At 48.8% G+C, this 144,179-nt stretch overlaps 2 protein-coding genes across 3 annotated transcripts in view; one reads left to right on the top strand and one right to left on the bottom strand.

Annotated features, from left to right (window-relative positions):
* Positions 1 to 50,678: 50,678 nt before the first annotated feature.
* Positions 50,679 to 105,586, top strand: CD44 (CD44 molecule (IN blood group)). The gene is made up of 8 exons (XM_075567569.1): positions 50,679 to 50,972; positions 80,552 to 80,711; positions 82,094 to 82,230; positions 90,132 to 90,224; positions 90,864 to 91,415; positions 97,236 to 97,364; positions 99,276 to 99,354; positions 103,064 to 105,586. The coding sequence occupies exons 1-8, from the start codon at positions 50,900 to 50,902 to the stop codon at positions 103,263 to 103,265; spliced, it is 1,425 nt and encodes a 474-aa protein (XP_075423684.1). The 5' UTR covers positions 50,679 to 50,899; the 3' UTR covers positions 103,266 to 105,586.
* A 29,566-nt stretch (positions 105,587 to 135,152) lies between these two features.
* The window catches only part of SLC1A2 (solute carrier family 1 member 2), a 111,027-nt gene continuing 102,000 nt past the window's right edge, over positions 135,153 to 144,179 (bottom strand). The window contains exons 11-12 of one of the 2 annotated variants that reach the window (XM_075567567.1): positions 142,138 to 142,208; positions 135,153 to 139,891 (exon numbers count right to left, since the gene is read on the bottom strand). In XM_075567567.1, coding sequence (XP_075423682.1) covers positions 142,173 to 142,208 — 36 coding nt within the window. In that variant the 3' untranslated portion in view covers positions 135,153 to 139,891; positions 142,138 to 142,172. The remainder of the gene's footprint in view (positions 139,892 to 142,137; positions 142,209 to 144,179) is intronic. The other variant, XM_075567566.1, reaches the window with a different exon arrangement.

Below are 144,179 nucleotides of genomic sequence, written 5' to 3'. Positions count from 1 at the left end.
AATCGCACCCTTCCTAAGCGGCGAACCCCAGAAGGCTTACTTTGATCTAGAGCCAGCCGAAGCTAACGTCTATGCAAAATTGAAGTTTGAGATCCTCGCCCGCCTCGGCGTAACCACGGCTGTTCGCGCCCAAAGGTTTCACGCATGGTCCTTCACGATGGATAAAGCCACCCGAAGCCAGATGTATGACCTCATCCACCTCGCCCGGAAGTGGCTACAACCCGAGATCAACTCAGCAAGCCACATCGTGGAACGGTTGGTCATGGACCAGTTCTTGAGGAAACTTCCCTCTGCCTTACGCCATTGGGTCAGTCGGAGTGACCCCCACAATGCGGATGAGCTTGTGGCCCTCGTAGAAAGGTACAATGCAGCAGGAGAGCACCCGCAACCCACAGTCGTGGAGCAACCCCACTACCCGAGGTTCCAGGACTCTTCCAGAGACGGTAAAAGGGTACCGGGGTTAAGGGGAGCTGAAGAGCGGCGACCACCTTCACGCAGCACCAGCAACAGTGGTTCGCACACTAAGGGCAATAGCCAACATGGGGAGCCGGGAAAAGGCTCTAAGTGGGACACAGACTATGTACCTAAATGTGTAAATTGTCATGAGAGGGGCCACACAGCAAAAATCTGCCCACTAAATGATGAGCCCATGCAATGCAACAGCGTGGAACCTTATTCGCTGTTGTCCCAATGTATGGGCCCTAGCCCAGAGGACCCCTTGAATAACCATCTGTGGGCATTTGTAAAGGTTAATGGTAAGAGGGTTCGGGCACTTCTTGACTCTGGGAGTATGGTCACACTAGTGTCCGAATACCTATTGCCCATTAAGAAGAAACAGGTAAACAGTTCACAAAGAGTGGCAATTTGTTGTATACATGGGGATAATCATGAATATTCCACTGTTGATGGTTTTTTTGAAACAGAATTTGGTTCTTTAGATTTCAAGGTGGGTGTTGTACCCAAACTGGCACATGATGTGTTAATAGGGACCGACTTTCCCCATTTTCTAAAAATGTGGTCCCCAGCTCAGAATAGCGCCCAGAGTTCAATAGCAGACCATAACGAAGTGTTAGAAGAAACAAATCCTTTCCCTTTTTCAGAAATGGAGGTTGACGAGGGCCCAAATAAGAAAGGGGAAAAGGAGGAGTGCTGTGAAATTCCCTTCCCCATCACTACTTTGGTAGGGAATACCCCAAATCAAGATGTTGATCAGGCACTTACCACCCCAGTACAGGATAAGACCCTCGCTGACCTAGAGGTCAGTCCTGGGAGTTTTAAGAAGGCCCAGTGGGAGGACCCCACATTAGCGGTAGCAAGGGGAAATATACGGGACCAGAATAGTACTCATGGCCAACCAGATAGGTCACTTGCTTACCCCTACTTCGAGGTAGAGAACGACCTAGTATATCGGGTTGATAAAAGAAAATCAGTTACAACTAAACAATTGTTGGTACCACGGACATTCCGTAACGTAGTATTACACCTCGCACATAGTCATCCATTGGGGGGACACCTAGGGGTGGAAAAGACAAAAGAAAAGGTTCTCCGAAGCTTTTATTGGCCTGGGGTTCTGGCAGAAATTACAAACTATTGTTCCTCATGCCCAGAATGTCAGATCACCGCCCCGTTCAAAGCATACCGCAGCCCATTGGTACCCCTTCCCATAATAGAGGTACCATTTGACCGGATTGCTATGGATCTAGTAGGACCCCTAATAAAGTCTGCTAGGGGACATCAGCATATATTGGTAATATTAGATTATGCTACCCGATATCCGGAGGCAGTTCCCCTACGTAGCACCTCTGCTAAAAACATAGCAAAAGAGTTAGTACTTCTGTTTTCCCGGGTCGGAATTCCTAAAGAGATCTTATCTGACCAGGGAACACCATTTATGTCCCAAGTAACAAAAGAGCTATGTAAACTCCTAAAAATCAAGCATCTCAGAACCTCAGTCTATCATCCACAAACAGATGGTTTAGTGGAAAGGTTCAATAAAACCTTAAAGAGCATGTTACGCCGGGCGGTCGATAAGGATGGGAAAAACTGGCACTGTTTGTTACCATACCTGTTATTTGCCATTAGGGAAGTTCCCCAGTCATCCACAGGCTTCTCCCCGTTTGAACTATTGTATGGCCGACATCCAAGGGGCTTACTGGATATAGCCAAAGAAACTTGGGAACACGAGGTTACCCCTTACAGAAGTGTAATAGAGCATGTTGCCCAAATGCAGGACCGCATTGCTGCAGTCCTACCCATAGTGAGGGAACACATGGAGAAAGCTCAAGAAGCACAAAGGAATACGTATAATAAGGGTGCTAGGGTCAGAATTTTTTTTCCAGGTGATAGGGTACTAGTTCTGGTTCCCACCGTGGAGAGTAAATTCCTTGCTAAATGGCATGGGCCATATGAGGTCTTGGAAAGAGTGGGAGAAGTAAATTATAGGGTAAGGCAGCCAGGTAGGAGGAAACCTGAGCAAATTTACCATATAAACCTACTCAAGCCCTGGAAAGATAGAGAGGTCTTGTTAACCCTAGTACCCCCAGGTCCGTCAGAGAATCAAGAAACTGACCCAGAGGTTAGCATAGCTGAAACACTGTCCGTGCATCAGAAACGAGAGGTCCAGAGTTTAGTGAGAAGGAACAAAGAAATCTTCTCTACACAGCCAGGTAAAACTAACGTAATTAAACATGACATAGTCTCTGAACCGGGGGTCCGAGTTAACCTTAAACCGTACCGAATCCCAGAGGCCAAGAGAGAGGCTATAAGTTTAGAGGTTAAAAAAATGCTAAAACTAGGCGTAATTGAGGAATCCCAAAGTGGGTGGAACAGCCCTATAGTTTTAGTCCCAAAGCCAGACGGTACAACAAGGTTTTGTAATGACTACCGGAAACTAAACGCGGTGTCAAAATTTGATACTTATCCTATGCCCAGGGTGGATGAACTTGTAGAGAGACTGGGCAAAGCCCGATATCTCACAACCCTAGACCTAACAAAAGGGTACTGGCAGGTTCCCCTCACAGAAAGGGCAAAAGAAAAAACAGCCTTCTCAACCCCAGACGGCCTCTTTCAATATAAGGTGCTGCCTTTTGGCTTACATGGAGCTCCCGCCACATTCCAAAGAATGATGGATAAAATTTTAAAACCACATGTTCGGTACGCTGCCGCCTACCTGGATGATGTGGTAATCCATAGTGAAGATTGGCAGTCCCACCTTCCAAAGGTCCAAGCTGTGCTCGACGCAGTTCGGTCTGCTGGACTAACTGCTAACCCCGCTAAATGCACTATTGGTCTGGAGGAGGCCAAGTATCTGGGGTATTCTATTGGTAGAGGGTTACTCAAACCACAAACACTCAAAGTAGAGGCGATACAAAATTGGCCAAGGCCAGTCACAAAAAAACAAGTAAGGACCTTTTTGGGGTTAATTGGCTACTATAGGAGGTTTATTCCCAATTTTGCAACTAAGGCAACCCCACTAACCGACCTCACAAAAGCAAGAGGACCGCTAATGGTAAAGTGGTCCCCCGAAGCCGAACAGGCCTTTAGAAGCCTGAAAGAAGCTCTCTGTGCCCAACCAGTGTTGGTCACACCTGACTTCTCCAAAGAGTTCGTAGTCCAAACCGACGCATCTGAGGTAGGGCTGGGGGCGGTACTCTCCCAGGAGTCTCAAGGGGAGGAGCACCCCATCCTTTATTTAAGTAGGAAACTAAATCCCCAGGAGAAAAATTACTCCATAGTCGAGAAAGAGTGTCTCGCAATAAAGTGGGCTGTAGAGACACTCAAGTATTATCTGTTGGGGAGAAAGTTCCGATTGGTCACAGATCATGCACCCCTTACCTGGATGTGTCAAAATAGGGAGAAGAACGCTAGGGTGACCAGGTGGTTCCTAAGCTTACAGCCCTTTAAATTTTCTGTGGAACACAGGTCGGGGCACAAACATGGCAATGCCGACGGGTTGTCAAGGATGCACTCCCTAATATCCATGGTCGCTCACCCCTCGAGGTCTGAGCTGGGGGGGAGGATATGTGACAGAAACCAGGGGTTGGTAATAAACTCCATATACAGGGCTCCCAGGATACTGAACAGTTTCTGTCCTGTCTAAGCTGAACAGGGCAGCCTCGTGGAACAGGCACTCCATTCCACAGTTTGTCTGCTGCCTGTTTTCTGTCACCTGTCATGCTGATTAGAGTTCAGGTATATAAGACCTGTTTCCTGTTTCCTCTGGGCCCCGCCCAAGAGCCTGGAAGGCTGCTGAACTGCAGAGGGGTGAGAAAGCCTCTTTCCCAAATCGCTTCATTCATTCTGTTAGTTTGTCTAAAGACTGCAAAGGTACTTATTTTGTTGGTGGAAGTGGACAAGCCACTTCCAACTCTGAGTCAGGGACATCTAAGTTTAAGTTATCGCTCAGACGAGCAGCTTTTTGTTTGGCTTTGTTTTCTGTTTAAACTGTGGCAGTCTCAGTGCCTGGGACTGAATAAACCAGGCATAGCCTGTTTAAAGGAACAGTACGTGACGTCTCATCATTTAACCTACCCTAAAAGACCGTGTTCTAACAGTCCCGGACAGACGGCGGAGCCCCGGAGTAAGCCGTTTGTCACACTATGCAGCTGGGTACTACCGGACTGTCAGAACAGGAGAGAAGTAGGAGGCATACCTTGGGCTTGTGCCTGTATTGTGGGTCCCAGGACCACTGGATCCATGACTGCCCGATCATTGTGGGGCGGGAAAATACCTGTGTCCAGTGAAGTTGGAAGAGAATTTGCTTAACATCGCTACCATCACTCCTCCCTCAGTGCCTTCCTGGATTATTCTGACGGTTTCCATCTCACGAGGTTTGGCCTCAGTCTCTACTCAGGTCTTCGTGGATTCCAGAGCAGCGAGTAACTTCCTCGATCTTTCGTTCGCCAAACAGCATGCAATTCCCTTTTTATCTTTGGAGATTCCATTAGAGATTGCGGCGATCAACGGAAGACCCTTAGGAACCAGTACCATCGCCCAGGAGTCCTTTCCCCTGGTAGAGAACATCGGAGTTCTACATAAGGAGCTCATGGTAATCAACGCACCTTTAGCACCTATAGTGTTAGGTCTCCCTTGGTTGCGTGCCCACAACCCTACCGTTGACTGGTTAACGGGGCAAGTGACCATCTGGGGCTGGCGATGTTATGGGACTTGCTTGTCTACACCTCGCCCCTGCTCTGACTCACCGCTGGCATCTGTATCTCTCCCCGATGGTCTTCCCCTTGCATAATAGGATTTTGGGAATGTTTTCAACAAGATGCAAGCCGAGGGGTATTGGGAATTCAATGGTCCAATCAATGTTTCCAGGAGCCATTGCACCGTCTCAGACTATTTTGGCAGTTTCTTCTACTCTTCCATCGTCCGTCTCTCTATCTGGAGTTCCTGCGGCGGATGACAAGGTCCAGGAGCTACAGTCTCACTGGGGGAGGATTCATGCCAATGTAACTAATGCCTCCCTTCAGCTGAAGGACCACGCGGATAAGCGTCGGCGGCCAGCTCCGCAGATCCAGGTTGGAGATCACATGTGGCTATCTTCCAGGAACATCTGTCTGAAGATTCTTTCCCTGAAGCTCGGGCCCAGGTTTATAGGTTCCTACAAGATTGTGAAACAAGTAAATCCAGACGCGTTTAAATTGGAGCTACCAGATATCCTAAAGATTCCTCCGGTCTTCCATGTGTCTCTCCTAAAGGCTGTGGTCTTCAACAACTCCTCTTCTGCTCCCACCCTCCCAGGCCCAGTTCTGGTAGATGGCCAAGTGGAGTTTGTAACTCGTCGGATTCCCAGAGATCTCGAGGCAGTCTCCAGTACCTTGTATCTTGGAAGGGATACGGTCCAGAGGAGAATTCTTGGGTGAAGGCTAGTGATGTCCAGGAAGTTGCCGAGCAAAGTTCCAGTCTCTTGCTGTGTTCATGCAATGCGTATATGCTTTTTGTCTCTCACGTTACCAGACCCGACTCACGTACCTCGACTATCCTTGTCTTCAGCCCGACCATTGCAAGTACTTCGACTAACTTTTGATTTCAGCCTGCCTCCACCTCTGCATCCACACCGACTACGCAACTCTGCTGCCAACCCTGACCTTCAGCTTATGACTCACTACTCTATCAGGACTCTGTCCCTCGGCTCAGGTCGGTTCTTTCACCTTCCCACCTCAGCCCTGCGGGTCTGTTTCCTGCTTGAGACGAGCATCGTTACAAGAAGACATCCTTGAGCAGAATGCAAGTCAGGCAGGTGTACAGCGAGAAATTATGGCTGAGATGTAAGGAGGGGCAGAACGGTGTATAGCCTTAAAAGTGAGGAGGAGAATTGAGTGCGAGATGCGGGATTTGATCGGAAGCCAGGAGAGCGATTTCAGGAGGGGAGATGCTGAGACAGATTTAGGAAAGAGTAGAGTGATTCTGGCAGCAGCGTTTAGGATAGATTGTAGGGGAGACAGGTGGGAGGCAGGAAGACCGGACAGTAGAAGGTTATCCCTACTTCAGCACAGGTGGTGCAGTCTTCGCCTGAGCCACTGAGCCCCCTGTGCTGAAGCAGGGATATCCCTAATACCTGGCCCTTGAGGACTGGAGTTGGACACCCAGCTCTGGAGCTACGTTAACGGACAGTGATACTCTATTGTATTCACATATCTGATGGTGCTGAGGAATACAGAGTATCAGAAAACAACCTCCCTCCCCCCCTCCCTCCCTCCCCCTTTCCTGAGAGTAAATGCAGCAATCTTTCTTTAAATGAGATGACGAGCATAGTCCCAATGTTTAATAGGATAGCAATTTCTTGACATCAGGCACAGTACTCCTGCTATTGAGGCACACTGGTAGTTGGAGAGGAGGGGGTGTTCAGTCCCTCCCTACCACCTACGCTGGCGCTTTAATCCCCTCAGTGGGGAAAAACATTACATCCCCAGAATTATCCGGAAGGAACCGCGCATTCCTCACATCCAGCAGCTAACGGCATCGTTATGGAAAACCAGGGGAGAAACGGCATTAACCGCTTCATGGCAGGAACCATATTACATTAACCCCTTTAGTGCCCTATGGACGTACCCTGTACGTTCGCGAGGGCTGGTATGCCAGTGGGGTACCCTATATGTAGGGTTATGGTGGCTGTTGAGGTGGCAAGACACCCCGGCACTGAAGAGGTTAACCCCGCAGGAAAAGCCAGCCGTGCTTTGTATTGAATATGACACTCCCCTCGTTAGCACCGTGAGAAGTGCCGTGTTATGGGCAAATTGAGTAAATGAATCACGGATGCTTAATTTAATAGGCACATGGGAGCCTGGAATCTAGGATTCACAGAGTGTGCGCTAGAAGGGGAAGAAGTGCCTGGCGTACAGTCATTATCTGCCCTCTGCATCATTTCCAGAATGAGAGGGGGATGCCCTTGTGACCATGTATGTTTATTCCTATGACTTACGTTGCTACAGTAACCATAACGTTTATATCACACTGTTTAGATTGCAAGCTCTGTGGGTCAGGCTGCACCGTCCCAATGCATTTATGCCTATATATTGCCATTCTCGGTGTTTCCCATGAGCAAGGCATTGGTGCGTTGGTATTGCTTTTATAAGGATAACTTGTTAATCAGTTCCATTCCACGGGCAAATCTAACAGCATAATAAGTGAGAGCAGACTGAAGATAAGCAAGTTATAATCACCCATCAGATTAGTCCGTCCTGCGTCACTAGAGCGCTGTTTTATTTACACCGCGCGGGAGATGGAACCACGGAAAGAACGTGCAAATAGATCAAGAAATCTAATGTTAGGAAGCGTTTCCTACAAGTGACGCAAATTGTAAGTTAGAGACATTTACATTGCGGTAGTTTTAATGTTTTTTTTTATACCTAAATATAGTGCAATAAAAAGTGACGTGAGCCAGAACGTGATACTTCTCATATTCTGTGCGTCGTGTACCTGCGCACCCAAATCGCAAGCTAACACATGGGGACAAAGCGTGGTCCAATGACCTTGATACTTGAAAAGAAATGTAAGATATAAAAAAAGGAATGACGCAATTTGAATACATTTTGCTCTAAATGTTCCTTAATACATCTCTCCCTGTGTCTCCTGCATAATGCACTGCATCAATCATGGGATACACTGACAAGCGGCTCCTCCTGGGGATTAGCTTCTAACAAAGAGAAGACGCATGGAACTCCCCCTAGGAAATATTGGGACAGAGCCCGAGGGAGCCATTCGGGAGAGCGGACCCGAGATCCTCAGAACCAAACTGAAGCGGGCGAGCTGGCGACACCAGGGACCAATTAGGCTGCTCAAAAATGAGAGCTGAGGAGAAGCCTGGTGGAGAAGGCTCACTCTCCACATAAGGTGCCTCAGCTTCACATGAAGCTCTGTGTGCACAGACAGCACTTTTCTGCAGCTTTTAGAAAACTAGCAAAGTGAGCAGAAGGCCCACGGGTGGGTGACGTTTTTTGGGTATACAGAGAGGGCATCTTTTCAAGAAAGATATTTTCAACGTTGTTTTTTAGGATTAATATTCTTCTGTACACATGTCATTTTTCTACTATAGACTGCAGTGTATACAGTGCTGCGCATACAGTAGGACATGTAAGGGCCAGCGAGTACCTGTCCTTAAGACTCTCATTTTATGAATCTCACCTGCACAGATTCAGGAAGCCAAAGTGAGATTGAGAGATCCTGGACAAGAAAAACAAATCATTGTAATGAAGCAATTCAGAACTGAACAGGTGATGATCCTATGTAACCCTATTCTGCCGTTTATAGCGGGATTACGACCAGACTGTCCTGTAAACGAACGACAGAAAAATTCTCAGCAAACTGGGGGAATTCTACAAACACTCATTTGTTTGTCATCTAATTGCCCAATAAAGCCGTGGTTCCCTCACATGCCAGGAACTGGAGAGAGTTTAAGGACCTTTTGCACTTTTAGGTCTCGTCACAGAACACAGAAACGCTCTGTTTCAAAACCCCAGCACAATACCAGGAAATCTAAATGTAGAGAGGAAATTCCACTGCAGAAAAATTCATTTACATTACAGGGGTTTATCTGATGAAGGGGTCGTTACCCCAAAACATAACGCAAGGGGTAGGAGGACCACCCTGCCTCTGTTTCTTATATATTGTTTTTTGAGTTATGTATTTGTAAATGTATTTAACATCATTTGTTATTTTTCTGTTTTTTTTCCATATCATTTCTTTATTATCACCTGAGAGTGCTCTGCCTTCTTTTTGCTGTCATACATCCAGCAGCCAGGTAACCTGCCGCCACTTCTAAAGTCCTACGTCAATATGATGTAATCTCTCCTGCTCTTTACATAACCTATGTGTGTGGCTGCATTCCAACCCGACAGTATGGTTATTCTGGAACCAGGTCACGTTGTAGGATGTGAATGAGGCCAGATAGCTTAACTCATCCCTCTTTGAAAGCACAACAAGTCCTTATGTATTTTCTTAACTTTATTGGGAAAGTCACAGCAAATAAAGGGTACTTGTAGGTGTTGTGGAGTGGTAAGAGAGTGCTTCTCTATGTGGAATGCTTTGTATCAAGGGAAGGTAAAAACAGAATGGCCTTGCCAGGGGGTAGATAGCATGAGAGGTACTCGCTCAGCCTGCATAGGATGGAAAAGGAAGTGAGTAATCTTTGTCACACAGGAATAGTGACAGGACTATGCTACCTGTGAATACAGACAGGTGAGTATGGAAAAGTCCACTTAGCCATGGGGATTAAAGAGGTTGGCAAGGCAACTAGCTACTGCACTGCCTGCACTACTGCCAGCACTGAAGGACCAGCCAGCACTGAAGGCCCATCCTGCACTGAAGGACCATCCTGCACTGAAGGACCATCCTGCACTGAAGGACCATCCTGCACTGAAGGACCAGCCAGCACTGAAGGCCCATCCTGCACTGAAGGACCATCCTGCACTGAAGGACCAGCCAGCACTGAAGGCCCATCCTGCACTGAAGGACCATACTGCACTGAAGGACCATACTGCACTGAAGGCCCATCCTGCACTGAATGACCATACTGCACTGAAGGACCAGCCAGCACTGAAGGCCCATCCTGCACTGAAGGCCCATACTGCACTGAAAGACCATACTGCACTGAAGGACCAGCCAGCACTGAAGGCCCATCCTGCACCGAAGGCCCATACTGCACTAAAGGACCATACTGCACTGAAGGACCAGCCAGCACTGAAGGCCCATCCTGCACTGAAGGACCAGCCAGCACTGAAGGACCATCCTGCACTGAAGGACCAGCCAGCACTGAAGTCCCATCCTGCACTGAAGGCCCATCCTGCACTGAAGGACCAGCCAGCACTGAAGGTCCAGCCAGCACTGAAGATCCAGCCAGCACTGGAGGCCCATCCTGCACTGAAAGCCCATCCTGCACTGAAAGCCCATCCTGCACTGAAAGCCCATCCTGCACTGAAGTACCAGCCAGCACTGAAGGACCAGCCAGCAGTGAAGGACCAGCCAGCACTGAAGGGCCATCCAGCACTGAAGGGCCATCCAGCACTGAAGGGCCATCCAGCACTGAAGGCCCAGCCAGCACTGAAGACCCATCCTGCACTGAAGGCCCATCCTGCACTGAAGGACCAGCCAGCACTGAAGGACCAGCCAGCACTGAAGGTCCAGCCAACAGTGAAGGACCAGCCAGCACTGAAGGTCCATCCTGCACTGAAGGACCAGCCAGCACTGAAGACCCATCCTGCACTGAAGACCCATCCTGCACTGAAGACCCATCCTGCACTGAAGGACCAGCCAGCACTGAAGGGCCAGCCAGCACTGAAGGACCAGCCAGCACTGAAGGACCAGCCAGCACTGAAGGACCATCCTGCACTGAAGGCCCATCCTGCACTGAAGACCCATCCTGCACTGAAGGACCATCCTGCACTGAAGGACCAGCCAGCACTGAAGGACCAGCCAGCACTGAAGGACCAGCTATCACTGAAGGACCAGCCAGCACTGAAGGACCATCCTGCACTGAAGGACCAGCCAGCACTGAAGGACCATCCTGCACTGAAGGACCACCCTGCACTGAAGGACCAGCCAGCACTGAAGGACCATCCTGCACTGAAGGACCAGCCAGCACTGAAGTCCCATCCTGCACTGAAGGCCCATCCTGCACTGAAGGACCAGCCAGCACTGAAGGTCCAGCCAGCACTGAAGATCCAGCCAGCACTGAAGGCCCATCCTGCACTGAAAGCCCATCCTGCACTGAAGCCCATCCTGCACTGAAGGACCAGCCAGCACTGAAGGACCAGCCAGCAGTGAAGGACCAGCCAGCACTGAAGGGCCATCCAGCACTGAAGACCCATCCAGCACTGAATGCCCAGCCAGCACTGAAGGACCAGCCAGCACTGAAGGACCAGCCAGCACTGAAGGTCCAGCCAGCAGTGAAGGACCAGCCAGCACTGAAGGCCCATCCTGCACTGAAGACCCATCCTGCACTGAAGGACCAGCCAGCACTGAAGGGCCAGCCAGCACTGAAGGACCATCCTGCACTGAAGGACCAGCCAGCACTGAAGGACCAGCCAGCACTGAAGGACCAGCCAGCACTGAAGGACCAACTAGCACTGAAGGACCAGCCAGCACTTAAGGCCCATCCTGCACTGAAGGACCAGCCAGCACTGAAGGACCATCCTGCACTGAAGGACCACCCTGCACTGAAGGACCAGCCATGCACTGAAGGACCAGCTAGCACTGAAGGACCAGCCAGCACTGAAGGCCCATCCTGCACTGAAGGACCACCCAGCACTGAAGGACCATCCTGCACTGAAGGACTATCCTGCACTGAAGGACCATACTGCACTGAAGGCCCATCCTGCACTAAAGGACCAGCCAGCACTGAAGGCCCATCCTGCACTGAAGGACCATCCTGCACTGAAGGCCCATCCTGCACTGAAGGCCCACCCTGCACTGAAGGACCAGCCAGCACTGAAGGACCAGCCAGCACTGAAGTCCCATCCTGCACTGAAGGCCCATCCTGCACTGAAGGACCAGCCAGCACTGAAGGACCAGCCAGCAGTGAAGGACCAGCCAGCACTGAAGGGCCATCCAGCACTGAAGACCCATCCAGCACTGAAGGCCCAGCCAGCACTGAAGGACCAGCCAGCACTGAAGGACCAGCCAGCACTGAAGGTCCAGCCAGCAGTGAAGGACCAGCCAGCACTGAAGGCCCATCCTGCACTGAAGACCCATCCTGCACTGAAGGACCAGCCAGCACTGAAGGGCCAGCCAGCACTGAAGGACCATCCTGCACTGAAGGACCAGCCAGCACTGAAGGACCAGCCAGCACTGAAGGATCAGCCAGCACTGAAGGACCAGCTAGCACTGAAGGACCAGCCAGCACTTAAGGCCCATCCTGCACTGAAGGACCAGCCAGCACTGAAGGACCATCCTGCACTGAAGGACCACCCTGCACTGAAGGACCAGCCAGCACTGAAGGACCAGCTAGCACTGAAGGACCAGCCAGCACTGAAGGCCCATCCTGCACTGAAGGACCATCCTGCACTGAAGGACCATCCTGCACTGAAGGACTATCCTGCACTGAAGGACCATACTGCACTGAAGGACCATCCTGCACTGAAGGACCAGCCAGCACTGAAGGCCCATCCTGCACTGAAGGACCATCCTGCACTGAAGGCCCATCCTGCACTGAAGGCCCACCCTGCACTGAAGGACCAGCCAGCACTGAAGGACCAGCCAGCACTGAAGGTCCAGCCAGCACTGAAGGTCCAGCCAGCACTGAAGGCTCATCCTGCACTGAAAGCCCATTCTGCACTGAAGGACCAGCCAGCACTGAAGGACCAGCAAGCACTGGAGGACCAGCCAGCACTGAAGGACCAGCCAACACTGAAGGACCAGCCAGCACTGAAGGACCAGCCAGCACTGAAGGACCATCCTGCACTGAAGGCCCATCCTGCACTGAAGGCCCATTCTGCACTGAAGGACCATCCTGCACTGAAGGCCCATCCTGCACTGAAGGTCCAGCCAGCACTGAAGGACCAGCCAGCACTGAAGGACCAGCCAGCACTGAAGGACCAGCCAGCACTGAAGGACCAGCCAGCACTGAAGGTCCAGCCAGCACTGAAGGCCCATCCTGCACTGAAGGCACATCCTGCACTGAAGGACCAGCCAGCACTGAAGGACCAGCCAGCACTGAAGGACCAGCCAGCACTAAAGGACCAGCCAGCACTGAAGGATCAGCCAGCACTGAAGGTCCAGCCAGCACTGAAGGACCAGCCAGCACTGAAGGACCAGCCAGCACTGAAGGACCATCCAGCACTGAAGGTCCAGCCAGCAGTGAAGGACCAGCCAGCACTGAAGGCCCATCCTGCACTGAAGACCCATCCTGCACTGAAGGACCAGCCAGCACTGAAGGGCCAGCCAGCACTGAAGGACCATCCTGCACTGAAGGACCAGCCAGCACTGAAGGACCAGCCAGCACTGAAGGACCAGCCAGCACTGAAGGACCAACTAGCACTGAAGGACCAGCCAGCACTTAAGGCCCATCCTGCACTGAAGGACCAGCCAGCACTGAAGGACCATCCTGCACTGAAGGACCACCCTGCACTGAAGGACCAGCCATGCACTGAAGGACCAGCTAGCACTGAAGGACCAGCCAGCACTGAAGGCCCATCCTGCACTGAAGGACCACCCATCACTGAAGGACCATCCTGCACTGAAGGCCCATTCTGCACTGAAGGACCATCCTGCACTGAAGGCCCATCCTGCACTGAAGGTCCAGCCAGCACTGAAGGACCAGCCAGCACTGAAGGACCAGCCAGCACTGAAGGACCAGCCAGCATTGAAGGTCCAGCCAGCACTGAAGGCCCATCCTGCACTGAAGGCACATCCTGCACTGAAGGACCAGCCAGCACTGAAGGACCAGCCAGCACTGAAGGACCAGCCAGCACTGAAGGACCAGCCAGCACTAAAGGACCAGCCAGCACTGAAGGACCAGCCAGCACTGAAGGTCCAGCCAGCACTGAAGGACCAGCCAGCACTGAAGGACCAGCCAGCACTGAAGGACCATCCAGCGCTGAAGGACCAGCCAGCAATGAAGGACCAGCCAGCACTGAAGGTCCAGCCAGCACTGAAGGACCAGCCAGCACTGAAGGACCATCCAGGACTGAAGGACCAGCCAGCACTGAAGGACCATCCTGCACTGAAGGACCAGCCAGCGCTGAAGGACCATCCTGCACTGAAGGACCATCCTGCACTGAAGGACCAGCCAGCACTGGCTTGTTGTAGATTCACAAAAACACCAGTCATTACTGAGTTTATCAACATAGGGTTAACATTGCGTTATTGCTGTGTTAACGTGACATTAGGTTACTCCTATCCAGACCCTGAAATATATATTTATCTTCGGGTGAAATGGAGAGGAGAGGGATATAATGCCAGAATGTTAGTTAAATCCCATCCAGATCAAGTAAAAGTGCAGTTTCAGGGTTTGGATTTGAGTAACCACAAGTTTAGTGATAACCTAACTAACGTAATGTTGTCACCTCGTTAACCTTAACTGACTTTTTTCTGGAAAGGCAATGCAATGTTAATGCCTCATTTGCATATAATTTGCATCTTATCATCACTAACGTCCGTTATTTTCTTTGAATATACACCCTAAGGCTAAGGTCCCAGCGTGCGCAACGGGATGCCTGCGCTCGTTACCTGCATCAGCACGACCTGATGGACTCCAGGCAACTCGCGGAAGGAGAGTGTGGTGGGGGTGTGGCGGGGCATGGCCATGACATCACGCAGCTGGTTCGCCCTCATTGGCTGAACCGTGACGTTAACTAATAGGTTATGTTGTAACTTCATTTTTGTTCATTTTGGGACGATTGCTGCTTTAGCTGAGAGACGACCCCCCTCAGAATCCCTGCTGTAAGGGATAAAACAAAATAGCACATCGAATCAGGGGCAGTGTTAGTTCCTGTCTGATGGCGTCACTGCTCAGTACACCTCAATAAACGATGAGGACGAAACAAGCATGGGGATTCTGGGAGGCCCAAAGGCGCCATCTCCCTGACACAGCAGCAATGCTTGTCAAAATTCACCAGAATTCACCTATTTGCCAATATATTTGTCCAGCCGGCATTGGGAATAACCAGCGTGATAAAGAGCATGCAGCTTTCCAAGAACAGGTTGTAACCCTGTCACACTTGCCTCGGATCCGCGCGGAGACCGACTCAGGGAAGCACCACGGGGCAGAGTCATGCGCCCACGCACTGCCAGGGCAGTGCAGACGCAGCGGCGTGATGGCGGAGCTCTGCGAGACGCAGCGCGCACGCGCACGGGTTGCTCGGCAACCAGGAAGCAGGAGAACGTGAGGGAGCTGCTGGAACCTCCCACAGGCGGAGACTTGCTGAATGAAACGCATGACGTCATCACGTCGCGACGCGCATCGCGCACGCGCGCGGGTTGCCCGGCAACCAGAGCTAGCATCAGGAAAGCCTGATTGCAAGCTGTTTTTGATCAGTGTCTCTCTGACACCATTGGTGGACCAGTACACACCCCTGCAAGGTAATTGGACCCTTCCCTCTTATATACCTGCTTCTGCCTGTCCTTCTTTGCTGAGCATAAACTCCTGTTTATGCATTGTGCTCACCGCTGCTGTTTAGTCTTGTCTTGAACCTGTCTGTCCTGTTTGACCCTGCCTGTTCTTGGATTTCTACACTCTCCAGCGCTTTGACCCCGGCTTCGTTACTCGACTACTCTACCTTCTATTACCCAGGACCTTGGCTACGAAACTCTACCTACCCGGACTCTCCAACCCTGGAACACGGCAAGTACCCTGACGACCCTGACCTCTCCAACCCTACGACGCGGTACGACTAGGACTACGCACTCCGGACAGGACTGCGTGGTTGTGGGTCGGTGCCTATACATACCCCACCTCAGCCCCGCGGTCTTCCGTCCTGTTTGTGGTGAGCGCAGCGTGACAATATGCTCAGCCCAACAAACATGGACGCCGCTGAGGTGGCCCGACGCTTAGACACCCATGAGGAATGCTTCCGGCAACTTACCGGCTCATTTACACTAAAGGAACAACTAGTTTCCCAAATTAAACAAGACATGGATACCCTGACTGAACAAGTTAACCGTTTATCTGTATCTGCCAGCAACCCCGTTCCACTCGCAGCCACTCCTGCACTTATCACACCTACCTCCGAACCACGACTACCTGCGCCCAACCGTTATGCAGGGGATCCCAGCGGTTGTCGGGGGTTTCTGAACCAGTGTTTCATACAGTTTGAACTAATGCCCTCTCATTTTCCGGTTTCCCGTATTAAAGTCGCATGCATAATCTCCCTGCTGACGGACGCCGCCCTGGCATGGGCTTCTCCTATCTGGGAGCAACGCCCAGATTTGACCTCTGACCTTACTCTCTTCGTCACCGAATTTAGAAGGGTGTTTGACACTCCAGGACGTAAGGTTACGGCTGCATCCACTCTGCTTAATATTTCTCAGGGAGACCGTACTGTGGCACGTTATGCCCTGGACTTCCGGACGGTGGCGGCCGAGACCGGCTGGAACGATGTGGCTCTATCTGCAGTTTTCTGGCAGGGTCTGTCCGAACGGTTGAAGGATGAATTAGCAGCTCTGGATCGTCCCGCTGGACTTGAGGACCTGATAGACCTGTGCATTCGGATGGACCAGCGCCTTCAAGAAAGAAGGATGGAGAGAAACAAACACTCCCGAGGTATACAATCGTCTTCTCTGTCTACCATAGGGCCTCTACTCTCCACAACTCCTGTCCTAGATGAACCCATGCAGCTGGGAGGAACTAGCCTTTCGCCTATCGAGAGGCAACGAAGAAAACGAGCGGGACTATGCCTCTACTGTGGCAATAACGGCCATCTGGTATTCAACTGTCCACTGAAGCCGGGAAATGCCAAAGCCCAGTGAGTATAAGGAGGATCACGCTGGGTACTGCAACTTTTCCCCCTCCTCAACCCTCTACAAGGTTTTATCTACCTATCTCCATATCCGGTGAGACCTTCACAGTACAGACACAGGCCTTTCTGGATTCGGGGTCAGGAGGAAACTTCGTGGACCAAAGGTTCGCCTTCAAGAATAAAATACCGTTGGTACCCAAAGATCGACCGGTAGGTCTTGAAGCCATTGACGGACGACCATTGCAGCCCGCGATCATTTCCTTACAAACCATACCCCTTAACATCATGACTAGCGACTTTCACTCCGAGACTATAACCTTTGATGTCATTCACACCCCCTCCTCGAACATCATTCTGGGACTTCCGTGGCTCCGGATCCACAATCCTGTCATTGACTGGACAGAAGCCACGCCACTTCGTTGGAGTTCTTTTTGCTTGGAACATTGCATGTCTGCTCCTAAGGCAGTGGCAGGAATGGAGGTCACGGATCCTGACAGGGTACAGCTGCCGGGGATATACGAAGATTTCCGCGATGTCTTTGACAAACGTCAAGCAGAGGTACTTCCGCCACATCGGACGTACGACTGTCCCATCGATCTTCTACCCGGGGCCATACCTCCTAGAGGAGGGTCATACCCACTATCTGTTCCTGAGACCCAGGCCATGAGAACATATATTCAGGAGAATCTTCAGAGGGGGTTCATCAAGAAATCATCATCACCTGCGGGGGCAGGATTTTTTTTCGTCAAGAAAAAGGACGGAACCCTCAGACCCTGCATTGATTACCGGGGTCTCAACAAACTCACCATAAAAAACCGCTACCCCCTCCCATTGATAGCCGAATTGTTCGACAAACTCCAGGGAGCCAGGATCTTCACCAAACTGGACCTCAGAGGAGCCTATAATCTGGTTAGAATCAGAGAAGGAGACGAATGGAAGACAGCATTCAATACTCGCGACGGGCATTACGAGTACCTGGTCATGCCATTTGGATTGTGTAATGCTCCTGCAGTCTTCCAAGACTTTGTCAACGACATTTTCAGAGACCTTCTGGACCACCATGTTATTGTATACCTGGACGATATATTAATTTTTTCCAGATCCATGCCGGAACATATGATGCATGTCAAGCAAGTCCTGCAGCGTTTAAGAGAGAACCATTTGTATGCCAAGCTCGAGAAATGCCATTTCCATCAAACATCCACCTCTTTTCTTGGCTACATCATATCGGATACCGGTCTTGCTATGGATCCTCCCAAGGTCAAGGCGGTACTCGAATGGCCCTGTCCCCTCTCCCTCAAGGCCATCCAAAGGTTCCTCGGTTTCGCTAACTACTACCGGAGGTTCATTCAAGGATTCTCATCGGTAGTAGCACCCATCACGGCACTCACGCAGAAGGGAGCTGACCCTACAAGGTGGACTGAGAAGGCTCTCCAGGCTTTCGAGAGAATAAAGACGGCATTCACCTCAGCACCCATCTTAACCCATCCAGATCCTTCGTTACCGTTTTTTTTAGAGGTCGACGCCTCCGATGTAGGAGCAGGTGCTATACTTTCACAGAGAAAGAATCATCAAGCTCCACTTCATCCTTGTGCTTATTTTTCTAAAAAGTTTTCCTCCGCCCAAAGGAATTACGATGTGGGTAACCGGGAGCTCCTCGCTATCAAGCTGGCCTTGGAGGAGTGGAGGCACTTACTGGAAGGCACAGAGTCGCCGGTCACGATACTTACGGACCATAAGAATCTTCTGTACATTGAGGGAGCACGGCGACTAGGATCTCGCCAGGCAAGATGGTCCTTATTCTTTACTCGCTTTAACTTCCTCATTTCCTACATTCCTGGTTCTAAAAACATTAAAGCCGACGCCTTGTCACGACAGTTCCTGGTAGAGGATAACAAGGTGGATCAACAGGAGACCATTCTCCCTTCCACTTGTATTCTGGCTGCTAATACTTTTAGTGCCTTAACGGACATTACTAAAGCTCAGAACAACATCCCGGCAGGACTCAACGTTCCGGAGGACCGGTTGTTCACTCCCCGTAAATTCCAGAGGAAAGTCATGGAGTGGGGACATTCATCCAAGACTGCAGGCCATCCTGGCACCAAAAGAACTACTGAGTTCATCGAACGCACATTCTGGTGGCCCTACATGCGGAGAGACATACAAGCCTTCGTAGCTACGTGTGCTACTTGTGCTCGAAGCAAGACGCCACACAACAGACCAGCAGGTCTCCTTCAACCACTACCCATCCCAGTACGTCCATGGACACATATATCGATGGACTTCATCGTTGAGTTGCCCAAATCTAGAGGCATGGACACTATACTTGTGGTGGTGGACAGATTTTCCAAACAGGCACACTTCATCCCTATGAAGGGTTTACCCACTGCACCAATGTTATCCGAGGTTTTCATCAGGGAGATTTTCAGGTTACATGGGTCCCCGCAGGTCATAGTGTCCGATAGAGGATCCCAGTTCATCTCCCGGTTCTGGAGGGCGTTTTGTAAAAATCTGGATGTTACCCTACACTTTTCATCAGGATATCACCCCCAGACCAATGGACAGACGGAACGCACCAATCAGTCTCTGGAACAGTTCTTGAGGTGCTTTATCGCTGACACTCAGGACGACTGGGCGGAACTTCTCCCATGGGCAGAATTTTCCCACAATAATCTACAAAACGAATCATCCCAACAGTCACCATTTATGGTCAACTATGGTTTCCATCCGTCGGCACTTCCTTCCCTCATCTCCAAGTCTGGAGTCCCGGCCGCAGAGGACAGGATTCGCCACTTACAACACCTATGGCAGAAGATCCATCAGAATCTACAGCACGCTGGTATATTACACAAGAGACAAGCGGATCGTCACCGAAGAGAGGTCCCAGGGTACTCTGTAGGACAAAGGGTTTGGTTATCTACCAAAAACATTCGGCTAAAGGTAGCTTCACCCAAACTGGCACCACGTTTTATCGGTCCTTTCCGAATCACCAAAAAGATCAACCCAGTAGCCTATCGGCTTGAACTGCCAAAAAATATGAGGATTCCTTCTGTATTTCACTCATCCCTTCTCAAACCTTATCATCAAGACTCATCCCCCAAAGGACAATCTAAACCTCCGCAAACCATACTGGTAGAGGGCCAACAAGAATATGAGGTTCAGACCATTCTCAACTCCAGAATATCCAGAGGAGGATTACAATATCTTGTACTCTGGAGAGGCTATGGTCCAGAGGAGAGAGAGTGGATTCCTCATCATCAGGTACATGCCAACCGCCTCATCTCTGCCTTCCACCGTAGGCATCCTGAGAAACCATCTCTGGTTCGCCCGGAGGTCTCCCCTCAAGGGGGGGATACTGTCACACTTGCCTCGGATCCGCGCGGAGACCGACTCAGGGAAGCACCACGGGGCAGAGTCATGCGCCTACGCACTGCCAGGGCAGTGCAGACGCAGTGGCGTGATGGCGGAGCTCTGCGAGACGCAGCGCGCACGCGCACGGGTTGCTCGGCAACCAGGAAGCAGGAGAACGTGAGGGAGCTGCTGGAACCTCCCACAGGCGGAGACTTGCTGAATGAAACGCATGACGTCATCACGTCGCGACGCGCATCACGCACGCGCGCGGGTTGCCCGGCAACCAGAGCTAGCATCAGGAAAGCCTGATTGCAAGCTGTTTTTGATCAGTGTCTCTCTGACACCATTGGTGGACCAGTACACACCCCTGCAAGGTAATTGGACCCTTCCTTCTTATATACCTGCTTCTGCCTGTCCTTCTTTGCTGAGCATAAACTCCTGTTTATGCATTGTGCTCACCGCTGCTGTTTAGTCTTGTCTTGAACCTGTCTGTCCTGTTTGACCCTGCCTGTTCTTGGATTTCTACACTCTCCAGTGCTTTGACCCCGGCTTCGTTACTCGACTACTCTACCTTCTATTACCCAGGACCTTGGCTACGAAACTCTACCTACCCGGACTCTCCAACCCTGGAACACGGCAAGTACCCTGACGACCCTGACCTCTCCAACCCTACGACGCGGTACGACTAGGACTACGCACTCCGGACAGGACTGCGTGGTTGTGGGTCGGTGCCTATACATACCCCACCTCAGCCCCGCGGTCTTCCGTCCTGTTTGTGGTGAGCGCAGCGTGACAAACCCTCAGTTGGGAGCCATGAGCAGGAGAAGTGGTCTCAGGAGATGCTGAAACACCTGGACACCTCTCAACCATTTATCTGCATACAGGAGGTCTCGCTGACTAATAAATTACTTTGGATGGTATCACCTGTGCTCTCCTTTGGGAGACCTTTAACAATAGAGCTGAGATGAGCTGAGATGATGAAAGGTCCTTTGGTGAGATGTTGAACCACCATAAAGCCGTCTCCCTGTAGGATTGCTCTGAGAAAGTGCATTCTCCATGGTAGTGGTGTTTGAGGGGAAGGGGGTGGTTGGGATACATTAGGTGCACAGGTTATGTAACCATGATGATTTGGGGCCTGCTTTCTTAAGTATTCTTTATGTAGGGGTTTCATGGTCGTAATTGTGTGGAGTTACTCTGTATTGCTCTGTATTGCAGCATGTTCATTTTCAGGGGAGTAGCTTTGCACATGAAATGGTCTAACTTCACTGATGGAGGAAAACCAGAGCTGTATTAATATGGGATGACAATCTAATGATAATAATAGATAATAATCTAATGAGTTAATAGTAACCTGTGGATGATAGTTCCATGTGTTATCACAGGGTGGAGCCTATGTGATAGGGGTTATGAGTGAGAGGAAATGTTCTGGAAGTTTAGGTTCCAGAAGCAGAGGAGAGTAGGAGCCCCGGGAGTAGCGGCTGGGGGAAAGTTCCCAGTGTAAAGGAGAGATTAGGCCTCCCTGTTTATTGTGTTTTAGTTAGCCCCACAAGAGGATATCCATATACAGAGTTAATAGCCCCTGAGGAAGTGTCAGTTTCCTACAGGAGAAAGAAGAGGGTAATAATAACCTCCCCAGAGCAGGACAGGCTCAGAAGGGACCAGAAATAACAGGATCAGATGGATAGTACCAAGGAACAACCTCCCAGGAGTGTTAGCAGATGACTCCCAGGGAAGAACAGTGTATAGGCAGCAGCGGTGCGCAAATGGGGGGTGGCGGGTCCACCATGGGGGCACAGGATTTACTAGTGGGGGTGCGGGCAGTTAAAGAGTCCCCGCGCTCTTCCCCACCGCATTTAAATTAAATGCCGGGGGAGTCGTTATGCCTCTGTAGCTAACTTACCTGCTGCAAGCCGGGTCTTCGGCAAAGTGTTGCCATGGCAACGCGGCATCAAATCAAACCGCGGGGTCATGTGACGTCACCCGTCGCCATGACAACACACATCAAATGACGCGGCAGCATCACGTGACATCACGTGACCCGCGGCGTAATTTGATGCCAGGTACAAGCTGAGGGGGGGGGGCGCAAACGCTGGAGCTCAAAGGTAGGGGGCATGCGCGAAAAACTTTGCGCGCCCCTGGTATAGAGCAGTGTTTCCCAACTTCAGTCCTCAGGGAACCCCAACAGGTCAGGGCTTAAGGATATCCCCGCTCCAGCACAGGTGGGTCAGTCAGCAGCTCAGTCACTCTGACTGAGCCACCTGTGCTGGAGCGGGGATATCTTTTGTGCTGTCACTCGTACGGTAACTGTGGATACAGTTTTCCCAAGCCTGGGAACATGAATATAGATTGAAGTTGTGCTATAAAAATTATAAAAGCTCCTGGCGCCCATCTTTTCCACCGCCCGGCCAACCACATCCAGCTCCCTGAGACGGGGTAAATCTATGCTGCTTCTCAATACCCAACTGCACCGATGTTACCTCCCAGGGAGCTGGGTGGGGAGGGTGACACACAGTATCACACGGATACGTACACGGTGTACTGTACGTTACAATGCTGCAAAACTCACATAATAACACACCTCCTACCCAGAGAGATCCTGTCCCCAGTGTGCCCAGGTGTGCCCCAGTGTGCCCCAGTGTGCCCCAGTGTAATCCCACCTTCTCTCAGCGCGGTCCTGCTGCGCTTTCTCCATCCTCTTTTATTGTCACTTGTCAATGCGTTCTACGTCAGCCTCTGCTTGATTACACACACTCACACACTTACACACTACGCATGTACACACTTACACACTGCGCACGTACACACTTACACACTGCGCACGTACACACTTACACACTGCGCACGTACACACTTACACACTGCGCACGTACACACTTACACACTGCGCACGTACACACTTACACTGCGCACGTACACACTTACACACTGCGCACGTACACACTTACACACTGCGCACTCACACACTTACACACTGCGCACGTACACACTTACACACTGCGCACGTACACACTTACACACTGCGCACGTACACACTTACACACTGCGCACGTACACACTCACACACTTACACACTGCGCACATACACACTTACACACTGCGCACTCACACACTTACACACTGCGCACGTACACACTTACACACTGCGCACGTACACACACACTGCGCACTCACACACTTACACACTGCGCACTCACGCTTACACACTGCGCACTCACACACTTACACACTGCGCACGTACACACTTACACACTGCGCACTTACACACTTACACACTGCGCACGTACACACTTACACACTGCACACGTACACACTTACACACTGCGCACGTACACACTTACACACTGCGCACGTACACACTTACACACTGCACACGTACACACTTACACACTGCGCACGTACACACTTACACACTGCGCACTCACACACTTACACACTGCGCACGTACACACTTACACACTGCGCACGTACACACACACTGCGCACTCACACACTTACACACTGCGCACTCACGCTTACACACTGCGCACTCACACACTTACACACTGCGCACGTACACACTTACACACTGCGCACTCACACACTTACACACTGCGCACATACACACTTACACACTGCGCACATACACACTTACACACTGCACACTCACACACTTACACACTGCGCACGTACACACTCACACACTTACACACTGCGCACGTACACACTTACACACTGCGCACGTACACACTCACACACTTACACACTGCGCACGTACACACTTACACACTGCGCACGTACACACTTACACACTGCGCACTCACACACTTACACACTGCGCACTCACACACTTACACACTGCGCACATACACACTTACACACTGCGCACGTACACACTTACACACTGCGCACTCACACACTTACACACTGCGCACATACACACTCACACACTTACACACTGCGCACGTACACACTTACACACTGCGCACGTACACACTCACACACTGCGCACTCACACACTTACACACTGCGCACTCACACACTTACACACTGTGCACTCACACACTTACACACTGCGCACTCACACTTACACACTGTGCACCTACACACTCACACTTACACACTGCGCACGTACACACTTACACACTGCGCACGTACACACTTACACACTGCGCACTCACACACTTACACACTGCGCACGTACACACTTACACACTGCGCATGTACACACTTACACACTGCACACGTACACACTTACACACTGCGCACGTACACACTTACACACTGTGCACGTACACACTTACACACTGCGCACGTACACACTGCGTGCGTACACACTTACACACTGCGCATGTACACACTGCGCATGTACACACTTACACACTGCGCACGTACACACTTACACACTGCGCACGTACACACTTACACATTGCATGCGTACACACTTACAAACTGCACATGTACACACTTACACACTGCACACGTATACACTTACACACTGCACACGTACACACTTACACACTGCATGCGTACACACTTACAAACTGCACATGTACACACTTACACACTGCGCACGTACACATGTACACACTGCGCACTCGCATGAAATGTTCAGCGCTGCACAAGAATGAAGAAGAAGAATTGTTCCTGTTTGTATTGGAAACGGTTTCCTTCTTTCCATGACCAAACCTCCACTCTCATCACAGAGCTTTGTGAGAGGAAACTAACGTGCCCTAAACCCTAACCGTATCAAACAATATGCCTTAGTTACCAGCAAAGTTAATTGAGAAGTAAGACTATTTGTGCTTAGTGACTGCCCACGGCTGCTTGTTATCGCAACATGGATCGCGCGGTTGCACAGCCTGCGCGTGTGGAGAAGCGGAAGCTTTATCTGCGAGTAGCTGCGAGCTTCCTCTCTGCACAGCACTTTGTGGCTGCAAGGCCTCACTGCCATGGTTTTGTGGCAATGTTTGTGCTGATTGTATCACTAATCTGCTAGTGTTAACATGTCATCTGTGTGATACATATAACAAAAGACACAAAGCCCCAGCGCATCCTCCAATATGACAAATGATATAGTTTAATACTTATCTGTCTCGCTTACAAGTAAGCAGGCCCGTCCCTAGGCGTTCCTTAGTTAAGGTACCATCTCGGGGTGGCAAGAAGGAGAGAGTGTGTGTGTGTGTATATGAAGCAGGGGGTCTCCAGAGCTGAACCCCGTTAATTTCAGCGCCGGGACCCAGTGCCTCATGAGGTACTTATCTCCTTAGGAGCTGCTGGAACCCCAGCTCAGAAAGCCCCGGGGCACATAGACCAATAGGAAGCCGCCTATGATGTCATGGCTTCTTATTGGCTCATGTGAGACGATATTTAAACCTGAGCGGGAGATTCCGGCACCCCCTGTGGAGGTAAGTATCTCAGGAAGCAGGGGGTCCTGCAGCTGGAAAGAAGAGCGTTCAGCTCCGGAGACCCCCTGCTTCCTGCCTAGAGGGATCTTCTGGGAAAAATATTTTGGGGATGGTTTTTTCCTTTGGGGGGAAGGGGGTCACTCACGTGTATAACAAGACCTGCCAAAACATGAACCGGCATTTGTGACAATAATGCATTGACGGCTACAAATTCTGTATTTCCCAAATAACAACGTGTTGGTGAATTAGACTATGACTCGAAATATGACTTGTAGAATATGAACCACAAATACATTGTATCCCGATTTCCTGACAGATTCACAGTAGCAAGTTCTGTCCAGCAGGACTGATATTACAGAACTGTCGCTGTCTATTGGTAAATGGACACATTTGTATATTGCGCGGCAGTGGGTGGAAGGCCACATGTTGGCTGTACACATACGACCCTTCTGACCCTATACTGTACATGGGTCGCCACCTTGACGGGTAAGAGCCGCCAGCGTGTTTAACCTTTAATGTGGTGTGCCAGGCTGCCCCTACCCTCATAAACATATTCCAGCTGTTTGCCGTGGAAATGTTTCTTGCAGCAACTTAACAGGCTCCTGTTTATCTTCTGTAACTCAGCAGGAACGGGAATGGTTAATAAAAGCCGGGCCCAGACTTCATGCCTTTAAAACCGGAATAAAAGCTGCTCCTCTGGGGGCCTGGAACATTCACACCCGTCCGCGCCAGATTCCTGCGCACAGACGGCAGACCCAAGAAACTGGAGATATAATAATAGATGTTGAACACGAGCCAGATTTTAGGAGACTTTTGCAAGCGGCCAATTTGTCCTCGTGAATAAGATGAAATCGTTTCCATTGATCTCCAGACTCTGTAAACTGTGAATGTCCCAAAAAAAACCTAAAACCAGTAGCAATAACACTTCCCTGCTTATTGTACAAGTATTTGATATACTTTAATTTACCGGGATGTTTTATTTCCTTTGAGAAGTTGTTACTGTGTTTCAAGGTGACCTTGTCTTTTTCACTCACGTTGGTTATATATTTAATACAGTGGCGGATTTCCTATGAGGCCCGATAGGCCCGGGCGTAGGGCAGTGAAATTTGGGGGCGGCATACAGAAGTCCCGCTCTCTTCCCCGCTGATTGCCAGGGGAGAGCATGGGGGCCTCTGTAAAGGTCTCCTACCTTCTCCTTCTGTAGTATCGCGGTTTAGGATACACTCATCCAGTTACTCGGCCATCTTCATATAAGAAAGAGAGTGTCACTATAAAGGAACATTCTTGGAGTGCACCGATTCCTGCAGTAACAGGATAAGGCCTTGTATATAGTAGGCGCGTGATGGAGCGCGTGGTGGAGCGCGTGGCGTCGCGTGCGCCTGCTGCACAGGTGATCCGTGGCCTGTGGGATCTGGAGGAGACGTGACCAAGATGTGATTCATAGTTTGGATACGTGTCTGTGATGTCACTTGAGCGGTTCGCCCTCATTGGCTGAACCGCGCATGTGACTCGGCCGTTGCGCGGCAAAATCAAAAGATTTTATCTCGCAAAACATCGTCCGCGCCGTCGCGCTCGTAAGCTCTATGGCCGGGCGCATTGCCTTACAGCCTTTTGTTTGCCGTTGGGCTGACTGTAGACACGTCCTGACTCTGAGGGCAGAGCGTCCATGAGTGTGCGGGGATAGAAATGGCATCCAACTCCATCACAAGTCTATGTTTCTGTGACAGCTTTGCAAAGTTTTATTCAGATGAATGAGGCGACTTTATATCCATGGGACGCGATCTGTACTAATCACGGCTTCTCTTCCCAATTACCCAATGCTGCTAATTACTCCCATTTGTCAAATTGGATGCTTGCTCTTTGCGTTTGTATCTTTAAAGAATGATTCTCATGTTCCTCCTGACACGTGACACAAAGGCAGAGACGGTAAATGATAATTATGCATCTACTTGTGTTTTTCCTCCCCAGATAATGCACATGATTTCTGCACTGAGACAACGTGTGCTGTCTGTGCACAAAGATTTAACAGAGCTCCCCTCCATACATGGGATCCCCGCTTCAGCACATCGGGACGTCGGGAACATTACTTTAATCCAGATTTACTGAGCTGTGCTATCCCTTAAGGGAGGGGGGCTGGCAACCTGGGGGCGCGCAAACTGGGGCGCGCAAGATTTTCCAGGAGGGTGGGGGGCACGGCAGTTACAGAGGCCCCACACTCTTCCCCTAGGCATTTCAATTAAAAGCCGGGGGACCACGCAAGGCCTCTGCAACTTCCCTTACCTTGTCTTCAGCGACACGTCGCCATGGCAACGCGACATCATGGCAACGTGACACCCGCGGCATCATTTGATGTCGGAGACAAGGTAAGGAGGGGGGGAGAGAGCAGAGGGGGGGGGGGGTGCAGACAGGGGGCGCATACCATTATAATACCCTATTTTTTATTGTTACATCGCTATTAACTTCCTGGTAACACATTTTATTATAAGGCGCCATCCAGGTGCACCGCGCGTCACAGCGGTAATACGCGGGACGATAATGTATCACCGGGGGGGCGCAGAGTCGGGGCGCGAGATTTTCTGGGGGGGCGCGGCTGTTACAGAGGCCCCGCGCTTCCTCGAAGGCATTTGAAATAAATGCCGGGGGATTGCACCAGGCTTCTGTAACTTTTTACTTATCTTGGTTCCAGCGACGCGTCTCCATGGCAACCAGCGTCAAATGGCGCCGCGGGGTCACGTGACACCATGTTGCCAAGGCAAACACAACGTCATTTCGCGTCAGAGCCGTGCAGGGGGGCGCGAGCTGGAGGGGAGAGGAGACAAGGGGACGCTTTAAGGTAAGTTTGTGCACCCCTCATATAACACATAATTGGAATAAGCGCTTCAGACATAAAAGTAACAATAAGAAAAGGAGTCCCTGCCCCAAAGAGCTTGCAATCTAAGCGGGGTAGCACTTCATATATATGTATATATGGCCATTTAACTCTCTGTGCCTTTTTTTTTACAGTGCTGTGCCTCATAATGAGAATAATCACAAAGCTTCCAAACCCGTGGAAACCTTTTCTGCCATTTCGTGCCGGCTTCATTCCTTTTCGGGAACCTTTGTAACATTCCTGGTTGCTTAGTGCGGGTCTCTGGTTATTTCCAAAATAAGCTTCTTGTTCCATCCAGCTGCTGACATTAATAAGAACTCTTCTTCCCAATAAGAATGTGCGTTTCATACACCCGCGGCTGTCTGGGCACCATATGGGTAGTGTGCCCTACATCCCACGCATGCCCGCACCTTACATACCAACAGACTAACACTGTGAAAGAATCCTATACCCTACAGAGTTAGCATTAGCAGGGCGCTGTTCAGTAACACTGAATGAAACAGAATAAAGGAAAATAGTGCTAAACAGATGTGCGAAATCAATAGATAGTGAAGTGAACTGGTGCACTCATTTAAGAGAATACTAAAACAAAAGTACCATGTAAAGTGTAGAAAGTGATACTTGCATGTCCGGTGTAATAAACTAACATACAATATAAAGGCGAATCAATACACTAAAACATAAGGAGAGTCAATGGATCCAACCAGTTCCAAGTGAAGTGTTGTGATGTGAGCAGGAAGTCCAAAACAGATGCGTGATCTTTACGGCGCTCCTACAGTGATTATGCCAAATCACAGACACTTAATGACATTATATATGCATTGAGGTTTCTAAAAGGTGAAATACCTGAGCCATGTTACAACCTGCCTACTGTTCTGTAAATATGGACACGTGGAGGGTTTCGTGGAGAGATGAGATTGGTGGATCCAGGTTAGTGACCTGAGCCAGTCAGAATGCTCCATTATAGGAACCTCAAGGAAACTACAGCAAATAAAAACCCCACGTCTCAGACAGGTCTGCTACCCTGCCCTTCCCCATTATCTCCTAGCATAAAATGCTTCCACTGCAGCCAGGGATTCTGGGTAAGGACATGCAAATGAGCACACAGTGACACTTTTTGTTTCTTGTCCATTTTAACATGGACCCCCATAAGCTTATGCCTGCCGCATTACACCGCCTTTCCGAACAGCCGGGAATAAACTGCAGAACCAGTAACCCTACTACCGCATGCAGCACGTATCACCTGAGATCTGACTCCAGAAGTCTGCGCACGGTCCCAAGGTTCAACAAAGTATCCGGCCGCTCCTCCTTCTCTTACCGTGCACCTCACAACTGGAACAGTCTACCGGAGACTCTCACAGCCACCACCAGTCTAAGTTCTTTCATAACTAAAGCTGTCTCACATTTTAACCTGGTCTGTAACTGTTACATACGCCTATAACATATATTATCTGTAACTGTTACATACGCCTATAATATATATTATCTGTAACTGTTACATACGCCTATAACATATATTATCTGTAACTGTTACATACGCCTATAATATATATTATCTGTAACCGTAAAACACACAAAATCCACGGGGAGCATGGGGAGGAAACAAAAATAAATTTAAGTGCAGCAAAAATGACAATGTGAAAAAAGCCTTCAATTGACTTGGCTCTAATGAATTGACTACTTACAAGATGTAAGAGTCAAAAAGGCAGGGTTGACTCAATCGGTCAGAGGTAAGTGGATGATGCAGTTGTCATCAAAGTGGATCAGGTCCCCAGGATCACGTACCCCAATGTAGAGAGAAAAACTGGCATAGCGCAGATCACTCAAGATAAAAATAGCTTTATAAAATATTATACTCACATTCTAACAATAAAAAACAGGCATATCACACTGCATTAGTGTAGGAAGATTTTAGCCAGCTGGCTCACCGTCCCACAACGTTCCCCCACTCCTCCGCCTCAGCCTCCGGTCAGCTGTTTAGACTGCTCCGACTGGCGTGTGACGTCACTTCCGGTTTCGCCGCTCGGTGAGGGCTGGATCCTCCTGCAACTCCTCTGCTGTATGCTCCTCTCTGAATAAGACTCCCACTCTACGCGTTTCGAAAGCGACTGCTTTCTTCCTCATTAGAGCCAAGTCAATTGAAGGCTTTTTTCACATTGTCATTTTTGCTGCACTTAAATTTATTTTTGTTTCCTCCCCATGCTCCCCGTGGATTTTGTGTGTTTTGCTGTTACTGTGGGGGAAGAGTGAAGACTACCCCTTCCAGTGGGTTCCAGAGCAGGGGGTGAAACTGTATTTACTTAAATTTTATCACATTTTTCACTTATTTAAGTTTTTGATTAGTCACTTATTATTAGTGTCCACTTTTTATTTGTTTGCGCCTGTGTTCACTTTACCACTATACTATTATCTGTAACTGTTACATACGCCTATAATGTATATTATCTCTTACGGTGCATGCAATGTCTTATATATAACTAGCTGAGAGACCCGGCGTTGCCCGGGATGTAATTTTGGGGGGGGCGGACGACAGGGGTTGGGCTTCCCCCGTGTGACTGGGTGACTGACTGAATGGGTGGGTGACTGGGTGACTGACCGAATGGGTGGGTGACTGGGTGACTGACTGAATGGGTGGGTGACTGGGTGGGTGACTGAGTGGGTGGGTGACTGAGTGGGTGGGTGACAGAGTGGGTGGGTGACTGAGTGGGTGGGTGACTGAGTGGGTGGGTGACTGAGTGAGTGTGTGACTGGGTGAAAGTGGGTGATTGAGTGAAAGTGACTGGGTGACTGGGTGGGTGTGTGGGTGACTGGGTGGGTGGGTGTGTGGGTGACTGGGTGGGTGGGTGTGTGGGTGACTGAGTGAGTGGGTGTGTGACTGTGTGAGTGGGTGGGTGACTAAGTGAGTGGGTGGGTGACTAAGTGAGTGGGTGGGTGACTGAGTGAGTGGGTGGGTGACTGAGTGAGTGAGTGGGTGGGTGACTGAGTGGATGGGTGGGTGATTGAGTGGGTGGGTGGGTGACTGAGTGGGTGGGTGAGTGAGTGGGTGACTGGGTGAAAGTGACTGGGTGACTGGGTGGGTGTGTGGGTGACTGGGTGGGTGTGTGGGTGACTGGGTGACAGTGCGTGGGTGGGAGACGGTGGGTGAGTTACCTTGACCCCGTGGAATCTGGCTGGGGCAGGAGGTGAGTTCGGGAAGCTGGCAGGGGGGGGCAAGAGTGGCAGGAGGCCCGCGCCGCGCTTACCCTCCGTCTGGGAGCCGGTGCACGTGAGGAGGCCCGCGCCATGCTTCCCCTCCGTCCGGGAGCCGGCGCACGTGAGTGGGAGTGCAGGAGGCCCGGGCCGCGCCGCGCCGCGCTTCCCCTCCGTTCCTCGTTGTGAGCGAGGGGGGAGGAGCCTGGAGTTTGCTGCTGAGCAGGAGGGCCGCGCTTCCCCTCTCCGGGAGCCGGCGCACATGAGGGGGAGTGCAGGAGGCCCGGGCCGTGCCGCGCTTTTCCTCGTTGTGAGCGAGGGGGGAGGAGCCCGGAGTTTGCTGCTGAGCAGGAGGGCTACGCTTCCCCTCTCCGGGAGCGGCGCACGGTGAGGGTGATGGTGCGGCTGGGGATGTTGCGGAGCATGGGGATTTGGGTGAGGTGGGGAGGGGGGAGAGAGTGAGGGGCACCGGGAGAGGAGGGGGGGGGTGTGGAAGGTGAGCTGCGGTCCAACTGACGGGGGAGAGTGAGGCCAAGCAACAGAGTGTTTGTGTGTGTGTGTGTGTCGTCACTCCGCCTCAGGCCAATGAGAGGTGAGGGGGCGGGCGGCCCAAGGGACCAATGAGATTTCCCCAAGGGACACAGGAAGATGCAGACAGGCATACAGTGCTTTCACAAATATATAATAAGATGTATAACACTGTCCATTTAATGTAACCATGTATTGTTATCATAACTCTGTGCCCAGGACATACGTGTAAATGAGAGGCAGCTTCCAATGTATTACTTAAGTAATAATCCCCGAAGAACAGTGCATTACTGGCCAATAATGCCCTGGCTTGAAGAGAGAGGGAGGGGGAGCAGTCACTGCCTGGCTGCTGCCTTATGACCAATCCCCTGCCCTGTCTGAGAGCTGTTCCTACCTCCCGACCAATCCCCTGCCCTGTCTGAGAGCTGTTTCTACCTCCCGACCAATCCCCTGCCCTGTCTCAGAGCTATTCTGACAAAGGAAAAGCTGATTGGCCAAAAATAAAAACTTGGCCAGCAGCCAAAAATTCCGGGCATTACTGAATGAATAATGCCCAGAATTTTAACCAATCAGAGAGCAGGGATTTCAATAATGCCCGGAATTTTACAGCTTTAGCCTATAATATTTTTTACAAAATATATCCATGCGCGGTGCTACAGACTGTTAACAGAACAATTGATATAGATATAAGAGGTTATTCCTTTGTGATGCCTGGAGTATATATCTTGAAGTGAGGTAGGGTACTGGTGTGGTATCGTGGTTGGTAAACCAGCAAAAGCGGCACTCAATATATCCAGGAACCAATATGCTGTGTGTCACCCCAATTGAGTTCCCAATTTCATTATATTCATAATAAACATGTAGCAAGCAAAAACTCACAGGTCTGCTGCAGCGTCCATGCTGCTCGAGGTCCCAGGAAAGTCTGGGTGCGCCTCCGTCCGTGTGGGTAGAGACGCAAAATGAAGAAGAAATAGCAGAGCACAACCGGGAATATCCTAAAAAATTCATTAGAAGTAAGGTGCATTACCCATAAAAATGATTTAATGGTCAAAGTGGAAAAAATAGCAAGTCATTACTCTATCAACATGTATCGTGCTACACAGAGCACTTTCTCAAGGCCTTTGACCATTAAATCATTTTTATGGGTAACGCACCTTCCTTCTAATGAATTTTTGGGATATTCCCGGTCGTGATCTGCTATTTCTTCTTCATTTTGCATCTCTATAATATTTTTTATCCCAGTAAGATCCCTGCATGATCCATAAAGGCTTTGCTGCTGTTAAGATTTTGGGGACAAATGTGATCTACTTGTTCTGCACGGACCCAGAAAGACAGTAAAATACCAAATGGCGGCACTTCACCGCGATCTGCAGGGAGCCGTTTTTAGGCGCGGGGGGCGTGGCCAAAATGGGTCAGGTGGCCGCGGCTATGATACACGTTTTCTGATCCGCTTACGTGTGTGTGTGTAGCATTGAGGGCTGAGCATGGTTCCGTATAAACAGCGCAGCACCCAGTCAGAGCCCTCACACAGGGGGATACCACAAACTCTCACCCGAAAAAAAGAAACCAGCCAGTCACAAGCAGCTGATGTGAGACTTGAGTCACAAAGCCAGAGAGGGAGGAACGAGTGGAAGCGAGCAAACCCTTCACGCAAACCGCTGAGAACCTTGATGAAGTCTCCACCCCCCTGCCGGCGATCTCCCCTCCTCATTGGCTCCCTGCCACACCACATGACGCTTTGGTGCTCGGGAACACAATCCTATTGTAGCTCCTGCTGGCCGACGCGTCACAGTGCGCAGTGGGCCAGGGAGCGAGGCGCCACTGGGGACAGCTAGGGAGGAGGTAAGGGGCTGGTGAGAGGCGCGCGCAGACGTGTGCGCCGCCGGCTGCAGCGGTAACCTAGACCAACATGACATTGTATGTATGTTTCATTTTATAAATATAGCACCAACAGTGCGTTCACTGCTTTATATTACAATACGAGGTAAATAATCTACAAACTATGGGGATAAGCACAACAGATAGGGTATTCCCTTTGCCTTTCTTTGTCCTCTGTCTCAAAGAGCTTACAATCTAAGTGAGTCATTCTTACCAATACCAAGTGTGCAGGTCACACTCACTGTGTCGGCTTTTGTTTTTAACAATAGAAACTAGAAACAGGAGGTGTGAAATCTGACAGCAGAGACACACCGCGTCTGCATTATAAGGCAAAAACCCCACTGGTGTATCCGTGCTTCTCCCCCACACCGCTACTCGGTTTGGGGAGGCCCCATTCCATGGCTTCCAATGTGAGATCACAGGAAGAATCAGCATTCATGGATCCCGCTAGCACAAGACTCTCTCCCGGGGCTTCTGCTAGCACAGTCTCATTTCCTAGCAGCTGCCAGTCCTAAGCAGCATCTCTGCTCCTCATTCCTGGCCAAGAAATCACCACTTTTATTGCCATGTGCAGGAGATTTAGAGCAAGAAGCACAGTAATGAGAGAGACCCGCGGTATTAGTATGTGCACAGTGATACACACCATTCCTACAGCATTCACACAACATCCTCATCTTCCTCTGCAGTGAATTCATGTCATTAAAAGAGGACTTGGCACCCAAGAACGGAAAATAATAATGCTTTTTGGCACAAAAAAAAGAGGTTTGGGGTTTCTTACACTCTATGATAATCTTACACTTTATCCTACCCTATGTGTCACTGCTCATGTCACCCCACCCCATGCCCCGGCCCTGCTCATGTTACCCCACCCCATTTGCCCCTACTCATGTTACCCCTCCCCATGCCCCCTGCTCATGTTACCCCTCCCCATGCTCCCCTGATCATGTTACCCCTCGCCATGCCCCCCATATCATGTTACCCCACCCCTTGCCTCGGCCCTGCGCATGTTACCCCAGCCCATGTACCCCTACTCATATTACCCCACCCCATGCCCCCTGCTTATGTTACCCCACCCCATGCCCCCCTGCTCATGTTACCCCTCGCCATGCCCCCTGCTCATGTTACCCCACCCCATGCCCCCCTACTCATGTTACTCCACCCCATAACCCCCTACACATGTTACCCCACCCGATGCCCCCCTGCTCATGTTACCCCTCGCCATGCCCCCTACACATGTTACCCCACCCCATGCCCCCCTATTCATGTTGCCCTCCTGCTGGGTGCTTGGGACTCCATGCTCTCCCCATTTCTCACTGTCCCTTTCATCCATTTTTTGCCCTTTCTGTTCATTAACCATTCACGTGCCCCTCTGACGTTCTCCCTCCCCTGTCTTAGTTAGTTATCTTGGTTTTTGCCTCTAAGATAAACTTCTACAATCTTTTGTAAATCAGCATCGCTGACCCGAGGAAGGAAGGAGAAAGTTTGTCTTATAATATCACTGGTTAGTGCAAATAAAAAAGGTTTCACCTAATACCAAAGCATTCATTTACTCTGCAGCATTGTAACTGGACTGACACGTCTATTGAAGAGATAAACACCTGCAATATATAAATATAGCACGTAAAGCCATTAGTGCCAGAAGGGTAAAGCGTCGTTCAAGTATTATTATTATTATCACTCCTCACGGCACCTTTTCCTTTTTTTTAATTTATGCAACATTCGGGCTAAAACCTGTTAAAGCAGCCAAAGGAGGCTCAGGAAAAACTCATTAACAATCGCATTAAGTGGATTTTTTTAAAATGTAGTAGGTATTACCTAACACAGGGGTGCGCAAACTGGGGGGGGGGGGGGGGGCGACGCTTACAGAAGCCCTGTGCTCTTCCCCACAACACTTACATTAAATGCCGGGGGACCGCACAAGGCCTCAGTATATCCCTCTTATCTTGTCTCCGGTGCCGTCTGGCGACGCAGGGTCACATGACGGCACCGCGATGTCACATGATGTTGTGATGTCAGAAAAGGCTGGAAAAAAGGTAAGGGGGGGGGATGTTGCACGAGCAGGGGGGGAGAGCAGGCAGGGGGGCACAGAGAAATGTTTGTGCACCCCTAATCTAATATAGAACTGATTTATTATAACAAAAAACAACCCACCCGCAGGATATTGAATGTTTTCTTGCTTAATAACAGTGTTCTGTAAATTCCCCAATAATACCTTGTTTCTTTCTCATGTTTGGAGAGCAGATGACCAGGAACGCACGCTGGGTTCCCACCCCAGTTGTGGCTGCATCATTGCCAGTAAATGACAGAAAGCTCTGTGATTCTGCATAGAGAGTAAAACGTGAAAGCAAATTCTCTCTTCTCCAAGCACATGAATTACGTCAGAATCCAGAGAGGACTTCATCCCAGCTGACACATTGGATTTGATGGTTGGGTTCCTGGGTGTGTGTGCAGCTGATTATCACTCATGCTTCTCCCAGGCAGCTGTGAACTCCAACATATTACACATGGCAGTGAAATCTTTACAGCTTGGGGAACCCAGAGGGAAAGTCAGGGAAACATCAAGCCATTGGTTTTCCCCGCTAACACGGCATTACTTAATGAGCTGTGCGCTGTACAGTGTTAGCTGGGCCTGAAATACTTTGGTTCTGTTGAGCTTTCCCTGCTCTGGTGGGTTTTAATACTCCAGTCTGGATAGGCCACCAAATCATTGCTTAACCTCTTCCTCAATCTCACCTACAAGTTCCACCTCCATCCCACTCACACTCTTACACACTCCTGTTGGGGGTGATGTATCAAATCAAATTTGGAGCAGAATTGAGGCACATGATGTCATTTTCCTCTTGCGTCTCTTTGCGTCAACCTACCGAGGTCTTTCCTCCATGTTTTGTTCCATGTGCATCAGTTTGTGCTTTGGGAAAGGTCAGCTGGAGATGTTACATAATGTACAGATTATAATGAGATGCATCAATTTCTGCATCTCTGAGCGTCACCTCTTTACCTTGAGCCAAAAATATATACGCCACCTGTGGTGACGTAACCATGTCTGACTGATCATTCCCACGTAGGGAACACTTTCTTACATTGGATGAAAACGCTAGCGGAAACTGGAGCAGTGAATCAAAGCAAAGTTCTACCCACATTTTGTGTCTGTGATATCTCCCCCTATTGTCTTCACATAAATTCAGTAGAAACACCCTCAGAGATACTGTGAGATAACGCGGTAGTAGTACACCGATACTACTTCCGGTTTGCGGGTGATGCAGAAGACACACAAAGCGGTCTACACGTGTGGAAGCGGTGTGAAGTGTGTACAGCCGAGCTGGGGACTGACTGAGTATTATACTCACACATGCGAGTTATCAGCCGACGTTTGTGCGTTGAACCATTGTTGATTTTATTAGTGTAATAAATTGTCCAAGCAATATCAAACCAGGAGAGCGCGCCTCTATTTCCCCTCCCCTTTTTTATTTTCCTAAATTAGCTATGGGATCACTTGCCCCTGTGGAGAAGGCTGCCAGTGAATCCTAATCTCCATTCTGGACCTCACATTATCTTACTGCTTGGACTTTTAACAAGGATTAAGTATATTTTACTGTGTTAGCTATAGTTTCCTATGTATCGGGTCTGTGTGTTCTAGGTTACTTTATCTTTACTATAGCTTGTCTAGTGTTTTTTTATATCTATAATATATGATATTTTGACACTTTCAGCGCTGTTTTATATATATATATAAAAAAACCCTCTTACTTCTATGTCTCTGTCCCAAACTGACCCCCGGTGCCGAGGTGGGGGCATGAGTTCTTTATTGTTCTCGATATGCCACACGTGGCTTACAGTCAGATGGCGGGAAATACGTTTCACGGCGTGCGCTGCACAACTGCTTTTATGTGATCGTTACCCAGTTCTAAAGACCTCGTGATACTCAGCAAAGGATCACTATACTCACCATACAACATACATATATCACAACACTACACACATAATACAGTTTATATCACAACACTACACATAAGCGCTGCGCAGATGTGCGTCAGTGTCAGTTAGGAGTTGGCCACCGATCCTGGGTACATGGGCCTATATGATGGTGCCAGCACACCATGGGAGCTCTTAATGCACTAGGTGTTGCAGGCCTGTGCTTCCCAAATGTGCTTCTGCACCACTGCAACTGCAGCCATTTCGGTCCCCTCCGAGGGTGATCGACACTCCGTGCACTTTCCGTTGTGGATCTGCTGGGCCTTGCTGCACCCGGTACTGTCCTCCCTGCCTTAGATCTCCGCTCTCTCTCAGCGGGACTCAGACTGGCCCTGGGTCACACTCGATCTTCAGGCTCATGCAGTTCTGGCTCCATGTGTCATGGCCGCCCCTCTTAAAGGCTCCTCTCCCTCTTAGTCCCACCTCTTCCACGGCCTTTGTCATTGCTGCTCTTATGTCCATCACAACTCACATGTCCATAACACGCTGGAGAGAAACCTACCAGGGGGCAGTGTGAGTGTGTTACTTGCACCATACAGGGGGTTACATGTATACATTTTTAATATATATAACTGAAGCAAACACTAGAAGAATGTTGCAGACGGGCGACTTTGATGAGGATCCCTATCTCACATCACTCACTGTGCTGTCAGGTCAACTGAGATTCTTTTAATATCCACTCTGGGTCACCTGTGATACGTGATCAGCTTCCACAGAGCAGCCTCACAGGGGAGATTGTGCATGTAATCTACATTATAGACTCTGTAATCTCCTAGAATGGGACTCTTTATATTTCTCCTAAAGAAATGTCCTCTCCTCCTTCTAAATCCAGACAGTAAAAGGGGTCCATCCAAGCTCTGACTCTTCTGCTGTCCTGGGAAGATATCAGTGAGTGAGAGGTGGGCTGTGCTGTCCTGGGAAGAGATCAGTGAGTGAGAGGTGGGCTGTGCTGTCCTGGGAAGATATCAGTGAGTGAGAGGTGGGCTGTGCTGTCCTGGGAAGAGATCAGTGAGTGAGAGGTGGGCTGTGCTGTCCTGGGAAGATATCAGTGAGTGAGAGGTGGGCTGTGCTGTCCTGGGAAGATATCAGTGAGTGAGAGGTGGGCTGTGCTGTCCTGGGAAGAGATCAGTGAGTGAGAGGTGGGCTGTGCTGTCCTGGGAAGAGATCAGTGAGTGAGAGATGGGCTGTGCTGCCCTGGGAAGATATCAGTGAGTGAGAGGTGGGCTGTGCTGTCCTGGGAAGATATCAGTGAGTGAGAGGTGGGCTGTGCTGTCCTGGGAAGATATCAGTGAGTGAGAGGTGGGCTGTGCTGCCTGGGAAGAGATCAGTGAGTGAGAGGTGGGCTGTGCTGCCCTGGGAAGAGATCAGTGAGTGAGAGGTGGGCTGTGCTGTCCTGGGAAGATATCAGTGAGTGAGAGGTGGGCTGTGCTGTCCTGGGAAGATATCAGTGAGTGAGAGGTGGGCTGTGCTGTCCTGGGAAGATATCAGTGAGTGAGAGGTGGGCTGTGCTGTCCTGGGAAGATATCAGTGAGTGAGAGGTGGGCTGTGCTGCCCTGGGAAGATATCAGTGAGTGAGAGGTGGGCTGTGCTGCCCTGGGAAGATATCAGTAAGTGAGAGGTGGGCTGTGCTGCCCTGGGAAGATATCAGTGAGTGAGAGGTGGGCTGTGCTGCCCTGGGAAGAGATCAGTGAGTGAGAGGTGGGCTGTGCTGTCCTGGGAAGAGATCAGTGAGTGAGAGGTGGGCTGTGCTGTCCTGGGAAGAGATCAGTGAGTGAGAGGTGGGGTGTGCTGTCCTGGGAAGATATCAGTGAGTGAGAGGTGGGCTGTGCTGCCCTGGGAAGAGATCAGTGAGTGAGAGGTGGGCTGTGCTGCCCTGGGAAGATATCAGTGAGTGAGAGATGGGCTGTGCTGCCCTGGGAAGATATCAGTGAGTGAGAGGTGGGCTGTGCTGTCCTGGGAAGAGATCAGTGAGTGAGAGGTGGGCTGTGCTGTCCTGGGAAGAGATCAGTGAGTGAGAGGTGGGCTGTGCTGTCCTGGGAAGAGATCAGTGAGTGAGAGGTGGGCTGTGCTGTCCTGAGAAGATATCAGTGAGTGAGAGGTGGGCTGTGCTGTCCTGGGAAGAGATCAGTGAGTGAGAGGTGGGCTGTGCTGTCCTGGGAAGAGATCAGTGAGTGAGAGGTGGGCTGTGCTGCCTGGGAAGAGATCAGTGAGTGAGAGGTGGGCTGTGCTGTCCTGGGAAGATATCAGTGAGTGAGAGGTGGGCTGTGCTGTCCTGGGAAGAGATCAGTGAGTGAGAGGTGGGCTGTGCTGTCCTGGGAAGAGATCAGTGAGTGAGAGGTGGGCTGTGCTGTCCTGGGAAGAGATCAGTGAGTGAGAGGTGGGCTGTGCTGTCCTGGGAAGAGATCAGTGAGTGAGAGGTGGGCTGTGCTGTCCTGGGAAGATATCAGTGAGTGAGAGATGGGCTGTGCTGTCCTGGGAAGATATCAGTGAGTGAGAGGTGGGCTGTGCTGCCCTGGGAAGATATCAGTGAGTGAGAGGTGGGCTGTGCTGTCCTGGGAAGATATCAGTGAGTGAGAGGTGGGCTGTGCTGTCCTGGGAAGAGATCAGTGAGTGAGAGGTGGGCTGTGCTGTCCTGGGAAGATATCAGTGAGTGAGAGGTGGGCTGTGCTGTCCTGGGAAGATATCAGTGAGTGAGAGGTGGGCTGTGCTGTCCTGGGAAGAGATCAGTGAGTGAGAGGTGGGCTGTGCTGTCCTGGGAAGATGTGAGTGAGAGGTGGGCTGTGCTGTCCTGGGAAGAGATCAGTGAGTGAGAGGTGGGCTGTGCTGCCCTGGGAAGATATCAGTGAGTGAGAGATGGGCTGTGCTGTCCTGGGAAGATATCAGTGAGTGAGAGGTGGGCTGTGCTGTCCTGGGAAGAGATCAGTGAGTGAGAGGTGGGGTGTGCTGCCCTGGGAAGAGATCAGTGAGTGAGAGGTGGGCTGTGCTGCCCTGGGAAGATATCAGTGAGTGAGAGGTGGGCTGTGCTGTCCTGGGAAGATATCAGTGAGTGAGAGGTGGGGTGTGCTGCCCTGGGAAGAGATCAGTGAGTGAGAGGTGGGCTGTGCTGTCCTGGGAAGATATCAGTGAGTGAGAGGTGGGCTGTGCTGTCCTGGGAAGAGATCAGTGAGTGAGAGGTGGGGTGTGCTGCCCTGGGAAGAGATCAGTGAGTGAGAGGTGGGCTGTGCTGCCCTGGGAAGAGATCAGTGAGTGAGAGGTGGGCTGTGCTGTCCTGGGAAGATATCAGTGAGTGAGAGGTGGGCTGTGCTGTCCTGGGAAGATATCAGTGAGTGAGAGGTGGGCTGTGCTGTCCTGGGAAGAGATCAGTGAGTGAGAGGTGGGCTGTGCTGTCCTGGGAAGAGATCAGTGAGTGAGAGGTGGGCTGTGCTGTCCTGGGAAGAGATCAGTGAGTGAGAGGTGGGCTGTGCTGTCCTGGGAAGATATCAGTGAGTGAGAGGTGGGCTGTGCTGTCCTGGGAAGATATCAGTGAGTGAGAGGTGGGCTGTGCTGTCCTGGGAAGAGATCAGTGAGTGAGAGGTGGGCTGTGCTGTCCTGGGAAGATATCAGTGAGTGAGAGGTGGGCTGTGCTGTCCTGGGAAGAGATCAGTGAGTGAGAGGTGGGCTGTGCTGTCACGGGAAGAGATCAGTGAGTGAGAGGTGGGCTGTGCTGTCCTGGGAAGATATCAGTGAGTGAGAGGTGGGCTGTGCTGTCCTGGGAAAATATCAGTGAGTGAGAGGTGGGCTGTGCTGTCCTGGGAAGATATCAGTGAGTGAGAGGTGGGCTGTGCTGTCCTGGGAAGAGATCAGTGAGTGAGAGGTGGGCTGTGCTGTCCTGGGAAGATATCAGTGAGTGAGAGATGGGCTGTGCTGTCACGGGAAGAGATCAGTGAGTGAGAGGTGGGCTGTGCTGTCCTGGGAAGAGATCAGTGAGTGAGAGGTGGGCTGTGCTGTCCTGGGAAGATATCAGTGAGTGAGAGGTGGGCTGTGCTGCCCTGGGAAGAGATCAGTGAGTGAGAGGTGGGCTGTGCTGTCCTGGGAAGAGATCAGTGAGTGAGAGGTGGGCTGTGCTGTCCTGGGAAGAGATCAGTGAGTGAGAGGTGGTCTGTGCTGCCCTGGGAAGATATCAGTGAGTGAGAGGTGGGCTGTCCTGGGAAGATATCAGTGAGTGAGAGGTGGGGTGTGCTGTCCTGGGAAGATATCAGTGAGTGAGAGGTGGGCTGTCCTGGGAAGATATCAGTGAGTGAGAGGTGGGCTGTGCTGTCCTGGGAAGATATCAGTGAGTGAGAGGTGGGGTGTGCTGTCCTGGGAAGATATCAGTGAGTGAGAGGTGGGCTGTGCTGTCCTGGGAAGATATCAGTGAGTGAGAGGTGGGCTGTGCTGTCCTGGGAAGATATCAGTGAGTGAGAGGTGGGCTGTCCTGGGAAGATATCAGTGAGTGAGAGGTGGGCTGTGCTGTCCTGGGAAGATATCAGTGAGTGAGAGGTGGGCTGTGCTGTCCTGGGAAGAGATCAGTGAGTGAGAGGTGGGCTGTCCTGGGAAGATATCAGTGAGTGAGAGGTGGGCTGTGCTGTCCTGGGAAGAGATCAGTGAGTGAGAGGTGGGCTGTGCTGTCCTGGGAAGAGATCAGTGAGTGAGAGGTGGGCTGTGCTGTCCTGGGAAGATATCAGTGAGTGAGAGGTGGGCTGTGCTGCCCTGGGAAGATATCAGTGAGTGAGAGGTGGGCTGTGCTGTCCTGGGAAGAGATCAGTGAGTGAGAGGTGGGCTGTGCTGTCCTGGGAAGAGATCAGTGAGTGAGAGGTGGGCTGTCCTGGGAAGATATCAGTGAGTGAGAGGTGGGCTGTGCTGTCCTGGGAAGAGATCAGTGAGTGAGAGGTGGGCTGTGCTGTCCTGGGAAGAGATCAGTGAGTGAGAGGTGGGGTGTGCTGTCCTGGGAAGATATCAGTGAGTGAGAGGTGGGCTGTGCTGTCCTGGGAAGAGATCAGTGAGTGAGAGGTGGGCTGTGCTGCCCTGGGAAGATATCAGTGAGTGAGAGGTGGGCTGTGCTGCCCTGGGAAGATATCAGTGAGTGAGAGGTGGGCTGTGCTGTCCTGGGAAGATATCAGTGAGTGAGAGGTGGGCTGTGCTGTCCTGGGAAGAGATCAGTGAGTGAGAGGTGGGGTGTGCTGTCCTGGGAAGATATCAGTGAGTGAGAGGTGGGCTGTGCTGTCCTGGGAAGATATCAGTGAGTGAGAGGTGGGGTGTGCTGCCCTGGGAAGAGATCAGTGAATGAGAGGTGGGCTGTGCTGTCCTGGGAAGAGATCAGTGAGTGAGAGGTGGGCTGTGCTGTCCTGGGAAGATATCAGTGAGTGAGAGGTGGGCTGTGCTGCCCTGGGAAGAGATCAGTGAGTGAGAGGTGGGCTGTGCTGTCCTGGGAAGATATCAGTGAGTGAGAGGTGGGCTGTGCTGTCCTGGGAAGAGATCAGTGAGTGAGAGGTGGGCTGTGCTGCCCTGGGAAGAGATCAGTGAGTGAGAGGTGGGCTGTGCTGCCCTGGGAAGAGATCAGTGAGTGAGAGGTGGGCTGTGCTGTCCTGGGAAGAGATCAGTGAGTGAGAGGTGGGCTGTGCTGCCCTGGGAAGATATCAGTGAGTGAGAGGTGGGCTGTGCTGTCCTGGGAAGAGATCAGTGAGTGAGAGGTGGGCTGTGCTGTCCTGGGAAGAGATCAGTGAGTGAGAGGTGGGCTGTGCTGTCCTGGGAAGAGATCAGTGAGTGAGAGGTGGGCTGTGCTGCCCTGGGAAGAGATCAGTGAGTGAGAGGTGGGCTGTGCTGTCCTGGGAAGATGTGAGTGAGAGGTGGGCTGTGCTGCCCTGGGAAGATATCAGTGAGTGAGAGGTGGGCTGTGCTGTCCTGGGAAGATATCAGTGAGTGAGAAGTGGGCTGTGCTGTCCTGGGAAGATATCAGTGAGTGAGAGGTGGGCTGTGCTGCCCTGGGAAGAGATCAGTGAGTGAGAGGTGGGCTGTGCTGTCCTGGGAAGATATCAGTGAGTGAGAGGTGGGCTGTGCTGTCCTGGGAAGAGATCAGTGAGTGAGAGGTGGGCTGTGCTGTCCTGGGAAGATATCAGTGAGTGAGAGGTGGGCTGTGCTGTCCTGGGAAGATGTGAGTGAGAGGTGGGGTGTGCTGTCCTGGGAAGATATCAGTGAGTGAGAGGTGGGCTGTGCTGCCCTGGGAAGATATCAGTGAGTGAGAGGTGGGCTGTGCTGTCCTGGGAAGATATCAGTGAGTGAGAGGTGGGCTGTGCTGTCCTGGGAAGATATCAGTGAGTGAGAGGTGGGCTGTGCTGCCCTGGGAAGAGATCAGTGAGTGAGAGGTGGGCTGTGCTGTCCTGGGAAGATATCAGTGAGTGAGAGATGGGCTGTGCTGTCACGGGAAGAGATCAGTGAGTGAGAGGTGGGCTGTGCTGTCCTGGGAAGATATCAGTGAGTGAGAGATGGGCTGTGCTGTCACGGGAAGAGATCAGTGAGTGAGAGGTGGGCTGTGCTGCCCTGGGAAGATATCAGTGAGTGAGAGGTGGGCTGTGCTGTCCTGGGAAGATATCAGTGAGTGAGAGGTGGGCTGTGCTGTCCTGGGAAGATATCAGTGAGTGAGAGGTGGGCTGTGCTGCCCTGGGAAGAGATCAGTGAGTGAGAGGTGGGCTGTGCTGTCCTGGGAAGATATCAGTGAGTGAGAGATGGGCTGTGCTGTCACGGGAAGAGATCAGTGAGTGTGAGGTGGGCTGTGCTGTCCTGGGAAGATATCAGTGAGTGAGAGATGGGCTGTGCTGTCACGGGAAGAGATCAGTGAGTGAGAGGTGGGCTGTGCTGCCCTGGGAAGATATCAGTGAGTGAGAGGTGGGCTGTGCTGTCCTGGGAAGAGATCAGTGAGTGAGAGGTGGGCTGTGCTGTCCTGGGAAGATATCAGTGAGTGAGAGGTGGGCTGTGCTGTCCTGGGAAGATATCAGTGAGTGAGAGATGGGCTGTGCTGTCACGGGAAGAGATCAGTGAGTGAGAGGTGGGCTGTGCTGCCCTGGGAAGATATCAGTGAGTGAGAGGTGGGCTGTGCTGTCCTGGGAAGAGATCAGTGAGTGAGAGGTGGGCTGTGCTGTCCTGGGAAGATATCAGTGAGTGAGAGGTGGGCTGTGCTGCCCTGGGAAGATATCAGTGAGTGAGAGGTGGGCTGTGCTGTCCTGGGAAGATATCAGTGAGTGAGAGATGGGCTGTGCTGTCCTGGGAAGATATCAGTGAGTGAGAGGTGGGCTGTGCTGCCCTGGGAAGAGATCAGTGAGTGAGAGGTGGGCTGTGCTGTCCTGGGAAGATATCAGTGAGTGAGAGGTGGGGTGTGCTGTCCTGGGAAGATATCAGTGAGTGAGAGGTGGGCTGTGCTGTCCTGGGAAGATATCAGTGAGTGAGAGGTGGGCTGTGCTGTCCTGGGAAGATATCAGTGAGTGAGAGATGGGCTGTGCTGTCCTGGGAAGATATCAGTGAGTGAGAGGTGGGCTGTGCTGTCCTGGGAAGAGATCAGTGAGTGAGAGGTGGGCTGTGCTGTCCTGGGATGATATCAGTGAGTGAGAGATGGGCTGTGGGCCCAGCTGACAATTTCATTTCACACTCAGAATGGAAGCACATGACCCACAACCACAAGTCACTTCAAACACCAGCTGGACATGCGTCTCCCTCAGAGCAAAGCGCCCCCTCCCACACTCAGCTTGGTAATGAGTGGCTGAATTAAATAGCCAATGGGGAATAGTGTGACCTCCCTCAGAAAATGCAATTTAATAACCAATTCACTGCCAGATGGGACAGCAGCAGATAGCAATGCAAGGGTTAAAAGATACATGGAAAGAAGTATAGCAAGCTGTTACCCTGCTCCAAGACTGCAAACCCGACTGCGACATTTAGTATTTCTGGCTACATTGCGTTAAAACTCCAGGCTTGGTATTCCAAACTAGGCTAGTTGGTGATCTTTAAACTATCTCTCTTTCTGCTAGCTGAATCTATTTTAAATATGGTATAAATAAAAGGTATCTTTTAAGTATATGAAAAGCTGAAATCTAAATGTATATACTGTCATGCCTATGGTATTTCTCTATGAATAGCATGTACAGTATATACAGTGTAATCATGTGAATGACACTACAGAAGGCTCAGAAGTAAGGGGGATTGTTTTTTCTTTCAGCTCTAGTTTTTTGTGCAAACTAGAATTACCCCCCTACCACTCCCCCCGCCCTCTATCCCCTCTCCCCCCCCCTCCCCTCCCCTGCTATTTAAGGATTGTACATAAAATAGGGAATAACAAGTCACACACATTTACTGGTCTAAGATTCTACAGCAGGAAAGGGGCAGATTAAGTTGGCCATTAAGTATTGGCGGTCAATGGACCAATCAGATTGTAAACTCTCTCTCTTTCCACGAACTGAATTTATTTTAAATATGGGACAAATAAAAGGTATGTTTTAAGTATATCAAAAGCTGAAATCTAAAATGATATTCTGTCATGCCAATGGTATTACTCTATGACTACATAGTACTGTATATACAGTATAATCATTTGAATTAAACTGCAAAGTGCACTGAAGTAAGGGGGATTGCCCCCCCCCCCCATCGCCTGAACATTGCTAGCAACGAGAGTTTACAGATCGCTTGTGCTATGGCCGCGTTTCACGCCATGCGCATGCGCAAGCAAGCGGTCTCTATAATCCCGGCCTAAGTCTTTACAAAAACACCTAGACAGCTGGAGAAAAGTACATTTTTTCCCCATCTATTGGAAATTCCAGTTTCTCTCCCAGTCCTAAAATTAATGTTTATATTCTTATATCATACAAAATTCTGTATATGGCCAGAGCTATTTGGGAATAAATTAGGGATAATACAGACTCGCACATGCTTACAAATTCTTCTGATTAGTTTATTTTTTCTCTTGTTCACGGACGGACGCCAAGTAGGGAAGTAATGAATTGCTTGTTCTTTTAAATAACCGAATTCATCCCTTTAATCATGAAGATGAGTCCTGGAGAAGCAGCACAAAGAACTATCTATCTCCTCATATCCTCCACCAAACCCTTAAAACACTGCTATTATTGTATGAGGAACAGGCCCCAATAGTCTGCAAAGCATCACACAGACACTGTGCTCTTCCAATTTCTGCTCAACGTTATTTTCATCAAGTCACGCAACACCAACTAGCTGCAGCACACAATCAATTTGTCTACCAACACAGTTAGATGATGCACTGTATACAAAGAACCCTCATATAGGGAGCTGGCAGGGCACACTGCTAATGACCTGGGAAGGTCTTATCATCCATCTACTTCTGTAACAACAAAATAAATGTCATTAAGAAATGTATAGCTGTGTCAGCCAGCAGAATAAACAATGAGCAGAGGGGATCCAGATGTTGGTTACTCTCCCATATCGTCCCTGTCGTGACGCTCTGCGACTCCTGCACACATGTGTTGGGGGAATACTTTTGATTTGAGACACTGGGCTATTTCTGTGTCATACTCTGGCCCTGCACTGGTATTTCCCCTCACTATGTTGAGGGAGAAGCAGTAAGGGAACTTTCGTGCAGGGAGAATCCTTTTCATCTGGTATCTGCCTCAAAGTATGAAGGTTGTTGCCTGGTGTGAGTCAGCTTGTCCCTTGGGGGGAGTCACTAGTTGGCATTGGGCAGGAGTTACACAACACACAGATTATAATGAGATATATCACAATCTCTGTGTATCACGTTCAATCTACAATTTTTTTTTCAAAGCCACATAGTTTAACTCTTTAGTTGCCGGGCGGGCCAAGAATGAATTGCAACATGCTGCTGGGCCCCTCCTGCAGCGGAAGGGGGGAGGTGATGCAACTTTTTGGCTTCTGGCAATTTGCATCACATGGAAGAAACGGTGTGCGTCATGTAACTGTGTGTGTCATGTAACTGTGTTTGTCATGTAACTATGTGTGTCATGTAACTGTGTGTGTCATGTAACTGTGTGTGTCATGTAACTGTGTGTGTCATGTAACTGTGTGTGTCATGTAACTGTGTGTGTCATGTAACTGTGTGTGTCATGTAACTGTGTGTCATGTAACTGCATATAGAACCGAAGGGAAGCTGGGCACACCAAAAGAAATGCAATAATTTATAAAAAGTTAATTTTATTGACTGATTACAGTCACAAACCATCCGACGTTTCTGTGTACAAACCCCATAGACTTGGGGCATCCCAAGTTGCATTTATCTTGACTCTTGTGTCATGTAACTGTGTGTGTCATGTAACTGTGTGTGTCATGTAACTGTGTATGTTGTGAACCTGTGCGTGTCATGTAACTGTGTGTGTCATGTAACTGTGTATGTTGTGAACCTGTGCGTGTCATGTAACTGTGTGTGTCATGTAACTGTGTATGTTGTGAAACTGTGCGTGTCATGTAACTGTGTATGTTGTGAAACTGTGCGTGTCATGTAACTGTGTGTGTCCTGCAACTGTGTGTGTCCTGCAACTGTGTGTGTCCTGTAACTGTGCGTGTCGTGTACCTGTGTGTGTCGTGTAACTATGTGTGTCATGTAACTGTGCGTGTCGTGTACCTGTGTGTGTCGTGTAGCTGTGTGTGTCATGTAACTGTACTAAGCAAGGGGTGCCGTGCACACCAAAAAGCGATGCAAACAAATTAATGCAAAAGGGCCATGTAATGACTGGAAGTCTCCGGGATCTCTCTGCGCTGCGCTGCGCTGCGCTGCGCTGTGCCCTGGCGAGGTTTCTAGCCTGCAGCACCCGTGCCTTTACCTTTTGCTTTTATTTGTGCCCCCATCTGCTCGGGGCATCGCACGGGGCATTGCTCCTGATTCCCTTTATGTAACTGTGCGTGTCATGGAAATTTGTGTGGCATGCCGGGCCGGATTACTCGTTAGGCGCAGTAGGCGCAGTAGGCGCAGTAGGCGCAGTAAGCGCAGTAGGCGCAGTAGGCGCAGTAGGCACATGCCTATGGGTTCCCAAGGTAAAGGGCCCCCTGTAGGTGCATGTAAAACTGGTGCGTGTGGCCTGGCAGAGGGGGAGAGCGGGGACAGCTGTCCCGGGGCCAGTCTACACTTTAGCCCCACCCCCTGCGCGCACTGGACCTTCCACATCTGCCTGGAGCGCACACAACAAGGCAGGTAAAGGTGTGTATTGGGTGAAAGGGGGGGGGGTTATTGTATATAATTGGAGGGGGGGGGTTGCTGCAGAATGTGATACATCTCATTCTAATCTGTGCACCATGTAACTCCCCCCCGACTTCTCCTCCTGACTCTCCCCAAGGTGCATGCTGGGGCAGAGACGCAGAATGTGATGCATCTCATTATAATCTGTGCACCATGTAACTCCCCCCAACTCCTCCTACTGACTCTCCCCAAGGTGCATGCTGGGGCAGAGACGCAGAATGTGATACATCTCATTATAATCTGTGCACCATGTAATACCCCCCCAACTCCTCCTACTGACTCTCCCCAAGGTGCATGCTGGGACAGAGACGCAGAATGTGATACATCTCATTATAATCTGTGCACCATGTAACCCCCGCAACTCCTCCTACTGACTCTCCCCAAGGTGCAAGCTGGGGCAGAAACGCAGACTGTGATACATCTCATTATAATCTGTGCACCATGTAACTCCCCCCAACTCCTCCTACTGACTCCCCCCAAGGTGCAAGCTGGGGCAGAGACACAGAATGTGATACATCTCATTATAATCTGTGCACCATGTAACTCCCCCCAACTCCTCCTACTGACTCTCCCCAAGGTGCAAGCTGGGACAGAGACACAGAATGTGATACATCTCATTATAACCTGTGCCCCATGTAACTCCCCAACTCCTACTGACTCTCCCCAAGGTGCAAGCTGGGGCAGAGACGCAGAATGTGATACATCTCATTATAATCTGTGCACCATGTAATACCCCCCCCAACTCCTCCTACTGACTCTCCCCAAGGTGCAAGCAGGGACAGAATGGGGGAAATTGGAGTAAAATACTTTGACACATAAGGGCAGAATAAAAATGCCCCTGTCTGGCACCGAGATGCCTTGATACCGACACTTTAGAGTCTGTGGGTATAAAGTGTTGTCTGAACCCACTCATGCAGGGTTCTGCACCTCAAAGATTGTAATAGAAAATGTCTACGCGAATTTTCCACAAAAGCAGCCATCTTTTCTGCGCCCCGCACGTTGTCATAAAACGAGGGAAATATTGCGATCGGGATTAAAAAAAAAAAACAAATACAGTAAAAGTTACAGGTGGTACTAGGGTAATCTGGTAAAAAAAAAAAACCCCTATCTATTGTGGGACTATACCACTGGTTTTTGTTCTTAGCACTTCTATGAAATACGTATTCCCTGCCCTTCCCTACTGCGGTTAACCCTTTGGCTGCCATGAGGCCAACGTGGCACGGAAGGGGTTAAATTGCCTGCTTTCTGGAGGATGAAAGCAGATAGTCAGTGGTTTCCTGTGTCAGTTCTTGTCTCTGTTATGTACACATTTTCCACTGAGAGACTCCTCACCCAAACCCCTGCCCCTGCAGCACAACACACATGGGTCTGCACTAAAACTTTGGGCGCCTTCTGCCTGGTCTGAGCTTAGTCTATCTTCCCTCTCTCCCGCTCTCTCTCTCTATGGGTGTGACTTTGATTCCCTCCCAGTTATGACACAACTTAGTTCCTTTGAATCTGAATAATAAGTCCAGCAAAGTTACGAGACTCTTTTTACTGCTCAGTGGCTGCTCTCAGTTCCTATTGTGGGGAATCCTTGGCTTCCCAACCTAACCTTGGCAGGACAATGGCCAAGCTGCTGCTGTGGGTTTTAGGTTTCGGATTATGCTGCTTGATCAGTTTTTCCCGGGCGCAGTCAGGTAAGATGCTCACAGATGCTAACTTTAATACCCCAGGTATGAAACTCCTGGGAGCGTTGCTTTACATTAGGACTTGTTCGCAGTGTAACTTTGCCTGAGAATTCTATGGGAACTAAAGATGATCCTTCTTCATACAATGTTTCTTGTACCCATGTTGTCCTGATTCCACAGATCTGTATTTATTTCCATACAAATTATATTTATAAAAATTTACCAGGAAGTAATACATTGAGAGTTACCTCTCGTTATGTCCTGGGCACAGAGTTATAAAAACAATACATGGTTACAATAAGTGCACGTTTATATCTGCAGAGAGAAGTACATTGATGTACATTTCCCCAGTATCCTAACCAGAAGAATGGCTCTTTTGTAAGAACAAATGGTGTAAAACTGCTCTCAGTTTAAAATCTCTCTGGCAGAATAAATATGTCACCAGGGTGGACAAAAGCTGCATTATTTTTCTTATCTGAGGCTGATCAGTGCATTGATGGGTAAAGCAATCAGATGTCAGAGGCGCTGAAACCCTGAGTCCCTGGCTGAAATGTGCAAAATTAATACCACGTTTTCCATTCCCTTCTTGGGTTTCTCTTGGATGGATGTTCCTAAACTCCTTGTGCATTGTCTTTCTATGTGCACCCTTTCCCTGCCAGAGGGGCCAGCCACTCATTCCAAAGCAACGCATAACTGCAGTATGCAAAGCAATGCTGGCACATCTGCTGGACCCTGAATATTAACATACTGCATTGTATAAAGGTGCTGAGCATCTCTATATACTACAGCCCCTGAACCTCCTGCGGTGATATTTAGGAACCCAAAGTAGACTCAAACTGCCCTCCTGCCCACGAGTGGAAGTGGTCAGAGGACATTAGGGTCAAGGATTGCTGGATCCCTCAATGATTTCTGGGGTTTATTTACAGGGGACATCAATGGGGTTCATGAAACCCCTCAATATCTGACTTAATCGGTAGGGCGGCGCCCACGTGTTTCAGCCCCATGACTGCTCCCCCACCTTTTTTAATTCCACTTCACGTGTGCCAACCTCTGGCACCGAAGGAGTTAATAACCGCAGTTGCCAGCAGTGTGGAAAAGTCTGAGATACTCGATACAACTTCACACTGCCAGCACATGTTTCCCGGGGGAGTAGCTGCGTGAATATATAGTGCTGCTTTATACTTTAATTATTTTTTTTTTAAATCAAATACTAAAAATAATGAAAGGGAAGAGCATTAACCCCTTCAGCGCCGCAGACTCCAGCCGTGCAAGGGTTAAGACCAAGTCACCCCTGGGTTGTGTACACGTGTGCGGCTGGTCCCGGGGCCAGGAGCTGGGGGTGGTTGGCTGTAACAGAGACCCATTGTAATGCTGAATGCCTGGAGGTGTGTTGCAGGAATCAATTACACTGCTCTCCCCCCCCCCCCCCCTGTTCCCCTGTTCCCCTGTTCCCCTGTATCACGGGAAATGCAGAATATGGAGGGCAAATCCCCCCCCCCCAGGGAATCTTATGTGCTGCAATATAGGGGGGGGGGGGGGGGGTACTTATTATTCTCCTGTCTGCAAGCATGGAGCAAAACTAATCCACAAAAGGCATCAGATTTAAAGCAATTGGTTTCTTTTATTGGATTATTCTGTGGTTGGGGGGGGGGGGGGGGGGGACGGTAGGGGGGGTGCACAGGTATTGCACATATGAGACTTTGATGCATGACTCCCATTGACTCCTTAAATCCTCCCAGCTTCTGAATCCCATGTGCCCCTGCAGTGAGGTACAGCACACTATAAAAGATGGGCGGTCTGCCTTGGCTTTCTGCGTCGGGTACTGCAGGGTAATAGGGGGACATTGGCTTTGAGTACTTCTTGTAATACTCTATACCTGCGCAGTATATAGTGCTCCACGAATGTGGGCTGCTTAGGTCAGCTCGGCCTGTTCTTTAGGGGTTAAATAGAGAGTGTACCAAATAACTGCTCCTTTATATACTGTATCTGTCAGATGTTTATCCCCAGAGACTTCGATTGTAAGCTCTTCGGGGCAGGGACTCCCTTCCCTATGTTACTTTCATGTCTGAAGCATTTATTCCCATATATTATTATGTGATGTGTATTACTGCTGTGACGCGCTGTGTGCCTGGCGCTATATAATTAGAGATATAGATACAGCGCGTTCAGTGAAAGGACAGCAGATGTAAACCCTCCGCACTCTACATTATGTGCCGATTGTTGCGGTAGAATATTAGATTGTAAGCTCTGTGGGGCAGGGACCTCTCTGAGTGCCTGATGGGTGTTGCACGTATTGTAATATATTTCCCTCTGCTGTAACGTGTATTTTATAAAGGGTTGCGTGCTATATCAGTACAACATATATACAGGCACTATAATGAATTATTGCAGTTCTATTTGCAGCAAAACTGTGGTTAAAACATTTCCTGCCATTTACCAAAAGAAAGAAAGTCCATGAGCTCCTTTGGGATTTTGTCCCATGATAAATCTGGCTTTGATTTCTCCGCCGGACTTTGAATATCGGCTCCAAAATAGTTTGCATCAATTATAGAGACATCGCTGTTATTTTGTGTAAACAATTTGAGAATGTGACGGTCCCGACGCGAATAACCGTCCCGTCTGTTACGTTAGTTACCAACGGGCTGAGTTTAATGTACCACACATGGGTAAATATGCAGAGAAACACACGAGAAGTAAGGGGGGGGGGGGGTGATAAATTTGCAGCAGCCACAGCATTTTAATCCCCCTGTCACGTACACACAGCGCCTCAAAATGTTAACCCCTAAGGCACTGCATGCATGTCACGCATCCCATGCTACCGAGTATACCATTGTCTTGATTCCTCTCCGTGCAGCGAAGTAAATACACAGGACACAGTATAAGATGGGTAGGGTAGGAACCTGCGGATAAGGTGGCTCCAAGACGTGGGGGCTCCAGGACGTGGCAGCTCCAGGACGTGGCGAAAGCTTAACATGCTTTGGTCAAAAGATTGAACTAAATGACCGATAGTTATAAGAAGAAAAAAAACATTTCAATGAAACAAAATCATTTATCCCATTGTATGTGTGCCGGGGACGTCTCTGTTAGTCTCTGTTAACGGCACAGGGGTTTTCACCGTGGGATTCTGGTGTTAACCGAAAAAACACCACAGACTAATCATCTCGCACTTCCGGGTAAAACCAAATAAAACCAGAAGCCTCATTTCCTACTGAGTTTCACCTCGTGCAGCAGCTGCATGTGGGGCACAGGTGCAGCAGCGACAGCAGGGGAGTATGGGAACTAACACAAAGTGTTACACACCTCACTCACACAGGCGCAGCAGCGACAGCAGGGGAGTATGGGAACTAACACAAAGTGCTACACACCTCACTCACACAGGCGCAGCAGCGACAGCAGGGGAGTATGGGAACTAACACAAAGTGCAGCACACCTCACTCACACAGGCGCAGCAGCGAGAGCAGGGGAGTATGGGAACTAACACAAAGTGTTACACACCTCACTCACACAGGCGCAGCAGCGACAGCAGGGGAGTATGGGAACTAACACAAAGTGCAGCACACCTCACTCACACAGGCGCAGCAGCGACAGCAGGGGAGTATGGGAACTAACACAAAGTGCAGCACACCTCACTCACACAGGCGCAGCAGCGAGAGCAGGGGAGTATGGGAACTAACACAAAGTGTTACACACCTCACTCACACAGGCGCAGCAGCGACAGCAGGGGAGTATGGGAACTAACACAAAGTGCAGCACACCTCACTCACACAGGCGCAGCAGCGACAGCAGGGGAGTATGGGAACTAACACAAAGTGCAGCACACCTCACTCACACAGGCGCAGCAGCGACAGCAGGGGAGTATGGGAACTAACACAAAGTGCAGCACACCTCACTCACACAGGCGCAGCAGCGACAGCGGGGGAGTATGGGAACTAACACAAAGTGTTACACACCTCACTCACACAGGTGCAGCAGCGACAGCAGGGGAGTATGGGAACTAACACAAAGTGCAGCACACCTCACTCACACAGGCGCAGCAGCGACAGCGGGGGAGTATGGGAACTAACACAAAGTGTTACACACCTCACTCACACAGGCGCAGCAGCGACAGCAGGGGAGTATGGGAACTAACACAAAGTGCTGCACACCTCACTCACACAGGTGCAGCAGCGACAGCAGGGGAGTATGGGAACTAACACAAAGTGTTACACACCTCACTCACACAGGCGCAGCAGCGACAGCAGGGGAGTATGGGAACTAACACAAAGTGTTACACACCTCACTCACACAGGCGCAGCAGCGACAGCAGGGGAGTATGGGAACTAACACAAAGTGCTACACACCTCACTCACACAGGCGCAGCAGCGAGAGCAGGGGAGTATGGGAACTAACACAAAGTGCTGCACACCTCACTCACACAGGCGCAGCAGCGACAGCAGGGGAGTATGGGAACTAACACAAAGTGCAGCACACCTCACTCACACAGGCGCAGCAGCGACAGCAGGGGAGTATGGGAACTAACACAAAGTGCTGCACACCTCACTCACACAGGCGCAGCAGCGACAGCAGGGGAGTATGGGAACTAACACAAAGTGTTACACCTCACTCACACAGGCGCAGCAGCGACAGCAGGGGAGTATGGGAACTAACACAAAGTGCTGCACACCTCACTCACACAGGCGCAGCAGCGACAGCAGGGGAGTATGGGAACTAACACAAAGTGTTACACACCTCACTCACACAGGCGCAGCAGCGACAGCAGGGGAGTATGGGAACTAACACAAAGTGTTACACACCTCACTCACACAGGCGCAGCAGCGACAGCAGGGGAGTATGGGAACTAACACAAAGTGTTACACACCTCACTCATACAGGCGCAGCAGCGACAGCAGGGGAGTATGGGAACTAACAGAAAGTGTTACACACCTCACTCACACAGGCGCAGCAGCGACAGCAGGGGAGTATGGGAACTAACAGAAAGTGTTACACACCTCACTCACACAGGCGCAGCAGCGAAAGCAGGGGAGTATGGGAACTAACACAAAGTGTTACACACCTCACTCACACAGGCGCAGCAGCGACAGCAGGGGAGTATGGGAACTAACACAAAGTGCTGCACACCTCACTCACACAGGCGCAGCAGCGACAGCAGGGGAGTATGGGAACTAACACAAAGTGCTGCACACCTCACTCACACAGGCGCAGCAGCGACAGCAGGGGAGTATGGGAACTAACACAAAGTGTTACACACCTCACTCACACAGGCGCAGCAGCGACAGCAGGGGAGTATGGGAACTAACACAAAGTGTTACACACCTCACTCACACAGGCGCAGCAGCGACAGCAGGGGAGTATGGGTACTAACACAAAGTGTTACACACCTCACTCACACAGGCGCAGCATCGACAGCAGGGGAGTATGGGAACTAACACAAAGTGTTGCACACCTCACTCACACAGGCGCAGCAGCGACAGCAGGGGAGTATGGGAACTAACACAAAGTGCTGCACACCTCACTCACACAGGCGCAGCAGCGACAGCAAGGGAGTATGGGAACTAACACAAAGTGTTACACACCTCACTCACACAGGCGCAGCAGCGACAGCAGGGGAGTATGGGAACTAACACAAAGTGCTGCACACCTCACTCACACAGGCGCAGCAGCGAGAGCAGGGGAGTATGGGAACTAACACAAAGTGCAGCACACCTCACTCACACAGGCGCAGCAGCGACAGCAGGGGAGTATGGGAACTAACACAAAGTGTTACACACCTCACTCACACAGGCGCAGCAGCGACAGCAGGGGAGTATGGGAACTAACACAAAGTGCAGCACACCTCACTCACACAGGCGCAGCAGCGACAGCAGGGGAGTATGGGAACTAACACAAAGTGCAGCACACCTCACTCACACAGGCGCAGCAGCGACAGCAGGGGAGTATGGGAACTCACACAAAGTGTTACACACCTCACTCACACAGGCGCAGCAGCGACAGCAGGGGAGTATGGGAACTAACACAAAGTGTTACACACCTCACTCACACAGGCGCAGCAGCGACAGCAGGGGAGTATGGGAACTAACACAAAGTGCTGCACACCTCACTCACACAGGCGCAGCAGCGACAGCAGGGGAGTATGGGAACTAACACAAAGTGCTACACACCTCACTCACACAGGCGCAGCAGCGACAGCAGGGGAGTATGGGAACTAACACAAAGTGTTACACACCTCACTCACACAGGCGCAGCAGCGACAGCAGGGGAGTATGGGAACTAACACAAAGTGTTACACACCTCAATCACACAGGCGCAGCAGCGACAGCAGGGGAGTATGGGAACTAACACAAAGTGTTACACCTCACTCACACAGGCGCAGCAGCGACAGCGGGGGAGTATGGGAACTAACACAAAGTGTTACACACCTCACTCACACAGGCGCAGCAGCGACAGCAGGGGAGTATGGGAACTAACACAAAGTGTTACACACCTCACTCACACAGGCGCAGCAGCGACAGCAGGGGAGTATGGGAACTAACACAAAGTGTTACACACCTCACTCACACAGGCGCAGCAGCGACAGCAGGGGAGTATGGGAACTAACACAAAGTGCTGCACACCTCACTCACACAGGCGCAGCAGCGACAGCAGGGGAGTATGGGAACTAACACAAAGTGTTACACCTCACTCACACAGGCGCAGCAGCGACAGCAGGGGAGTATGGGAACTAACACAAAGTGTTACACCTCACTCACACAGGCGCAGCAGCGACAGCAGGGGAGTATGGGAACTAACACAAAGTGCTGCACACCTCACTCACACAGGCGCAGCAGCGAGAGCAGGGGAGTATGGGAACTAACACAAAGTGCAGCACACCTCACTCACACAGGCGCAGCAGCGACAGCAGGGGAGTATGGGAACTAACACAAAGTGTTACACACCTCACTCACACAGGCGCAGCAGCGACAGCAGGGGAGTATGGGAACTAACACAAAGTGCAGCACACCTCACTCACACAGGCGCAGCAGCGACAGCAGGGGAGTATGGGAACTAACACAAAGTGTTACACACCTCACTCACACAGGCGCAGCAGCGACAGCAGGGGAGTATGGGAACTAACAGAAAGTGTTACACACCTCACTCACACAGGCGCAGCAGCGAAAGCAGGGGAGTATGGGAACTAACACAAAGTGTTACACACCTCACTCACACAGGCGCAGCAGCGACAGCAGGGGAGTATGGGAACTAACAGAAAGTGTTACACACCTCACTCACACAGGCGCAGCAGCGACAGCAGGGGAGTATGGGAACTAACACAAAGTGCTGCACACCTCACTCACACAGGCGCAGCAGCGACAGCAGGGGAGTATGGGAACTAACACAAAGTGTTACACACCTCACTCACACAGGCGCAGCAGCGACAGCAGGGGAGTATGGGAACTAACAGAAAGTGTTACACACCTCACTCACACAGGCGCAGCAGCGAAAGCAGGGGAGTATGGGAACTAACACAAAGTGTTACACACCTCACTCACACAGGCGCAGCAGCGACAGCAGGGGAGTATGGGAACTAACAGAAAGTGTTACACACCTCACTCACACAGGCGCAGCAGCGACAGCAGGGGAGTATGGGAACTAACACAAAGTGCTGCACACCTCACTCACACAGGCGCAGCAGCGACAGCAGGGGAGTATGGGAACTAACACAAAGTGCTGCACACCTCACTCACACAGGCGCAGCAGCGACAGCAGGGGAGTATGGGAACTAACACAAAGTGTTACACACCTCACTCACACAGGCGCAGCAGCGACAGCAGGGGAGTATGGGAACTAACACAAAGTGTTACACACCTCACTCACACAGGCGCAGCAGCGACAGCAGGGGAGTATGGGTACTAACACAAAGTGTTACACACCTCACTCACACAGGCGCAGCAGCGACAGCAGGGGAGTATGGGAACTAACACAAAGTGTTGCACACCTCACTCACACAGGCGCAGCAGCGACAGCAGGGGAGTATGGGAACTAACACAAAGTGCTGCACACCTCACTCACACAGGCGCAGCAGCGACAGCAAGGGAGTATGGGAACTAACACAAAGTGTTACACACCTCACTCACACAGGCGCAGCAGCGACAGCAGGGGAGTATGGGAACTAACACAAAGTGTTACACCTCACTCACACAGGCGCAGCAGCGACAGCAGGGGAGTATGGGAACTAACACAAAGTGCTGCACACCTCACTCACACAGGCGCAGCAGCGAGAGCAGGGGAGTATGGGAACTAACACAAAGTGCAGCACACCTCACTCACACAGGCGCAGCAGCGACAGCAGGGGAGTATGGGAACTAACACAAAGTGTTACACACCTCACTCACACAGGCGCAGCAGCGACAGCAGGGGAGTATGGGAACTAACACAAAGTGCAGCACACCTCACTCACACAGGCGCAGCAGCGACAGCAGGGGAGTATGGGAACTAACACAAAGTGTTACACACCTCACTCACACAGGCGCAGCAGCGACAGCAGGGGAGTATGGGAACTAACACAAAGTGTTACACACCTCACTCACACAGGCGCATCAGCGACAGCAGGGGAGTATGGGAACTAACACAAAGTGCTACACACCTCACTCACACAGGCGCAGCAGCGACAGCAGGGGAGTATGGGAACTAACACAAAGTGCTACACACCTCACTCACACAGGCGCAGCAGCGACAGCAGGGGAGTATGGGAACTAACACAAAGTGTTACACACCTCACTCACACAGGCGCAGCAGCGACAGCAGGGGAGTATGGGAACTAACACAAAGTGTTACACACCTCAATCACACAGGCGCAGCAGCGACAGCAGGGGAGTATGGGAACTAACACATAGTGTTACACACCTCACTCACACAGGCGCAGTAGCGACAGCAAGGGAGTATGGGAACTAACACAAAGTGTTACACACCTCACTCACACAGGCGCAGCAGCGACAGCGGGGGAGTATGGGAACTAACACAAAGTGTTACACCTCACTCACACAGGCGCAGCAGCGACAGCGGGGGAGTATGGGAACTAACACAAAGTGTTACACACCTCACTCACACAGGCGCAGCAGCGACAGCAGGGGAGTATGGGAACTAACACAAAGTGTTACACACCTCACTCACACAGGCGCAGCAGCGACAGCAGGGGAGTATGGGAACTAACACAAAGTGTTACACACCTCACTCACACAGGCGCAGCAGCGACAGCAGGGGAGTATGGGAACTAACACAAAGTGCTGCACATCTCACTCACACAGGCGCAGCAGCGACAGCAGGGGAGTATGGGAACTAACACAAAGTGTTACACACCTCACTCACACAGGCGCAGCAGCGACAGCAGGGGAGTATGGGAACTAACAGAAAGTGTTACACACCTCACTCACACAGGCGCAGCAGCGACAGCAGGGGAGTATGGGAACTAACACAAAGTGCTGCACACCTCACTCACACAGGCGCAGCAGCGACAGCAGGGGAGTATGGGAACTAACACAAAGTGCTGCACACCTCACTCACACAGGCGCAGCAGCGACAGCAGGGGAGTATGGGAACTAACACAAAGTGTTACACACCTCACTCACACAGGCGCAGCAGCGACAGCAGGGGAGTATGGGAACTAACACAAAGTGTTACACACCTCACTCACACAGGCGCAGCAGCGACAGCAGGGGAGTATGGGTACTAACACAAAGTGTTACACACCTCACTCACACAGGCGCAGCAGCGACAGCAGGGGAGTATGGGAACTAACACAAAGTGTTGCACACCTCACTCACACAGGCGCAGCAGCGACAGCAGGGGAGTATGGGAACTAACACAAAGTGCTGCACACCTCACTCACACAGGCGCAGCAGCGACAGCAAGGGAGTATGGGAACTAACACAAAGTGTTACACACCTCACTCACACAGGCGCAGCAGCGACAGCAGGGGAGTATGGGAACTAACACAAAGTGTTACACCTCACTCACACAGGCGCAGCAGCGACAGCAGGGGAGTATGGGAACTAACACAAAGTGCTGCACACCTCACTCACACAGGCGCAGCAGCGAGAGCAGGGGAGTATGGGAACTAACACAAAGTGCAGCACACCTCACTCACACAGGCGCAGCAGCGACAGCAGGGGAGTATGGGAACTAACACAAAGTGTTACACACCTCACTCACACAGGCGCAGCAGCGACAGCAGGGGAGTATGGGAACTAACACAAAGTGCTTCACACCTCACTCACACAGGCGCAGCAGCGACAGCAGGGGAGTATGGGAACTAACACAAAGTGCAGCACACCTCACTCACACAGGCGCAGCAGCGACAGCAGGGGAGTATGGGAACTAACACAAAGTGTTACACACCTCACTCACACAGGCGCAGCAGCGACAGCAGGGGAGTATGGGAACTAACACAAAGTGTTACACACCTCACTCACACAGGCGCATCAGCGACAGCAGGGGAGTATGGGAACTAACACAAAGTGCTACACACCTCACTCACACAGGCGCAGCAGCGACAGCAGGGGAGTATGGGAACTAACACAAAGTGCTACACACCTCACTCACACAGGCGCAGCAGCGACAGCAGGGGAGTATGGGAACTAACACAAAGTGTTACACACCTCACTCACACAGGCGCAGCAGCGACAGCAGGGGAGTATGGGAACTAACACAAAGTGTTACACACCTCAATCACACAGGCGCAGCAGCGACAGCAGGGGAGTATGGGAACTAACACATAGTGTTACACACCTCACTCACACAGGCGCAGTAGCGACAGCAAGGGAGTATGGGAACTAACACAAAGTGTTACACACCTCACTCACACAGGCGCAGCAGCGACAGCAGGGGAGTATGGGAACTAACACAAAGTGTTACACACCTCACTCACACAGGCGCAGCAGCGACAGCAGGGGAGTATGGGAACTAACACAAAGTGTTACACCTCACTCACACAGGCGCAGCAGCGACAGCGGGGGAGTATGGGAACTAACACAAAGTGTTACACACCTCACTCACACAGGCGCAGCAGCGACAGCAGGGGAGTATGGGAACTAACACAAAGTGTTACACACCTCACTCACACAGGCGCAGCAGCGACAGCAGGGGAGTATGGGAACTAACACAAAGTGTTACACACCTCACTCACACAGGCGCAGCAGCGACAGCAGGGGAGTATGGGAACTAACACAAAGTGCTGCACATCTCACTCACACAGGCGCAGCAGCGACAGCAGGGGAGTATGGGAACTAACACAAAGTGTTACACCTCACTCACACAGGCGCAGCAGCGACAGCAGGGGAGTATGGGAACTAACACAAAGTGCTGCACACCTCACTCACACAGGCGCAGCAGCGACAGCAGGGGAGTATGGGAACTAACACAAAGTGCTACACACCTCACTCACACAGGCGCAGCAGCGACAGCAGGGGAGTATGGGAACTAACACAAAGTGTTACACACCTCACTCACACAGGCGCAGCAGCGACAGCAGGGGAGTATGGGAACTAACACAAAGTGTTACACACCTCACTCACACAGGCGCAGCAGCGACAGCAGGGGAGTATGGGAACTAACACAAAGTGTTACACACCTCACTCACACAGGCGCAGCAGCGACAGCAGGGGAGTATGGGAACTAACACAAAGTGTTACACACCTCACTCACACAGGCGCAGCAGCGACAGCAGGGGAGTATGGGAACTAACACAAAGTGCTGCACACCTCACTCACACAGGCGCAGCAGCGACAGCAGGGGAGTATGGGAACTAACACAAAGTGCTGCACACCTCACTCACACAGGCGCAGCAGCGACAGCAGGGGAGTATGGGAACTAACACAAAGTGTTACACACCTCACTCACACAGGCGCAGCAGCGACAGCAGGGGAGTATGGGAACTAACACAAAGTGTTACACACCTCACTCACACAGGCGCAGCAGCGACAGCAGGGGAGTATGGGTACTAACACAAAGTGTTACACACCTCACTCACACAGGCGCAGCAGCGACAGCAGGGGAGTATGGGAACTAACACAAAGTGTTACACACCTCACTCACACAGGCGCAGCAGCGACAGCAGGGGAGTATGGGAACTAACACAAAGTGCTGCACACCTCACTCACACAGGCGCAGCAGCGACAGCAAGGGAGTATGGGAACTAACACAAAGTGTTACACACCTCACTCACACAGGCGCAGCAGCGACAGCAGGGGAGTATGGGAACTAACACAAAGTGTTACACCTCACTCACACAGGCGCAGCAGCGACAGCAGGGGAGTATGGGAACTAACACAAAGTGCTGCACACCTCACTCACACAGGCGCAGCAGCGACAGCAGGGGAGTATGGGAACTAACACAAAGTGCTACACACCTCACTCACACAGGCGCAGCAGCGACAGCAGGGGAGTATGGGAACTAACACAAAGTGTTACACACCTCACTCACACAGGCGCAGCAGCGACAGCAGGGGAGTATGGGAACTAACACAAAGTGTTACACACCTCACTCACACAGGCGCAGCAGCGACAGCAGGGGAGTATGGGAACTAACACAAAGTGTTACACACCTCACTCACACAGGCGCAGCAGCGACAGCAGGGGAGTATGGGAACTAACACAAAGTGTTACACACCTCACTCACACAGGCGCAGCAGCGACAGCAGGGGAGTATGGGAACTAACACAAAGTGTTACACACCTCACTCACACAGGCGCAGCAGCGACAGCAGGGGAGTATGGGAACTAACACAAAGTGCTGCACACCTCACTCACACAGGCGCAGCAGCGACAGCAGGGGAGTATGGGAACTAACACAAAGTGCTGCACACCTCACTCACACAGGCGCAGCAGCGACAGCAGGGGAGTATGGGAACTAACACAAAGTGCTACACACCTCACTCACACAGGCGCAGCAGCGACAGCAGGGGAGTATGGGAACTAACACAAAGTGTTACACACCTCACTCACACAGGCTGTCATTATAGCACGGATTTTTCTCAATGAACACTTCAGAAAAATAAATGCCAATTTTACCCCCAAATAAGTCCCCAAAATCGTAATCCCTATTTACATAGTAGACGAGGTTGAAAAGAAAATGTTCATTGAGTTCAATCTGTGTTCAGTTTAGGTGGCAGATACCTAGCCTATGTTTGTATTTAAAGTATATTTATACTGAATGCTCCGTGCAACCCCCAGTGAGGTTTTTACATTTCTCACAGTCACTGGATTCCAGTGGAAATTAATAATTTCTTGTATTAGGGTCACAGGACAGTCTATAGGGACAAATAATGTATTATATGGTGGGGGGGGGGGTGTCCCATGAATGGCTATGGACAATCTGTCCTTTTCATAGTTACATAGTAGATGAGGTTGAAAAAAGACGTGCGTCCATCAAGTTCAACGTATGCTAAATTTAGACAATAGATACTTTATCCTATATCTATACTTACTTATTGATTCAGAGGAAGGCAAACAAAAAACCCCAGTGACATATCATCCAATGATATCTCATAAGGGGAAAATAAATTCCTCCCTGACTCCAAGAATTGGCAATAAGATTATTCCATGGATCAACATCCTTCCCATGTATACTTATTTGGTCTATCCCTGTATACCTTTCCTTTTTAAAAACATGTCCAAACTTGTTTTGAACAAATCTATTGTATCTTCCATCACAGTCTCCATGGGTAATGAATTCCACATTGTAACTGCCCTTACTACAAAAAACCCTTTCCTTTGTTGCTGGTGAAATCTCCTTTCCTCCAACCTTAAGGGATGGCCCAGAGTCCTTTATACTGCCCGTGGGATTAATAGTTCTTTTGAAAGCTCCTTATATTGTCCCTGAATATATTTGTATATAGTTATCATATCCCCTCTTAGACGCCTCTTTTCTAATGTAAATAAATCTAATTTAGCTAGCCTCTCCTCATAAGTTAGATTGTCCATCCCCTTTATTCATTTGGTGGCTCTTCTCTGCACTCTCTCTAGTTCCATAATGTCTTTTCTTTTGTAAAAAAAAAATTATTGGACACATTCACATACAAGTGTACATACAGAAATGTCATGAGCCCACAACATTTCATAATATCTTTTCTAAGGAGTGGTGCCCAAAATGTTACTCCATATTCAAGGTGTGGTCTTACTATAGCTTTATAAAGGGGCATAATTATGTTTACTTCCCTTCCATCCATTGCCCGTTTAATGCAAGATAAGATCTTGTTTGCCTTTGCAGCTACTGCATGACTTTGGGCACTATTGCTAAGCCTGCTGTCTACAAGCACTCCTAAATCCTTCTCCATCAAGGATTCTCTCAATTTATCCTCAATTAATGTGTAAGTTGCCTGTTTGTTCTTGCTTCACAAATGCATAAGCTTACATTTATCTGTATTAAACCTCATCTGCCATTTACCTGCCCACGTTTCCAGTCTATCCAAATCCTTCTGAAGAGAAATTACATCCTGCTCTGATTTTACTACCTTACACAATTTAGTATCATCAGCAAAGATGGAGACTTTGCTCTCGATGCCAACCTCAAGTTCATTAATAAACAAGTTAAAAAGCAGGGGTCCCAGTCCCGATGCCTGAGGTACTCCACTCACGACTTTATCCCAACCTGAAAAAGTTCCATTTATGACAACCCTCTGTTGTCTGTCCTTCAACCAGTTTTCAATCCAGGTGCATACATTATTACTGAGTCCAATTTTCTTTATTTTGTACACCAACCTCTTGTGTGAAACCGTATCAAAAGCCTTTGCAAAATCTAAATAGATCACATGAGATGATAACTCATCACTTTCTGTCACTGAGAATCAGCACAGCATGTTCTGTTCTGTATGTAGACTTTTTGGTGCTACCGTTGTTCTGTCATTTACTGATTTATATCAAATGATTTCCCTGGAAAGACCCCCCTCACTTCTGCCTGCGAGTCGGTACAGACACTGTTATAAGGAGGGATTTTAAAGAGTAAACCATATGCAGTGAAGCATTAAAATAAATAAAGATTCATATTCTGCATTTAACATCTTTATTCCACTGGTCTATTAGACACAACCAATCTATTCCAACAAAGCTATACTTTGATTTCTTCTACGTCGGGTACGGCGATAACGATATAATATACTTTGATTTCTTCTACGTCGGGTACGGCGATAACGAAATAATATCCTGATTGGGTGCCTCTACGCTGGCCTGATACACATCCTTCTCCAATTATCCGTCACACATTTTCTAAGACACATTTGTGCAATACCGCTCAGCAGTAACCAGGTGCCATCTCTTGGCTGAGATTCTGTCAAATAAAAAGGGAAACCCTGTTATGTGTGACCGTGCACAGCCTGGGTTTTCATTCACAAGTTCCCTACAAACACCGTTACTAGACAGAGCTGCCTGTTGGAATAACCTCCAGTGCCAGGAGAGACGGAGATGTGGCGTGTACAGGCCATTTTGTCATTAAATTGATGCCAGGAGAGGCATTTTAATCCTATCTCCACACATCAATGTATGAAGGTATGTTGCTCCCACGTTGTCCTGCGTGTGCCAGCTTGTGATTTGGGAAGCGTCTGCTGGAGCCTGTGGCAAATCCATGAGCTGCATTTTCCATACACCTGATGCTGATCTTTTAAGCAAAGAGGTTCAAAGCACCTCAGACCTAAAAGATGAAATGAGAAGGGGGAACTGGTCCATTCACAGACACAAGCTTTGATATATCCCATGGTTCCCATTATAATACCGGGCTGAGCAACTAATCCCCTAACTGCTGCTATTACCACTTTCCAAATCACTCATTAAAGCAAATAGAGAAGGTCTGTCAACAAAGTACTTTCCCCCATTGATGCCTGTAAAAGGAAGGGTTCCCCTTATTTGTTGGCGAAGCTTGTAATGCATTTAAACATGCCACATACGACCCCTCCCACAGTTATGAAGAGGTATAATACAGACACACACACGTACACACACATATACACACCACACACACGTACACCCCCCTCACACACACACACACACGCGTTACCTAGAAAGCTGCCTCAGTGAGTGATTTCCCCTTGTACAGTACACACATCTCTTGCCGCCCCTATGACAGGTCTGTCTGCAGTTAGTGGTGTCTGGCATTCATTCCCAGCTCCTGTCTTAAGCGGCCACACCCAGTGATGAAAGTTCAGCTTCTCTGTGACGGTTTTTACAGTAACATGAAGTGACATATCCCACATTCTTAGTGGGCGGAGAGTTTTTATTTCTTTTCCTAGCAGTGATTTCCACCGAGACTTGTAGATGCTCAAGTAAAACCAGTATTATTTCCCCTAAAAAACAAAGAAATCTACTTTTCTGTGATTTCCAGTGCAATGTATAGCAAACAGTGGGGGAAGTAGCTGAGCCTCTTAATATAACTCGGGATACCCCTCATCTCTTAATGTTAAGCCTACAGGATTTATACAGAGAAGGGGGCTGCGCGTTAAAAGGATTCCTGTATTTGTCTTTACTGCATACCGTTCAATGAGATGTACCCCGGTTTGCATTATTACCCGATAACTGCAGAGTAAGAGCCTGCAGCGATGTGTAACGATACTCCGCACGGGGGGTCATGTTGCTTATACCTAGAGAATGTAAAGCCTAAAACAAGAGGAGCAGAGGGGACTGCTCCCACTTAATCCCCCTAAACATGTCCAACTGTTATAAATGATGAGTCCTCAACCAAAGTGCGCCATGAATCCTCCACCTGCGCAGAGGTGCCCTGCAGTCTTAGGCCTCGTCCAGGGTGGGAGCGCGCTTGCTGGCGCTCGAGCGCCGTGTCGTCACGCGCTGGGCGAGTCCTGGCCAGCTAGTTGCGCGTGGGGGGGGGGGAGGAGGCGTGCCGAGGGGGATGCCTGTGACGTCACGTGAGCGGTTCGCCCTTATTGGCTGAACCGCGCACGTAACCAGAGCAAGCGCGACAAATACAAAAATATTTGTGGTGCAGAGCATCGCGCCTCTGCACGCTCCCGCTCAGCTTGGACACAACCATTTGCTTTCATTGTTGGGATGAGCGTGCGAGCCAGCTCTCAGCCAGGACGAGGCTTTATGCTGCTTTAAGTTCTGTGCTCTGTATGTAGGCGGGTATTAATCATGATACTCAGCACCATTATATACTAAACGATGTATTATACACCTGAGTATGATCCCCTCATTCTTACCCAAGCATGGACACGTTTGCTAGCTCAGGGACGCGCAGCACAATGCATTGCCAGCCCCTGTGGCTTTGCAGGGAGGGTGGCAGAGATCCTTGTATGGGTTACCTAGTGCAGAGAGAGGAAGCCTGAGCTCCTCACCACACTCCCTCCTCTAACCCTCATATCAGGTTACTGCGGCCGGGCCTCGCCGTGAGAGCAGTCACCAGCCCGGGCACGGGGAGATGCACGAGGTCTCTTTGAGGTTACCCTTTGCCCACATTACTGGAACTAGCACTCTCCTCCCAACCGCACCCAAAGAGACAGAAATGTAGCTGCACAGAAGCCACAGGGATCGTAAGAAGTGCGAGCCGTGACTGTCACTTCAAATCCCGCTTCCGTGGTACTGACGTGGTGTTAAGAAAGGAAACTCGAGACTATTTATACGTTTCCAAAAATTCACTTTTCTACGAGTCTCTAAAAAAAAATGTTTTTTTTTTGTTGTTGCAAATATTGCTCCTTAAATGATTGTTGAAGAAGGTGCCTCCCCCTTTGGTACAAAATGCTGCACCGTGCTGTGCAATCTGCATCAAATGTAAGGGACGTTGCAGCAAAGTGACACCCTGTGAGACACAGAACGCCAGGCGCTTTCATCGCTGGGCCTTTTATTCTGTGCTCTGGGCCAGCACACAGGTTACGTACAGAACCGCGGCTACAAACCCAGGCAATGGATACACATCAGTGTATGAAACGTCACGCGGGGATGGGCTGGGTACAGGAAGCATGTGAGTTCTGCCGGGGGCGGCGAGTGTGTCACACAAGCGTTATGCAATGTATGGGTGAAACACAGACTCACTGCCAACATCAGGGAAGCGCTACACACCTGTTTCTGTGCTGCCGTGTTTGTAATAAAGCCAAGGGGTGGAACAGGGAAAAGGACGACAGATTCTACTGATGTTTCACCCTCTAGAAGCATGTATCCTGCATAGCCATGTTACATGTATCCTGCATAGCCATGTTACATGTATCCTGCATAGCCATGTTACATGTATCCTGCATAGCCATGTTACATGTATCCTGCATAGCCATGTTACATGTATCCTGCATAGCCGTGTCACATGTATCCTGCATAGCCATGTTACATGTATCCTGCATAGCCGTGTCACATGTATCCTGCATAGCCATGTTACATGTATCCTGCATAGCCGTGTCACATGTATCCTGCATAGCCGTGTCACATGTATCCTGCAGAGCCGTGTCACATGTATCCTGCATAGCCGTGTTACATGTATCCTGCATAGCCATGTTACATGTATCCTGCATAGCCGTGTCACATGTATCCTGCATAGCCATGTTACATGTATCCTGCATAGCCGTGTCACATGTATCCTGCATAGCCATGTTACATGTATCCTGCATAGCCGTGTCACATGTATCCTGCATAGCCATGTTACATGTATCCTGCATAGCCGTGTTACATGTATCCTGCATAGCCGTGTTACATGTATCCTGCATAGCCATGTTACATGTATCCTGCATAGCCGTGTTACATGTATCCTACACAGCCGTGTTACATGTATCCTGCATAGCCATGTTACATGTATCCTGCAGAGCCGTGTTACATGTATCCTACACAGCCGTGTTACATGTATCCTACATAGCCGTGTTACATGTATCCTGCATAGCCGTGTTACATGTATCCTGCATAGCCGTGTTACATGTATCCTGCATAGCCGTGTTACATGTATCCTGCATAGCCGTGTTACATGTATCCTGCATAGCCGTGTTACATGTATCCTGCATAGCCGTGTTACATGTATCCTGCATAGCCGTGTTACATGTATCCGGCATAGCCGTGTTACATGTATCCTGCATAGCCGTGTTACATGTATCCTGCATAGCCGTGTTACATGTATCCGGCATAGCCGTGTTACATGTATCCTGCATAGCCGTGTTACATGTATCCGGCATAGCCGTGTTACATGTATCCTGCATAGCCGTGTTACATGTATCCGGCATAGCCGTGTTACATGTATCCTGCATAGCCGTGTTACATGTATCCTGCATAGCCGTGTTACATGTATCCTGCAGAGCAGTGTCACATGTATCCTGCAGAGCCGTGTCACATGTATCCTGCATAGCTGTGTTACATGTATCCTGCATAGCCGTGTTACATGTATCCTGCATAGCCATGTTACATGTATCCTGCAGAGCCGTGTTACAAGTATCCTGCAGAGCCGTGTTACATGTATCCTGCAGAGCCGTGTCACATGTATCCTGCATAGCCGTGTTACATGTATCCTGCAGAGCAGTGTTACATGTATCCTGCATAGCCATGTTACATGTATCCTGCATAGGCATGTTACATGTATCCTGCAGAGCAGTGTTACATGTATCCTGCAGAGCAGTGTCACATGTATCCTGCAGAGCCGTGTCACATGTATCCTGCATAGCTGTGTTACATGTATCCTGCATAGCTGTGTTACATGTATCCTGCATAGCCATGTTACATGTATCCTGCATAGCCATGTTACATGTATCCTGCATAGCCGTGTCACATGTATCCTGCATAGCTGTGTTACATGTATCCTGCAGAGCCGTGTCACATGTATCCTGCATAGCTGTGTTACATGTATCCTGCATAGCCGTGTTACATGTATCCTGCATAGCCATGTTACATGTATCCTGCAGAGCCGTGTTACATGTATCCTGCAGAGCAGTGTTACATGTATCCTGCATAGCCGTGTTACATGTATCCTGCAGAGCCGTGTTACATGTATCCTGCATAGCCGTGTTACATGTATCCTGCATAGCCGTGTTACATGTATCCTGCAGAGCCGTGTTACATGTATCCTGCAGAGCAGTGTTACATGTATTCTGCATAGCTGTGTTACATGTATCCTGCAGAGCAGTGTTACATGTATACTGCAGAGCTGTGTTACATGTATCATTCATAGCCGTGTTACATGTATCCTGCAGAGCAGTGTTACATGTATCCTGCATAGCCGTGTTACATGTATCCTGCATAGCCGTGTTACATGTATCCTGCATAGCCATGTTACATGTATCCTGCATAGCCGTGTTACATGTATCCTGCATAGCCGTGTTACATGTATCCTGCATAGCCGTGTTACATGTATCCTGCATAGCCATGTTACATGTATCCTGCAGAGCAGTGTTACATGTATCCTGCATAGCCATGTTACATGTATCCTGCAGAGCAGTGTTACATGTATCCTGCATAGCCATGTTACATGTATCCTGCATAGCCATGTTACATGTATCCTGCAGAGCAGTGTTACATGTATCCTGCAGAGCAGTGTCACATGTATCCTGCAGAGCCGTGTCACATGTATCCTGCATAGCTGTGTTACATGTATCCTGCATAGCCGTGTTACATGTATCCTGCATAGCCATGTTACATGTATCCTGCAGAGCAGTGTTACATGTATCCTGCATAGCCATGTTACATGTATCCTGCATAGCCATGTTACATGTATCCTGCAGAGCAGTGTTACATGTATCCTGCAGAGCAGTGTCACATGTATCCTGCAGAGCCGTGTCACATGTATCCTGCATAGCCGTGTCACATGTATCCTGCATAGCCGTGTTACATGTATCCTGCATAGCCGTGTTACATGTATCCTGCATAGCCATGTTACATGTATCCTGCATAGCCGTGTTACATGTATCCTGCATAGCCTCGTGTCGGTGGCCTTGCGAGTCCCCCCCCTCTATCTCTCACACCCCCACCTTGCTACCTCCCTCCCTCACCCGCCACACCTCCCTCTCACACCCCCTCCTCTCTTACACCCCAACCCCTCTCTCTCCCCTTACACCCCCACCTCTCTCTATTCTCCTTACACTCAGCTTCCCCTCTCCACACTTAATCACCCCTCTCCTCACACGGTCCCCCCACCCCCAAAATAACACCCCCTCCCTTCCCCAATACATACAATAACCCCCCTCCTTACCCAATACACACAATTACCCCACTCCCCAATACACACAATAACCATCCCCCCCCCCTTCCCCCAATACACACAATAACCCCCTTCACCAATACAGACCCCTTAACTTGGGGAGAGGCTTCCGGTGCCACGCCAATCCCGCGAGGGGATACGGAAGTTGGGCCTGACCTCAGGGGGGTTACTGGCTTTTAAAAAAGCCCTTTAGGCAGGGACTGGACTCCTGAGAAGGGCTTACAGAATAGCAAAGCGCGCCAATCCCATGGCAAAGGGCTCTGTACAAGCGGTTTGTCGCACTTCGGAGCTCCGAAAATAGGCCCCAGTGCTGTGATTCAGATGGATGGCGATATATTTGTAATGCCGTTTTATACCAGACTAGATTAAAAAGTTCATTCCAATGAGCCCCCCCCCCCCCCCGCTGAAATGACATTCCTTTATAAATATCTGGGGGAATTATTCAGATGATAAAGTCTGGCAACTTCTTGCTGGAAAATTAATATATTCATATAAACAGAGCAAATACTGTATGTATAATATTATTATTACTACTGCTGATATTAATAATAGTATAGCTAATATTTTGATTTTGTCAGTGTCTGTAATTATGCTGCGTATTTACATACAGAAGAAAATGAACCCACAGCTTTTTTGCAACATGTTGCAGGCATGTCCGGCAGAGAAAGGGTTACATTTTCTCAGAATAACATAGCTGAAATCTTCAATCTTAGACTGGACTTGTCCTGGCCTTGTCTTGAGCTTGTCCTGGGTTTATCTCCTCGTCTCTCGTGCTATAGCTCAGAAATCTGTTTTGGGGAAGTTTCTTTTATTCTGCTGGGGCCCACGCAGATAAAAATAATATTTCATTTGCAAAAAAGGCAAAAACCTAACCCACAATGAATGACTTGTCACTGTATTCTGTCTCAGGATGTGCAACATAGCAACAGTCTCCTAGCAGATGTGCATCTTCAGAGCGCTCTTGGAGAAGCTCATTTCATCAGCTGACACAGTGAAAAAATGCCCCGTTTAATGCTGCTGAGGCAGGAGCAGGGGGGTGAAATCCTTCGGAATAAATCAATGGGCTGAGCTAGTATACATATATGTGTATGTATAATATGTGTGTGTGTGTGTGTGTGTGTGTGTGTGTATGTATAATATACATATATGTGTGTGTGTGTGTGTGTGTGTATGTATAATATACATATATGTGTGTGTGTATGTATAATATGTGTGTGTGTGTGTGTGTGTGTGTGTGTGTGTGTGTGTGTATAATATGTGTGTGTGTGTGTGTGTGTGTGTGTGTGTGTGTATGTATAGTGTGTGTGTGTGTGTGTGTGTGTGTGTGTGTGTGTGTGTGTGTGTGTGTGTGTGTGTGTGTGTGTGTGTGTGTGTGTATAATATACATATATGTGTGTGTGTGTGTGTGTGTGTGTGTGTGTGTGTGTGTATAATATACATATATATATATATGTGTGTGTGTATGTATAATATATGTGTGTGTGTGTGTGTGTGTGTGTGTGTATAATATACATATATGTGTGTGTGTGTGTGTGTGTGTGTGTGTATGTATAATATACATATATGTGTGTGTGTGTATGTATAATATGTGTGTGTGTGTGTGTGTGTGTGTGTGTGTGTGTGTGTGTGTGTGTGTGTGTGTGTGTGTGTGTGTGTGTGTGTAATATACATATATGTGTGTGTGTGTATGTATAATATACATATATGTGTGTGTGTGTGTATGTATAATATATGTGTGTGTGTGTGTGTGTGTGTGTGTGTGTGTGTGTGTGTGTGTGTGTGTGTGTGTGTGTGTGTGTGTGTGTGTATGTATAATATACATATATGTGTGTGTGTGTGTGTATGTATAATATACATATATGTGTGTGTGTGTGTGTATGTATAATATATGTGTGTGTGTGTGTGTGTGTGTGTGTGTGTGTGTGTGTGTGTGTATGTATAATATACATATATGTGTGTGGTGGTCCTGTTTCTGCAGCAATTGCTATTGATTGAAGTTAGCTGGGAACATGTAACCAAATCAGTGCTGGTTAAGGGCTGGGGACATTTTTCTTTATTTTTTTAATTTTTTTATGATATTCATATTTTATTGGTTTTACAAGGAATTCAATAGTCAGACAAGAATGGGGTTACCAGGGGGGTGGGGAGGTTAAGGAAGCGGGATACAGCAAGGAGAAAAAGGGGACAAGAGTCCATGGGTTCCATCCTAGCTCAAGGCGGTGATACAGTTGGTGCATTGAATCAAAATAACAAAGTTATACAGGTGACTATAGAGGTGGGATCTGAGGTATTCTGCTCCCGGGAAGAAAGAAAGCCACAGAGCTACATGCGAGCTCAGAGATTGGGGTGGCCTGTGGTCTGGTCAGGGTCCGTCGGTTACATTATATAGGGAGAGGGATGGTATGGCAGGGGTGATGTGGTTCAGTGGGAAGATAGAATAGGACTGAGGAGCTGTCCAGTGCCCGGGCAACTGAGCCTCGGATGCTGTGCTATATCAGCCCCTGCTGCACCCTCCGGAACCTGGAACAGAATCCCTCAGGAAGCTTTGTCATTTTGTCCATTTGGAGGATAGACCAAATTATATATTTTTATATACACCATGGAATGGAGGTCTGCTTTTTTCCCATTGAAGGGTTATGGCACATCTGGCCATCGCCATATTATATTAGAGATTCATTTATTAGTATGTTGATCAAGGTCTTCGGAGGGCATATTTAGTGAACAAGACCAGGGGTCCAGCCTCCATGAGAAACCTAAGACATTTAGAGCCAATCTGTGTACCTTGGCTCAGACGAGCCATCTTAGGGCAGGACCACCACATGTGGATGAAATCACCCCTTTGCCCATACCCGTTTGGGCAGATGGGAGAAGTCCTGGGGAACATCTTCAAGAGCTGCAGTTGGGTTAAATACCAGCAGTATGGGATCTTATTAGCGTTTCCCTTAATGGTTGTACAAATAGATACTTTTGAGGCAACTTCAAAGATGTCCCCTCCATTCCTCAGGGTCCAGCACCCTATCTAGGGTTGATTCCCACTCACGAATAAACTTGCTAGCCTCCTGGGGCAGATGAGAAATATGGAGGAATAAAATAAAGATGCTATTTTTGACTGCTATGGGGAGTTCAGACAAATCTCCTCAATCATTGTGAGACTGGGATTAGGGCTGCACTTTTGTATGAAGCCATTCAGTTGCAAGAATTGGACGATCTCTCCGTTACCAAAGTTGTGGTCAGCAGACAGAGACTCAAACGATTTGGGCCCAGTGCCTGACATCAGATCCCTCAGCCTAACCAGGTCATTAGATATCGATTCTATAAAGGGTGATGTGTTCTGGCCCAGGGGGCACTCTGGGTGGTGGGACAATGGGGTCATTAGGGAGCGCCCTGTGCGTAACTGGAAGCTGTCTTTGTTTGGACCCAGATTTTAAGGGAATGCATTACAGCTGGGAGAACGGTTCTGATGTTTTCACTCACTGCTTTGGACTGCCAAAGCACCGAATTTATTTCGTATGGATGGAGGAGAGCTGCCTACAGGTCCACCCACCTGAATTTGGTAATATGGGATTGCAAATCATTAAATACTCCAGGCGGGACTGGAATCAGGAGGGTTTGGAAGTAGGTAGGAGGTTCATTTTTACAGAGTGAACTTGTCTAATGCATGCTGTGATTGGCCCATTCAGAGACATCCCTTTAAGTTTATTTTGTAAGAGGGGATAGTTGCACTTATATAAATCTTCCTGTTAGTTAAAAAGATCCCAAGCTATTTTATAGCTTGCTTGCACAAACTGAAATTGATATTCAGGGATATAAATGTAGCATCCGCATGAGAAAGGTTAATGTTCAGGGCCTCTGATTTATTGCTATTGATTTTAAAACAGATCATTTGCTGGGAAAACTCACCAAACAAGTAAGGAAGGGAAGTGAGAGGCCTGACCAATGAGAGTAAGATATCATCTGCATTTACTGAGATTTTGAATGTGTGGTTCTCTACTCGCATGCCTCCTATGTTGGGATTGGCACACATGGGAAACTAGAGGTTCTAGGGAGAGGGCAAATAGGAGAGGGGACAGGGGGAAACCCTGCCTAGTCCCGCTCATAATCAGGATGGGCTCCGATACAGAACCCGCACCGATTACTTTTGCTGATGGGCAGGAATACGGGTGAGAATTGCTTGGAGAAATGTGCCACTAAAGCTTAACTTTTAAGGGTCTCTGTCGTGTAGTCCAAGTCCACTCTGTAAAATGCTTTTTCAGCATCAAGAGACAGTCGGAGAGCAGGCTGTGTGTCTGTTTTGTCACCTCTATTACATCTACAGATGCAGCGGCCGTTATCCGAACATTTCACAATTTGTATTCCTGGGAATAACCAGGTTGTGCCGCATGATTTCTTCAAACTTTCCCGTTAAGACGTGTGTTTATTAGGGATTTTATCAGGTGTTGTTGTCTTAACATCTAAAAATGTAAGTAATTTGAAGGTTAACATTACGAGTTCATACTGTATACTGTACATGGGAAAGAAATCCTTTCTGAGGCTCCTTAGCCATACACAAATCCTCTAACTGTAGAAGATTACGGGTGTGATTGGCGGCGTTCACGGCAGCGTTCACGGAAGAATAACGAGTGAATGCCACGTGAAATACAGCAGAGTTCACGAAAATGGCTCCGTGAAATGTTCGGATAACGGCCGCTGCATCTGTATGGCTCTCCTAGTTTGATTGGCTGCCTGGCACCTGGAATAAATCCTACTTGAGATCAGGATGACCAGGGCCAGGAGATGTTTGTTCCGTCTAGTGGCCAATATCTTTTGAGATTATTTTAATGTTAACATTTATCAAGGAAATTGGTTGATAGCTAGAGCACTGAAATGCATCTGTACCCTCATTTGGGATAAGGGAACTGTGGTCTGTAACATAGATGGGGGTAGAGGTTCTGCTTCCAGAAATGAATTATAAAGCTTCAAGAGATGGGGGGGCCAGTAGGTTCTCACACAGATATAGATATAATAGATATTATCAAAGCCATCGGGTCGGGTGCCTTGGACAATTTGAGGGATAATATTACTTCTAGAATTTCCTCTATTGTGACAGAGGAGCTCAAAGTATCTGCATCTGTCTCAGAGAAGACTTGACGTTTTGCCTCCGAGGTATTGGGAGAATGTTACTGGGTAGGCTTTACTTGACTTGATTTTGTTGCCATCATATAGTTTAGTGTAGAACTCCTGGCATTTTTTGATTATGAGAGATGGGTTTGATGACAAAGACCCAGATCTTAAATTAATCCAATGGTTCTATGGAGATGTCATCTATTTTTCAGTTCATGAACTAGGTGTGCCAGGTTTATTGGCTTTTTCCAAAAAAGTGTGTTTAGTCTGAAAGGCAAACATTCAATTCTCTTCTCCAAATAGTAGGATCTTGTAAGATCTACTCAGAGGGGTCCGCCTTGTGAAACATCTGAAGTCTATGCACCTCTGCCTTCAGGAATTCTGTTCTAGCTAGCCTGTTTTTTGCTTGGTGACATTTTATTGATGACATTTTTGTTTTAACGACCTGCTTCCTGTTTGTGGAAAATCAAAGGGATAGACACAGAAGCTCTGTGAATGTTGTTAGTACAACTTCATGCATCTGATTTATACAGAGAGTAAATCCTCAGAATGCCAGGCTGAATGCATTGCTGCGCAAAGTATTGTGGGCCACTCCAGTATTGAAAAGGTTTATCTGAAAGCTACGAGAAGTCCTTGTTTAGCCGGGACAGCCCTGGTTTGCACAGGTCTGTACAGAAGCACAAACAGATCAAGAATAACTATAGATGGCAGACAACACTACTTAAAACCAGCAAAATTATGTTACCTTTTAACCACTTTAGTGCCCTTAGGGCATACACTGTATATCATGGCACTATACTAATTTTCTAGGGATAGATCGTGATTCGCTGTGACCATGATCTGCACAGAAGGGGATGACCTTTCCCTTCCAGCGATGTCACCAGAATGATGTCGAGGAGGGTGTGGTGACGGGGTTGCCTGAGTACCTTACAGCACTGAAGCCACTAAATAAAGAATCTCAGAGCACCCCCCAATATATGCTGGCTCATATATCCCTGCCCGCTGAGCCTTCTACAACTCTGGTAGCATCAGAACAAGCTGTGAGTGGATGTTATGTGTCTGTAATATATAGCTCAACCCATTCACTTCACTGGCAGAGGGAACTGTAATGTTCTGCTGGTCTCCATCATTAGATGAATCATTAGCAATAATGACAATATTTGATGATGATGATGATGATGATAGTGAGAAGACTAATTCCTTTCTCAGGGATATATTAACAAGGTGGGATAGTTTTTTTTTTGTCTAAACCGTTTGCTTATCTCTGGAGGTCCCCAGATCTGCTGGGTGCAGTGAGGGGGGATTCATGGTTTGTGCTGGGGATCGGTCCCACTCCCCGGCTCTTATCTCTGGAGTCTGAGTCAGTCCCAGCAATGAAACATTGAAATCAGTGGTAGTTCCTCTGCGATAGTAACCTGATCGGAACTATTTCAGTTTAATAACTAACTCCCATCGTCTGCGATAACACCAGGTCACGCAAATTTTCTGCAGGACAGTACCCTGAAAACTGGTTCCTAAATGATTGCCCTATCTATCTCTTTAGCAACCTGAGAGGTTGTGCAAGTCAAAATGGATATAATGGTCCCAGGTAACAGATATCCTTGTGTGAGTGAAGATTCCAATCTGGGATCATGAAGCAAATTCTTATGCTCTGGGATTTGAACATGAACACACTGCTTTATACAGTGATGCTGAGTAGAACTGCTCATCTTCATCTTCTTTTTCCAGACGGTTTTCTTCTGTACATATTCCCCCCCATTTGGAGAACAAAGATACAGAACATTGCCCTATTCTAATCACCGCTCATCCGCCAGGGCCGAACTTTCCACCTTCCAACGCCCAGCATCGTGTATAATACAATATATAGCCATTTACACGAAGAGGAGGTGGAGGTGAATGGGAGGAGAAGGCAGGTCAGGGTTTTATGGCAAATATGCTCTTGAATCAAATGAAAGTCCCCGCAATTTTTTTTGCTGGGGGTTTTATAGAGTCAGTTTGTCCATTAAAGTGTCTGACAAGCACCCTAGAAAATATTCAGCCCCCCGAGTTTATTTTGTCATCCACATTTCATCCGTAGTTGGCTAGACATTTTCCCCAAATAAGGCACCAGTGTTTGTACCTATATATGGGACATGCTCTCTAACGTGGTGTGAAAACCCCTCGGCAGGGCAGGGGTTAATGAGCAGTTCTGGTACTCCATTAAAATTCCAGCCAAAGTAAAGAAACCTTGTTTGTGTGAGCTGTTTCCCAGGGCTCGTTCTGCGGCCCGAAGGAATTCCATGCTGGCATTTCCCTGCGGATCAGGTGGGTGTGTGTGCCTATTTCATGTAGGGAGAAAAAGGAACACGCACCGTTACTGTTGGTACAGCAGGTCCAATCAGGGGTGGCCAACTCCAGTCCTGAAGGGTCACCAACAGGTCAGATTTTAAGGATATCCCTGCTTCAGCACAGGTGGCTCAATTAGTGGCTCAGTCTTTGACTGAGCCACTGATTGAGCCACCTGTGCTGAAGCAGGGATATCTGTAACACCTGGCCTGTTGGTGGTCCTTGAGGAATGGAGTTGGCCGCCCCTGAGTTCCATCAACTAAATGGAAGGTACTTGTTTAATGTGAATTAACGACTCACTGGTCCTGTGAGTGAGTTGCTTAATCTGGAGTATGATCTCACAACAAGGCGTCTACTCGAGAGTTTGATGGAGATATCAGCGCAGTGGATCTCAGGGCTGTGGAACAGGCCATGTATGGCTCTGCATAAACGTTCTTACATACACGGAGAAAGGACGATTTCCTCTGGGCCAGCTACAGTCGTTAAAGTGGCAATCCCTTAAAGCACTGATGTGAGCTAATCCCAGTGACACGTTTAAAGGGTCCCATATGGATAATGTGCACCTTTTCTACCGAAATCTGACACAGAATTATATTTCATGTATTTGCTAAGGTGAGACATGGGAGGGGTTTGGTTTCCTCTGGCTGCTCCCTTGTGTGATGTCACTGTGTGATGAGCGAGCGCTTGTACAGCCAGAGCCCCTCCCCCCCACCCATATCTTTATTGAGAACAGAGTGGAATAAGAAGAAAGAAAACACTTGATTGATAAACACGTCCTCATTCAGGGGCCCCTAAGAAATCCAACTGGCTGCCTATGTGGGATTGAACCTTTAACCACCTTACGTGCCAGTAGGACCTGCAGTGTATGCTTTTGTATGTCACTGCTATGTATTGCTTGTCTGTTGCTTTGATCAACAGTGAAAACGGGTGAAAAACAGCAGTATTAACCATCTCAATGTCTTACACTGTCCCTTCTTAATCCTTTCCCATGCTGTGCATGTTTAACAGCAGACTCACCTTCCTGTCGATTTCAGCTATCAGCTGTCGCTTCAAAGGAGTTTTCCACGTGGAAAAAAATGGCAGATACAAACTAACTCGGGACGAAGCTGTGGAACTCTGCGATGCCCTCAACAGCACGCTGGCAGACTTGGAGCAAATGAAGCAAGCGCACGAATTGGGTTTTGAGACCTGCAGGTACAGAGCTTCCGTCCCTAGAGTAGGAACGTACAAATCCATAGGCCCCAGCGCAGGATAAGGAGGTCACAATGAGTTATGTACGTTCTGCTCGCCCGGGCCTACTGATCTGGGGAGCTTACTGACGAATGCTGCATCTGTTTTCCTGGACCAATGAAAACGAAAGGAAGATGAAGCGATGCCCTCAGTGCCCCTCATTCTGTCTGAGTGCAGTCTTTGCACGTCAGACAGTTTTATTAAGCTGGGCTACAAGGTCAAAGCTCCATTGAGTCCTTGGGGGTAGAGAGAGTAAAATCAGCTGTGTCCAGCTGTTGTACAAAGGGCTGAGGTCCTTATTTCTTGTACGGTGAAGCTGCTTCTGAGCGCTGGAGGAGAGATCTGCTCTATTCTAATGCATGGGACTAACATCTTCCCCAGCGCAGGGAAGATACTTCACAATATGAATATGATCTTTATGTCATTCATTGAACAGTTTATCTCTTGTAATTGGTAATCCCCCCCCCCCCCACTGAAAATAAAATCACATCTACAGAACGTCAGCATATTGTAAAAGATATTAAGTACTACAAAAGCTTCACTCTTACTGCTACATTGTCACTATGCTCTCTGTGTGTAGAAGAGATCAATGAGAATTAAACCGTTGAAGGATTTCCTTTTATCTTTGTTACATGAAAGAGGAAACACTTAAGTTTGTTTTTTTACATACAGTACTCAAATTAACTGTGATGTTTAATACAGCGTAATCTCTGCAAAGAGGCATTCACCATGGAGTCAAAATTGGATACAAGCACATTATAACTGTTCTCATCCATAGCTATAAAATTATTTTGTTATCTTCATATGTTTGTTTGTACGTCAGGCCATGATGAGTTCTCTAGGTGTATGTATAACATGTAGCATTGTATCCCGGGGGGAGGGAAGCTGTGGGAGCGGTCATATTTTAAGTGGCCTGCAGTTATTCTAGGCATCTGTATTTGTATTTTTGACTGAACTATTTGTACTCAACCAAATCCCCCAGGAAATACTGAGAAAAATGGGAGATGAAACATTTTTGATTCTAAATGTTTTAATCGGACCTTGGCTACAGGAAAATGGTGCTGCTAAATTATCTTCCACAAAGGGAATTCCAAAGACAGAAGATACCTGTCACCTCCTCAATCCAATAATGTGATTTTCTGCCAGCTGGGTGTGATTAGCGTCCATCTGCTGGATCTCACTGATCTCCCTCACTCCTTGAGGTCTCTGCTCCGCTCTCACTGTCTTTTTGATTGTCAGTGATCGTCTTACCTGTTGCACTTGTGCATAGGTCATGACCTTATAGGTGCCTTAATAACGATTCACGTACAGGTTATAAATATATGGGATGCTTCCTCTCTTTGCAGGTACGGCTGGATAGAGGAGCATATAGTGATCCCTCGTATCAAAGAGAATCCTATATGTGCTGCCAATTACACCGGCATTTACATTCTCAGCTCCAATATAACACACCAGTACGATGCCTACTGCTTCAATGCCTCAGGTCAGTAAGGGAAAGTCCGCATTAGAGCTTGGGATGTTAGTCTGTCCTAGTATGAATAATAATATAACTTATATGAACAGCAAAATATGCCAGTGAAGAGCCCGCATTCTCAGTGACACACCTGAGTATGGGGGTATAGTCTTAGTAGTGAGGAATAGTCTGAGTAGTGGGGTATAGTCTGAGTACTGGGGTATAGTCTGAATACTGGGGTATAGTCTGAGTACTGGAGTATAGTCTGAATACTGGGGTATAGTCTGAATACTATGGTATAGTCTGAATACTGGGGTATAGTCTGAGTAGTGGGGTATAGTCTGAGTACTGGGGTATAGTCTGAGTACTGGGGTATAGTCTGAGTACTGGGGTATAGTCTGAGTACTGGGGTATAGTCTGAATACTGGGGTATTGTCTGAGTAATTGGGTATAGTCTGAGTACTGAGGTATAGTCTGAATACTGGGGTATAGTCTGAGTAGTGGGGTATAGTCTGAGTACTGGGGTATAGTCTGAGTACTGGGGTATAGTCTGAGTACTGGGGTATAGTCTGAATACTGGGGTATTGTCTGAGTAGTGGGGTATAGTCTTAGTACTGGGGTATAGTCTGAGTACTGGGGTATAGTCTGAATACTGGGGTATAGTCTGAGTACTGGGGTATAGTCTGAATACTGGGGTATAGTCTGAATACTAGGGTTTAGTCTGAGTAGTGGGGTATAGTCTGAATACTGGGGTATAGTCTGAGTACTGGGGTATAGTCTGAATACTAGGGTTTAGTCTGAGTAATGGGGTATAGTCTGAATACTGGGGTATAGTCTGAGTACTGGGGTATAGTCTGAGTAGTGGTGTATAGTCTGAATACTGCAGTATAGTCTGAGTACGGGGGTGCAGTCTGAGTATTGGGGTATAGTCTGAGTAGTGGTGTATAGTCTGAATACTGAGGTATAGTCTGAGTACGGGGGTATAGTCTGAATACTGGGGTATAGTCTTAGTACTGGGGTACAGTCTGAGTACGGGGGTGTAGTCTGAATACTGGGGTATAGTCTTAGTACTGGGGTACAGTCTGAGTACTGGAGTATAGTCTGAGTACTGAGGTAACTTGTATGTTCTATTTCCTCTATGATAAGTTATCTTTACGAGTTTGGAGTTGTAGAGATGCACTTAGTAACACCATGCAATGCAGCATGCTCGCAGCCATAGGGATGGAGGTGAGCGCAGTGCATAGGGATGGAGGTGAGCGCAGTGCATAGGGATGGAGGTGAGCGCAGTGCATAGGGATGGAGGTGAGCGCAGTGCATAGGGATGGAGGTGAGCGCAGTGCATAGGGATGGAGGTGAGCGCAGTGCATAGGGATGGAGGTGAGCGCAGTGCATAGGGATGAAGGTGAGCGCAGTGCATAGGGATGGAGGTGAGCGCAGTGCATAGGGATGGAGGTGAGCGCAGTGCATAGGGATGGAGGTGAGCGCAGTGCATAGGGTTGGAGGTGAGCGCAGTGCATAGGGATGGAGGTGAGCGCAGTGCATAGGGATGGAGGTGAGCGCAGTGCATAGGGATGGAGGTGAGCGCAGTGCATAGGGATGGAGGTGAGCGCAGTGCATAGGGATGGAGGTGAGCGCAGTGCATAGGTGTGGAGGTGAGCGCAGTGCATAGGGATGGAGGTGAGCGCAGTGCATAGGGATGGAGGTGAGCGCAGTGCATAGGGATGGAGGTGAGCGCAGTGCATAGGGATGGAAGTGAGCGCAGTGCATAGGGATGGAGGTGAGCGCAGTGCATAGGGATGGAGGTGAGCGCTGGGGTATAGTCTGAGTACTGGGGTATAGTCTGAGTACTGGGGTATAGTCTGAGTACTGGGGTATAGTCTGAATACTGGGGTATTGTCTGAGTAATTGGGTATAGTCTGAGTACTGAGGTATAGTCTGAATACTGGGGTATAGTCTGAGTAGTGGGGTATAGTCTGAGTACTGGGGTATAGTCTGAGTACTGGGGTATAGTCTGAGTACTGGGGTATAGTCTGAATACTGGGGTATTGTCTGAGTAGTGGGGTATAGTCTTAGTACTGGGGTATAGTCTGAGTACTGGGGTATAGTCTGAATACTGGGGTATAGTCTGAGTACTGGGGTATAGTCTGAATACTGGGGTATAGTCTGAATACTAGGGTTTAGTCTGAGTAGTGGGGTATAGTCTGAATACTGGGGTATAGTCTGAGTACTGGGGTATAGTCTGAATACTAGGGTTTAGTCTGAGTAGTGGTGTATAGTCTGAATACTGAGGTATAGTCTGAGTACGGGGGTATAGTCTGAATACTGGGGTATAGTCTTAGTACTGGGGTACAGTCTGAGTACGGGGGTGTAGTCTGAATACTGGGGTATAGTCTTAGTACTGGGGTACAGTCTGAGTACTGGAGTATAGTCTGAGTACTGAGGTAACTTGTATGTTCTATTTCCTCTATGATAAGTTATCTTTACGAGTTTGGAGTTGTAGAGATGCACTTAGTAACACCATGCAATGCAGCATGCTCGCAGCCATAGGGATGGAGGTGAGCGCAGTGCATAGGGATGGAGGTGAGCGCAGTGCATAGGGATGGAGGTGAGCGCAGTGCATAGGGATGGAGGTGAGCGCAGTGCATAGGGATGGAGGTGAGCGCAGTGCATAGGGATGGAGGTGAGCGCAGTGCATAGGGATGGAGGTGAGCGCAGTGCATAGGGATGGAGGTGAGCGCAGTGCATAGGGATGGAGGTGAGCGCAGTGCATAGGGTTGGAGGTGAGCGCAGTGCATAGGGTTGGAGGTGAGCGCAGTGCATAGGGTTGGAGGTGAGCGCAGTGCATAGGGATGGAGGTGAGCGCAGTGCATAGGGATGGAGGTGAGCGCAGTGCATAGGGATGGAGGTGAGCGCAGTGCATAGGGATGGAGGTGAGTGCAGTGCATAGGTGTGGAGGTGAGCGCAGTGCATAGGGATGGAGGTGAGCGCAGTGCATAGGGATGGAGGTGAGCGCAGTGCATAGGTGTGGAGGTGAGCGCAGTGCATAGGGATGGAGGTGAGCGCAGTGCATAGGGATGGAAGTGAGCGCAGTGCATAGGGATGGAAGTGAGCGCAGTGCATAGGGATGGAAGTGAGCGCAGTGCATAGGGATGGAAGTGAGCGCAGTGCATAGGGAGCGCAGTGCATAGGGATGGAAGTGAGCGCAGTGCATAGGGATGGAGGTGAGCGCAGTGCATAGGGATGGAGGTGAGCGCAGTGCATAGGTGTGGAGGTGAGCGCAGTGCATAGGGATGGAGGTGAGCGCAGTGCATAGGGATGGAGGTGAGCGCAGTGCATAGGGATGGAGGTGAGCGCAGTGTATAGGGATGGAGGTGAGCGCAGTGCATAGGTGTGGAGGTGAGCGCAGTGCATAGGGATGGAGGTGAGCGCAGTGCATAGGGATGGAGGTGAGCGCAGTGCATAGGGATGGAGGTGAGCGCAGTGCATAGGGATGGAGGTGAGCGCAGTGCATAGGGATGGAGGTGAGCGCAGTGCATAGGGATGGAGGTGAGCGCAGTGCATAGGGATGGAAGTGAGCGCAGTGCATAGGGATGGAGGTGAGCGCAGTGCATAGGGATGGAGGTGAGCGCAGTGCATAGGGATGGAGGTGAGCGCAGTGCATAGGGAGCGCAGTGCATAGGGATGGAGGTGAGCGCAGTGCATAGGGATGGAGGTGAGCGCAGTGCATAGGGATGGAAGTGAGCGCAGTGCATAGGGATGGAGGTGAGCGCAGTGCATAGGGATGGAGGTGAGCGCAGTGCATAGGGATGGAGGTGAGCGCTGTGCATAGGGATGGAGGTGAGCGCAGTGCATAGGGATGGAGGTGAGCGCAGTGCATAGGGATGGAGGTGAGCGCAGTGCATACGGATGGAGGTGAGCGCAGTGCATAGGGATGGAGGTGAGCGCAGTGCATAGGGATGGAGGTGAGCGCAGTGCATAGGGATGGAGGTGAGCGCAGTGTATAGGGATGGAGGTGAGCGCAGTGCATAGGTGTGGAGGTGAGCGCAGTGCATAGGGATGGAGGTGAGCGCAGTGCATAGGGATGGAGGTGAGCGCAGTGCATAGGGATGGAGGTGAGCGCAGTGCATAGGGATGGAGGTGAGCGCAGTGCATAGGGATGGAGGTGAGCGCTGTGCATAGGGCTGGAGGTGAGCGCAGTGCATAGGGATGGAAGTGAGCGCAGTGCATAGGGGTGGAGGTGAGCGCAGTGCATAGGGGTGGAGGTGAGCGCAGTGCATAGGTGTGGAGGTGAGCGCAGTGCATAGGGATGGAGGTGAGCGCAGTGCATAGGGATGAAGGTGAGCGCAGTGCATAGGGATGGAGGTGAGCGCAGTGCATAGGTGTGGAGGTGAGCGCAGTGCATAGGGATGGAGGGGAGCGCAGTGCATAGGTGTGGAGGTGAGCGCAGTGCATAGGGATGGAGGTGAGCGCAGTGCATCGGGATGGAGGTGAGCGCAGTGCATAGGGATGGAGGTGAGCGCAGTGCATAGGGATGGAGGTGAGCGCAGTGCATAGGGATGGAGGTGAGCGCAGTGCATAGGGATGGAGGTGAGCGCAGTGCATAGGTGTGGAGGTGAGCGCAGTGCATAGGGATGGAGGTGAGCGCAGTGCATAGGTGTGGAGGTGAGCGCAGTGCATAGGGATGGAGGTGAGCGCAGTGCATAGGGAGCGCAGTGCATAGGGATGGAGGTGAGCGCAGTGCATAGGTGTGGAGGTGAGCGCAGTGCATAGGGATGGAAGTGAGCGCAGTGCATAGGGAGCGCAGTGCATAGGGATGGAAGTGAGCGCAGTGCATAGGGATGGAAGTGAGCGCAGTGCATAGGGATGGAAGTGAGCGCAGTGCATAGGGATGGAGGTGAGCGCAGTGCATAGGGATGGAGGTGAGCGCAGTGCATAGGGATGGAAGTGAGCGCAGTGCATAGGGATGGAAGTGAGCGCAGTGCATAGGTGTGGAGGTGAGCGCAGTGCATAGGGATGGAGGTGAGCGCAGTGCATAGGTGTGGAGGTGAGCGCAGTGCATAGGGATGGAGGTGAGCGCAATGCATAGGGATAGAGGTGAGCGCAGTGCATAAGGATGGAGGTGAGCGCAGTGGATAGGGATGGAGGTGAGCGCAGTGCATAGGGATGGAGGTGAGCGCAGTGCATAGGGATGGAGGTGAGCGCAGTGCATAGGGATGGAGGTGAGCGCAGTGCATAGGGATGGAGGTGAGCGCAGTGCATAGGGATGGAGGTGAGCGCAGAGGATAGGGATGGAGGTGAGCGCAGTGCATAGGGATGGAGGTGAGCGCAGTGCATAGGGATGGAGGTGAGCGCAGTGCATAGGGATGGAGGTGAGCGCAGTGCATAGGGATGGAGGTGAGCGCAGTGCATAGGGATGGAGGTGAGCGCAGTGCATAGGGATGGAGGTGAGCGCAGTGCATAGGGATGGAGGTGAGCGCAGTGCATAGGGATGGAGGTGAGCGCAGTGCATAGGGATGGAGGTGAGCGCAGTGCATAGGGATGGAAGTGAGCGCAGTGCATAGGGATGGAAGTGAGCGCAGTGCATAGGGATGGAAGTGAGCGCAGTGCATAGGGATGGAGGTGAGCGCAGTGCATAGGGATGGAGGTGAGCGCAGTGCATAGGGATGGAAGTGAGCGCAGTGCATAGGGATGGAAGTGAGCGCAGTGCATAGGTGTGGAGGTGAGCGCAGTGCATAGGGATGGAGGTGAGCGCAGTGCATAGGTGTGGAGGTGAGCGCAGTGCATAGGGATGGAGGTGAGCGCAGTGCATAGGGATAGAGGTGAGCGCAGTGCATAGGGATGGAAGTGAGCGCAGTGGATAGGGATGGAGGTGAGCGCAGTGCATAGGGATGGAGGTGAGCGCAGTGCATAGGGATGGAGGTGAGCGCAGTGCATAGGGATGGAAGTGAGCGCAGTGCATAGGGATGGAAGTGAGCGCAGTGCATAGGGATGGAGGTGAGCGCAGTGCATAGGGATGGAGGTGAGCGCAGTGCATAGGGATGGAGGTGAGCGCAGTGCATAGGGATGGAGGTGAGCGCAGTGCATAGGGATGGAGGTGAAGCGCAGTGCATAGGGATGGAGGTGAGCGCAGTGCATAGGGATGGAGGTGAGCGCAGTGCATAGGGATGGAGGTGAGCGCAGTGCATAGGTGTGGAGGTGAGCGCAGTGCATAGGGATGGAGGTGAGCGCAGTGCATAGGGATGGAGGTGAGCGCAGTGCATAGGGATGGAAGTGAGCGCAGTGCATAGGGATGGAGGTGAGCGCAGTGCATAGGGATGGAGGTGAGCGCAGTGCATAGGGATGGAAGTGAGCGCAGTGCATAGGGATGGAGGTGAGCGCAGTGCATAGGGATGGAGGTGAGCGCAGTGCATAGGGATGGAGGTGAGCGCAGTGCATAGGGATGGAGGTGAGCGCAGTGCATAGGGATGGAGGTGAGCGCAGTGCATAGGTGTGGAGGTGAGCGCAGTGCATAGGTGTGGAGGTGAGCGCAGTGCATAGGGATGGAGGTGAGCGCAGTGCATAGGGATGGAAGTGAGCGCAGTGCATAGGGATGGAGGTGAGCGCAGTGCATAGGGATGGAGGTGAGCGCAGTGCATAGGGATGGAAGTGAGCGCAGTGCATAGGGATGGAGGTGAGCGCAGTGCATAGGGATGGAGGTGAGCGCAGTGCATAGGGATGGAGGTGAGCGCAGTGCATAGGGAGCGCAGTGCATAGGGATGGAGGTGAGCGCAGTGCATATGGATGGGGGTGAGGCAGTGCATAGGGATGGAGGAGAGCGCAGTGCATAGGGATGGAGGTGAGCGCAGTGCATAGGGATGGAGGTGAGCGCAGTGCATAGGGATGGAGGTGAGCGCAGTGCATAGGGATGGAGGTGAGCGCAGTGCATAGGGATGGAGGTGAGCGCAGTGCATAGGGATGGAGGTGAGCGCAGTGCATAGGGATGGAGGTGAGCGCAGTGCATAGGGATGGAGGTGAGCGCAGTGCATAGGGATGGAAGTGAGCGCACTGCATAGGGTTGGAGGTGAGCGCAGTGCATAGGGATGGAGGTGAGCGCACTGCATAGGGATGGAAGTGAACGCAGTGCATAGGGATGGAAATGAGCGCACTGCATAGGGATGGAAGTGAGCGCAGTGGATAGGGATGGAGGTGAGCGCAGTGCATAGGGATGGAAGTGAGCGCAGTGCATAGGGATGGAGGTGAGCGCAGTGCTTAGGGATGGAGGTGAGCGCAGTGCATAGGGATGGAGGTGAGCGCAGTGCATAGGGATGGAGGTGAGCGCAGTGCATAGGGATGGAGGTGAGCGCAGTGCATAGGGATGGAGGTGAGCACAGTGCATAGGGAGCACAGTGCATAGGGATGGAGGTGAGCGCAGTGCATAGGGATGGAGGTGAGCGCAGTGCATAGGGATGGAGGTGAGCGCAGTGCATAGGGATGGAAGTGAGCGCAGTGCATAGGGATGGAGGTGAGCGCAGTGCATTGGGAGCGCAGTGCATAGGGATGGAAGTGAGCGCAGTGCTTTGTTCTGCAGTTTCTCGCTGTTTGTTTCACGCTTGCTTACTTTTTAATGACTTTGGAACGAGCTGTCACTTATAATTCCGATCACAAGGACACGTTCTCTGGGTCACTGCCTTAGCAGGTGTACACACCCTTGATTGTTCCAGCCACACAGCAGAGACTCTGGCGTCGCGATCCCTGCAGCACTAAAAGTGTAGAACTGTAAGATCTCCTGGGACTCGATTCCTCTCTTTATGGTGTCTGTACAAGTGACGTTCTAGACTTGTTACATAGAACCATAATGCAGAGCGTGCTGGGTCTCATGTTCTAGACAGCAAGAATAGTTTTGATGCTGATAATGCTAATATTGCAGAAATAACCATTGTTTCCTCGTGCAGAGACAAGAGACAAAGCTTGTGATCACGTTATGCTTCCAGAGGACTCTCTTTACCCCCAGAAATCGATCCCTTCCTACGACCCCAGCTTACAAGGTTTGTCAAAAGGAACGTTTACTGGAAATACCTTGGGAACTAACGCCCCGATCTCCAAAAGGGTTCTAAGCTGTGGCACCCATCAGCAATCATTCACACGAGCGTGCTAAAGCTTTGCACCCTTTGGTGGAGCCGGGGCTACGAGAGTCCTGGGCTACTGCAGCCTCACCTGTTGTTTATTACAAGAATTCAAAGGGAAACTTCACGTACATAAAAGTCTCGTTAGAAAGGATAAATGAGGTGTTAGCGATGAAGGTCCCCGGAGGTATTAAGGGTTCTAAAGAAAAGATAAAAAAATGTCTCCTGGAAATGAGTAAAGAGCATTTTATACCATTCACCCTCAGACAGGCCTGTAACCGCAACTACAGTCCTCAAGGGCCACCAACCGGTCAGGGATATCCCTGCTTCAGCACAGGTGGCTCAATCAGTGGAGCCACCTGTGCTGAAGCAGGGATATTCTGCAAACCTGTCCTGTTGGTGGCCCTTGAGGACTGGAGTTGCCCACCCCTGGTGTAGGGGGCTTAAAAAAAAGCCAAAATAAACAGAGTTGCCAAACTGTAACTGTGTTGCTTTGCGTGTAACCCTGATTTCCTCGGGCCTCGGGCGTACAGAGCGGTCACACATTTCTCTCTGTTCTAGATGTGGACGATCCTTATGGAACCCAGAACTCTGATCTGAATGAACAGGCGGGTTATGACGAAGCCTCTCCCACTGCGCCTGGGGGCGCCGTGGCCACGCCACATCCCGCGGGGGATAACGGCCATGAGGAGGGGAGCAGGGAAGGGACGCCCGACCCAGATGATCCTTTTCAAGGCGAGTTCTATGTGTCCACTGAACAACCGGATGAGAATAACATTGATCATTCAGGATACCATGAATCCCATGGATCCCATGAGAGCCACGGATCCCACGAAACACATGGATACCCCGAAACACACGACACCCACGGTGACCATATAGCTCATGCAACCACACAGAGTCCTGAGGGCCACGAGGGCCACGAGGACCACGGACACCATGGAAACCACGGAGAAAACCCTTATGACAATAACTTTGGCCAGCCTGATGAGGAGAGCACGGTCCAGACCGATAACAGCTATGATGGCAACCAATGGCCTGCAGACCCCTACACGGATGGACCTTCCTCAATTGACAGACACCCCGGGGATGGAGTTAAGCCTACTGGTCATGGTAGGTTTGCCTATTACACGAGGGGGTAATTTAACCCCTTCAGTGCTAGTGTGGGGGGGGAGTAGGAGGGGGGTCGGGGGGCATCAACAAACTGCACAGCACTCGCTGGCAATAAAGGGGTACAAGCGCATGTGCTAGGGGCAATAAGCTGTGCACTGAAGTGGGACAAGAGCAGCCAAAGACGCCCCAATATAAGCCCAATATGCAAATTAATTAGTCAATTTCTATGTTTTTTCTTCTCATAACTGTGGGTCATTTAGTTCAATCTTTTGGGCAAAACACTTCAAGCTGCCGCCACGTGACGCTGCCGCCACGTCACGCTGCCGCCACGTGATTGTGCCACCGTGTCCGCAGGTCCCGCACGGCCTTCTTTGTACGTGTCCTTTGTATTCCTCCTCTGCGCCTGAAAGTGGGACAGCCGCCTTTCTCCGCTACGTGACATTTAACCCCTCCGTGCAGTGCTAAACCACAAGCGTGGCCTCTGCGCCTACATTTCTTATTCGCAACACTACGTACAACGTATCTGCGCAATATATAAACAGCTGCGCAGCATGTAAACCGCCAAACTGAGTCCAGGAGTCGGGGGGCAGGGAACGCGGAGGGGGGCTGTACGTTCATTAATGTATTCATCTCAATGAACCAATACAGAATAGTCATAATGAATCAGCAGAGGAATCCCAGTCCTGTCACTGCGCACTGTATATGTGTAATCAGGGGGCTGTTTATTCCCCCTGTATAGCGCTGACAGTGTATGCAGCACTGTATATGTGTAATCAGGGGGCTGTTTATTCCCCCTGTATAGCGCTGACAGTGTATGCAGCACTGTATATGTGTAATCAGGGGGCTGTTTATTCCCCCTGTATAGCGCTGACAGTGTATGCAGCACTGTATATGTGTAAGCAGGGGGCTGTTTATTCCCCCTGTATAGCGCTGACAGTGTATGCAGCACTGTATATGTGTAATCAGGGGGCTGTTTATTCCCCCTGTATAGCGCTGACAGTGTATGCAGCACTGTATATGTGTAATCAGGGGGCTGTTTATTCCCCCTGTATAGCGCTGACAGTGTATGCAGCACTGTATATGTGTAAGCAGGGGGCTGTTTATTCCCCCTGTATAGCGCTGACAGTGTATGCAGCACTGTAGATAGAATTTGTGCAGGCATAAGTCCGTACCCAGGTGAGCTTACAGTCTATGTGTTTGGTGCCTGAGGCACAGGGAGATAAAGGGATTTGAACCCGGCTCCCCTGCCGCATTCATAAGCACCCGAAATCCACAGAATAATCATTGGCTTCCTAGAGTCAGGCGGATAACACAGAGCTAGTGCAGCGCATTATTCTGTGTGCTACGCGTCCCGCGTCCCACCCCAAAGGCAGGAAAGCCCTCTTCTGACTGACAGCGTGGAGCGCGGCTTGAGAAACTGATGTTCTGGCTCCTGCTATGTTGAACGCTCATATAAGCTGTAGCAGGCGGGCGAGACCTTAATCAGAAGGCTGTGTGCTGTGCATGTCACTGTAACCTGCGCATACAGTGTAACCACGTGCATACCCAACGCCGGGGGTATTGTCTAAAGGAGCAGCAGCAAAGTTCCCCTGTAAAACCCTTTAGAATAATTGCCCCTCCCGGAAGATAACAGGTATATACGGTATTAAAGACTTGCAGGTAAAGTCTGTTGCAATTAGTTGCTATTCATTCCATTACTACAGGGGTTCATATTAATTGTTGGAATATTAAAGCAGCGGAACAGGCTGCATTGCATTTTAGAATTTCTTTTTTTAATTACATAATCGAAGCAGGGGGTCTCCAGAGCTGCGCTGTGTCAATTTCAGCACCGGGGACCCCCTGCTTTCGGTGCCGGTATCTCTGTGAAGTTTAAAGGTCTTGGTCACGCTGGCGAATAGGAAGCCACAACAGACGACGTCATGGCTTCCTATTGGACTGCGTGACGCAGGACTTTTAAAGCCACCATTATGTTAGGCACACACTTTCCTACCTGCATAGATACCGGCACTATGAAGGTATCTCTGACAACATGGGAACCCCAACCCTCTCTAATAGTGCGTCTGAGATCAGATGCAATGTAAGGAACCCCAACCCTCTCTAATAGTGCGTCTGAGATCAGATACATTGTATGGAACCCCAACTCTCTCTGATGGGGTGTCTGAGATCAGATGCATTGTAAGGGATCCCAACCCTCTCTGATAGGGTGTCTGAGATCAGATGTATTGTAATGAACCCCAACCCTCTCTAATAGCACATCTGAGATCAGATGCATTGTAAGGAACCCCGACCCTCTCTAATAGTGCGTCTGAGATCAGATGCATTGTAAGGAACCCCAACCCTCTCTAATAGTGTGTCTGAGATCAGATGTATTGTAATGAACCCCAACCCTCTCTAATAGCGCGTCTGAAATCAGATGCATTGTAAGGAACCCCGACCCTCTCTAATAGCGCTTCTGAGATCAGATGCATTGTAAGGAACCCCGACCCTCTCTAATAGTACATCTGAGGTCAGATGCATTCTAAGGAACCCCAACCCTCTCTAATAGTACATCTGAGGTCAGATGCATTCTAAGGAACCCCAACCCTCTCTAATAGTGCGTCTGAAATCAGATGCATTGTAAGGAACCCCAACCCTCTCTAATAGCGCGTCTGAAATCAGATGCATTGTAAGGAACCCCAACCCTCTCTAATAGCGTGTCTGAGATCAGATGCATTATAAATTCTTCTGTATTTGGTGCAAAAACGACCAGACAATTGCAGGGCACCCTTTAGGGGTGTCCTCGGAACCCAAGGGAAATGTTCTAATGAATAAAAGTTGTTGTAACAGAGAGAAGGACGGGAAACGGGGTACAATGTCAGGGAGGATACACTACATCAGATATTTTTTACCAAGCTACATTAGGACTGCCAGTGTGTACTGTACTGTACATCAGTCCCTCTCCCTATGCAAAGTGTGCACAGTACATCAGTCCCTCTCCCTATGCAAAGTGTGTACTGTACATCAGTCCCTCTCCCTATGCAAAGTGTGTACTGTACATCAGTCCCTCTCCCTATGCAGTGTGTACTGTACATCAGTCCCTCTCCCTATGCAAAGTGTACTGTACATCAGTCCCTCTCCCTATGCAAAGTGTGTACTGTACATCAGTCCCTCTCCCTATGCAAAGTGTGTACTGTATATCAGTCCCTCTCCCTATGCAAAGTGTGTACTGTATATCAGTCCCTCTCCCTATGCAAAGTGTGTACTGTACATCAGTCCCTCTCCCTATGCAAAGTGTGCACAGTACATCAGTCCCTCTCCCTATGCAAAGTGTGTACTGTACATCAGTCCCTCTCCCTATGCAGTGTGTACTGTACATCAGTCCCTCTCCCTATGCAGTGTGTACTGTACATCAGTCCCTCTCCCTATGCAAAGTGTACTGTACATCAGTCCCTCTCCCTATGCAAAGTGTGTACTGTACATCAGTCCCTCTCCCTATGCAAAGTGTGTACTGTATATCAGTCCCTCTCCCTATGCAAAGTGTGTACTGTACATCAGTCCCTCTCCCTATGCAAAGTGTGTACTGTACATCAGTCCCTCTCCCTATGCAAAGTGTGTACTGTACATCAGTCCCTCTCCCTATGCAAAGTGTGTACTGTACATCAGTCCCTCTCCCTATGCAAAGTGTGTACTGTACATCAGTCCCTCTCCCTATGCAAAGTGTGTACTGTACATCAGTCCCTCTCCCTATGCAAAGTGTGTACTGTACATCAGTCCCTCTCCCTATGCAAAGTGTGTACTGTACATCAGTCCCTCTCCCTATGCAAAGTGTGCACTGTATATCAGTCCCTCTCCCTATGCAAAGTGTGTACTGACCATCAGTCCCTCTCCCTATGCAAAGTGTGTACTGTACATCAGTCCCTCTCCCTATGCAAAGTGTGCACTGTATATCAGTCCCTCTCCCTATGCAAAGTGTGTACTGTACATCAGTCCCTCTCCCTATGCAAAGTGTACTGTACATCAGTCCCTCTCCCTATGCAAAGTGTGTACTGTACATCAGTCCCTCTCCCTATGCAAAGTGTGTACTGTATATCAGTCCCTCTCCCTATGCAAAGTGTGTACTGTACATCAGTCCCTCTCCCTATGCAAAGTGTGTACTGTACATCAGTCCCTCTCCCTATGCAAAGTGTACTGTACATCAGTCCCTCTCCCTATGCAAAGTGTGTACTGTACATCAGTCCCTCTCCCTATGCAAAGTGTGCACTGTATATCAGTCCCTCTCCCTATGCAAAGTGTGCACTGTACATCAGTCCCTCTCCCTATGCAAAGTGTGTACTGTACATCAGTCCCTCTCCCTATGCAAAGTGTGTACTGTACATCAGTCCCTCTCCCTATGCAAAGTGTACTGTACATCAGTCCCTCTCCCTATGCAAAGTGTGTACTGTACATCAGTCCCTCTCCCTATGCAAAGTGTGTACTGTATATCAGTCCCTCTCCCTATGCAAAGTGTGCACAGTACATCAGTCCCTCTCCCTATGCAAAGTGTGTACTGTACATCAGTCCCTCTCCCTATGCAAAGTGTGTACTGTACATCAGTCCCTCTCCCTATGCAAAGTGTGTACTGTACATCAGTCCCTCTCCCTATGCAAAGTGTGTACTGTACATCAGTCCCTCTCCCTATGCAAAGTGTGTACTGTACATCAGTCCCTCTCCCTATGCAAAGTGTACTGTACATCAGTCCCTCTCCCTATGCAAAGTGTGTACTGTACATCAGTCCCTCTCCCTATGCAAAGTGTGCACTGTATATCAGTCCCTCTCCCTATGCAAAGTGTGCACTGTACATCAGTCCCTCTCCCTATGCAAAGTGTGTACTGTACATCAGTCCCTCTCCCTATGCAAAGTGTGTACTGTACATCGGTCCCTCTCCCTATGCAAAGTGTACTGTACATCAGTCCCTCTCCCTATGCAAAGTGTGTACTGTACATCAGTCCCTCTCCCTATGCAAAGTGTGTACTGTACATCAGTCCCTCTCCCTATGCAAAGTGTGTACTGTACATCAGTCCCTCTCCCTATGCAAAGTGTGCACTGTATATCAGTCCCTCTCCCTATGCAAAGTGTGTACTGTACATCAGTCCCTCTCCCTATGCAAAGTGTGTACTGTATATCAGTCCCTCTCCCTATGCAAAGTGTGTACTGTACATCAGTCCCTCTCCCTATGCAAAGTGTGTACTGTACATCAGTCCCTCTCCCTATGCAAAGCCCTTTCTCCTCGCTCATTGTTACTTGATGGAGGGAACTCTCCCTGCTGGGGAGTGTATACATGCCAGATAACACACCATGGGATTATATTCTTTGAAGGAACAAACTGAATCCTATTTTCAGCTGAATTTGTTGCACTTCTCTGAAGTCGAATTCTTTCCATTGTGGTTTCCTCGGTATGAAGATAACGGCATTCACATCCCTCCGGCTTTGGCTTCATATAGGAGGAGATCCCAGGCAGTGCCCACACTGGTAAAATGACATACTGTATAATACCCGGGATAGCATAGGCGGTGCATATTTCCACCTATTATTTTACAGTAGCACAGGGCCACGTCTGTACATTGGAAATACTTGTTTTTATATCACATACTGTACAGCAGGAGTGGCCAACTCCAGTCCTCAAGGGCCACCAACAGGCCAGTTATTACGGAGAGCCCTGCTTCAGCACAGGTGGATCAATCAGTGGCTCAATCAAAGACTTCTGTATTCACAATGTCTAGAATAGCTATATGTGACCATTCGTTCATTTCTGTATGTGCCTTCCCATGCGTGTCTTCATGTGTGCGTGTCTTCTTTCTGTAGGTGCTTTACCTAAAGGAGACAGTAAGGGGAAGGGGAGAGCTATGCACCCTGAGCCTGACTTCGGGATATCATCGGAGGAATCCTTCAGCACTGACGCGCCCAAGCTAAGAAGGGGAGCCAAAGTCCCAGGTCCGTATCAGAAACATACAACATAACTAAGGAAAACTCCAACAACTCAGTCACTGCTCCTCGGAGTCACCAGAGGGGCCAGATGAGAACATCTAGAAGTAGCAGGACCACACGTGGATTACAATGCATCTCTAGATACCTTCAAAGACATGAATATTATTCTATTTCAACATTTTGCAGGCGGCATCTATTACATATATATATTTACATTAGCTTAATTTACCAGTGAGTTTCGGTGGAAATAATTCAACTAGCTGCCTAAGTAACCATTATGAAGACAGTCCAAGCACCTTGTAAGGGCTTTGTGGGGCGCCAGTCGGAGAGTCCTGCTGTAGGGAGATGAGGACTTAGTCATGCTCTGCATCACTGGACCTGCCAGAGGCCATTAGGGACCGGTAAAGCAGCACAGGCTCTTCTGGCAGAGAAGGGGTTAAGACGACCATTGCCACAAATACCTGTATAGAGCAGCCAATGGGTTAACCCTCTCAGTGCCACGTGGGCGGGCAATGCATTGACGGAGCAGTTTCCTGGATAATGAGAGAGCCCCCGTGTCTCTGTAGCCTGGAGAAATTGTGTATTTTTCAGGCCTGTGACATTTAGAAACAGGTCCTGTGGGATTTTCAGCACATTGTGGGCACCGCTTCAGAACACACGCTCACAAACACTGATATATCTGAGCACTTACACCCAACCCGCTCACACGCCTCCTGCAAAGGGTAGATTTACATAGATATCGTCAACAGCAGAACAATGAATACCAATGCTAAGTTACACTCACTCCCCAGAGGAAAGGTGCTTTGTACTACTATATGCTGCCTGATTGTCCAGATCAGATCATTACATAAATCATTACACTGCACTGCTCTGAGAAGTAAATAGTAGTCTACTTAGCACAAAGAGAAATATTCAGGGCTCAGTCTCACACCTCAGAAATATATGAAGTAAGATCCAGATATTGATTCCTTAGACCAGGGTTTTTGAACATTTTTTGGGGTTAAGGAACCCTAGATTCAGATCGTGAAATTCTGGGGAACCCCAACCCTCTCTTCTGCTCCCCCCCCCCCCACTCTCTCTCTCCCCCTCCCGCCTCTCTCTCCCCCTCAACCCTCTCTCTCCCCCTTCCCTCACTCTCCCCCTACCCCCTCTCTCTTTACCTCTCTCCTCTCTCTCCCCCTACCCCTCTCTCTTCCTGTCTCCCCTCTCTCTCCCCCTCCACACTCTCTCCCCCTTCCCCCTCTCCTCACCTCTCCCCTCTCTCTCCACCTACCCCTCTCTCTTCCCCCTCTCTCTTCCTGTCTTCCCTCTCTCTTCCCCTCTCCCTCTCTTCTTCCCCTCTCTCTCCCCTACCCCCTCTCTCTTCCCCTCCCCCTCCCTCTCTCTTCCCCTCCCCCTCTCTTTCCCCCTTCACTCCTCCTACCCCCTCTCTTCCCCTCCCCATCTCTCTTCCCTCCCCTCTCTCTTCCCTCCCCCTCTTGCTCTTCCCCTCCCCCTCTCTCTCTTCCCCTCCCCCTCTCTCTCTTCCCCTCCCCCTCTCTCTCTTCCGCTCCCCCTCTCTCTTCCCTCCCCCTCTTCTCCCCCCCCCCCATGCCCTTACAATATGGATGTCATTTTCCTCAAGCTCCACAGTGATTGACCTTATTTAAATCACCTTCACGTGTCACATGGAGCCCAAATTCCCATCTCCATGTGTTGCTGGGGGAGCATTGAGTACCACGATATTGAGCTGGTAGTTACACAGCTACAGGTGGGATATATTTTAAAGATTGTCTCTCGCTTTAGACCAGGGGTCTCAAACTCAGTCCTCAAGGGCCCCAAACGGAACCAGAAGCCCAGCTACATCTGTGTGTTTGTATGTCGCCTCCAGTATGAATAATATAGAAGATCTCTTCTTCTTCTTCTTCTTCTTTTCAGATTGGTTAATCGTGACCGTTGCCCTTGTGTCGCTGGGGCTGATTCTTTCCGTCTGCGTCGCACTCAACACCAGCAGAGTGTAAGGAAATCCCCCTTTTCTATCCCAAATTCTTATTAGAGCGCAGTGATCCTTCTCTGAATCCCAAGGGAATTAAGTAGTACTTCACCCCCAAGGTCAACAATGAAACATATGTGTTATTATTTAGTGAAGAACCAACCTCCCCCCATCACCGCATTTATTCTTTTCTAGAATGATTAGGGCGACAAGGCGAGAAGTCTCAGCTTACAGACAAGAGCTGGACTAAGGAAACCTCTGCCCACGGTGACCCTATAAACACGTGTTCCCTTTACCAGCAAATATGAATACCACTTGTGAGCACATGCACACGTGTCACACACCTGCCTTTCCCCATTATCTCCCAGCATACAATGCTTCCACTGCCGCTAGGGATTCTGGGAAACCACATGGAAATGAGAACACAGTGTCACCTTTTGCTTCAAATCCATTTTAACATGGACCCCTGATAGGCTTATGCCTGCCGAATTACACAGCTTTTCAGCACAGCCGGGGGTCAAAGAAGTGCAGAGCCAGTAACCCTACTCACAGACAGTTGTTACAACCTTTTGGGTTTCACCAGTGCGAGGCAGGTTATACTGGCTGTGCCATTTGAAGCTGGGATAGGTTTCACCCGCACATTAAATAAGTTACGGCGGGTAAAGAAAGTGACGCACACCCTCCACCGTCCAGCGAATAGAAACACCCCTGGTGAGCACAGTCACACGGTCAGACCGGTCTGTAATCTGCAGACACTTAGAAAGAATCCCAATGTGTTCTTAGGTCCATGATATTGTGCAAAGGGGATAACTTGTATCGAAATGTTATAACAGTTCTGTTCATTGTACATGACTTCTTATATAGATACATACATCTCTTTACCAGATGTAACATACTGTAAGTACAAATATAGGATAAAGTATCTGTTGTCTAAATTTAGCATAGGTTGAACTTGATGGACGTACGTCTTTTTTCCACCTCATCTACTATGTAACTATGTAATTATGTAACTATGTAACCATCATATTGATCTCTTCTGGCAGTGTAGCGGTTAGCCATATGTCCTACTGCACCACTCTCTCTGGTTTTATATATATATATATATATACATATACATATATATATATATATATATATATATATATATATATATATATATATATATATAGCTTCTTAAACAATGCTCTCTCTTTCACATAACTGCCATAAATATGAAAGAGGAGGTCACATTTCAGTTGTCCCTGCATGGGAACTGAACTCAGATGGCTGCTGGAAACACATAAGAATGTGACTTGTCGTGAGCCGGTCCCTCCCCCATCTCACTGCTGTCGTGGAAGCCGGCGGATCATTGGAGTGGGCGCGCAGCATCTGGAATCTGTAGAGCGCTCATGTCTTTTTTTTTTTCATGCTTCTGATTTGAAACATACCCTGTGCAGGAAGTTCAGCAGCTTGAATAGAGCAGTTTCCAGGCCGCTTAGTGGAAGCGAGTTTCCTGGCTGCCCAGGAGTTGTGATCAGATAATTGGTGATTATTTCACGGAGCTTCCAGACTCTGTTTCTGATTTGTCAGAGATTTGGGTCCATGCCCTGGAACCCATGAAATATATACTGTATGTCTCACACAGATAGAATAGCCATGAGTATGTCTGCATGTCTTCCACTGGTCCCCAAACCTATTTCAGTCACCCCATCATCACGTCATACAGTGTGGCTCTGCTGAAGACAAGGATTCTGGGTAGTGACGTGCAAATGAGAACCTACTGTTCTCCACCACTACAACGCGTCCGCACGCTCAGCGATCAGACTGCCTAAAGGCAGTGATCGCGTCTATATGGCGTGCCCAATTAGGGTGAACCAGCTCCGTGACATCACTGGCACGCCCCTAGACACGCCCACGGACGGCGCGCGTACTATAGCCAGGGAAAGCACGGGGGAAGTGTCTATGGACGCAGCCTAACTCTCTGTCCCCGTGAGACGTGTGGATTTTATGTGGTTCCATTGGTCAGAGAGGACACGTCTCTACTTCATCTTTAATTTGGCAATTCTAATGTGAACCTCGAAAAGTGAAACCATTCTCTATGTACAATGTATTTCATTCCGGAGAGAAAAGGGAATCTTTCTGGCATCGTGTGGTTTACAGATCCAGAATGGAATGAAACATCTGTCTTTCATTTGCACAACTAAAGGGTCTCAGGAGAAATGTTTTGCCCAGAATTGTTTTATGTCTGAAGACAGGGATAATATTCAAAGTAAAATCCAACGTTCTTACATAGTTACATAGTTACATAGTTACATAGATACGTAATTACATAGTTACATAGTTACATAGTAGATGAGGCTGGAAAAAGACATTCGTCCATCGAGTTAAACCTACAGTATGTTTCGTTTAGCCGACAGATACTTTATCCTATATCCGTACTTACAGTATATAGATCCAGAGGAAGCAAACAAACTCCAGTGATACATCATCTAATGATATCTCATAAGGAGAAAATAAATTCCTTCCTGACTCCAATATTGACAATCAGATTACTCCCTGGATCAACATCCTTCCCATGTTTACTTATTTGGTATATCCCTGTATACCTTTCCTTTCTAAAAAGATGTCCTATCTTTTTTTTTAACAAATCTATTGTATCTGCCATCACAGTCTCCATGGGTAATAAATTCCACATTTTAACTGCCCTTACTGTAAAGAACCCTTTCTTCATTCTCTCTTTTTTTTTTTACTAGTTAGAGTCGGGAATTAGGATTTCCAGCATTTTCCTTTATTTTTGTAAAATCAGTGTTTGTTTATATATTCTTTCTAGCATTTTCCTTTTTGGAAAAACAAAAGACCCCCCCCCCCAGCATTCATCAGTTAATAATGAAACAAACTTTCATGAGTTCATCGCGGATCTGTCTCTTGTACTGTATCTGTGCCTGTACTTGGGGTGTTCCAGTACTGTATCTGTGCCTGTACTTGGGGTGTTCCAGTCTTTAAGTAATTGTTTGACGGTGTTCTTCTGATCTTGTGTCATGAGGGAGACTCCAGTAGCGGGTAGGGTCTCGGTGCTGGAACAGTGGGGAGCAGGCAAGACTTGTCAGGGTCGCAGGCAGATAGCATGGTCGGGGGTCACAGGCAGAGGACGGGGCAGACGGCGTGGTCAGGGTCGCAGGCAGAGAGGTCGGAGGCAGGCGGCAGGTAGCGTGGTCAGGGTCACAGGCAGAGGTCGGCAGCAGGAAGACAGGAACAGGGCAGGGAAGCAGGAACAGGACTAAAACTCAGGAACAGGACTGGAACTAAGGAACAGGACTGGGACTTGCTAGCAGGAAACAGATTGGAGCAAACTAGTTCAATAGCAAGGGCCTTTAATTAATGTAACCAGAACTCAAACAGGAACAGATCAGGTCATGGCAGAAACAGGAGTCAAGATAACAAACAAAGCAAAGGCAAAGAGGAACAGGAAACAGGAAACTATAAGGCAGGCAGAGACAGAAGACAGGAGCACCCAAGAGGAGACAGACAGCGGAAACCCCAGAGTAGATAGAAACAGCAGCACACCCGGTGGACAGAAAAAGGAACTGGAGAGAGGGAGATTTAGGAAACAATGTCAGGTCTATTGCTGACATCTTGTCTGATTCAGACTGGGATCTCTGGTTATAATGCCCTCCTGCTTGTTAACTCAGCATTATTACACACAATGAGATTCCTAAACAACCCAATGACGCTCTCACCTCCGGTTTCCCCACAGGTGCGGCAAAAAGAAGAAGCTGGTGATCAATGGGAATAAGGCATCTCTGGAAGACGGAGGGGTCAGGGAGCACAACGGAGACACTGCCAGGTCCCAGGAGATGGTGCAGCTGGTGACCCGAGACCAATCAACTGAGCCAGCAGATCAGTGTGAGCCTGGCGCCCTGGTCAAACAGGGAGGGGACATGAAAATTGGGGTCTAGGTGCTAATATCCCATATGGAAATTTGGTGGGGGAAACCCCATTGGAAAACAAGGAACTGGTACTGAAGCTAGGAGGTGCAAAGAGCCACTGACTGTGTGTTAAGATCCCTGTGTTACTTCTATTTGTCATGTTTCAAATCAGGTCTATAATAGCCAACCTCTTCCCCTCAGCGTTTCCATGGGCAGAGGCCCTTCTCACGGAAGGCTTTTGTATGGAGGGAATCTCAGGATAATGTGTTATGGGAGCAGAGGGGGGGAGGTGTGACGCCGAAGCCTTGATGCTGAAGACCAGAGATGTGCAAATAAGTCACAAGCAAAATCCAAATATGTCATTTTTTTGGGGGCCATTTTGAAAGGAAACCTGCCTTTTCCCACCCGTTATAACCAACTAAGGTTTGCGTTCTTACACTCAAAAAGTGGCTTCAAATAAGCCCATCGCTTAATACACTTCTCAGGGAAATAAAACGGGGCTTTGCGTCCTATTTTTTTGGCCGTGATTAAGCGGAGCGCGTTACCAAGTTTCCCCTCCCTTCCCAGTGCTCGGAGCGGCTTAAACATTCGACATTTATTTAACTATATTGGAGCCATATTGGAAAATATTTATACAATAGGTACATACTCTAAAAACAAATGGGGGTCATTTTTCAAATAAACCTTTCTATTTGAAATGAAAGTGGGGATGGTTAGTCTGTAAATAAAAAAAAAAGTAGGGGGGTACCCTTGATCTTTAAATACAAATAGTGGTTCTCCGTTCCCTCTACTGTTCCCCTTACTTGGTATTTATCAGAGCTACTCGGGGCACTTATTCTTATTTCTTTCTGCTTAATATTGTGGTGGGCGCGTCCTCAAAAACAGCCTTCTGTGTATCTTGGAAAGACTGGGGTCTTTGCATCAAGTGACCAAAACACGATACCGGATATATCGAGGAAATAAATGATGTTGGAAGCAATTGGGAAGCTCTTAACTGTTTCTCTCCACTGGATTTGAAGCTATTTGTTTTTTCAATGAAAAGCAGGCTGTATTTTACTCGCGTTTCACCATTTTGCTGGGATTTCTTTTAAGACTGAAAAAAAAAGTGATTTTTTTTTTTTTAGTTATATCTGGGTATTAAAAAAAAAAATGTTATTTGTGAACGGAGCTGGTCCAGTTTGCACATCTCTGCGGGAGGCGCTGCTTTTGTGGGGTTACCTGATAAAGCAATGTGTAACCCCTTCACTGCCGGGCTCAAATGCGGACTAAACACTTGTCCTGTCACTGTATTGCTTCATTTCTGTAATTTTAGGTTAAAGCATGGAAATCCTCTGAGAAAAACTCATAACGTACATTTTCTGTAGGGCACAGTTAAGATGGCGCCTCCCCTCCCCTCCGCCCCTCCCCCCCCCCCCCCCATTTTAGTAACCCTGGTATGGTTGCTGAGTGTCTGTGTAAATTAACTTGAGAAGTGGGAAAGATTTATTGGATGTCGTGAATGTTTTCACTGGTGTCGTGACCGAGGTCTCTGACCCGTAACGTTTGTGGATTATATGGACCAGGAGTGGCCAACTCCAGTCCTCAACGGCCACCAACAGGTCAGGTTTTAAGGATAGACAGCACAGGTACAGCACAAGACAGCACAGGTAGCTCTTCAGCACGGGTGGCTCAATCAGCCACTGATTGAGCCACCTGTGCTGAAGCAGGGATATCCTGAAAACCTGAGCTGTTGGTGGCCCTTGAAGACTGGGTTTGGCCACCCTGATATAGACATTGAAGATTGCAGGCAGCGGAGAGATTTAAAGGTGGGAAGACTAGTTATAGGCGGGATGTTGGCTTCTGTTTGCGAGTGAATGTACAGAACCCACTCCTAGGAGGAGCAGAAGGGGTTAAACCCAATGCAGGGGGCAAACAGAAAGCGGGTGTTTTGTACAGAGAGTGTGTGTCCGCGCCCTTTTGTATGTAAATCCTGAGCCGGGATTCTCTAGGCTCCTGTTTGGGATCCCAAACACTTTGCTCACCGGTGAGTATCTGTAACCGCTGATTGTACAGGTGCCTTTATTTTGGGGTGAGCATGGGGGGCTCCTCCTGTCCTTACAGTGAAGGGAACGGACAGTCCATGATAATGAATGTTTACGTTGTGTCTTATGTGACCCCCCCCCTCACTGCAATGCACTGCAGAGTCGCCTGGCAGCGACGGGGTTAAACTGGGTGTGCAATGAGTTGTGTGACAGCGTAGACTTGATTGTGTAAGTCAGGCTTTAGGGCAGAATGACTCATGGACCAAATGTCCCAGGACACAATTCCACGACGGGAGACAAATCCCCTCAATAAAAATAATAATAAACGTTCGGCATTGTTTATTTGTACCGAGTATCTCCACACACCTCCGGGTTTCTTTCTTAGCGGCTTGTTTCCGCTCTCTAAATCACAGAGGGGCAGCGTTTCCGTACTGTGTTGGTTTACGCTGCATTTTATTTTTGATTTCCAAACATACAGTGACAGGCTTATCTCTGCTAATCTGTAACAAGATGGGGCAGTCAGACCGCAGCAAAGCTGTGTCCTCCGTCCGTGTGTCTCCCTCACACCGTATCACTCACTCCTGCTCCTCACTGAACACACGTGTTATCTCCCTCACACTGTATCGCCCACTCCTGCTCCTCACTGAACACACGTGTTATCTCCCTCACACTGTATCGCCCACTCCTGCTCCTCACTGAACACACGTGTTATCTCCCTCACACTGTATCACCCATTCCTGCTCCTCACTGAACACACGTGTTATCTCCCTCACACTGTATCACCCATTCCTGCTCCTCACTGAACACACGTGTTATCTCCCTCACACTGTATCACTCATTCCTGCTCCTCACTGAACACACGTGTTATCTCCCTCACACCGTATCACTCACTCCTGCTCCTCGCAGAACACACGTATTATCTCCCGAACACCGATATCACTCACTCCTGCTCCTCACTGAACACACGTATTATCTCCCTCACACCGTATCACTCACTCCTGCTCCTCACTGAGCACACGTATTATCTCCCTCACACCGTATCACTCACTCCTGCTCCTTGCAGAACACACGTGTTATCTCCCTCACACCATATCACTCACTCCTGCTCCTCACTGAACACACGTATTATCTCCCTCACACTGTATCACTCATTCCTGCTCCTCACTGAACACACGTATTATCTCCCTCACACTGTATCACCCATTCCTGCACCTCACTGAACACACGTGTTATCTCCCGAACACGGGAGGATTTCGGCCTTGGACATACAGCCAACTTCTTCTGGGAAGGACGATCCCACCCGTGGACAGACTGGCCCATTCTACCACTGAAGATTCAGCATGGAAGCGCGGTCGCCTGAATGCTGTCTATCAGACGCATCGCAGGAATGAGGGCAGACAATTACTTCGATGTCTCAGCTGATACGTTGGTGAATTCGAGGGTGGTTTGCCTTTGTTGTAGATTTATTGAAGTGAAACTTCTTATCTGGCACCTACCTCATTCTCAAAGGACTAAAACTCATGGATGGAGACGAAAAAGCGTCACGATCAGGCGTGCGCAAGCGCACCCGCTGGCTCAGCATTCTCACCACACTAAAATTCCTTCAGGGAGACAAGAAAGTGATCAGGCGCGTTAACGAGCGCTAGCCCCTTACCGGATGCTCGCGCATGCACAGAAGTAGGGAACGCCACTAGAAGCGGCCAGCTCCGCCCGCGCAATCACAGAAGTAGGGAATGCCACTTGCGCATGCGCATAAGTGGCCAGCTCTACCCGCGCACGTGCAGAAGCGCCCATCTCCACCCATGCATGTGCAGAAGCGGCCATCTCCACCCGCGCACGCGAAGATGTTGGGAACGCCACTTGCGTATGCGCAGAAGTGGAGAGCTCCGCCTGCGCAAGTGCAGAAGCGACCAGCTCTGCCCGCCCAAGTGCAGAAGTATGGAACGCCACTCGTGCATGCGCAGAAGTGGCGAGCTCCACCCGCGCAGAAGCGGCAAGCGCTCTTTGCTCATGGGCAGAGAAGTTTCACTTACAACGTGCGTGCTCGCCGCACACCCCGTTTTCCCCCCCGCTTGTGAAAGGTGCAAACTGCTGTCTGTGAGTAGGTCTGCTGGTCATGCACTTCTTTAACCCAAGCTAAGGTTATAGGGATCCATGTTAAAATGGACAAGAAGCAAAAAATGACACACGAGTGCTGATTTGCATGTTATTACCCAGAATCCCTGGCTGCAGTGGAAACATTGTATGCTAAGAGATAATGGGGAAACGCAGGGTGGCGGACCTGTCTGGGAGGTGTGACTCTGCTCACAGGTGTTTGTTTATTTTCTTTTGTCACACTGGATGCGGAAGAAAAACATGAAGGATTCTGCAAACGGTCCTATGTCTCATACAAGCATCAAACCCAGACTGGGAGAGTTTCTAAATCCTCAAACCACCATCATAACTCCTACTCTATCATTAACCCTCTCCCAGCCTGCAGCTCTTTGCTTTGCATCAGCTGCGGTGTCCTTGTTATTCTGCAGCACTGAAATGGGATCATTAAAAAAAAAAATACACATTTATTTACCAGGATTTATCAGGTTTCTGTAGTGAAATAACTTCTGTCTGGTACAGTGTGTTTATTCTACTTTTGAGTGAGTGAAACTGCACCCACCCCAATAACTGAGCGTTATATGCACCATGAAGCCAAGCAACAAGCAGGTGCAATAAGTATGGAAGAATTCCAGGCATCCCAAAAAAGTTGCAAGGCCATAATATTGTGTCACAATGCTAACGTTTCTGCCAGGCCTTCATCAGGGGCCACAGCAAGCAGGGGTCGCAGCAAGGAGGGGCCGCAGCAAGCAGGGGCCGCAGCAAGCAGGGGCCGCAGCTTTGCAAGGGCCACAGCAAGCAGGGGCCACAGCAAGCAGGTCTGTGTGTGACTGTTTCATTCTCAGGAAAAAAGGAAACCGTTCGTTTTTAACAACGTACAAATAAGCATTTAACAGTTATATGTATAATACACATGAATCTAATTCTAATCATTCTGAATTCTAACGAAGCCGTCACACTGATACTGTACATAGTTTAAATAATTTCTTTGTGACCCGTTAAAGGGATCACAAACTGCCCACACATTTCTGTGCAATTTTATCATTTACAAACTCTAGGTGTTGGGGAAAATATGTTACTAGGAGTTCACACAGAACCCCAAACACCTGCATGAAACATGTTATATTATGTTATTCTACTGGTCATGTATACTTGTGGTTAGATATTTACCAGGGAATAATTCCTCTATTCAATATCACATGAAACGGCTTCTCCGTGGCAGGGAAGCCTCGGATCCCTGAGCTCTGAGTTTTCCCTGCCATGGAGAAGAGACTCCAAAGCACATTGGTTTGTGTGGTTCATGTTGTTTCTTATCAGAAATTGCCAGTAACACCTTGATGTACAGAAGCTCGTGGTGAGGATGATGCATCTTGTGTTTCGGCCAATTTGGTTGAATGGGCGATATCATTCAGATGTCCAATGCCAAGCCCATGGATCATGGAAGAGTTACGTGTCTAAGCGGCATCATTGGCCCGTAGGATATGCACATCTTTTCAGCTGGGCAGAAGTTATTATTAAACCATGAGCTCCAATGAAATGTTTCCCAACTGGTTACATGTATTCTTGCCGGGATCATTGTGAGAATTCCAAGGAGAGTTCCATTTCAAAGTGTAACGTCTCCAACACGTACGGAAGACACATGCAGAATAGAAAACATTCTGATACTTGGGTTTAACACAAAGCCACTTAACCATTAGGCTAGATCCACGCTGCCTGCGCTCAGGGACAAGAACTGCCCCTCAATGGGGCCGGGACGCGAGCGCTGGCCACGCCCCCCCGACGGTTTAGCCAACGAGGGCGAACCTGCCGGGTGACGTCATGGCTGCGCCGCCCACCATGCCCCCATCACGCCCACCCCGTCTTTCCCCCTGCAGCTCAGGGCAGACCGGGGAGCTCAGCTGCACGCGCCCCAGCCTGACAGGCGCCCGTGCAGCGCCGACACCGGGGCCCAGCCTGGCAGGCGCCCGTGCAGCGCCGACACCGGGGCCCAGCCTGGCAGGCGCCCGTGCAGCGCCGACACCGGGGCTCCAGCCTGGCAGGCGCCCATGCAGCGCCGACACCGGGGCCCCAGCCTGGCAGGCGCCCGTGCAGCGCCGACACCGGGGCTCCAGCCTGGCAGGCGCACGTGCAGCGCCGACACCGGGGCCCCAGCCTGGCAGGCGCCCGTGCAGCGCCGACACCGGGGCTCCAGCCTGGCAGGTGCCCATGCAGCGCCGACACCGGGGCCCCAGCCTGGCAGGCGTCCGTGAAGCGCTGACACCGGGGCTCCAGCCTGGCAGGCGCCCGTGCAGCGCCGACACCGGGGCTCCAGCCTGGCAGGCGCCCGTGCAGCGCCGACACCGGGGCTCCAGCCTGGCAGGCGCCCGTGCAGCACCGACACCGGGGCTCCAGCCTGGCAGGCGCCCGTGCAGCACCGACACCGGGGCTCCAGCCTGGCAGGCGCCCGTGCAGCGCCGACACCGGGGCTCCAGCCTGGCAGGCGCCCGTGCAGCACCGACACCGGGGCCCCAGCCTGGCAGGCGCCCGTGCAGCGCCGACACCGGGGCCCCAGCCTGGCAGAGCGAACCATGATATACTTGAAAAAGATGAGAGTTCTAATTTGTGTTTTAAAGCAGAGAATCAGGGATAACAGCTTTGTGTATTGAATGAGAGGCCGCTATCTATATCAACTTAATAGCATTGTATCACTGACCCTATGTATGACCGGAGCAGGGACTCCGGCCACCCTCCTTTTGCAAATATCTGCGAGCAGTTTTGACATTTTTGTGGCTTTGACGACAGACGACAAATACAGAAAACCTTTAATACTGTTCTAAAATGTCCTTATACTTTGCACGTGCCCTTTGTAAGGGCCATCTTTAAAGTTATCCCCCTCTACATGTAACCCCCTTTCCCCGTGATTAAGGGTACTACGCGTGCTGAGTACCTGTCTGGCGTACAGGAGGGCTGATCCTCCGCCACTGGGAGCCTGGAGTGATCGCGTTCTTTGGTACACAGCGCCTCCACCTGGGAGGGATCCTAGCGCAGCAGGATAACCCCTCGCAGGAACAATGCAGGCAGTAAATAAAGGCACACACAGGTATAACCAACTATATTTACTAACATATGAACAGAACAACACAGTAGTATACAAGGCCCCACAAAGCCGTCCCCACACAGTGCCCTGCTGTATATGACCAACACTTTGTCCACACCGCGGTGAGATTCCCCTAAAGTTATGAGGGTGCCCTGGGCACCTAACCACCTGGTATCCACAAAGACAGGCCCACCCCAATGTGTGTGTTAAGTAGCGCTACCCCTGTGTATGACCGTTGGTGCACGTTGGGTACCATCCTGGTCTTAGGCCAGACCAGGCCAAACTGTAGCGTACATCCATCAGACCGCAGAGTGAGCCCATGACGCGGTGTATCTGATCCTTCCACGAAGGCGTCCGCCTCTGAGCGAGCTGCCGCTGGAGTGTGTCCCTTTGAATGTCTATGGTTGCCTGTGATCTGGTCTTAGACCGCAGGCCGTAGATCGCCGCGTGGCTCTGTCACCGGCGCAGCAACACTATAGTGTACCTATGGGGAGTGTCCCTAGCTGAAGGGCCTTCCCTATGCACACTCTGCCACTACTGTGAGTCAAGGGCTAGCTGGGGCCTACAAGGGAAACCTGGCCTAGTCCAGGGGCTACTAGCACCCGAGACACTACCTCTTTCCTCTGTGTTCCGCTCCCGACTGGCGTGGCCCCTCAGCACGCCAAATGTAACTAGCTATCTCCCATAAATCTAGCAACCCTAGTGGCTGCTGTGTAACACGTGGTGAACAACCCCGGGGGCTGCTGGGACTTAGAGTCCCGTGCGGGGCCTGCCTAACAGCCGCCGCACTCCTGCTGCGCTGCGCATCTGTGGGATACCCCCAGCGCATGCGCGAGCATTACAATGTCTAATGATGTTAACAGAATCTCCATGAAGTGACGATGTACAGGTCATGTCATGTCAATGTAAAGGTCAGGTCATGTCGATGTACAGGTCATGTCAATGTACAGGTCAAGTCATGTCAATGTACAGGTCATGTCATGTCGATGTACAGGTCAGGTCATGTCGATGTAATAGTGAATGGGGTTATTACAATGATGCTGGTTAGATTAGATTATCCTGATTGTAAAACCTCATTATACAATATCCCACCAACTGCCTTCTGGTCAAAACTGTCCAGGCGTCAATACATTGCAAAGTAACGTTGGAAGTTCAGCTGCAGTCATTGTCTCATCAATGCCACACGGAATGTGTTAAAGGGACAATCCCTCCTAGGATAAAAGTGAGTTAATGCCAGTGACAAATTTAAGGGGTCCCATCTGGGTGTCTGATCCCTTTCTTTTAAATCCAAATCTAACACCTATAAGTATATTTAATTTATTTGTTAAATTGAGACTTGGGAGGGGGTTGATTTCCTCTGGCTGCTCCCTTGTGTGTGATGTCACTTTGTGATGTCACTGTGTGATGAGTGATCGCTTGTACAGCCAGAGCGCCCCCCCCCCCCCCCCACCCCTATCTTTATTGGTTCTATGATAAGGACAGGGGGGACAAAGGGAAATAAAACACTTGAATCGCAAACACTTCCCCCTTCAGAGGCCCTAAAACATTCACCTGGCCACACGTGTGGGATTGTACTTTTAATAGATCTTCTCATTGCTATGTTGTTCCTATCCAGTGCCCTCGTGTTTGCTTTTTAATCCCCTGGAGATAAGGATCCGTAATCACAGCCAATATACCCTTAACCAGCAGGAGAATAACTGATCCAAACGAGAAACCCACATCTATAGAACCCCTTAGACCAGCATGGTATCATCTGTCAAATATAAATGTAGCCAGGCCCCCTGTGGCTACGTTTCTGCCCTTGTGCTGGCAGTGAGCCCTGGTACAATCAGGCTGACAGTAGTGCATATAGGGTTTTCCCCCTCCTTGGTGCAGCACTTGAGTGACAGCAGGAGGCGGTGACATCAGGCCTGAGCATGTCCAATCATGGGACAGACCTGATGCCCTCTTCCTGGCTGTATGTAAGGGTAGTGCCGCCCCAAATTCAGTAGTGCCTCTACCCCCTTGAGAGAGGCAGGTCACACCACCAAGAGCCTGCATATAGGGCCTTCTCTGGTCCTCTTCCCTCCAGGGGAGAGTGAGTACCATACCTCTGCCTCTGCTAGAGGGGCAGGGAAGAGCTGGGACTGCTGCGGGGGCCCTTGGCCAGTAGTGATGGTCCAGGGACCATCCTTCAGTAAGTAGCTGAGAGTGACTGTTTTGGGCAGAACCTGCCGTGTACGGTGCTGCACAGAGAGAGAGACAATAAACCGTTCCTGTTATTATACCAACGGCCTGGTGTGTGATCTTACTGGGGGGAGAGGTAATCGGTTCGACCGTAGGAGATCACCTTCAGTTCCCTGGAGCCTACGGCAGATGGAGGCGCTGCACTGCTAAGGATATATGTGGGGTATGAACCCCAGGAGCCTAGTCCTGTGCCCCCACTACCACCGGTGGATGACTCAGCCCTCCTGTTACCAGTAGGTATCATGCACCACACACCGCGGTAATGGCCAAATCTTCCACCGGGTGGGGGAAACACTGTTACATAAATATCTCACTGGATGGTGTCTGGAGTTTACAGATAAAATATTATTTTACCACTCATTTATCGTAAAGCACACATTACTTACACGGGAACATTTACATACTATATTCCTAGCTTCCCTGAAGAGCGTACATTCTATTTTGTTGTTGCTTGAGGGGTAGTGAGAGAAAGACCAGGATTTTCCCTTCATTGCAGTCATTATTTGAAGCCAGTGATTAATCACAATGGGTTTCTGCCCTTATTCACTTCTCACACCCACTCACACCCACTCACACCTTCTGGGGAAGTTAAACACAAGCGGAACATTTTTCTGCATTGTTTCAATGAATAGGTTTCTTCTAACTGTGAATAAAGCTCTGGGACTCGGCATTCACGGTCCTGTTACAGACGACCCGTGCCTGTTCCCACATGTACGGTACATATACAATCTCGGTGCTCAACAACTGGATTCCACATCAGCTTGAGCCAAGACCCCAGGAAACCCTCAGCCCAATGCACCTAGTTTAACACAGGGTTTCCATTGGGTCCAGCCTAGTTTTCTGTCCCAGAATTGGAACCCTGTACATTGACCCACATTCAGCACGCCAGTGAACAGTACATGCTGCTGTAGCGCGGTTCCAGGTACGCTCACCTCCCGACAAATGGAACTCTAGTAAACACAATATCCACCTGGCTTTGCAGAAAGCACTATAGTGTTGATAGTATAGACCAGGGGTGCGCAAACTGGGGAGGGCAGGAGATTTTGATGGGGGGGCGCCGGCGGTTGCAGAGACCCCGCGCTTTCCCCCCAAGCATTTAATGAAATGCCAAGGGATTGCGTGAGGCCCCTGCAACACTCCACTTATTGGGATTAAGCCGGCTGTGTGACACATTGCCTTGGCAACGTGGCATCAAATGACGCCGCGGGGCCATGTGATGTGACGTCACACACGTCAAAAGACGCCGCGGGTCACGAGACATGACGTCACATGACCTCGCAACATCATTTGATGTGCATACAAGATGGGGGGGGGGGACGTGAGAGCCAGGGAAGGTAGGACAGGGGGCGCAGCTTAAAAAGTTTGCGCTCCCCTGGTATAGACAATTCGCAGTACCACCGGGCGATCTCCCGCTGTGCGTGCTCCCAGGCGCTGATATTGAATGATAAAAAACATGGAAAGTAGTGGTACTAACGCGTTTCACACACATGGTGCTTTATCACCATGTTTTTTATCATTCAATAACCCTTTGGTTAGTATTTATTGTGAAAGTGTTGCGGTCATGCAATCAGTGTTTGTTTTATAAAGAAAGCGGAGTCGCACTGTTGCCATTTGTATGAAGTCATTTATGGTAGTTTGTCCTGGGTAAAGTGTCATTGTCATGTCACAGACTCGTTATCGCTCTATAGAGTACAACAACTCCACGTTGTAGCAGCGTAGGTACTTCTAAAGATAAACGCAGGGAAAACGCAATTTACTGAACACCTCGCACTTCCAGTTCAAGCTGCTGTTTAAATGTTTTATTTTTTCCCCCATTCTATATGTGCATCAATACAATCTGCACACTGACAAGTGATTAGCTAAGTTGCCGATCGATCCGTTCTCCTGTAATCGATCGCTTTGCTCGGGGTCATTTAATTCAGTTATTGTAGCAAAACAGTACCCACAATGCAAAGTTCTGTGGGGAAGATCGTGTGACTAGGTAGGCACTAGATACAGTTGGTACACTGCTATAGTGAGGGCGGGGCTCAAGAGCCTAAGCCTGTCTCAGAAGAGGAAGGGGATGTGACTTTGTAAATGGTTTCTTTAGAATCAAAAAATGCTTGCTACATTAGAATACTTTAAAAATGTAATTCAGAGTTGTTTTTAAAAAAAATGCTACAAGTATATTCTCATAGTACAGAACTGATTTTTTTTTTATTTATTATTTTTAAAATAAAACACACACATGTAGGATATTGCTTGGTCTGCAGCTTTAAAAACCAATAAAACCAGAGCCACAGAGACAAAACGAAACCAAAGGGTAACCACCAAATTCAATTGTGTTTTATTTGTTTTCATTGTTAATACTGATAAACACAGATTTGTTAATAAAATAAAAACAGCAGAAAAACAAAAAAAAAAAACAGATTTTAATAAACAATAAATAGAAAAAACGGAATCCCTATTTATATTACAATTCAGCGCTCAAACACCCCCCTGACAGTTACACAGCACAGCAGAGAGATTATACAAACACTGAACTTGGCAGCACACAGCCGAAAGCAATGCTTCAGTAATTGGTACAATGCAACTTATTTTATATTAAGACCTTTTTGATATTTTAAAACAATCGTAGTTGACATCTGGCTTGAAAACATTCAAATGACCACTTATATGAGGGGTGCAGCTTTTAGAAGGTAGGTAGGTGTAGGTAGGTTAGTTTTCTGGTAATTGCTAATTTTATTTATCATCCTGTTCACTAAAGTCCTATCCCAAGCGTTAAAGCAGCGTTAAGCGGTGATATATGCAAATAACGTACACAGAAAACACAATGAGCATAAACATAAGCGCAGACATATACCATATACAAATAGATCTCCTTATAAAACAATGGAGAAATCTTTTTATGAAAAAGTTAAAAAATTAATCCCAAAGGGATTTACCTAAAGGATTACAACAAAAATATTCCATACGCATATATAAATGTGCATCCCTTTGAGACTGTCCTCAAGAGTTAACGAAACATCAATAATAACCCTAACTATTGTAAAAAAAATATATATATATATATACAGTGTTCGACAAACCTATACATTTGCTCGCCCCGGGCGAGTGGATTTAACATCGTGGCGAGCTCCTATTGGCCCAAGCAGCACACGTGTGGTACTAGGTGGCGAATATATTTTTTTGTTCGGCGAGTAGATTTTTTGGTGATTTGTCGACCATTGTATATATATATAAAATTAAATTCACGTAACACTTAAGTACCGATGGCTGCCATCCCAGGACTTTGAAAGGTATCCTCCCCAACGGTCAATTTTTAAGACTCAAGAGAAATAGTTCTTGAGATGAAGACTTTGACATACAATCACTGAGGATGTATGAGAGATTCGTAGCCAGGGGCTATAAAGTGGATGATCTAAATCAGGGGTGCGCAAACTGGGGGGGGCACGAGATTTTTCTGGGGGGTGGGGGGGGGGGGCGAGGGGGCATGCAGAGTTCTTCCCCAAGGCATTTAAATTAAATGTCAGGGGATCGTGTGAGGCCTCTGCAGCAATAAAACGTACCAGGATTCAGACGCTGTGACGTGTCTCCATGGTAACGTGGTGTCAAATGACGCCTTGGGGTCATGTGATGTCACACGACCCCGGAGCGTCATTCGACACAGCTGCAAGGTAGGAGGGGGGAGGGGGGGAGGGGGGGAGGAGGGGGGTGGAGGGGGGAGGGGGGGTGAGCTTCGGAGCAGGGCAGACTGGGGGGGGGGGGGGGCGCAGCAATAAAAGTTTGTGCTCCCCTGATCTAAATCAAGTCCTTGAAGGTAAAATCTATTGATAGAGAATACACTTTAATCAGGACTAGAGCGAATAAAAGAAAGAGAAATCAAAGTATAGGGATGGGAGAAACCCCGCTGTATGTTACGCAGAAGCACTGGGGGGTTCCGCAACTAGATCCAGCTATCCAAAAGAGGGGGGGCGCTGGACCAAAATGTGTCATCAAACGGGCTAGAACAACAGGAAATTCTGCATCTTCTAGCCGTTTTTTTGTCTGAAGACGGAGTATGAACAAACCTAAGAGTTCATTTATGTGTCAACATTGTATCGCCTGCTCACAGATGCACGCCTCTCCACGATTTGTCTCCCCAGCCACAGGGATAAGTTACAGAATGAATACATTCATTAATGGTAACACGGAATTTGGGGTGTCCTTATTAGCCTGTGGCTGTGGAAAGCAGGACGTGGGGAGGACAGTTAGATCCCTGAAGGTCAGGATTCAAGAACATTTGAGATGAATAAAGAATAAAGATCTCGATCATCCTGTGTCGATACATACTAACTCCTGTATTCAGGGGGGTACATGTCAATTTACTTTTATGGGTATTGATCATATTCCACCTCCTCTCAGGGGGGTAACAGAGTAAACCTGAAGGATAAAGAGGAGATGTATTGGATTTGTACCTTGCGTACACATACACCATCATGTCTCAATACTGATTGGGACCCGAGTCATTTTCTTTCAATTAAATTAAATAAAAAGATTTGGGTGTAATAACTTATAATATACACGTTTAGGTAATTAATCCTTTTATGCATCCAGAAAATAGGTTTCTGCTTCTGGGGTCTCAATAGCCAAATTTTTATGGCCATACACAGCTATTTTATTAATGACTCCTCAGAGATATCAATATTCATGTGATTTATTACCTTTTGAGATATATATATTAATATATATATATATATATATATATATATAAAATTAAATTCAAGTATATATATATATATCCGGTTGGATGTGCAGATTTAAATCAACATAACAAATCTCAATAGTGAACACGGAATTTGGGGTGTCCTTATTAGCCTGTGGCTGTGGAAAGCAGGACGTGGGGAGGACAGTTAGATCCCTGAAGGTCAGGATTCAAGAACATTTGAGATGAATAAAGAATAAAGATCTCGATCATCCTGTGTCGATACATACTAACTCCTGTATTCAGGGGGGTACATGTCGATTTACTTTTATGGGTATTGATCATATTCCACCTCCTCTCAGGGGGGTAACAGAGTAAACCTGAAGGATAAAGAGGAGATGTATTGGATTTCTACCTTGCGTACACGTACACCATCATGTCTCAATACTGATTGGGACCCGAGTCATTTTCTTTGACTTAAATAAATAAAAAGATTTCTCCATTGTTTAATAAGGAGATCTATTTGAATATGGTATATGTCTGCGCTTATGTTTATGCTCATTGTGTTTTCTGTGTACGTTGTATATATAGAGAGATATGCCAATCTTATCGGAGAGAGCATACCAGGAATGGGGGCTGCTCGCTCGGTGATCTCACAGATTAAACTAACATTATTAGGTCAATCCTTTACCTTTATTTATAAATATTAGGAATGTAATAGTTCCTGAAATAATGTTCCATAACACAGGGTGGATCCTTTAAGATAAATCCTTTAAGATATATATTTACTGTAGAAAAGGGAGATTATTACTTGGACTATTGATCACATTGGGATGAATTGATAATTTATATTATTTTGTCGGAATAAGATCTGACACACTGTCTGTGTTACCATTGCTCAGGCAGGGAATAAATAACACAGTTCACTGTAATTGATGTACCTCTCTAGTATTGCATTTTACAACAAATGCACTTGCTACAATTCATGTAAATGAGGTTTCTAATCCTCTCTCTTTAAGGATTGTTCTTTTAAATTATACAAATGGATGTGTATGAATTGTGTAGGTTGTAATGGTATTTTCACACATTGGGTATAAAGTACATGGGATAGGGGGTATTTTTTTTGGGGGGGGGGGGAGCATTAGTTCGATATCCCCAGGTATTGGAGTTTAGTGATTATAATGCATTCCTTATTTGCATATATCACCGCTTAACGCTGCTTTAACGCTTGGGATAGGACTTTAGTGAACAGGATGATAAATAAAATTAGCAATTACCAGAAAACTAACCTACCTACACCTACCTACCTTCTAAAAGCTGCTAAGGATTGTTCTTTTAAATTATACAAATGGATGTGTATGTATTGTGTAGGTTGTAATGGTATTTTCACACATTGGGTATAAAACATTGTATATTATGTTGCACAGTGTTCTTTTTATTAGCATTTTATAGAGATATTAAAGTTTTTTTTTACAATCTTCTTTAATGATTCCAGAATGTTACTTGTTACCTTGATTCAGAGCACCGCCCCCCCCCCCCCCCCTTTGGTGGGAAAACGGGCTTCCTGGTTTGCAGAACATTTAAAAATGAAGTTTAGGGGCTTGGTCTATTCAGACCGTGAACAAGCGCAGAGCGCGAGAAACGGGGGCCGGTTTTACCTCTGCCTGACCTGTTCCAATAAACCAGCATTATTTTTTGAAACATTGAGTCGCCCACTTTTGTCTATTTGGGCCGGATGGCGGGATGGCGGGATGGCGGGATGGCGGGATGGCGGGATGGCGGGATGGTGGGATGGCGGGATGGCGGGATGGCGGTGCGTCTGCATGTCTTCTACTCTCTCCTCTATACTGCTATAACCTCCATGGAAGGAGAAAAGAAAGAGAAGGGCGCAAAAATCCCATGGAAATACTTTATATGTCACTTTGGATATTAAAATACACACAATACAATATTGAATACTCTCACCCAAAGAGACATGCGTGTGACAGCTATGAGATAAAGAATAGACAAGTTGAGATTGCACAAACAATTGATACGTCTGTGAATATATATATGTAAAAAAAGGAAACTAAAAAATTTAAGAGTATAATTGCCTGACCAAAAAGTCTTATAGACTCTCTCCTCCTGTGACCGCAGGTGGCAGGAACAGATGAGGGCAGTGATTAACCCAAGGGAGTCCACCGGGCTGCTGAATGGATCCAATAGTATAGTATAGCCCACCCAAAGTGTTGGAGATAGCGCTATCCCGTGAAGTGTTAGTGCACTGATTTAGTTACCTGCCCGGGGCTCCTGCACCCGGGTACAGCAGAATAACAGAAGGGGATCCGTCTGATCCAACGTGTCGTCCGCCTACGTGTGGGGTGAATTCCGGCATGGATAATATCACCGTACCGTCTATACCGTGGGGGTGGTGCATCCCCAGTCACAGCGTGGCGTAATCCTCCTGGCAGATAGTCTCTACCCTGAGTGATGTCTGGTCCCAGACACAATGATCAGGGCTGCGCAGCAGATGAGCTGCGTCCCTTTAACTCAGACAAATAACTAAGGGGGCAGGTTCCTTACTTAGGGCCTGTCCCTGAAGCAACCACAAGCTGGGGTAATGATAGTAATTATCTGGGGTCTATGGGGGTAAACTGGCCTAGTGCAGGGGCTACAACCTCCCTTACCCAGCTCCAACTCCTGCGTGGGCTCTGCACGCGAAAATGTATCTATTCCCTGCTGCAAGAAATCCTCGAACCCCATTGGCTGCTGTGGGGCACCTGGTGAATGTCTCCTTATGCCTCATGGGAGTTGTAGTCCCCGCAGAGTCTATTTGTTATTGAGGCCGCGATCGCAACTGCGCATGCGCGACTTAATGGCCATCGCAACTCCCGATAGCAAACTGTGCACGTGCGACTCACTGCGCATGCGCGTGCATTTTTAAAATGGCGGCACCCGGCGACGGGCTCGCCGACTAGCCACCCCCGCAGCACCTCACAACCGTAGCGGAGGTAAGAAGGGGGATCGCTGGAGCCAACAGGGGTACCGGGGCTACATATAAATTACAAAACATAATTCACATTCAAATAGGAAAATGTGACAGAAAGAGCTCATCTAGACTGTAATCTAGAACCACAACAGCCCTGTAATTATCAGAGAACATTGAATACTTTCCTCGTGTCACTCAGGAAACACTTGGCCATTTAATGCAAGTGTATAATCTCTTAAAAAAAAGAGTCCAAGTCCAAGGTTTATTTAATGCTATATATTATTATGAAGTGAGGAAGAAACTGGAGCATTTGAAATAATGAGGCCAAGTGACATTTCCTCTGTGAGGACACATGGGGGAAGTGTGGTTTCTGTGAGAGGGATCTTCCAAGACATAACCACAGCGATGGTTTTCACACTGAGTGTGGGGACAGCCCAACGTTCCCTGCTGTAGGGAGATATGAATAATATTATCATCCTCCTGGTAACTGAACAGGAAGCACTGAGGTATTAACCATAGAGTAAGTTCCTAGTCATAAATTAAATGTGTCAACATGTAAAAAACCCAACTCCCACAAACTGCAAACTTAGTGTCAGCAAAAGTTCAAACCAACAGTAACTGCCACTATTACCAACATCCCGACCCACACAGCGATACGTTCAGTCTTCAGTGATGGAGAGTGGCACCTGAGGAAGTGAAGTGAAAGTGGTTTCTTACAGCTGCAGCAGAAACCTCTGCTCCGGCATCGTTTCATCACCTTATTCTCCACTTATTTTATAAGCAGCGCACACAGAAGGCGTGTGCCCGTACATTACAGGGCAACCATCTCACTCCCTGGTCGTCTCTATTGGTTGCAATGGGGCCTTTGGATCACTGCAATTTTGGAGCAAAACCAGGGCATGTTCACCATGCCCCCAAGTATCAAAATATTTGACTCCAATTCCCCCTGTTTCCCCCATCTTGCACCTCGGGGAGAGTTCGTAGAAGGAGTTGGGGGGAGTTACATGGAGCACAGATTATAATGAGAGGTAACATATTCTGCGTCTCTGCCCCAGCATGCACCTTGGGGGGAGTCAGTAGGAGGAGTTGGGGGAGTTACATGGGGCACAGATTATAATGAGATGTATCACATTCTGCGTCTCTGCCCCAGCTTGCACCTTGGGGGGAGTCAGTAGGAGGAGTTGGGGGAGTTACATGGTGCACAGATTATAATGAGAGGTAACATATTCTGCGTCTCTGCCCCAGCTTGCACCTTGGGGGGAGTCAGTAGGAGGAGTTGGGGGAGTTACATGGTGCACAGATTATAATGAGATGTATCACATTCTGCGTCTCTGCCCCAGCTTGCACCTTGGGGGGAGTCAGTAGGAGGAGTTGGGGGGAGTTACATGGTGCACAGATTATAATGAGATGTATCACATTCTGCGTCTCTGCCCCAGCTTGCGCCTTGGGGGGAGTCAGTAGGAGGAGTTGGGGGAGTTACATGGTGCACAGATTATAATGAGATGTATCACATTCTGCGTCTCTGCCCCAGCTTGCACCTTGGGGGGAGTCAGTAGGAGGAGTTGGGGGGAGTTACATGGTGCACAGATTATAATGAGATGTATCATATTCTGCGTCTCTGCCCCAGCTTGCACCTTGGGGAGAGTCAGTAGGAGGAGTTGGGGGGAGTTACATGGTGCACAGATTATAATGAGATGTATCACATTCTGCGTCTCTGCCCCAGCTTGCGCCTTGGGGGGAGTCAGTAGGAGGAGTTGGGGGGAGTTACATGGTGCGCAGATTATAATGAGATGTATCACATTCTGCGTCTCTGCCCCAGCTTGCGCCTTGGGGGGAGTCAGTAGGAGGAGTTGGGGGGGAGTTACATGGGGCACAGATTATAATGAGATATATCACATTCTGGGTCCCTGTCCCAGCTTGCACCTTGGGGAGAGTCAGTAGGAGGAGTTGGTGGGAGTTACATGGTGCACAGATTATAATGAGATGTATCACATTTTGCATCTCTGCCCCAGCTTGCACCTTGGGGAGAGTCAGTAGGAGGAGTTGGGGAGAGTTACATGGTGGACAGATTATAATGAGATGTATCACATTCTGTGTCTCTGACCCAGCTTGCACCTTGGGGGGAGTCAGTAGGATGAGTTGGGGGGAGTTACATGGTGCACAGATTATCATGAGATGTATCACATTCTGCATCTCTGCCCCAGCTTGCACCTTGGGGAGAGTCAGTAGGAGGAGTTGGGGGGAGTTACATGGGGCACAGATTATAATGAGATGTATCACATTCTGCGTCTCTGCCCCAACTTGCGCCTTGGGGAGAGTCAGTAGGAGGAGTTGGGGGAGTTACATAGTGCACAGATTATAAGGAGATGTATCACTTTCTGCGTCTCTGCCCCACCTTGCACCTTGGGGGGAGTCAGTAGGAGGAGTTGGGGGGGGGGGAGTTACACGGAGCACAGATTATAATGAGATGTATCACATTCTGCATCTCTGCCCCAGCTTGCACCTTGGGGAGAGTCAGTAGGAGAAGTCGGGGGGAGTTACATGGTGCACAGATTATAATGAGATGTATCACATTCTGCGTCTCTCTGCCACTCTTTTTCCCTTTTATTTGCCCCCAAAATTCTCCATATCTGAAGTGGTGTAAATGTAATATTCAGCATCCAATGTGAGAACCTGTTCTTACATTTGCCACAGCTCCGCTCCAAAAGAGCAGTGCATCTCAACACACAGCTCCTTACGTGGATACGTTGACCCCGTTGTGTCTGTACTGGTTATGAATGGAGCAGAGGGGGTACCTTGCCGATATTCTGCCAGCACAGACTGGTTTCCATGGCAGCAGTTTGGTCCTCTGGGTCTTACTGGAAAGTCTCTGTATGGGGAGTGGGATTCAGAGAAGGGTAACAGCAGCTCCCTGTTAGTTTTCGGTACCCATGAACTTATTACATATATTTGCCCTAGGACCCTCCAGAGAATGAATGCAACGCCCCAGAGCTGTCACTAGAGCTACAGATATTCGTGACTGGCCCTGGATGTCTGCCGGAAATCTCGCCAGGTCTATAGGTTAGCCATAGGAACGCTCAGCAGCACTACACATTATACTGGCCTGCTTTGCTTCTCTTTATTCAAAGCATCTTTCCTCCGTATGTCCCCCCCATGTATATTTCCCCCCAAGTACCCATTTGTGTGTCCCCCCTGTTGTGTGTCCCCCTCCCATGTGTATTTCTCCCCGTGTACCCATTTGTGTGTCCCCCCTGTTGTGTGTCCCCATCCCCCTGTGTGCGTGTCCCGTCCCGCTCTTGGCATTTATAAGCAGTACTTTGAAAATGAAACACTACTTTTTGTATTTGAGTTTATTCTGCACCAAACCACAGAGGGACAGAGACAGAAAGAGAGTGTGTGTGTGCGAGAGGGTGTGGGTGTAAGTGGTAGAGAGAGTGTGTATGTGTAAGTGGGAGTGTGTGTGTGTGTGTGTGTGTGTGTGTGTGTGTGTGTGTGTGTGTGTGTGTGTGTGTGTGTGTGTGTGTGTGTGTGTGTGTGTGTGTGTGTGTGTGTGTGTGTAAGTGGGAGAGAGTGGGTGGGTTTGTGGGAGAGAGTGTGTGTGTAAGTGGGAGTGCGTGTGTAAGTGGGAGAGTGTCTGGGAGTGCGTGTGTAAGTGGGAGAGTGTGTGGGAGTGTGTGGGTAAGTGGAAGAGTGTGTGTTAGTGGGAGAGTGTGTGTTAGTGGGAGAGTGTGTGTAAGTGGGGGAGTGTGTGTAAGTGGTAGAGTGTGTGTAAGTGAAAGTGTGTGGGTACGCGCACGCAAGGGGGAGAGTGTTAGGGGGAGAGAGATAGGGCGATGGGGGGGTGAGGGTTGGGCTTCCCAGAATTTCAAAATCGAATTCTGGGGTTCCCTAACCACAAAAAGTTGAAAACCTCAGACTAATACAGATGTTCTATTTAAGCCCTTTTAGACCGGAGGTTAAGGCCCCGTCACAGCCCCCCACCCCATTCACACCCCATTTGGCCCCCTCCACCCCAGCCACCATAGCACCCCGCAGCAGTGACATTTATTCTGGGGCACAGGTTTCCCTGCGCTGGGATTAACAGATACCCCATCGTGAAAAAGCAATCAAGGTCTTGGTAATGAGTCACTTACGGTTGGGGTCCTTGACCTAACACTAGTTCTTCTCCTGGTAAGGAGGTTGGAGTCACTGCCCTGAAGAGCTTACAGTCTAATTTGTAAACAACTCCCACAGCCAAGGCCAGTCCAGCTCTATATTACATCGTGATAGGTAAACTTTTGCAGAAATCTCAGTGGTATTTTGGAATATTTGAGGCAGCGTTACCATACTGTGGTCCATCTACTAATGTTTAGCCTTGTTTATTGTATGCTATTTAGTGCATGTGACTCCTGCTATCACCAGAATATATCGATTTTTGGCTTTGGCTCTGCATACCACAGTGTCAAGTGTATCGATAGACATGACTCTCGGCCAATGGCTGAGAGCGGAGGAAAGGAATAAGCCCATTGGATCCTGAAGAGCTGAGACGTCAATGGGAGTGTGAAGATACACAGGCAGGAAGGAATGAGCAAGAGAGGGACACCCCCGTGAGAGAGAGGACCTGTCCCAAGAAGCCCGGTAGATGAGACAGAGAGGTGGCAGGGTCTAAAAGACCAGCAGGGCGGCGAGAGAGAGAGAACCTGTGCAAGCTGAGGGTCATAAAGCCAGTAAGCAGCTGGGAGATCGCTCCTACAAACACATCAGGATCTTTTCTAAGTGCCCTGGGTACGACACCCGCCTTGTAATGTAACAGGCCTGCAAGCATTTCAGCTATATAACACTACACAAGCTCCAACGCTGTGCCGGCACCTACAGTGGCCCTTTTAGTTAGTACTCTGTGGGACATTTCTTATTGTACTGTATGTATATTGCCTAAAGTGTTGCCTGTGATCTCCGAACATTGACGACCACTGCATGTGATTCCTATGTTCCCTAACTATAATTGAGTACTATTATTTATAAGCTGTGTGTCCTGCTGCGAGTCCCACTGCGTGTCCCGCTGCGTGGCCTGACTCCTGCCTGGTGCTTGAATATTCTCTCTCAGATACAGGGGAGGTGAGCTCAGGCCCCTGCCCCAGTATATATATATTCATACATATAGGGAAATAAAGAGGGGGTTACATATAATACATTTATTTTTGGATTCACACTGCAGTCGTTTTTAAGTTTTCTGTGTTGATCCTGCACAGCCATTTCAGTGCAGTCCATGTGGAGGTGACCCTATTTTGGGGGAGTGGTTCCCATTTTTGTTCTTGTATTTTGGAACCTGTCCTTGGTGACTTGGTTATATTTATATGTATGACACCGGCATTGACTACTGTACTCCTGCAAAACATGGGACAAAAGGAAGGCGTACTGCAGCTATGTATACTACTGACACTGTCCCTGAGTGTGAAGCAGGGGAACTGGCTCAACTCCCGGTGCCGGCTCCTTGTGACCTTGGGCAGTCACTTTATCTCCCTGTGCCTCAGGCACCAAAATCATAGATCGTAAGCTCCACGGGGCAGGGACTGTGCCTGCAAAATGTCGCTGTAAAGCGCTACGTAAAAACTAGCAGCGCTATACAAGAACTAACAATTATTATCATTATTATATGCCCCCCCCCCCCCCTCCGCGCAGGACGGAAATTAGTGACATTTAAGGATTTGGGTTGCAAAAAAATGCATTTTAATAACTCTTTTTTGTATATCGGTGAGACAGTCTCCAAACCAGTCAGATTGCAGAAAATCACCGAAGTTGTCTGATAGCACCGCAATATATAGTTATACTCTATGGGCGCTGTGTTAACCCCTTTGATGCCAGACATGCTTTACTGTAACAAGGGGTTGTGCACCCAAGTGCTTTCACTTTACGGTAAACGTACTATGGTTGTGACGTGGAACTGGGGCTTTAAATAAAGTGCTTCCTCGTAAAGGTTACGCCAATTAGGCGCGAATCCTTTATTTCATGGGCTCCGTTGGCGAGCAGTCAATTAAAAGATGTAATAACCTTTAATAACATGACGAGCGCTCCATTGGCAGCATTCTGCTAATGAGACACATCTGTTCGTGAGGCCCCGAGCAGAGCACCTGCCATGTTCAGATAAAGAAACTCCCGTTTGTCTGTGAGGTTCCGTCACCCGACAGGAAGAAGGTAACGTAACCCATGTATGTCGCCACATTGCAAAACAATGTTGCAATTCTTCCCAGTGCAGGAGGTATGAACCCCACGTTTCCAGGTACCGTAGAGCAGAGGGGGGCGCAACTTTTTGGGGGGAGGCGCGGCGGTTACAGAGGCCCCGCGCCGAGAGCTCGAGGTCTCTGTAAACTTACTTGCCCAGCTTCAGTCAAATGACGCCCGTTGCCATGGATACGTGACGTCAGATGACGCCGCGTGCGGGTCACGTCACGTGACGTCACCCCCGCAGCATCATTTGATGCCCCACTAGAGGTAAGGGGGGGCGCGTCCGGGGAGGAAAGCAGGCAGGGGGGGGCGCAACGCCTGAAGTTTGCACACACATGCCTTAGAGCAGGGGTGCTCATCTGCAAACCTCAAGCCCCCCCCCCCCCCAACAGGTCAGGTTTTCAGGATATCCCAGCTTCAGTGCAGGTGGCTCAATCAGAGGCTCAGTCAAGGACTGAGCCTCTTAGGCACCTGTGCTGAGGCAGAGACTGATTAAGCCACCTGTGCTGAGGCAGGGATATCCTGGAAACCTGACCTGTTGGGGGGGGTGGGGGGAGGTTTGAGGACTGACGTTGAGTACCCCTGCCTTAGAGGATAAGAATAACCCCCAGCACTGGTATTTTTAGAAAGGCCAAAAAACGGTACCCTGACCCCAAACTGAGAAAAGATGATCTATATCTAAACTACGATAAATAATTCATCTTTAAATAAAGAAATGGTGTAGATGAAGGGTTAATGCATAATTCCTAATCATTTTTATTATCGCTACTCAGATTTTTTTGTTGATCCATATAAAAGGCGCGCTAACTTAGTTCCTCATAAAATAGCCCTGACCCCAATCTCCCCATTCGCTCCGTCAATGGACATGGCAGCGTCGTTTTAATAAACTTTCATTAGTCACATCATTAAAAGCACAATATTATGTATACAAAGTACATGTGGGGGCAGTGAGGGGCAGTGAGGGGCAGTGAGGGGCAATGAGGGGCAGTGAGGGGCACTGAGGGGCAGTGAGGGGCAGTGAGGGGCAGTGAGTGGCAGTGAGGGGCAGTGAGGGGCACTGAGGGGCAGTGAAGGGCAGTGAGGGGCACTGAGGGGCAGTGAAGGGCAGTGAGGGGCAATGAGGGGCAGTGAGGGGCAGTGAGGGGCACTGAGGGGCAGTGAAGGGCAGTGAGGGGCACTGAGGGGCACTGAGGGGCAGTGAGGGGCAATGAGGGGCAGTGAGGGGCAGTGAGGGGCAGTGAGTGGCAGTGGGGGCAGTGAGTGGCAGTGAGGAGCAGTGAGGGGCAGTGAGGGGCAGTGAGGGGCACCCGGCAAAGCCAAAGATACCTGAAGTTGAGGGACAGAACAAAAAGATAAGTGATTTTCAGCTAAGGCCCGTTTTGTGCTAATGCGCGTGCAGCACACTTTTTGTGTATACAGGTCTGTGCTGTGCGCGACAGGTGGGCGTGGCTAAGACGTCACACCCGGCTTCACACACCGCCACAACCTGCACAGGGGAGAGAGCGCCTTGTTACAAGGGCTGCCCAGTTTGAGTTGCGCCTGTGTGAATTCTCGCTGTGGGAACACAATGCGCTCTGTGTGCTTCCCTGGCAGGGTGAGTTAGGCCTCGTTCAGGGTGCCAGAGACAGGAGTTGGAGGGCGGGTATTCGCGAGGGCAAGCGGCAATCTGTTGGGCGATGTGTGCACATCCTCCCAGCAGACTTTTTCAGGAGTTGAGTTGAGGAGGGGGCGGGGCTACAGAGGGGGAGGGGGCGGGGAGGGGCGGGGCTGCAGAAGGGGAGGGGGCGGGGCTACAGACCTGAGGTTAGGGATCGAAGATGCTGTCTTGAAATTATTCTCAAGAATGATTTCATTGGCTGCCGAGGTCCCAGTGACGCTGCTGCAGCTTCACAAAACAACTTGGGTTGTTATTGAAACTGTAGCCAGCGTCAACTCCGGACTTCGGCTACAGGGCAGCTGCTACCCTGACAACCACAATTAACTTTAAATACATTGTTTCGGACGGCCGCTCGCACGTAAGCACGCCCTCCCTCCGTAGCCAGCACCCTGAACGAGGCCTTAAAATGCTTCTCCTGCCCCCGGGAACCCCCCCAGCCTATCCCAGCCGCGCTATGATTGGCTTGGCAGAGTCACGTGGTGCGGCAGCAGAGCGAATATATACATTTTCACATCTTTGCTGTACTCTGCCACGCTACCAGAAGTATAGCACGCCAGGCTAGGACAAAGACATGGTAGCACACGCGCACGCACGTTATTACGGGCCTACTGCAGTGACGGATATCGTGAGCACAGGAACTCTCACCCACACTCGCCATTCTGAGCGAAACCTTCGGGCAAATGTAGAGTGGGACTGTGTCGCCCCCTTTTGGAAAGGGTATTTTGTTCGATCATTTTTGTCATCATTAGCTGTATATAAAAAAAAGTCGAAAAGGTGAACGGAGAAAAACTTACTGAAGAAAGCGATTTTTCCAATGGCGTCCTTTTCAAAGGGATTCCCACATTTTAATAACAGTAGTTAGTTGAGATTTGTTATATGCATATTTATTCAATAGTTTATTAGATTAAGATTACCAATATTAGTGTAGCACTTAATGTCTAGTTCTCAGGCACATGAAACAACACAGGACAAATACAGCACAGGTGTGTACCACCTCCCAACAGCAACACAATAACACAATAACACATTCAAAGTCAACCATCGGTGTTCTGGGTAAAATGTGGAAACGTCAACAGATTGTGTCACAAAGCGAATGTAGCCCTGCTTCCTAGCTAACGCAGGCCGCAACCATATGCTGTATTACCTGTAGGCTCACAGGGTCTGAGCTTCTGCCACGGAGAGCCTGGGGTACACACAATATCTAGAACTTGGTGCAGCGCCTCCACCTGCGACAGCTTCCGCCTGAGGGGAAGTGGGTCTTTGCAGGACTTATATACATAACACACACACACACAGCAATATCCCTTAACCAATTAACTTTACTTGCATGTAACATAGAGATTATACCAACAGGTGTCCCTCCCTAGAGGAGACACTATACTCGGCGTCGCGTTGAACGCTCACCCTCCCTTCTCCCTACACCGGGTGATCCCACCCCGTGTCCAGTTCCCCTTGGGAATAGTTGTCCCACCCTCAAGTGAGTCAATGAATGTGTGTGAGTGTGACTGCGCAGCCACTGTGTCCTGAGTGAATGTGTATGAGTGTGACTGCACAGTCACTGTGTCCTGAGTGAATGTGTATGAGTGTGACTGCGCAGCCACTGTGTCCTGAATGAATGTGTGTGAGTGTGACTGCGCAGCCACTGTGTCCTGAATGAATGTGTATGAGTGTGACTGCGCAGCCACTGTGTCCTGAGTGAATGTGTGTGAGTGTGACTGCGCAGCCACTGTGTCCTGAGTGAATGTGTATGAGTGTGACTGCGCAGCCACTGTGTCCTGAGTGAATGTGTATGAGTGTGACTGCGCAGCCACTGTGTCCTGAGTGAATGTGTATGAGTGTGACTGCGCAGCCACTGTGTCCTGAGTGAATGTGTATGAGTGTGACTGCGCAGCCACTGTGTCCTGAGTGAATGTGTATGAGTGTGACTGCGCAGCCACTGTGTCCTGAGTGAATGTGTATGAGTGTGACTGCACAGCCACTGTGTCCTGAGTGAATGTGTATGAGTGTGACTGCGCAGCCACTGTGTCCTGAGTGAATGTGTATGAGTGTGACTGCGCAGCCGCTGTGTCCTGAGTGAATGTGTATGAGTGTGACTGCGCAGCCACTGTGTCCTGAGTGAATGTGTGTGAGTGTGACTGCACAGCCACTGTGTCCTGAGTGAATGTGTATGAGTGTGACTGCGCAGCCACTGTGTCCTGAGTGAATGTGTATGAGTGTGACTGCGCAGCCGCTGTGTCCTGAGTGAATGTGTATGAGTGTGACTGCGCAGCCACTGTGTCCTGAGTGAATGTGTATGAGTGTGACTGCACAGCCACTGTGTCCTGAGTGAATGTGTGTGAGTGTGACTGCGCAGCCACTGTGTCCTGAGTGAATGTGTGTGAGTGTGACTGCGCAGCCACTGTGTCCTGAGTGAATGTGTGTGAGTGTGACTGCGCAGCCACTGTGTCCTGAGTGAATGTGTATGAGTGTGACTGCACAGTCACTGTGTCCTGAGTGAATGTGTGTGAGTGTGACTGCGCAGCCACTGTGTCCTGAGTGAATGTGTGTGAGTGTGACTGCGCAGCCACTGTGTCCTGAGTGAATGTGTATGAGTGTGACTGCGCAGCCACTGTGTCCTGAGTGAATGTGTGTGAGTGTGACTGCGCAGCCACTGTGTCCTGAGTGAATGTGTGTGAGTGTGACTGCGCAGCCACTGTGTCCTGAGTGAATGTGTATGAGTGTGACTGCGCAGCCACTGTGTCCTGAGTGAATGTGTATGAGTGTGACTGCGCAGCCACTGTGTCCTGAGTGAATGTGTATGAGTGTGACTGCGCAGCCACTGTGTCCTGAGTGAATGTGTATGAGTGTGACTGCGCAGCCACTGTGTCCTGAGTGAATGTGTATGAGTGTGACTGCGCAGCCACTGTGTCCTGAGTGAATGTGTATGAGTGTGACTGCGCAGCCACTGTGTCCTGAGTGAATGTGTATGAGTGTGACTGCGCAGCCACTGTGTCCTGAGTGAAAGATGGTACCGTTGGTGCACTTTAGAATTACCTGCCGGGCACTCCAGTGCCCGGTGCGGCTACAATCTTCACAAAGGGTCAGCGCGGTGTAGATTACGTCACCCGTCGGTGTCTAGGGCGATCCCACCCAGACACGCTGCGGCTCGATAGCGGGGTCTGCGCCCAGACCTCCCGCCAACTTAGAACTGTCCCAGCGGTAATATGGTGGCAAATAAGGGAGCCGGAACCTGACTATGGTCAGTCCCTAGCTCGGCTTGTCTCTACGGGGACTCAGGGCCTAACTGGGGCTGGGGCATGCGGCCTACATAGGGGGCGGTCTGCCTCCCCACACCGAAGCTCCTTCTCCTCTCCTCTCCAACCAACTTTGACTCACCGTGCGCGCAACCACTTCCTTTTCCCCCTGGTCTCGCACCTCATTGGCTCAGGCGCATCACGGGGACCCGCGGGGGCTGCTGGGACTCGTCGGGCTCTACCTCCTTCGCGGGCTTTCTCTCCGCGCATGCGCAACCTCTGCTAGGCTAAGTCTGTGCGGGCGCCAACCACAACATGGCGGCTCCCTTGCGCGCAACCTCCGTTATCGGAGTGTTCCCTAACGGCAACAATCCCACCCACAAGGCAAAAGGGTGGAAAAAGGGGGTCCCGGCTACACGAATATAATGGCGAATAGGATTTGAATTTGGTTTGGAATTAGACCGTTGTGTAAAACACAAGGGAGGGGTCCCCCCCGCTCTCCCAAACGTCACCGCCGGTGTTACGTGGAACCGTGGCGTTCTGTCACAGATTGCTGGGGGTTCCATGAAAAAAAAAAAGGCCAGATGTTTTCGTGACCATCCCATTTTCCTACGTTATTCAGTTATTAATAAATACATATTGTATTGTAATGTTCTAAGGGACATGTGATATAGAAACAAGTATATATAAAATAAATAAAACAAAAACGCACCACTATGAAGTGGGTTTCTGCAGTCATAATACGGTTCTTGAAAGGAGCAATATCACACCAGGCACCACAATATTTGCAATTATGCAAGTACTACATTTTATTAAATTATTAATGCAGGGTGCGGTCTTCTCCTATTAGAAGAATAACCCAGAATAGCCCTGGCATTTTAAAAAGGGGGATATAGTTTGAACTCCAAAGATATGTTTTTTTTTAACCTCATCTACTGTGTACTGAGTCACTTTATTTTAACATTTTGCCCATGAGAGAAACATGCTCCACCATATGCTCGGAGATAATTAGCTAGCGTGGAGACTTTACTCCGGGCACCACAAGAGGCTTGGTTCAAAATAATGTGAAGTAGTCTTCCCAGTGTTGGAGAGTAGTTCCACTCCGTTGCACTGAATGGGACTGCAGTCTTATGCAGAAGGAGGAGGCAGTATATTGCATTATGCTGAATAAGGACCACAGTGCATAGTTCTACCCTGGGTCTGCAGATAAATGAATATGCTGGTTTCCCAAGGGCAGCCACCAGTTGGAGAAGAAAATATTCAGTATTTAAGAATGTTCTGGAAAATATTTATAAAAAAAAAAAGAGGTACCACTTGCATGCTACAAAGTGTGTGCATATGTAACTATATGTATATATATACCTTGATGACAGTGCATACATTTCTATTTATTGTCACTACACAGTGTTCAGAAAAAATATGAGTTGATTTCAGTTCCAAGGAGATATTAATTACTGTCATAACTGACATGGCAAACAGCATAACAGAGGACAAGATAACAAACGGAAGATTTATATACCAACATTTATTAATATGTACATAAGAGGTACAACACTTAGCAAAGTATATCATATTCACATTGTTTGTCATGTATAAATAATTTCCAGTTTTATACAGAAGTTACAGAAAATGTCACACGATATGAAAACGTTGAAGCAACTTCCTAAAAATCTCAGAGGCAGAAAAATCACTCACATTGGGGGACGGACACTTTACAAAAGTTATTTCTAGGACAATATTAGAGAAAAGTGGAGTTTGGAATTTTCCATGTTTTAGCCTAACACGTGACAGTCACTATATACTCGAAATAAGCATTTCTATCTAACAAACAGGTTCAGATTCTGTGCTTTACACTACACCAATATATTTGCAAAGATCATACAATTCATTTTATTGTAGCTCTTGTTTTTATTTGTAATTTACCATTTGCTGGTTCTATGTTATTTTAAACTCCATCCGCGTTGAAAGTGGAGACTGGTATAAGTGAGATCATTCTAAAAAGAAAAAACGCCTAAGGATTAGTTAGCAATTTCTGCATAATAATAAAGCTTAATGCTTCAGTTACATATTGCAAAATGTAATCAGCTTTCTGATGGGATCAGAACACAAGGACACTTATTAAACATGAATATACAAGATATCCTTTCCACTGCCCTAATAAAGACTATGGCCCATATTTATAAAGCAGGGCTATGCCTTAAGATGACACATTACTGCCCGCCTGCTTGACGGTGTTTTATGGAATAGCACTGTTTGGTAAACATGGGCCATCATGCTTCATTCATAAATTTGCTATATGGGATTAATTAAGTTAACAACTAAAAACATTACAGGATGCATCTCTCCATTAACAATGTAAATTCCAGGTGCAAACGGATATCCAGAAAGTCTTCAAAATGTCCAAATAAGTTCTACCTGCAATATTATTAACCCCTTGTGGGAAGATTGTCCAACCTTGAAAGGTCTTTCTGCACCAAGTTGGAAAGTACAATAACTTTATTTTATTTTTTTGTCCTGGAGAGGTTTATCTGTACAGTATCGCAGACTGTGATATACATATATATATATATATATATATATATATATATATATATATATTATATATATATATATATATATGTATATATATATATATATATATTTATGTATTTATTTTTATTATTATTTAGTGTGTGGCACTAGCGCTGTGCGCAGGCGGAATGGGCTCCCCCAGGGGTTATACAGCAGCTATCCACTTCTTGTGGTCACATAAATAGTCACCCAAAGTGGGTCAGAATAAATTCTACATATTAAAATAAAAAGAACCAGCCCTGTGTGTGCATCTCAGCGCCAGGACATTCTGCCCATCGTAGCACAGAGATCAACCCGGGGCGCTGGACCGCTTCTTATTAATATTTCAGTTTGTGCTTTACCTATAATGCATTTTAACCCCTTTCCTGCCAGTGGAGTTTGAACAAGAAAAAAGTTAATTACAAGAATTAGGTCAACGTTGTATTTTTTTTTACAACCAACATTTGTGCTACTTTTACTAACCATATCTGTCTACTGCTGTGACACGCCAAGGTAACACGGAAAATCTACATCATATCTACATCTCATTTCTATGAAACATCTACGTCACTAATCAATTATTAGCAAAAAAATTCCATTTACGTCACAAGCTGGAAGTGTGGCCACCGGCATTAACTGCAGGACGTCAAAAGCATCGCTGCTTACAGGACCGTGAAACACATTCAGACATATTTACAACACATTAGCTGCATAAAGTGTGTGTATATCTATATATAAATATATAAACAAAAAATAAATAGATGATACCGTTCTGTGGCTAACGAAATGCTTTTATTTGTGCGAGCTTTCGAGATACACTGATCTCTTCTTCCGGCGATACCTCTACATATAAATATATATATATATATATATATATATATATATATATATATGTCAGGTATGGAGATTAGCACTCACGGTTTTGTTGCAGGAGGCAGATGCTTGTCCCATAGAGAGTATGTAGACATATGGAGACCAGGGGATCCTGATAGCCAAAAAGAGACAGCACACTGCAGGTATGGTATCAAAAAAGTGTATTCAGTAACACAAGGCCGCCCTTGTGTTACTGAATACACTTTTTTGATACCATACCTGCAGTGTGCTGTCTCTTTTTGGCTATCAGGATCCCCTGGTCTCCATATGTCTATATATATATATATATATATATATATATATATATATATATATATATATATATATATATATATATATATATATATATATATATATATATATAGATAGATAGATAGATAGATAGATAGATAGATATACACACACACACACACAATACCATGTACGGGTTCAGAGCAAGGTTATCGTTATAAGCGGACGTACAAAAAACAGCAAGCCATTGAAATTATTCAGATATAAATAAACATCTTTCCTCGTTAAAAAAATTAAACAAAAATGAGAACACGTTGAAACATTTCTACTGTAATAGTAACACGCCTAATACACGCCATTTCACGGAAATTACACATCAATAGCCACGTTATCTACGCAACGTGCGGGAGACACTATTTACTACATGCTGACACTAAGTTTCACAATGGGATTGATAGGAACACCATGCGACTGCACCTATCAGTACCTATAGAACGAGCTAGGTGTTCCGAAAATACCCGCATTCATTGTTTGGGAATAATGACCCTTTATCCATATGCAGAACTGCTGGGAGACGACCTTCAATCAAGCTCTTGAATGACCTCTGTGTGGGCACCCAAGGGGATGAAGGTGACAGGCTCTAAGTCTTGACTCGTGTTTTACCACTTCAGAGACTGGTACACTGGCTCTTTCTGGGAGTGAAGAGGTTAATAACAAGGCTGTCACTCCCATTTGTGTCCGAATTGCTACATGTATTGGTCTACAAGGACATTGTGTAATTAGCTGGACCCTTCCTTATTCCCTTTGCAGTGTGTGACTATTCTCAGCTTCGACAAGCATTTTAACAAACAGTTAGCTGGAACACCGCTTTGCAGTCACACCGCGGCTGATTCCAGCCCAGAGGTGGCTGCATGTGTCATAATAAAACACTTTCATCTGCAAAAGGTCACACAGAACATTCAGGGACTAACTCAGGGCTCTTCAAGTTCAGCCTTCCAGCACAAGCAAGATTTGTCTAATTAACACTTAATTAACGGAGCTCTGATTGTCACTTCGGTATGTGTGGCCCTTATAACCTGGCTTAGGGTCAAGGATTCCTTGTAGGGTTCAGCCTTCCCCAGCAGTGCTACATACAGCATTAGTATTCATTACCCGTGATGTTCACCCCACATCACTCACTTCATTCACCCACCACCAGCACACTGCACCCTATCAATGCTAAAAGGTGGTGCAACGGAGGCAGGATCGAGCTATTACTCCAAAAATATACTGCTTGTTCTTCTAAGAAAGGGTTAAAAAAAAAGGAATGTATTTCCCAGCTGGTTATTTAACCCCTTCTGAGCTGGAGCAGCCTGGGGGATTATTTAACCCTTTCAGGTCTCCAGGAGAGGGGGTAAAAGGCGGCAGTGTCTTTGATTTCTTTCTTGGTCCATAATTATAAAGGCAATTTTCTCATTGGTGGGTAAACTACATGACTGGGTGTTGATACACGCAAATGAAACAATGTAGCAAGTTGTACTTATTGCTATTAATGGTGCAGTCCCACTTGGCAATACACATTCTAATGTAAAACCTTCACTTGTATTTGTAGTATTTGTGGAGTAACTGGGGGTACTCTGCACAGTTTGTCACACGCCGTTCCCTGGCACACCATGCTGCAGCCTGTCCTCATTAGGGGCCACTTGGTTATGTACACAAGGGAGAAGCAGTTGCAAGTTTCTAGCACTTTCTTTAGCAATTTTAGGATGGCAGAGATTTTTAAGAGTCAGAGAAAATAGAATGTGACATTATTATTCTCCCTGAATAAAGGAAAAATAAAATAAAAACAACGTAACCCATTTGCTCCCCAATGAGTTCCAGGCCTCACTGGCAGCAGAGGGGTTAATGAAGTATGCTAAAAGGATGCACATGGAAGGAGAAAGTGTGCTTGGATGAGTATTTACTGGCTAATAGTCTCTTTAAGCGAGTCTGGGGAGGATGGAGCGGGCCTGGGGCTTGGGTGCAACCTAAGAGTTCTGTATGTGGTCCCCAATCTGCAGGCTGCCTACAACCGCTCTATATGAACAGTCTCCAGTCCACACACGGACTACAACCGCTCTATATGAACAGTCTCCAGTCCACACGCGGACTACAACCGCTCTATATGAACAGTCTCCAGTCCACACGCGGACTACAACCGCTCTATATGAACAGTCTCCAGTCCACACGCGGACTACAACCGCTCTATATGAACAGTCCCCAGTCTGCAGGCTGCCTACAACCGCTCTATATGAACAGTCCCCAGTCTGCAGGCTGCCTACAACCGCTCTATATGAACAGTCCCCAGTCTGCAGGCTGCCTACAACTGCTCTGTATGAACAGCAGCGCAACCCACTGCTGAGCATGCGTCTCCTGCCCCTCTGCAGCAAAGTGTTTTGTATGGCATTGTATCTGGAAATAAACAGCCACTGTAGAGATATCCCTTGCACATATCATGCAGGTGTGACTGTGTGCAGCCTCTTTAATGTCCTGCAATGATACTATAGATTCCCTAGCAGCAATGCAGGATACAGTAAGAAGGGATTCTCCAGCTGTGACATAGAAAAAACTGTCAGAAGGTCCCAGGAACAATGAAAGAAAAAATCCTTCCGTGAATCACAGACGCAATGTGACTTCTGCAGCTGCACCGGAAGTACAAACAGCTCCAGGCCCTCCCCCACCATACCGCCTGTGCCATACTAAACATGTGCTTATAGGTGAATGCTTGGCAGCACTTGAGAGCCGGTATAGTGCAGTCACCTGGATGGCACGTGCAAAGTAAAGGAAGAGTTTTGTAATGCCAGAGGAACTGGCAGAAGTTCCCTCGCCCTGCACACCCCGTGCGATAAAGTAACGTTTTATTCCCATGTGCTCACTCCATCACTACGGTCGGGAGTCACCAACGCACCATGAGATGTATTGCGACAGGTCCGACGGTAACTCCCGGGGGGGATTGGGGGGGGGGTATACCCTGCATCGCGGTTTGATCACTCCCACCCTTTTGTGCTGTATCCCACCCTAGTCCTGATGAAGGTCTCGTGCGAAAGTGAAACAATTACTGACTGCAAAAAACAGGTCCGGTTTTTTTGTGCTGCAATTGGGTTTGGGTGTGGTTCTGCTGATTCTAAAGCCAAAGAGTCCGGGAAACATGTTGCAAAGTCTCGAGGGCCCCGTCGGTCCCCATAAGGGTTAATGAACAAAATATCCCATGATATGATAAACTCTCCACCTCTCCTCTGTTCCAGGAGAATAGTCTTTGCGGACATACAGTGGTCTCCGTGGTAAACAGCCTCCCACACAAATGCTATTGTGTATCTGCTAAAACCATGAACAACAAAAGGTACAAATTCTCATATCACTTCACTACAAAACACCACGGTCAGAACCGCATTCAGCACCAAAGCCACGCAGAAGTGGGCTGGGCCGTGAGCATCTCCAGCCCCCCTAATTAGGGGACGTGAGAAGGGATTTGTGGGGTTCGTGGCATTCGTGTGCTCATTGAGGTTATTATCAGGTTTACCTTTTAAATACAACAGGGGCGGCCGACTCGAGTCCTCAAGGGCCACCAACAGGTCAGGTTTTCAGGATATCCCTGCTTCAGAACCGGTGGCTCAATCAGTGACTGCACCCCCTGTGCTGAAGCAGGGATATACATAAAGCCTTACCCGTTGGTGGCCCTTGAGGGCTGGAGTTGGCCGCTCCTGAAATACGGCATCACTTATGTCTATGCTACAATGGAAGGAGCCTAATGTAAACGCAGGTTACCGTGGCAACTGTCTCCAAGGTACCCGAGTCCTGTTCCTGTACTGTACATCCTACAGACCCAGGAGTGGACATGTATGTGCTATGTGGTTTCCATACCTGAGGCATGGGACATCCTTCCAGGCCCCTCAGCAAGAGGAGCAGGCACCAGACTGCAGGGCCTCTGATTCAGCATCTGCAACACTGGGGCCTGTCCTGTTATCTGTGTTACTGACTCCTCTGGCAGGGCAGTAACCTTCCTGTACACTGCAGCGTTAGCACATTGCCTGCATTAATGCACCCATCCAAACCGCTGAAATATCTGCTACAAATGGCCTGAAATAAACAAAACTGTGAATACAATCAATGCCAATGCTATTAGCACGTGTCTTACTAAGGAGGGGTGTTTCAAAGCTTCGCGAGTGCAAAACCGGTGCATTAATGGTGCAAAAAATAGTACCAAAAAGTCAACAAAGAAAGGGACCGCTTTAGCGTTCATTGCAGTTTTTGCACTAATATTGCACCAGGCTTGCAGTAGGGAGACTTTGTAAGGGAGGCTCAGCACTAGAGGTAAGAACTCTGCCTAAACATTGGTAATATGCTTGTTATTAGTACCCAGTCATTACAGCCAATGTAACACCCTCACAACACACCTGCAATGAAATCCTGGCACCTGAAGGGTGAGATATATCAAAACCATGCACATGAACCTAGCTATTGAATGGAATATTTTGAACACTGTACACGAACACAATTGTATGAATACTTTCACAACTCCTGCATGTATATTACCTGAGTCCCTGGAATCAGCCTCCCCATGCGGAGGAGGAGTAAGCCCCAACGCACATTCTCTGCACCTCAGAACCCAGCCAGGCTGCGTCTAACAATTGACCCCCAGCTGCATAATGCGAGAGTCGGGTGCCCAAAGGTTTTCTGTAGTGTAATTGTAATGTTTCTGCCTGGTTAGTGGGAGTTATGAGATAGCCATGTCATACTCTAATACTGCTCGCGGAGATAGGCTGCGGGACTTCGGCACTTTCATGCTTCCTGCGGCTCCTCCTCCACAGCATTGAAGTCTGCCGTTTTGCCATTGTTTGCCAGCGTTACCTGAAAATGATCACTCTTACGGTTAGTACGAAAAGGAAGGAACAATAACCCCTGAGGTGCCAGCAACATATTGCTTTGCATACTAAGGCATACATAGCTTTGCAATGCTTTGCTGGTACCTCTAAAAGTAAAGGGCTTAAATGTGTGTGTATATATATATTTATATATACACACACACAGTTTTTTATGCGTGTATTATTATCAGGGGTGGCCAACTTCGGTCCTAAAGGGCCACCAACAGGTCACGGTTTCAGGATATCCCTGTTTCAGCACAGGTGGCTCAATCAGTAGCTCAGTCTTTGACTGCACCACCTGTGCTGAAGCAGTGATATCCTGAAACCGTGACCTGTTGGTGGCCCTTGAGGACTGGGGTTGGCCGCCCCTGCCTTAGTTGCTCTACACACGTAGCAGAAAAAGCCAGAGTGCATGTAATGTTCGGAAGACCCCTCCAGAATTAGGGGCTCATGCATTACAGAACCGCAGTGTATTATTTTAAAGGGGCAGTGCATTCCCTCCCACCTATAGAATTGTTATGAGCAGCAGTGGGTACATATATAGAACAGACCGGATCTGTTACAGCCAAATGACAGCCCAACTTCTTATAGTCATCAAAGCAGCAATCCTGTCTAAATGCCCTTTTTCTATATTACAGCATTTGAACTCGGGGGGAGGGAGGGGGGGGGGGGGGTCCGAAGCTATTTTAAGTTCCAGGGACACCCCACCCCCCAGTTTTTCTTCTGACTAAATTGTTCAGGTAACACGAGACTCTGAATTTAGGAGAGAGAATCACAACGCACAGAACTAGTACACATCATGCAAATATAAAGCAAGCCAGGTCCCATGCAATGGCGCCCACAGAGGGAGAAGAGATGTCAACAGAAGGTCCCACAGAAGAATGTTTCATGCATAAAAACATGGCGGCTGCTTGTCAGGATGCCTGGACATGAGACCAATATCTGTGCTGCGTATTCTACGCGTCTCACTAGGCGTTTGTGGTGTTTTCTACGTTCCGTGCTAAGTGAGTTTGGGATAATTTCATGTTATACACGATAGAAATAATATACCATGTATTTAAAGGTGCAATCCTATGTAGCCAGCTAAAAAGAATACATTTTATACTGGATTTAATTGGCTTCCTTAAACAAATCTAACTATGCTAATAGATAATATTTTGCTGTTTTGGGGGTTGGGGAATAATTTACAAATGGCATTTTTTGTGGTCACTGTGGTGTGTTTGTCAAACAGGTGCTTTTTCTTTTTTTTTCCCATAGCCCACCCTACCCTTTCAGAGAACCAATAACGAGTAAGGGAAGGGGGCTTTTCCTATGCAAACTCATGTTGGAGACACAGTGACATCAGACAATAGCATCAGGCTCCTCTCACAGTATACGAGCTAACTCCAGAAAAACAACAGTGTCCAAAGATCATTTTTGGATTAGTTTGGCAGCAGAGCATTGCTTGTCACTGATACTTAGTACAGCTATTTCAAGCAGCATTGCCAAGAAAGATATACTGTATGCCATCACTACAAGTGCTTCCAATGTACTATGGCCTTTGCCCTGGATACACTTATTCCCTCCCACTTCCTGCGCTGCACTGCACAGGTAGTTACTCTGTATCAGGTCGGGGTTTGAGAAGTTAACGGGGTGAACAATTAGGGTTCCATTTCAATGAGGAGTTCTCATCCAATTCCACTTTCATATCCAATTCCTATTATACCAGAGGGGCCGCTGTATGGAGGTTTCCGACCTCTCTCAGAGTAACATGGGTCAGGGGTGAGGATAGGAATTGCTGACTTAGAAAGCTATTTGTTCTTTCGCCACGGGGAAAACGAAGTCGCCCCGTGGCCCTTAGCACTAAGGCCGCGGCCAGGCAGGGAGCGCGCTGGCGCTCATGCGCAGTGACGTCACGCTCCCTGCTTGGCCGGGAGATTTGTGGCTGGCTAGGTGCGCGCGCGGGGGGGAAGATTTGGGGGGGGGGGTGGGGGGCACGGGCGTGACATCATGGAGCTGGTTTGCCCTCATTGGGCGAACTGCTCACGTGACGCGCGTGCGGATGACAAATTCAAATTTGCTTGCTCTGCGAGCAGCTAAGCGCCGAGCAGGCGCAGGCGCTCGCTCACGCTGGCCTCACACATTACCTCAATGTGTTTCATAGCGGCCAGCGTGAGCGCGCCCGCTCAGCGCCACCCTGGCGGAGGCCTAAGATTGCACAGCGCTAGCCCTGCCAGCGGGTCTGCTTCTTACCTTGCACGCTAAGGTCCATGGTGTGTGGAGAACACTTAGAGACAGGATTGGTATTCGATGTGATGGAAAGACTGCATGTGTGAAAGCATTGGGACATGGAAACATGACAAAATGCAACAACATTTCAAAAGCGTCCCTCCTATCTTTAAGAGAACTGAAAGGAAAACGCATGCGTTACCAGGAGAAAGAAGATGCAGGACACAATTACATGTTTACATGCGCTGGGAAAACATGGTCATACAAAACAAAGTCATACAATAAAATCTCATGCAGCTTTCACCAATTCTACCCCAAATATAATACAGTGCACAGCAGACAGCAGGAGAAATTAGTTGGTTACTCCTACTGGGATTGTATCAATTTGTTCTGTTACCGTTGATATATATACAGAGTTTTGTTTGCTGCTAGATCAGGGGTATCAAACTCCAGTTCTCAGTGCCACCAACAGGCCAGGTATTACTGATATCCCTGCTTCAGCACAGGAGGCTCAATCAGTGGCCCAGAGCCACTAATTGAGCCACCTGTGCTGAAGCAGGGATATTCTGAAAGCAGGACCTGTTGGTGGCCCATGAGGACTGGAGTTGGCTACCCCTGATCTAGATTAACCCCCTTGTTGCTAGAGAGGACTTCATTACAGGACAACAACATAGGATGTAAGCCTCTCTTACAGCAGAAGGGATAATATAACGCCTTCCATATTTTAAGCACGGCACCGTGGTTATATGAGAGCCACCTGATAAGAGGTTAACCCCTCATAGTCTGCCATGTAGCATGGGAATGGGTTCTTTTATATATTCATATAGCGCCCTTACCCAGGGCGCAGTACATTAGTTAGTAAAACGTGCTTGGTTGGTGGGCAGGGGTTGGTGGGCAGGGGTTGGTGGGCAGGGGTTGGTGGGCAGGGGTTGGTGGGCAGGGGTTGGTGGGCAGGGGTTGGGGTCAGGTGTCCGGATGTAGTCCTGTCGGTGGCATAGTGATGGGTCTGACAGTGGAGGCAATAGGATCAGTGAGGTGGGTGATTTGGAGGGTTTTGGAGATGCAGTATATATGTGTATATTATATATATAATCGCAACTGGACTAACACGGCTATTTCCATTTTATATATATATATATATATATATATATATATATATATATATATATATATATATATATACCATATATATTGCTATATTGTATTGCTTGGAGAATTACATCAGCAGCCGTTACACAATGGAATTAGAACGGCTATAGCCTCAGAGATTAGCAGATAGGTTAAATAACACAGGTTTGGAGCCAGTCTCAGTGATATTACCACACAGGCTTCAATCGAGTCTCACTGATAAAATAAAAGTACTTTTTCCATTAAAGTGCTATTTACTGGGTACTCGTGTCTCTGAATCTCTCTGATTGTTGGAAGTTGGATCTATACGAGGATGGTAGAAATCGGATTATGCTGAATTCTGGCGGTTATTTTGGCTCTGAGGACATGAGATTGTGACACACTTATTTGACTGTTTTAGTCGATGTTCTTCTTGCCTGAGCTTTTAACATCACAATTCCACTTACACTCAGGAAGAAGAGATTGTTTTCGTCTTAAACAACTACAATGAATGTTTCACATTAGCCCCATAAAAGGTATTATAAATTGCACTTTAATATTTTGAGATGGCGTTAAATAAAGGTTCAATTCCTTCCAAAATATATATTTTTGAAGACACTGGAAAGTAAACTACTCCTAAAAATATTCAGCATTATCTTTACATTTCTGGTTTTTATTCTCTTTAAAATGAAAAACGAATTTCAAATTAAAATGAGCATTATACTGTACCTATTTATTCACTAGGAAACAATAAGAAATAGAAGAAATATAAAAGGCAGGCACAACACGTGTGTTTTTAGATCTTTGAGTACTGACTGTGTTAATTCGTTATCCTGATTGTTATTCCATGATACATTGTAGCGTTATGACCAGTCGGGTTAGATGGGACAGACTCCCCTGCTGGTTACTGTAGATATCAGGTAACAGAGCAGGTGGGTTGCTTGCAAAGTCTTGTGCCC

This window comes from Ascaphus truei, chromosome 12 (assembly GCF_040206685.1).
Source record: "Ascaphus truei isolate aAscTru1 chromosome 12, aAscTru1.hap1, whole genome shotgun sequence".
Taxonomy (NCBI): Eukaryota; Metazoa; Chordata; class Amphibia; order Anura; family Ascaphidae; genus Ascaphus; species Ascaphus truei.
The sequence above is the reverse complement of the archived record's forward strand: the minus strand, read 5'-3'. Positions and strand labels throughout refer to the sequence as shown.

Coding starts and splice junctions, on each gene's coding strand:
- CD44 (XM_075567569.1), top strand. CDS start 50,900: ATGGCCAAGCTGCTGCTGTGGGTTTTAGGTTTCGGATTATGCTGCTTG. Junction 82,231..90,131: donor CTACTGCTTCAATGCCTCAG/GTCAGTAAGGGA, acceptor TTCCTCGTGCAG/AGACAAGAGACAAAGCTTGT. Junction 91,416..97,235: donor AGTTAAGCCTACTGGTCATG/GTAGGTTTGCCT, acceptor TTCTTTCTGTAG/GTGCTTTACCTAAAGGAGAC.